The sequence below is a fragment of the Ictalurus furcatus genome, chromosome 15, assembly GCF_023375685.1.
Source record: "Ictalurus furcatus strain D&B chromosome 15, Billie_1.0, whole genome shotgun sequence".
NCBI classification, from domain to species: domain Eukaryota; kingdom Metazoa; phylum Chordata; class Actinopteri; order Siluriformes; family Ictaluridae; genus Ictalurus; species Ictalurus furcatus.
Window position 1 is genome coordinate 16,061,752 of NC_071269.1, and position 144,179 is coordinate 16,205,930.

At 38.4% G+C, this 144,179-nt stretch overlaps 3 protein-coding genes and 1 non-coding gene across 13 annotated transcripts; 2 read left to right on the forward strand and 2 right to left on the reverse strand.

The window, feature by feature from the left end:
* Nucleotides 1-21,861: 21,861 nt before the first annotated feature.
* rpl10 (ribosomal protein L10) lies at nucleotides 21,862-24,635 on the forward strand. The gene is made up of 7 exons (XM_053643516.1): nucleotides 21,862-21,880; nucleotides 21,987-22,018; nucleotides 22,434-22,492; nucleotides 23,375-23,482; nucleotides 23,619-23,757; nucleotides 24,030-24,192; nucleotides 24,388-24,635. Exons 2-7 carry the CDS (start codon nucleotides 21,996-21,998, stop codon nucleotides 24,541-24,543), a joined length of 648 nt encoding a protein of 215 aa, XP_053499491.1. The 5' UTR covers nucleotides 21,862-21,880; nucleotides 21,987-21,995; the 3' UTR covers nucleotides 24,544-24,635.
* On the forward strand, nucleotides 23,787-23,921 carry LOC128619942 (small nucleolar RNA SNORA70). Its single transcript, XR_008388040.1, has one exon. It is a non-coding gene; the product is annotated as a small nucleolar RNA SNORA70 (small nucleolar RNA).
* A 493-nt stretch (nucleotides 24,636-25,128) lies between the features above and the next one.
* On the reverse strand, nucleotides 25,129-34,050 carry dnase1l1 (deoxyribonuclease I-like 1). Of its 7 annotated transcripts, XM_053643513.1 has the most exons (11): nucleotides 33,960-34,032; nucleotides 33,739-33,840; nucleotides 32,259-32,432; nucleotides 30,660-30,812; nucleotides 30,294-30,382; nucleotides 29,961-30,050; nucleotides 29,759-29,871; nucleotides 27,091-27,203; nucleotides 26,826-26,980; nucleotides 26,642-26,738; nucleotides 25,129-26,407 (listed from the first exon to the last, which is right to left on the reverse strand). In XM_053643513.1, the coding sequence occupies exons 4-11, from the start codon at nucleotides 30,801-30,803 to the stop codon at nucleotides 26,282-26,284; spliced, it is 927 nt and encodes a 308-aa protein (XP_053499488.1). In that variant the 5' UTR covers nucleotides 30,804-30,812; nucleotides 32,259-32,432; nucleotides 33,739-33,840; nucleotides 33,960-34,032; the 3' UTR covers nucleotides 25,129-26,281. The 7 variants fall into 7 exon arrangements, with proteins under 7 accessions (XP_053499488.1, XP_053499489.1, XP_053499485.1 ...); XM_053643514.1 differs by lacking the exon at nucleotides 33,739-33,840 and having other exon boundaries at nucleotides 33,960-34,050; XM_053643510.1 differs by having other exon boundaries at nucleotides 32,259-32,373; nucleotides 33,739-34,003.
* A 4,814-nt stretch (nucleotides 34,051-38,864) lies between these two features.
* On the reverse strand, nucleotides 38,865-92,383 carry kcnab2b (potassium voltage-gated channel subfamily A regulatory beta subunit 2b). Of its 4 annotated transcripts, none has more exons than XM_053643195.1 (15): nucleotides 91,811-92,383; nucleotides 64,550-64,593; nucleotides 64,314-64,351; nucleotides 63,644-63,723; nucleotides 59,810-59,854; nucleotides 58,689-58,733; nucleotides 56,914-56,957; nucleotides 56,741-56,827; nucleotides 51,456-51,500; nucleotides 47,040-47,125; nucleotides 44,552-44,672; nucleotides 44,373-44,467; nucleotides 44,093-44,213; nucleotides 41,369-41,457; nucleotides 38,865-40,734 (listed from the first exon to the last, which is right to left on the reverse strand). In XM_053643195.1, the coding sequence occupies exons 1-15, from the start codon at nucleotides 92,359-92,361 to the stop codon at nucleotides 40,645-40,647; spliced, it is 1,581 nt and encodes a 526-aa protein (XP_053499170.1). In that variant the 5' UTR covers nucleotides 92,362-92,383; the 3' UTR covers nucleotides 38,865-40,644. The 4 variants fall into 4 exon arrangements, with proteins under 4 accessions (XP_053499170.1, XP_053499171.1, XP_053499168.1 ...); XM_053643196.1 differs by lacking the exon at nucleotides 91,811-92,383 and adding an exon at nucleotides 77,401-78,586; XM_053643193.1 differs by lacking the exon at nucleotides 51,456-51,500.
* Nucleotides 92,384-144,179: the final 51,796 nt, after the last annotated feature.

The window sequence follows — 144,179 nt, forward strand, 5'->3', positions numbered from 1 at the left end:
GACTCCTTTGTGGCCTCATACTATACGTTTCCCTGCTGTCATGAATTATTTCCAATACCATCTTCTATAGGCTACGATAAACTCTGGAACCAGTAAAGTAGGCTCCCCATGTATTTATACGTAAACACCATGGCTGAAGATTTGAGGGGGAAAAACATGCTTAATCCTACACTATTTAATATGATAAACATGTTTAAGATTGAAGAATTGCTAGGCACAACTATTTTCTTGGAATAATACACAATTTCAATTGTATCAATTTACTGCAGGAGTTGTGGAGAGTAATGGAACATAACAGTTATGCCCTTTGAAGAAAAAACTCAAATATAACATTGCTAAGCATTTCTGTAAATATTTGCAACGTTGTACTTTCATATCTGCTTCACAGACACACCCAATGGAACCATAATCTTTTTTCCCTTAGAAAATGCACACAATATCACCATGGCAAAGGGTTGACTTCATTAATATATGATCCATTTGTGTCCTGGCCTCATATATCAACAGAATTTAAATAGAAGCGTGGAGATAAGATGTAGATGTAGATAAACTGAGACATACTCAGCACAAATACAGATGGATAATAAAGACTGATTTAAAATGACTGCACTCTAACTGGTTAATGCATACTCACGTTAACCCAGTTACACTACATTTAATAAAGTTTATATCGACATAATATAATGAAACATTTTAAAAATAGGGTCTATAAATATAACTCAAGCAATACAAATTGATTTCTATGCAACAGTGTCTCTATACAACCAAAACCATTGCACATGAATATACGATCCATACTGTATATGTTACAAGCCAAATTTTTAATTGGCTTACAGTTATTTTTCACTATGTAATTAGAGCCATTATTATAAATATACAATGGATATAAAAGGTCTACACACCCCTATTAAAATGGCAGGTTTGTCATGTAAAAAAAATGAAACCAAGATAAATCATGTCAGAACTTCCCACACTCAATGTGATATTACAGTCTAAAAAATTAAGTGAAAAACAATCAGAAACATTTCAGGGAAAAATTGGGGGGGGGGGGGGGGGGACCTTACAATAACCTGGTTGCATAAGTCTGCACACCTTTTTATAATTGGGGATCTGGCTGTGTTAAGAATGAACCAATCACATTCAATCTCATGTTGAAAGTAATTATCATACAGCTGTCATCAAAGAAATTATTCTGATTAACCCCAAATAAAGACCAGCTGTTTCTGTAGGATTTTCTTCACATCTTCTTGGTTTCATCCAACTGCTGAAGCCATGGTCTGCAAAGAGCTTACAAAGCATGCATACTATCTCACTTGTTGAAAGATATCGATTAGGTGAGGAGTATAAAAGAATTTTCAAAACATTAGATGTACCATTGAACACAATTAAGGCCATCATCAACAAAGAAAACAGAGAAATCATCGACAAACAGAGAAAATGGAGCAACACAGTGACATCACCAAGAACAGGATGTCCCACCAAAATTTATAAAAGGACAGGACAAAAACTTACCAGGAAGGCTGCCAAGAGACCAACAGCAACATTAAAGGACTTGCAGGAACATTTGACAATACTGATTACTGTCTGTATATGACAACAATCTCTCACATTCATATGTGTTACGCCATGGCGAACTCGCGGCCGCAATACTCAGTTGGCGGCGCCGCTTACAGACATGGCGGACAGGGACTACACTTCCCAGCCATGCCCGCACTCAAGTTCACCTGGGTATTGATCACCAGCACCTATGCAGCTGATAAGTTATAAAAGGCCTCGTTAACCTTCGCGCCCTCGCGAAGTAAACGCTCAGTTCTCGTGACTTAGTGATATTACCAAGCCTTAGCTTTAATCTAGATTTCCCTGGTACTTGGACTTTCCTGCCTGTTATTCACGTTTACGATTCCTTGCCTTATCCCAGTTGTACTGTTCGGCTGTCTTAGTCTGTTTTCTGCTATTCCTCTCACGTCGCGTCTGCTCACGCCGCCCTGCCCGTCCGCGCTTGTCTCCAGCAGATATTGTTACAATATGTCTAGGCATTGGAGCAGGGTGGTTTGACAGAAGCCCTTTCTCACAAAAAGACCAGTTAAATCACCCCAAACCATGTGGCAAAATATTTTATGGTGTGATGAGACCAATTCCTAAAGGTATAATAAATCCATAATTCAAAATGTGTTTGAGATGCAAAAAAAAAGCACTTCAACAAAAGAAGACCATACCCATGGTGAAGCATGGTGAAGGTAGCATCATGCTTTAGGGCTGCTTTTCCTTAGCCAGAACTGTGGGTTTTATCAAGGTGGAGGGAATCATGAATAGCGATAAATACAAGCCGATTTTAGTGCAACTCCTTCCGGTGTCTGCTAGTAAGCTGAAGATGAAAAGGAATTACACCTTTCAGCGTGACAATGACCCAAAGCGTACATCCAAATCAACAAAGGAATGGCTTAACTAACAGAACATCAATGTTTTTGAATGATCTATCCAGAGCCGAGACCTGAATCCAAGCAATAATCTGTGGGATGACCTGAAGTGGACAGTGCACAGTAGATGTCCTCATAATTTGATGGATCGAGAATGTTTTTGCAAGAAAGTGTGGGGAAATATTGCCAAGACAAGATATACCACACTGATAGACTCTTACCTAAAAAGACTGCGTGGTGTAATAAAATCAAAAGGTCATTTTAACAGGGGTGTGTAGACTTTTTATATACATTGTAGAATAAAGAGATGGCTCCAAGAAAAATTCTCCTGTAAGTCTATCCATCCATCCTCTATACCGCTTTATCCTTTTCAGGGTCACGGGGAAACCTGGAGCCTATCCCAGGGAGCATCAGGCACAAGGCGGGGTACACCCTGGACAGGGTGCCAATCCATCGCAGGGCACACAATCACTTACACATTCACACACCCATTCATACACTACGGACACTTTGGACACGCCAATCTGCCGACCATGCATGTCTTTGGACTGGGGGAGGAAACCGGAGTACCCGGAGGAAACCCCCGCAGCACGGGGAGAACATGCAAACTCCGCACACATAGGGACACCGTGGAAATCAAACACCCGACCCTGGAGAGGTGAGGTGAACGTGCTAACCACTAAGCCACCATGCGCCCCTGTAAGTCTATCAAATAGCTATTAATAGTCACATAGTATATTTGCAGAAGTAGACACAATCTCTTTTTGCAGACTGTTAAACCTTCCTGACAGTGAAAATTTGTACATTCATACAGTATAACAACAAAATGAAAAGATTTTATTGTCATACTGTAATAGCTAGGAAGATATATAAGTTTACAACTGTAAGAGAGATACCTGTTTACAGGGTTGCTTGAGGATTTTATTGATCAGTTGCACAAATATGTACTAGTTGTTAATGGTGTGCTGGACAGAGCTGTCATACATAGAGGGACTCCTTATATAATCTCTGCAAACACATCACTCGCTAATGAGGAACAGTGCTGAACTCTTCAAGAGCGCTTAGATCTCAGGTTTAAAGCATTTCTTTGTTTTAGTTTTTTTCATGTGCATGTTTAAATGTCAGAAGCTAACATTCAGTCACAGGGTCATTTGTGATTTCCATCTACTTGTCCTGCATTTCTCTGGTTTGTTTTGCACATCACCATAACATTTCTGTATGCCTCAGAGCCTGTGCCAGTTTGCACAGATCAAGATGAGACAGGCATGACCAAATTTCCCATTTGTTAGAAAAGACCCAAGGAGGAGGGAAACTTAAAGCAATAAAAAAAGAGAGAGCAAATGAGGACAGATCCAACTACTGCCAACCTGATGCCTGACAAGGTGGCAACAAGCCGTCAGTCCAAATATACAGCTACACACAGATGCAGTTTCAGAGAACTCATAAATGTAGAGCAGAGCCAGCTGTTCTAACAGAGAAGATGGCACACAGCTTAAGATGAGCCTTACAATCAAAAAGAGACTTTAGAGGAAGTTTTCAGAATGTGCACAATATGCATAAAAGCTTGCCTTTGTTTTGGGAGGGAAGGAAAATCTATTGGCCTGCTTTCTAAGATTAAATTAACTATATCAGTATAAATAAATGTTAATTTATAATGGCCCAAAAAAATAATCTAAACTATATGAGATATTATTATGCACTGTGTTGTATACACATAACGAAGCAGCTTTAGAGTTAGTGAATTTCAGTTCAATGAAGCGAATCAACTTTGAAAATGAGGAGGAAAAATAAACAAGAAAGATCTTGCTTTTACGGTGGCAGACAAATAAGCCTTTCCTCACATATCAGATCTTTAGCTAAGCTTGTCAAAGTAAGAAAAATCACATCCTCTGTCTGGAGCACATTTATATACTGGAGTAGATATTTCTGCAAATGTTCACATTCTGCCTAAGTAAACACACAAGTATTTATTTACAGTAAAACTGGAAAATTTGAAATAAAAAATGAAAATGTAAAAATAAGAAGGAATAGTGTTTAGCGTCCTTGGTTGGGAGCTGATGTGGGAGGAAAAGTGATAGAGGAGTGCTTGTTGGTGAGAGTGAAATTGGTAAATGACCAAATTGTGGAGAAAAAGAATTCCTAAATCATGTCTCAAAATGCATTTGGCCCAATGTATGGAAATAATCTGTAAACTATTTAATTAACATAATTAACATAAAACTACACAATCCACACAATTCACATAAATTCCACCTTTAGGCACTCTCTACAACTCCTACCTGAGGACAAAAATTGATTCTGCTTCAAGAAGTCTTTCAGTGTCAGAAACCACACAAAACAAATCTGTTTTAGATTATTTAACAACACAATTTGGGGCAAGTGTGTGATGAATGCAGTTTGCAGTTTTTTCAGTTTTCTAAAATGGCAGCTTTAAGTTATAATTTTACTTATTAGCTACATAGGCCTTTTCGTTTTAGTGCAAAACTAAACAAATGAAGGTTGGACACTGAGAACAGGGAGCCAGAAATTGTCTACACATTTCTGTCTATAGCTTTAATGGTGTGATATTACAGTATTATAACAAATGACTAAATAATAAACTGAATAAATTCTGTATAGACATGATACTCTTTTTTTCTCATTGGGGATTTAACTAGATATTTTTAAGGGCATACAGAAAAACACATGAGGCGATTTCTCAGTGGGAGAGGTGATGAATGTGACTCATCTGCTTTGGGATGTTCTCCGTTTCGACAGGAAGCCCTGGTGACAGATATAGCACATTTTTTCCAATACCAATGTTGTATGGCAGAACAGAGAGCATTAATGCCCATTGTCAGCCCACAATGTTGAAACTCAAATATGAACTAAGGGTCCAACTTTTGAGAAACCTCAGTTTTAAAAGAAAACAAATTTACTCACACCACAAAGATTCAGCAATTCCAAAACCATGTTCAATTCAACAGGAGTAAGAATATGTTTGAATTTAAGCGTCCCCCATATAGTACTAGCTGCCATTGATGATCATAGACACTTGGTGGTGTCTGCTTGGTTATTGATGATGACAATGAGTTTTGGGGAAGAACTCTGAGCTCTCAACGTATCCTGAATTCCTGTTGTTCTGTTCATCCAGCTTTTGTTTGCTTTGGGTTCAGCCTTAATACCGGACAAAAGTAGAGCCAGATAATAAACTAAGCACAGTGTGGACGTTTAGAGGCATACAGTAAGTGTTCATATTATTATGATTTTATTTCCAATATTAGTTTACATAAATAGACATACATACACAACACTGAAATATGTTTATTTAAGTTTTAATTAAAATACTTGCAACCCAGAAATACTCCCTAAGAGTCCTTAGTGCCTAGGCAGAGAATCCTGGTAAGTGAACTGTCAAAAGTGAAAGTAAATAAGGAAATAAAAACTGTCTAAACATGTACTATGAAGTGCAGTAAGTAGTAAAAATAAACCAATTGAATTTATATTTGTTGAACCTTTACCATTTAAACGCAATCAATATTTTAGGTAAACTGTTGTGCAGTTTTGTAATAAAATAGGCTGGCAGACTGTTTCAAGACTTTGACTACCTTGCTTGCTTCAGTCTCTAAAACTGTCTATTACTATTACTATGTTACCTTCACATCACAGTACGAGGATTGAATCTTAAAACTGGAATATAACAGTGATTACACATCCGTTTTATCTGGAGAATAGAGGCCTTACTAGAGAGTTTGTGTTAGCAGTGTCTGTTAATAAAATCTACTTGGCTAGGTGTTGATGAAGGTTTAGTTAGCTGTTTAAGATACAGATTTGGACAACAAGAACTTCATGAAAATGAAACATCAAGATAGACTTACTTATTAAAAATAGTTTATTTTTCCACCTTATTTTCTCCACAAATTGTTCACTTGCCAATTCCCACCCACAAGCCAGCTCTCCCCGATCATACAACAGCTACCAACTGTAGAGGGCGAAGGTTAACACGTGCCTCCTCCAAGACTTGTGAAGCCAGCCAACATGTTTTTAAACTGCTGCTCATGCTGCATCACAAAGCACCGTAACACACTAGGAGGGAAGCACTATCTGCCCCCTTCCACATACATGAGCTCACAGACGTGCACGATTGCCCAGTGTCATTGTGATTGACAGGGAAGAGAGTGTATGCCATGCCTCCCACCCAGACAACATGGCCAATTATTCATCCTTTGGCTCTCAGCCAGGGATAGCTATGGCATCACTGGGATTCAAACTTGCAATCTTCTGATGCTAGGGCAACTAGCCAAATGTTCCCACAGTGTCAAAACTGTCAGATATTCCCATCCTTGTAAGGACATCTGGTTCCCACCAAAATATAAACCCCCCCCTCCCCCCCACACACAGTCTTTAACATCTTCTTATACATGCACTCATAAATGCCTTGAGGAATTAAGCAATATGTACCATCTGTTAAATTGTAAATGGATATTATAGCATTATGAGTCAGAGTCTGTGATTCTGATGTGTAAGACCAGAGTTATCTTGCCCAACTACAGGACACTGCAGGAAACCAGTTGAGCTTTAAGGAAGCTAAGTAAACACTGGGAGTCAGTGCTATACATGTATACCTTTTTGAGCAGGTAGCACAGGTGCTAGAAAAGTTTTAAATGTTGTAGCATAGTTTAAATTATGGCACTGTTACTGTTAGTGTTACTATGCTACATTTTGTGAAAACTTAGAGTGTCTATTTTAATTCTGTTAAAAAAAACCCTAGGCTACTCAGATGTGAATGTTAAATCTAGATTTCTTCATTTTATGACTCAATTTATGACTCTAAACATGACTCACTGTCACCGACGTTGCCATGTTAATTCCTCTTTGCCTGGACTGATACAGACAAATAATGTTTCATCTTTTTAGCTTTATAAACACTGACAGGGACATTGAATTTGATTTCCAGCTTAACTTTATTTGCATTTAATTTGCCAATTGATAACTGATTACAACTACAGTAGGCACTAATTTTTTTTAATTGCATTTGGATAAACACATGTACATCACACACATACTGTACAGTGGTGCTAGTTGATAGTTTGTGAACCGTTTAGAATTGTCTATCTATCTGCATAAATATGGAATAAAACATCCTCAGAGTTTCACACAAGTCCTAAAAGTAGACAAAGAGAACCAAATTAAACAAATAGGACAAAAGTATTATACTTGGTCATTTATTTATTGAGGAAAATACATATCTGTGAGTACCAAAAGTATGCGAACCTCTAGGGTTAGCAGTTAATTTGAAGGTGAAATAAGAGTCCATCTTATTTCCATAATTTCCATCGATCAGGTGTGAGTGAGCGCCCTGTTATATTGAAATAACAGGGATCCTATCAAAGTCTGATCTTCAAAACACGTTATGTGAGCCTTCCCCAATCCGTTGCCATATAGGTGGAAGCACACAATTGTATAGGTTTATCTTTGTATGCTGTAGCATTACAATTTCCCTTCACTAGAACTAAGAGGTCCATACATATTCCAGCATGACAGTGCCCCTGTGCACAAAGCAAGGTCCATGAAGACATGGTTTGGAGGTTATTATAACAGTAAATCTGGAATGGGATGTTCAGAAAGCACATATAAGTGTTATGGTCAGGTGTCCACAAACTTTTGGCCATATAGTGTAGGTATCAGAAGTCTGTACAACAGCTACAGAGATAGAATAATTATAATGTAAAAAAGACAATTATAATTACTTGAATTCCATCCAAAAGAACTAATAAAATAAATTTTAGAGCATTCACCCTGTATGGTATGCCAATCCATTGCAGGGCACCATTCACACACATTCACACAGTCATTCACACATAAGGGAAATTTAGTGTAGCCAATCTGCCTATCTGCATGTTTTTGGACAGTTGGAGGAACCAGAAAACCCAGATGAAACCCACACAAACACAGGGAGAAATCCACTACTTTCTAATAGCTATAATGTAGAAGTACAACACAATTTCACAATGTTACTCTCATTAGTAAAGCTTATAGGGGCAGCCGTGGCTCAGGTGGTAGAGCGGGTTGTCCACTAATCGTAATGGTTGGAGGTTTGAATCCTGGCCCACGTGTCTCCACATACCAAAGTGTCCTTGGGAAAGACACTGAACCCCAAGTTGCTCCCTGTGGCAAGCTAGCGCCTTGCATGTTTGTGAGTGAATGGGTGAATGAGAAACAGTGTAAAATACGTTGTAGAACTGCTAAGGTTCAGAAGCACTATATAAGTGCAGCCAATTTACCACTGTCATTTCATTAACATAGAGAATGTTAGACAAGAAACCTGGACTAAACTTGATGCTAGCTATGACTAAACTCCTGCTAGCTGGACTGCAGCATTAAAGTTTATATTTTTGATTGTAGGCTGATAATGTCCTAACATTGTCACAGATACTCTTAAGTCAGTTTAGGAATGTGCTAGGAATTTGAGCTACCATTCTGTTACAGTAACTTTACATAATGGAGGTTGCAATCCATGTGCTATATTAAGAGCTTTGTGGTTACATTTACCAGACGTGATTCTCTCCATACACTGGGGAGAATATGTGCACCCTCTTACTCCACAAATCTAAACCCATTTTAACAGTGTCATAGAGGCTTAGCTCTGTATCACACACTCACAAACACTGATGATGTCTGACTGAGTGGAAGTTTTCAGATGGGCCCACTCAGACAAAGCAGAGTTTTATGAGACGTTGACATGTTCCACACCTGATAAGTCACTGATTATTTTATTTGCTTTGGTTTGTTAGGTCTATATTTCAGTATTTGTCCTCGAGTGCTCAGTTGCTGTCTCGCAGCATTTGTAGGGGTACTGTTTGTTAAAAGGATTTTTGCCTTTGTGCTGCTTAGTCAGTGGGAATCTTTAAGACATTTGGGCATAATGTATAAGAAATCTGTCCATTTAAATATCGGTAAAGTTTGGTGAATTACAATTCTTTCTTTCATGTGGACAAATATGTTTATAAGGTGTGTGGTTGGCAGAGCTAGTTTTTAGTCTTACTTTGTAATACATTTGCGTTAGTTGTGGTACATTTTTTGTTAGTAAACAACTAAATATATTAGCTAACATTTATAGTTAACATACATATAGTTAACATTTATTTGACCAGACTATTCAGTCAAGGGCAGTGTGTATGAGTGTTTGTGTTCTGGCTGAATCACTGGAAGAAGGCGGTGCGACGGGTGTGGTAAGGACAGGGTCATTCCTGTTATTATCAATTTACTGAAGCTGTCTTAGACTGAGTGTCTGCTTACAATGTGTGTGTCCATCCTATCTGGCTTAGCTGATTCATTATACCTTTAAAAGGTAAGCCTACTGCACTTCCGAGAAATGAATGAGTGCCAAAGAATGGCTCTGCTGCTACCGGGCAATATTGCTCAGCAAACTGCCAGGAAATCTCTTTCTCTCTCTTCTTGTTTCTGTTTCTCTTTCTCTATGTTCTCTAGCAGCACACAATCAAAGAGAGACCAACACCCACATACACAAACTCTATAATCAAGAGAGATGTCTTTGATGATCTTTTTTCAACATTGTTGTGGAGGCTTAGCGGTGAAGGACAAACAAACTTATGACAGCACACAGGCATACTTTCATGGATTCGGAATTGGACACACAGACAAATAGACACATACACATGCACTCACTCACACACTTGCCCTTTCCCTCTCTACAAACACAACCATTTATGGTAGGCTCTCTCTCTCTATCTCATTCTTTCTCCTGAAGAGAGAGAGAGAGAGAGAGAGAGAGAGAGGGGTTGGGGTGGGGGTTGGGTGGGGGGGATGGGAATCACTGATCTCCATGCACCAAACAACTCTTTATCCAGAAAAATTCAGTGCGCATAGATTGCTTCACGTTTTCAAGTTTTACTGAATGGTAACTGAATGGAGAAAAAAATACATCTTCCTGTAAAACCATCTCTGGCCTTTTTTTTGTTTATGTTGCCTATATGCCCCGAATGATCCATGGGTTCTGTTGACATCATGTATGATATGGTCAATCAGACAGCAGTGGAGTGAGGAGAGAGCTGCAACACAGTCAACACAGTAGAGCAACAGAGCCTCATCGCCCTGTGTTGCTGAAGGATCAGGCTAGCTTTAATCTAATCAGAAGATTCGCACACGCACGCGCACGCACACACACACACACACACACACACGCACACAGACACAGCTGCATTGTGCACAGGACACTGTAAAAGCATGAGAATTTTATTTAGTTGCCAACACACACACAAACACTCTCTCTCTCTCTCTCTCTCTCTCTCTCTCTCTCTCTCTCTTGCTCTCTAACACACAAACAGACCCACACACACTCTTGTTTGTCTTACTATCATTATAAGGATAATTATTAATGTACCCAATTTTCATATACCTACACCTAAATTTAACTCAAACCTTAACTTCAGTATCCAAAAGTAAATCTTTTGGCTCTTTTAGTTTTTCCGATAAAAGCTGCCATTTTTGCAAAACAAAACTCATTGAGACAAGCCAAATGTCCCCACAAGGGCAAAACGGTCAGATATTCTTATTCTTGTGGGGACATTTGGTCCCCATCAAGATATCAAAATAAACACACACACACACACACACACACACACACACACACACAAACACACACGCACACACACACACTAATGACTCTCAGGCCTGATGGGGGATTCCAAAATACAGATGAAACAGTAAAAGAGACAAAGAAGATTTGAAGATGTATGCCTAGTTATGAGCCTACTGTTCTACATGAGCCCTTGTTCTTCTGTGATTTGCCCCACATAATTGTTGGTTTCAATTGCATTCCTTTAATTGTGTCCCTGAAGTACTTTGTTTACTGAATACTCTGTTCTAAAACAAACTCAGAGGGTCCAAAACACCACTCTGTATGCATTTTTGTTTAAAAAAGCCACTAAAATATGCGTTTTTCCTTATCACTGAGGTGGAATCTTTTGTACCTTTGTTAAAGTAAATCTTTTGTACCTTTAGTTAAAATACAGTACATATTTTGTACGTTTAGTTAAGTAAATATTTTATATCTTTAAAACTAATTTGACCTTCCCAAGAACATTTATTTGTAGTTTCACTTTCCTAATGCTAGTTGGCATAATGTATTCCACTTAATGTATTTCCGTCGGGATCTAATTGTTTTAATGGTCTAATTATTTCAAAGAGTCCATTTATCGATTCAGTTAAAATCCCATACATCCAGTGTTATACAATTTAGTCTTAACAGAATTTTCTATTAAATGCTACATATGCTATTTCAGCATTTCTTGTTTGGTCTTTCATGCAAGACCATTACAGATGTCAATATCACAGTCCATTAGGTGCATTAAACCAGAACTCACAGATTTACAATCAGACAGGCCTGTGGCCATAGAGGACAATTAGGAACATTGGGCCAAGACATTCACTTATGTAGAGGTCTATTTTATTAAAATATTCATTAATTCATCTGCAGAATCCAGCATTATTTTATCTCCAGAACCAGTGGATCTGGAGATTTTCAAAGGAATATGCATGAGGTGGGAATAAAACCTGGATGGAATGCCAGGCCATCATAGGGCATCATGTCGACATATTGTACTTTCATACACTCATGCACTGCTAAGAGCAATTTAGCATAGCCAGTCTGCCTGCTGCCATGTTTTAAGAGTTGAGAAAAAATCAGAGAACCCAGAAGAAACCCATGTAAAAATGGGAAAAGCATGCAGGTCTCCACACCGATAGTAACCTGAGCTCAAGATCAAACTGCGTACCCTGGAGCTTTAAGGTGGCAATGCTACCTGCTACACTATCATGCTGCCCTTTAATCAAAATATGTTAAGCATATAATGTGGAATTTGCCTGCAATGTGTGACAGGTCAGTTTTAAGACCATTTACCGTATACCAGTTCTAACTAACATACTTTAAAGCAGGGCCACTATTGTACCTGACATACTTGTACCTTGGGGAATGAAAAAGTTCATGATACATGAAGTGATGGGCAAAGAGCAGGAGTAATTAGAGCCACTCCATGACTGAGTGTCATGACAGGATCAGCAGACTAGAGCCTTGGCCTCCCCTCTGAGCTCCTCACATCAATGCTCATGTCTTCCTAGACTCAGACAGAATGCGGCTCCACTCTTCTTTGCGCATCTAACATCAGCGCCCAGCCATAACACCATCTGTATATAAGCCTCCGGCCAGAGAAAGCCAACACAATAACAAGGGCTTCAGCTAAACAAGCAAACAGCAACCTGCAAAATGAAATGGAGGCGTAGAGCTAAAATTTAATGAGAAATATCTTTTCAGTTGAATACAACAGTACTTATAAAAAAATGAGCCAATAATTAGTAAGTTAATAAAACTATAACCTTATTCTCTCTCACAGAGGGGGGATTGAGTGGGTGAGAGAGAGAGAGAGAAAGAGAGAGAGAGAGAGAGAGAGAGAGAGAGAGAGAGAGAGAGAGAGAGATCCAGTATTTTTCTCCTTATTTGGGAGGAGGAATGTGGAGGGGTTGATAGCAGTGCAGCTATGAATGACTGATCCCCTTCTGTAAAAGAACTGTCTCTCACCCCATTAAACGACCCAAGCACAGGCACACACACTGATACATTGAGGAATGTGGATAAATATGTACCCGTTAACCATGTATAACTGCTCCACATCTCTTTGGACCACAAAGCAGAAATAAAAAGATGAACTATTTTAATACACACTGAAGAAAATAATGAAAAGGTCTGATAATGCTGTGTTTGAATGTTGACTGTAACTGCAAATAACTATGACTGTAAATTATTAATTATAATAAACAGTGTAGAGGTGGATCTCATTATTGTGCTTTGAAATGGTCCATTCACAGCTATAAGTGGAATGGAACAGGTAGTGGCACCTGCATCCGCAGTGCATCAGTGAAAACAGATGTTTAATTAAAACAATGATGTCAATTTGTATGACAGCATATCCCAACACAGCTTGTTTATTTGGTATACCGCATGCACACCTCAGCACAGATGATCCAAGTACTCCAGCCTGCAGGCAAAATCACCTGGATGGGTGTATGTATGTATGCAATTCACTCATGTCCTTCATGAGAGATATAACTATTCCCAAGTGACTACTAGCCTGGAGTATTTGCCACCCAAGACTGTAATTTGCTATTACAATGACCTCATGAAGAATGCCAGCCAGATAATTACGATCACACTATATCAGAACTTCAAGACAGCTCCTCTGTTATAGCAGTACACACGAAGGCTGGAAGAATTGAAATTGTGTAAGAAGGGATTGGATGAGAATCAAATAAGGTGTGGAGCATGAATGCAGACATATATGTTTGGATATCTTCATTGTGCTACAATACAGTGAAAGATTAGAAATAAATATTTACCAAAGATTAGCAAAACTCTAGCACAAACATTTTTCTAATACATTTAAGTATATTGGTTTAATGTGGATTTTCACTTTTCTATATTAAGCTCTGATCAGGGAATTGTTTTGAAATCAAGGCCTTTTTCTCTTCCCCCAGAACTTTACATACACACATAGACACAGATACACACCGACACACACACACACACACACACACACACATATCAATGTATGTGTTTGTAAGTGAACCTGAATGACATCATATGATCTCATGTCTGAGGCAGTCGGCTGTGAAACACAAACTTGTGCTGACAAGCTGCCCCTCCTCACCTCTCACATTGTTACACAGAGAGAGCAAGGGGTGAAATAAAAAGGAAGTCATGGCAGAACACTTCTTAGTAATGGTTTGTAGGAATTTTGCTAAGCGCTGTGTGTCATCTGCCCATGTCCTACATATATTTCTGTTTACAAAACTGGCACCGATTGGCAGGGTAACGAGTACACATTCATTTCCTGTTATTTGACCACATTACAGTTTACAAGAGGATTTGTGCATACTCTGTGTGTTTATTTTAGGGAAGAAGTAACCACTAGGTGGTCTAAAGAAAGAATATTATTACAACCATTTTTAGTTGTGTGTTCCATGTTTTATGTTTTACATAGCACTTATAGCTTCAGTGGATATAAAAAAAATCTAAAGTAAAGTAAGCAAAAGAATGATACTAGGATAACTCATGTCAGATTTGTTCACACCCTTAATCTGCAATGTACAAATAAAGTTCAAAACAATCAGAAACTTTTTAGGGAAAAATTTAAAACTTACAATAAAATAGTTGTATAACTGTGCATGAGTATTACTAAACTAATATGTTGTTGAAGCACCTTTTAATTTTATTACACCATGTCTTTTTGGGTAAGAATCTGTCAGCATGGCACATCTTGACTTGGCAATATTTTCCCACTCTTTCTGGCAAGAACATTCTAGATACATCAGATTGTGAGGGCATCTCCTGTGCACAACCCGCTTCAGGTCACCCCACAGATTTTTAGTTCGATTCAGGTCTGGGCTCTGGCTATGTCATTCAAAAACACTGATCTTCTTTTGGTTAAGCCATTCTTTTGTTGATTTAGATGTATGCTTTGGGTCATTTGGTCAAAGGGCAACTGTGGCTCAGTTGGTAGAGCAGGTTGTCCACTAATTGTAGGGTTGGCGGTTTGATTCCCGGGCCACGTGACTCCACATACCGAAGTGTCCATAGGCAAGGCACTGAACCCAAGTTGCTCCTGATGGCAAGTTAGCGCCTTGCATGGCAGCTCTGCTACCATTGGTGTGTGAGTGTGTGTGTGGGTGAATGATACACAGTGTAAAGCATTTTGGATAAAAGCACTATATAAGTGAAGACTATTCATTGTCATGCTGGAAACTGAAATTCCTTTTCATCTTCAGCTTATTAGCAGACACATGAAAGTTTTGCATTAAAATCGGCTGGTATTTGTAGCTATTCATGATTCACTCCACCTTGATAAAACCCGCAGTTTTGGCTGAAGAAAAGCAGCTCTAAAGCATGATGCTGGCACCACCATGCTTTACCATGGGTATGGTGTTCTTTTGTTGATGTGCTTTTTGTGCACCAAACATACTTTTTGGAATTGGTTTCATCAGACCATAATACATTTTGCCACATGGTTTGGGATGATTAGTTTGGCTTGGATTGAGAAAGGGCCTCCATCTTGCCACTCCATAGCCCGGACATGTGAAGAATATGAGAGATTGTGACATGCAGAAAGTAATTAGTACAGCTTACTTCCTGGTAAATTTTGGAGGAACATCCTTTTCTTGATGATGTCACTGTGGTGCTCCATTTTCTCCACTTGTTGATGATGGTCTTCACGGTGTTCCATTGTACGTCTAATGTTTCGGATTTTAAATTTTTTAAATTTTTTAATTTTTTAATTTTTTTTTTTTTTTTTTTTTTACCCCTAATCAATTCCTTCGAAAGTGAGACTCTGTACAAGCTTTGTCAGCTTTTTGTAGACCATGGCTTCAGCAGTCAGATGAAATCAAGATGTCAAGAAAATCCTACAGAAACAGCTGGTCTTTATTTTTGGTTAATCAGACTAATTTCTTTGATGACAGCTGTATGATAATTACTTTTGTACATGAGATTGAATGTGATTGGTTCATCCTGAAAACAGCGACATCCCCAATTATAAAAGGGTGTGCACACTTATGTAACCAGGTTATTGTATCTTATTTTTCCTATTTTTTACGTAAAATGGTTCTGATTTTTAATATGTTGTAATTTCATATTGAGGGTTTAAAAAGTTCCTACATGATTTATGTTTGGGGTTTTTTTCATCACAAAAACATCATTTTAACAGGGGTGTGTAAACTTTTTTTTATATCCAGTGTATATTTAATCACACATTCCAATTATTCATGATAATATGAAAAAGTAATTTCACTGTCCAGAGTCCCTGTGTAATCATTGATTATAAGCATTAAAAGTTGTGTTTGTTCAAAACCTTAATTCAACTTATGTCTCCAAGTTATAAATATGGAGAAAATGTAATGGTGACTCAATGACCAAACACATCTTTATTCATTTTGTCACTCTATGCTTTGTTGTGATCTAAACAAGACACAAAGATGGCTCACAAATACAAATTTACATTTTGCTGCTTTTCTTACTTGTTACTTTTGAAAAATATTTTTCTTGGTTTGCATTTCATTCATTCATTCATTCATTCACTCATTCATTCATCATTAGCAACCACTTTATCCACATCAGAGTTTCAGTGACTTCAGAGCCTATCCCAGTAATACTGATTGCAAGCCTGGGAGTCCACCCCATTTCTTTTAATTTTGCTGTACACAGTTAAGTTGTGTACATCTCTCACCAGATGTGAATGAAACTTACAGAGTTCCTCATTGAGTGATGTAGCGTGTATGGATGAGAATACTTCATAGTTTAACCTATTTTTATGCTTTAACCTCTTCCTCTCATCATTCTTCTCTCTTTTCTTGCCTCTTATCATGGGTCTGTGCTTATAAGCTAACCTCAGTGTGACCTCTACCTCCCAATATACATATTTGGAGTCGATTTAAAACTACTCTCTGAGAGCACATGCACCCCCTCCCCAGTACACACACAAATTTACCAGAGACAGTGCAGCACATATTATAATATGCATGATAAGTGCATTTTTGTGCCCTGAACTATGGACTCCAGCTGAGCTAATGCAAAGGGTGGAAGTGTGCACTGCGCTCTCAGACCAATGTGTGAATGGGTGTGGTGCAAATTGTGGCTCAGAAACGGAGCTAAAACTGTGACCAAGTTGAAAGATTATCATTGTAATGTTGCATATATCATTTGCACAATCACAGGTCAAACATGACTGCAGAAGAAACTTTCAAACTATACTTAATAGGGTGGTGCCTATCTTCTGCACACAAGACAAAATGTGTTATATGGGAGAAATGTGTTATATGAGAGACATTTCACAAAAATGTCATGAGACATAATAAGGAAAGTACAGAATCTTGATAATGAATATAACCAAAGATTTTAAATAACTTTTTTTTTTAATTAGAGAAAACTGGAATAAAGGAATTCATCTCATTATAGCCCCATATAATGTGCTAGACTATTTAAGCCTTTCACTTGTATGACAAATGCAGCATCACAAACTTCTAGACAATATCACTGAATCAATTTAGTTTTCACAATACATTAACACAATTCATTTTTGAGTGAACTGAGGTATTAAGAAAATTTATGGGTGAGTAAGCTGTTACTAACTTGATCACAGTCCCATCTAAGGCATGGAATATTTGTTTGCTCAACTTAGGCCAGGAATGCAGCAGCAGGAGGCAAGATGAATAGTTTGTATTGCTTAAAGAGCTTTGGTTATATAGCTCTAGTAAAGTTTGATTAATTACATTGCCTTGCATAAGAATTTGTGCCCTTGAACTTTTGTTAGATATATTGTGTAAATGAAATCGTAATTAATAATAATATATATTAGGTTCAGTGGCCTGTAAGAACCTAGTTTTATTTGCCCCTATCTCTCCCTATTGTGAGCCTGTTTGTCTTGCTGACTTTTTTTCATCATTCTTCTTCTTTATTATTATTTTTTTATTTTGTCATAGCTTACACACACTACACAACTGACATCAAAGGTGGGTCAGAGGAGATGTTTGGACAGTCACGTAATTTCTGCATTGACCAAGAACAAATGTTAGTGATACCAGAGATTCCAATGGCCACCCCAACATTTGTTCTTCATTATCCGGAGTTTAGACATGTGAGGTCATTCCTCTTCTAGAAAATTAAGAGGGGAAAGTGGATTTTTTTATTTTTATTTTTTTTTTCTATCAATGTACCGTTGCTGAAACAAAAGAGACATCTTTTGGTAGGAAAAGGAAACGACTGGCTTGAGGATAACAGAACTTCTCGGCCTTTGTCGCCCTCTTGTGTGTTGTCTTATAGCTTTCAATAGCCTATGGCTCGAAGGAGGAAAATATATCAGTTCAGATTTTTACATAAATTCAGCACACTGATTTTAGGCACTGATTGTCTTCCTCTAAAATTCTAATTCTAAAATTACATAAACCTATACAACTGGGAAGTAAACAACTGATTATACAAGTATTCATAAATGGTAATGGATTCTACCTGGGAATTAGAAGAGAGTATAAGTGAGAGTCGACTCTTTAGTGAAACTGACTGAGAAATATTCGTACATAGACGACGTAGAGTAGGAAACATAGGCTACATGTGAGAGCAGACCAAAGAGCAAATTATACCAATAAAGAGAAAAGCTTTTTGACTCGGCTCTCAGTATACAGTTAAACCGACATCTTGTGTCTTTCAGGAACATTTGACGTGGTAGTACACGGTAAACGAAGTTAACAATGTGGGAAGATCCCTTGTTATTCATTCATTAGTATAATTCACTTAATAATGCACCCCCTGTTAAAAACAAACAAACAATCAAGCTTAAAAAACAAAAACAAAAACAATAGAAACAATCACAGAAATTCTAACGGTTTCCACTACAAGTTACAAACCATCAGCTAACCATTAAAACCATTACCATTACCATTATTGATCCTTAATGGTATCCGCTAGACATAGCATGCCACCAACAGAAGATAACAAATTACCAGATTTTTGAAGGATGTTGTCCATACTGCAGATTTACAAGACATTAAGAAAGATAAAAGGAGCAAATGAAGCCATGACATAGCAGTGATGTTGGAGACATTTTCAGTAGAACATTACATACCAATTGAAGGCAACAAATTACCACAGGGATCATTACAGTTTCGATTAAAACCAATACAATTCCCATTCAAACCATTACAAATTCTATGAGGGTTTCTATTTGTTTTTTTTTTGTTTGTTTTTTTTAAATAGGGCCATCATTTCGCATTTTTCTGCTGTTATTGTATCTGTATCATGTTTTGAAATTGAGAATCGAGTGAATTATTGTTGTAAATATTTTTGAAACTGACTCCATCATTTGTCTACAGCTAGAAACAAAAACTAAAATCGACGATGGTGGTCTGTTACAAATATAAAAATGCCACATTTGCAGTGAGTGCCATCTGGTGGTGATATACTGAACTAGAATTTGTTCTCTGACTTGAACCTTAATGTGTAATATTGGGTTAGTGTATTTAGTAGTTTTTGCTGAGGAAAGTGGAAGCATGGCATTTGTGTTAGCTAATCTTCAATTGCCTGTGTCCATAGGAACATTCTGGGGTATAACGTGACTCAGCCATCTGACTAGGTAAAATAGACAATGCTAATATGGTATACGATCCATTTGGTACAAATTATCTATTTGAACTGTTTGTAACAAGAAATTACATTTGACCATATTATTTTGCATATTTACATCCCCAATACTAGCTTGAAGCGAGAAAGTGTCATACATCTAGTAGCATAGAGTGAAACCAGGCAGGAGCTGACTGTTGTTGATCTCATCCAGAAAATAGCACAGAAATCCAGCACCAAGTATTAACCATGGATGTTGGTGGTCCTCTGCAGAAGCCAGAACAACTGATTAAATTAAACAGATATTTTTATTAAGAGCAAATTGCTTCTGCATGAAGTATGAAAAGTTGTACTGTTTATAGTCAGCCAGCTGAGGCATAGTTAAGATGGTGGTATCTATTTTATGGAGAGAAAACATGCCATAGATGGTAATATTTCCTTTAAGATGGAGTCCAGTGTCATAACAGCAGCTCCAGGAACAGAGCAACAGAAGAGTGTTAAACAGCATCTCTCACGCTGCTTTTTAGAGATCACACTCATTCTCTTTTTTGAAACACCAACCTTCCTTTTAGAATCAAAGCAAAAATTAATGTTAAATCTAGGTTCTTTCATGACATTAACAAATGACCAACACAGCAGTTAGAAAATGATGAACATTTCATGATTAACTCTTAGTCTGATCAACTAAAATAGGCTATAATGAAAAATAAGGATTTTTGAAGGATGTTGTACATATTGTAGATTTACATGACAGTAAGAAAGATAGCAGTGGTGATGATGGAGACACAGTTTCAGTAGATCTGCCATTTAAATTGGCTTTAATCTCAATTTGAGACAGAATATGGACCACTAACTCCAGAGTCATAACATACAATGCCAGAGAGTGGTCCGAGATGCACCACTGTTAGGAAGTAAATGGAACCTTTCAACTAATCATGTGACCTTTGGCAACAGGTTGCACCTGAACTTATTCAGGGGTTTTACAGCAACAGAAGTTAATACTTGTGTACAACTTTTACTTCTGGTAAATGTAATTGACCAAATATTGACTCCTTCCTTTGTCATTTCTGAATAAACAGAGGTTGTAGATGTAAAACATAGCAACCACCATAGGTGAAAATATCGCATGAACCTTCAGAGGCTTTGAGAAGAACCAGTTGGTTTTAAGCACGGTGACGTGTGAAGCAGGCCTCAACTTGTTCTAGTCATGGTGGCATATAAATAAGTCATTGTTATGTGTAATGAATGTTTAATGAATTTAGATCAGTGATTCTAGTACAATGCCCTAAGATCTGCTATCTTGCAGGATTTCATGCCACTCACTCTTCTACAACTGATCAGATAGAAGTTATCAAAACTGTGTGGTTTTCAATGGTTTTCAATTAAATCAGAAATAAAATGTGTATTACATTTTTTAAAAATTCTTAATTACATGTAACAACAACAACAACAACAACAACAACAACAACATAATAATAATAATAATAATAATAATAATAATAATAATAATAATAATGATGATGATGATGACACTTGAAGGGTGACTTTGGTATGTTGCTGAACATGGGTTTGATCATCTATAGTTTTGTTTGTGTAACCATATTTAATAAAACATTTTGAGAATTGTATTGACTTATATGATGTTATTATAATGTTTCTTGTTTGTTTTACATTAAGCAAAACTTATAGCCAAGGGTAAAAAATGAAGAAAGGAATTTCTTTGCGTTCTTTTCAATGCTCTTTATTAGGAAAATAATTATTGAAGTAATATAATTATTAAGAGACTATTTGTAGGACACATTAGCTAAATATATGAGTATAGCAAAGGTTTATTATTATTATTATTATTATTATTATTATTATTGTTGTTGTTGTTGTAAAGGTTACCGAAGAAGTGATACTTTAAGTGCTACAATCACCTTTCCCCACTACATTTATATTAATTATATATACAAAAATATTGAAAATTAAAAAGATTACCTTGCCTTGCATTTGGCAACACAGTTAAGCAACAAAATGAGTTGCATGGAGATTGCGTACATATTAGATATTTTTGCTTTATTATAGTACCTAAAACATTGTTGTGAAAAAGTAGTCATTTCAAACTTTCTTTATTTGTTTATTTATGGTGTATTAAAGCATTCCATGTAATATATATATATATATATATATATATATATATATATTTTTTAATCAGCTGTTCTGGACGACGAATCCGCCAATGCGGATGTGACGTTTCTTTTACAATATGACGCGGCGGAAAGGCAAGTTACTTCCTTTCCGCCATTAGGTGAGTGCGTGGAAGGTTGGTTTAGTCCCGCTCTTGACAAGTTTATCGAAAATCTCATTCGATACTAAGTCTTCGTCGCGCTAGTTTTTTATAGAAGTAACCGTTTTTGTGTTTGTTTCAGGTTGCAGCCATGGGGCGCCGTCCAGCCCGTTGGTAAGTCTGTTTTTCTTTTATGTTCTCTGTAAAGAGCCGCGAGCTGAAAATGGCAGGACGCGCTAACCATGTGCGGTTCCTGGCCTGGCTTTAGCGGCTAGCTAGCTAGTAACGGGCGCTCCTGTAACTGATCATACTGAGGACTAGCGAAGAAATACTAGTGAAATGGAGTAGTCGTTTGAATATTCATTGAATTACAACAATATATGGTCTAAATAATTAGTAACTACTGCGACTGTCAAGTAACTATATACATTGTTAGATGTTAGCAATGGTGTGTTTAATAGTTTCCTCCGTGAGTCTGCTTTAGATCCAGTGTTTGTCAGCAGTGAAGAAATATGTACGTCCATCTGTTTATATCCATAGTCCTTTAAACAGTTGAACTGTTTGACTGATCACTGTCTCCTTACCCCAGCTACAGATATTGCAAGAACAAGCCTTACCCCAAGTCCCGTTTCTGTCGAGGTGTACCTGGTAAGGACATCCACTTTTATTGGAATAAGATACCCCCCCCCCCCCAACATGATTTAATGTGGTGCATTATCTGGGGATGCAGCCTACAGTTGTTTCTTCTAACTGTAGAAACAGATCCATCACAATATTTAATACAACAGAAGAAATTTTAGTTCCATTACATTTAAGACCTTCAGAAAAATGCAACAACAAAAAAGGCATGCAATGCAGAGGTGGCTTACCCACGTTAAAACTTATTTTTGTGTTAAATGTAAATAACCCAAAGTAAGATTTTTTTTTTAAAAACACAAGTTCTGGGTCACCTCTCCATGGTTTTAACTTACAATCAACCTTTAAATGCTTGATCAATAAATCCTCTACCTGCAACTAGTGGTCTAACCCCAGACGGGTCATAACTGAATCAACAGACAACATAACAGATCATCACTGAATTTTAAAGATGAATGAAGACACACTGTTTGCATTTATTTCACAGAAACCACAAAGGAGGATAAATTCCTAATAAGCTGGACATGCATGACTTGAAATAAATATTTATTTATTGATCTGTTTATAATGAAATCCTGCATATTTTGTACATACTGTGTTTGTAAATAATCTTTCTGCCTCTTTCTACTCTCCTCCCCTTTTTATCTTTTGGTGTTGATGTATTTTATTTATTTATTTATAGTATGGCACAGCTGTAGAGTACCTGAACCTCACAGAAAGCATTTCAGTGTACAATTGTCACTGACATTTTGTGAACATGGCAAAGAACCATGAAGCTTTCATGAATAAAATATTTACATTCTGTAGATAATGTAATTAAAAGAACCTGTACTAGCAGTGGTGTAAACTAAGTTTATGTAAATGTATGATTGCTATTCTCTCTGCTTAACCTAGATCCCAAGATCAGGATCTTTGACTTGGGCAGGAAGAAGGCTAAGGTGGATGAATTCCCCTTGTGTGGTCACATGGTGTCTGATGAGTATGAGCAGCTGTCCTCTGAGGGTAAGTGAGGGATGGTGAAGTTCTAAGAATTTACCTGTATGTACTCAAATTACTCGAAGTTCACCTGACGGTTTTTGCCTTGACAAGTGTTTTGCTGTTACTTTACTAACGCTAAACTGTATCTGGCTTTGTGTAGCTCTTGAGGCGGCCCGTATCTGCGCCAACAAATACATGGTGAAGACATGCGGTAAAGATGGCTTCCACATCCGTGTGCGTCTGCACCCTTTCCATGTCATCCGCATCAACAAAATGTTGTCCTGTGCCGGAGCTGATAGGTGAGTTTGGTCAAGCATAAAACTACCAACTGCAGCTTATTAAGCCGACCAGCTTGGTTGAATATACTGCTCTGGTGTGCAAAAGCTGCAGACAGTGAATCTTTGGTTGTGTATGAGCCCAGCTTGTGAAGTGCTGGGTCCTTTAAGGGACCATTGAGACAAAACCTCACTACAAGTGGAAATGTGTACATATGTGGGGTTTTTTTTTTCTCCCTATTTCTTTTTCTTTTTTTTCCACTTGTGATTTTTACTGTCTTGTTTCTTCTCTCCAGGCTCCAGACTGGAATGCGTGGTGCTTTTGGAAAGCCACAGGGCACAGTGGCCCGCGTGCACATCGGACAGGTCATCATGTCTGTGCGCACGAAGGCCCAGAACAAAGAGCATGTTATTGAGGCTTTGAGGAGAGCCAAGTTCAAGTTCCCTGGCCGTCAGAAGGTACATCTCACTCTCATAATGGGGTCGATGTTGCATGTTTTATGAAAAAACAGGAATATTGTTTTTATTATGGTCTGAAGCAATTGTTTGGTTTGTATGTGCTAGCAAGTGCTGGGATCTTAAAGGGACTGTTGTGAGACTGCTCAATTATGATCTTTGAGCTAAGCTTTAAATTTCCTCATTTTTCTTCTTTAGATCCACATCTCCAAGAAGTATGGCTTCACCAAGTTTAATGCCACTGATTTTGATGACCTGCTGCAGGAGAAGCGTGTGATCCCTGATGGCTGTGGTGTGAAATACGTCCCAAGCCACGGGCCCCTGAGCCGCTGGAAGGCACTGCATGCCAACTAAGCACTTCACACTCCCCATACTTTTGGCTGTGTGAGACTGAGCGCTCAGTTATCTGAAGTAGTAAATAAAATCAAACTGTTTTGACTATGAAATGTGGTTTCAGCTTAATTTGTATTGAATACAATTTTATTTTCCATTTTATTCTAGTTCTGAAGACCAGTTGTGGTTGCACCACTAAGTATTAAAATTGTAGTTTGAGGCTAATCAAAGATGTTAGTCAAATTTAAATTGGGTTATGTTGCCCTACCTAACTTGGCAAATGAACTATGAAAACTTGTAATTCACTGAATGATTTGTCAGTCTAAAACCGAGACTTATTTTTTGTTATTGATTCTTCTGTTCCCTTTTGAGTGAAACTAGCATCATAGTGTACTAGGAATCTCTAAATTGTTCTAAAATGTTGGTGCAATCTAGAGATTTCTTCTGCTAGTTTAGGAATAAACAAATGGAAATCGAGGTCAACAGCATCAAGAGGGATATTTCCACCACCATCAAGTCTATTGTTAATAGTTATACCATTACAACCAGTGTGGATACATAACCCAATGTGACTACATCCTTTAAAAGCCTAAATTTGGATATGTATTTGGCATACACAAAGTCTGAAAACGTTTGTCCTGCTGTCAGAACAGCTTGAATGTGTTTACATGCATGCAAAATTCCAATTATTATCTAACTTCAACAGATTATTTAATTGGGTGGGTAATAGGGGCACTATAACAACTTAAATAGCCTTAAATTCAATAAATGAGTGGAACCTGAACATCAATAGATGTACCTTTTATTGACCCCTTGTAGGGGAAATTCAAAAATCACATCTTTTGTTTTTCTAGGTCAGTGCACAAACTGGAGAGAGAAATAAAGCTTATTTTAATCAGAATACAGATGCATTAAAGGTAGACAGTGTTAAGGTCCTTAGACAAAATATCTGCATCCACCAACAGTAGTGAATTATCATACAATGTCAGTAGCTGAGCACCTGGACAAACTTTGCATTCAACTGGATTGCCATTGGTACTTGGCAAGTGGTGTGCATGTCACTGATGCTTCATGTTCCAGGGTGACAACTGTAGGGGCCAAATCTGCATGACTGAACACCAGGATAGTCCCCAATGAATGCCAGGTGAATTGTTCCCGTGAGATGAACAAAATATCATGTAATTTATTTCCTAAGACTTGGCTATGCTTTCCCTCACCTGCACAGATTTGACTTCATGCAATATGTAAGCATTTTGTTTTGCCTTGACATGAACAATAAAAGGTGTCCTCTGAATCTGACAAAGGGGTTAGTCTTCCAGTCGTGCAACCTACTGACATTGTAAAGTTGGATATTGCTGTTGGAGGAATCAGCAAATTTTATTTTGTCCAGGTAGCTTTGCTTGTGCCATTTACAAACCTAAATCCCAAAACCCCAGTAAAGTGGCAAAACAGCTGATCCATTAGCAGCCAGTTACCTTAAATATACTTTCAACCAAAAAGAAGTAAGACTGTGTCCTATGATATTCCAGCATAACATTAAAAACATTGGCTAAATAAAGTGGTGTGTTTTTGAGTCTTTGATAAACTCGGTTACTACGTACAATCTCCTTGATTTAAAGGGCATGAAAACGTGTATCACGTTATTGACAAGAAACCCAGTACGTTCTTGTGCAGCTTTGGCTTGGATGATATTCATCATGCATAGTTATCTTCTCTCAAACTTGCTGACTTAAAAAAAGTGTCCACTTTCAAAATGGTGTCATTTCAGTTGGAGTAGCAAGGGAAGGCCAAGAGTTATTTGGAACAAGATTATGCTTCTCTGCTCACTTCCTGACTTGATCTTCAGGGCCACCTCTACAGGATAGTGGTCACTCACACGTAAAGCCTGTAAGGAAAATGCACTGCTCTGTGATTTGTCTTCAGCACAGAAACACTAGATATACAGGTTAATGCATTACCCTAGCTGTAATTCAAAAGTGTGTCTCAATGTGATTTTCAAAAACTAAATGTAATCTGAGAAGACACCGTTATGTGGGAAGGAACCACATAATTAAGATAGGTGGTATGAATGTTTATGTGGGTGTGTAAGATAATGATAATAAAACAAAAATGCACTTACCTCTTCCTCTGTGATCCGGTATGCGGTGGCAAAATTAAATGGTTGTGCTGAGAATGGCACTATAGCTCTGAGGAAGGAATCTCCGTGAACGACTATCCTGTACCATTAGAAATCAACACTCCATAAGACACCCTGTTAACAAGCTGGAATATACCATAAAACACTTAAACAGAACAAGGCTTACCTGTCATATGCACAGTCAGTGGTTCCTCTTACTGTAGTATCCTGTTTGTCATCTATCAGCCAGCTGAAAGCATTGGAGTAGAGTCTTATGTTCTTCCTGTTTTTCTTGGCCACGTATCCACAAGCTGCATTGAAGTCACCAAGGAACATTATGTCCTATAAGAATGGTGGTAATGATGGAAAATATTTGTTGAATATCAAAAACCTTTAATGGTTAAAAAACAAATCAATTTTGTTTAAGCATTTTCTGTACCACTGTATCTCACCTCTGTGTTCCACAAATGTCTAACATCCTCAAAGACATCATAGAGTTTATCGATCTCTTTGGTGGCGTTACTAGGTGAGGTGTGCATTGGGATCAGAACAAACTCGCCAATCACTGTAAAACATAACCACTCAATCACAACCCAATCTTTTACAATGAAAATAGAAGAGTACATATTGAGAAATACAATATAGGGTAACTTTTGCTTTATTTATTTATTTATTTTAGTGTTCCTTAATCATAAAGCGACCTCAATAATCACCCAATACAGACAGATTATAATAGATTTATCGAGTCTAATCTCACTGAGACCTGATTGCAATAAGTTAAGGGTGTAACACAGTGACACTGCTGGTATCGGTATCTATTTAGTGCTCCAAATATCTGTTTGTACCTGTAGTTCAACCTTAACTATATCACTTGAGTTTATAATTGGTCTCGACTAGAGATGTGTAGGACTGTTTTTTTTTAAAATTATTATTATTTTTTTTATACCTTCCTGTGATATTTTCTAACAAATTTAGTTTGTACTATTTCCCAAATTATAAACAAACTAGTAGCCTAATTTGATCAATCTGATCAAGCAGTTACTAAGGACGAATGAAGAACATGGTCTTTGTTTGTCTCTCAAGCTTCACATTGACTTTTGACTTTTTCGTTTGGATCCCAGTCCTGATATACACCTCTGGTCTCAACCATGTCCTGTGAAACCTTTCAGACAAGCAAAAAAATTAAATAAAAAGAATATTACTATTCATATCTGTCCTGTCATGTAATAAAAATAAGTACACCCCATGGAAACTGTTGGCTTTTTTTGACCTATTTGGACAAGCAAACATTTGATCCTCTTTGAAACAGTGCCTATTAATAAAGTTGATACACTCTATCAAATAACACATAAAATTGACATTTTGTAGTAATGTTCACAATTTAAATTAACATAAAACAGATCAGTCACATGGAAAAAGTAAGTAAACCCCTACATTTATCACATTCATCTACATTCAAATCCATAAAATTCAAATCAGGTGTTCAAGATTGGGTGCCAGTGATGAGAACCTGCTTAAGGAGTGCAGGTGGAACCTGTCTTATTTATACCCCTCTCATACCTAGTGTCCGGTGTTCCCTTTGCTATTGACGTGTGTTGTGTCATCATGCCTAGAGCTAAAAAGTTCTGTGCGTCCTTCAAAAAAAATGTTGTAGATGCCTATGAGTCTGGCAAGGGACTTAAAAAGATCTCCAAATTATTTGAACTACATCATTCCACTGTAAGGAAAATCATTTACAAATGGCGCAGAGTTCAAACGACTGCAAATTTGTCCAGGACTGGTCGGCCCAGCAATTTCAGCCCTAGAGCAGGCAAAAAGAAGTCTCCAAGAACCCTAAAATTTAATCATAGGATCTGCTAGTAAGTCTTGCAACTGTTGGTGTCAAAGTGCATGCTTCTACAATCAGAAAGAGATTACACAAATTTGACCTGCATGGGAGGTGTGCCAGGAAAAAGCCTTTGCAAGACTACAGTTTACCAATGAGCATATAGACAAAGACCAGGTCTTTTGGAATAATGTGCTCTGGACAGACGAATCAAAGATCGAGTTGTTTGGCCACAGTAACAGCAGACATGTTTGGCGCAGACCAAAGACAGCTTTTCAGGAGAAGCACCTCATACCAACTGTGAAGCACGGTAGTGGAATGGACAGCTTTCATTCATTGAATCAATTATGAATTCTGCATCATATCAAAGAGTACTTGAAGATAATGTGAGGCCATCTGTTAGAAAGTTGAAGTTGAACTGAAAGTGGACTTTTCAACAGGATAATGATCCTAAGCACACTAGCAAATCCACCAAGGAATGGCTCAAAAAGAAGAAATGGAGTGTTATGGAATGGCCTAGTCCAGTGGTTTTCAAAGTGGGAGCTGTCAGGGGGCGCCCGGGGGGCCTCACCAATTTGGTGTGCAAAATAAATAAAAACGTGATTTTTTCTTTCACACTCTGACAACCACACACACACACACAAACACACACACAATCAATTCCTAATGTAATGTAAATATGTAAGATGTAATTATTAATAAAAAAAGGGGGATATATTCAGAAGTCTGTATTTTAATGTGTTTTACAGACATATTGCAAAAGGGGGGCCTCGGTCAAATGTTAATGCCATTTGGGGGGCCTTGCCCTGGAAAAGTTTGGGAACCCCTGGCCTAGTCAAAGCCCGGATTTGAATCCCATTGAAATGTTGTGGGGGGAACTTAAAACAGGTAGTACATGCAAGAAAATCCTCAAACATCTTGCAACTGAAAGATTATTGCATGCAACAGTGCTGAAAAAGTCTAGCAAGCCTGGTGGACAATTATACAAAATGACTACAAGAAGTTATTTCTGCTAAAGGGGGCAATACTAGCTTCTATGGGTATACTTACTTTTTCCACAGATGAATAACACATCTATTGATATTTCTGTTGAATAAATGATTGAAATAGGCACTGTTTCAAAGATGATCAAATGTTTGCTTGTCCAAAAATGTCAAAAAAGCCAACAAATTCTATGGGGTGTATTTATTTTTTCACATGACTGTATTTGTATCAATTTAGAACACATTATCTGTTGATTCTGAAAAATGTATTCATAATCAGTTACGTTCCTAGTAGTCATAATTTCATGTTACCTGTTTTAGGTGCTCGGAAGTGCACTACAAAAGGCTCCCTGGCAAAAGCATCCTCATCTCCTTTCTGTGTGTCTGGGTACTGATACTGGTTTATTAACCTGACTGAGTCAGTCCTGTAGGAGAGAACAGGAAATGATAGAGCACCAGTTCTAATATTCACTGTCAGTAGGATTTTTTTTTTAAAATATAAACTCATTCATACCTGAATACAAAAACATATTGCTCTTGATATGTTTGTGTCCTGCCAAGACGTTCACTGGACACATAGTCATACTGGTGACCCCTTTCATAGCTGAAAAAGAAGAGGTGATGTTATTGATTACATTTGTTACGTGGTTATTCACAGTAAGTAGAGTGTTTGACAGTAGGGAACAGATCACACTCTGTGTTTGAGAAAAACTGCAAAAACTGCTCATCTTCAATTTATTATTATTCCAAGAAATATTTTGTGTGTAGGATATGCAGATTGCAGGATGTCTGTCACATGTGGGTTGGGTTATCTAAATGACTGGAGGTGTAATGATGGTAATGTTACTCATTGAGTCTATTAAGCAGACGTGGAACGGCTGTTTTCTTCTGATCTCTGACTTCTTGAAGCAAACACACATCACAGCGTGACACAATCTGATCAAAAATAAAATCAAAATGCAAATTTTAATCTAAAGAAGTTAACTGGCTTTTTAACATAATTGGTACTGTATTCAGCCATTAGAAAATCACTGACTGTACTTGCAATCTGTATTCATATCTAAAGTACATTACAAGAATAAATAACATAGTTTCATTTAATTTGATTATATTACTACTATTTGGGTTCCATCTTATGAAATGCCCACTAATGTGATATTTTAAGGCATTAAACATCCACACTTGACATCACTTTCTGTAAAATCCTCCTTACCTGTGTTAAGATGTGCAAAACTGTGCTGTCTGTTGCTTTTGAGTCTCCAAAACTCTGAACATTGAAGGCACAAATCTTGAATGCATGGCAGGCCAGTGGTCCAGAGAGGCAGACTAAAAGGAGCAGGGAATGAGGAAGAATCATAGTGGACCCCTGGAGAGAGCGAGAGAGAGAGAGAGAGAGAGAGAAATTTCTGCTTTGCTGTTGTTTCCCTTATTCTTTAGGTAACTAGCCTTATGCTTGTGGTTACAGTGGAAGGAGAAGTAATACTGAAACAAGTACCAAAAGAACTAAAGTCATGTGATTATGATATGACTGCATGGTGTAAAACCATAGACCAGAATACGTTCTGCATGGATTTCCTCCAGGGTTCTTCGGTTTCTCAAAAACATGTCAGTAGGTTAACTGGCTACAGTAAAACAAAATTATTGTACACTTTTGTGTATATTTACTCACATGCAGCCCTGCTGTTATGAGAGCCTAATCCAGATGGCGACTCAGGGATCCATTAATGTGTGGAAGTCATATTTGATGAAGATTAATATATTTAAGCAATATCACACAAGCGAGAGTACACAAGAAATTGATTACCTACGGCGACTGACAGCCATGATGATATTTAGTATAACCACACAACTGCGAGGGCGATACTGCTTTTATACAACAAGAAACTAATATCAAGTAAGTGACATTTTGGACACAATATGGCCAAATGTTCTGTGTATTTTTGCTCCGCTAGTGGAAATAGATCCTAAAGAAGCCACACTCAATAGCTAGCTCACACTGATTTGTACATTCCCGTTAAGGGTGCTTCTGGTGAAATTTGTGTCCCTTCTTCCCTTTTATCTTCAACTAACAAGCTTTCATATTTTAAGCCAAAAGAATGATGTATACCAATAATAATACCACTTTACTAAACCTATTTTTAAGCAAAGATTAAGCGTGACACACTATAAAAACCATCATGCCATCACCCAACCCATTTGTTGCGAAATTTCCGTTATTGTTGAATTATCAAGCTAAAAGTTAAATGTTTTAGATAAAGTCAGCTTTGCAAAGTTTGCTCTCACGACCACACTCAACCGTTATTTACGACACGGTCTTAATAGCAGCGTGTATGTGTAGCCTATGTAATTGGCTGATTATGACTGTACGTCATGGCGTTAAGTATTTTGTTAGTCAACTTCTACTCTTCATTTATAGTCAGTATCCATGGTAAAACTAAATTCATTTACAAAATTATTTGAAACACACAGTGAAACTCTTGGAACGCCGTCATGTATAATGGTACTTACAGGCTACACATTACAAGATATGCAGTCTTATCTGGCATTGGTGATTAAAAACACAGTTTAGTTCCAAACTTTGTCTCTCTTTCTCTCACAACCCACTCTGCTTTGAAGCATCTCTGAATAGACAGGACAGGAGATTGCAGAAGTAAGAACATGATGGCAACATTGACCATCTGTTGTTTTTTCTGCCTTCATAAACCTCACGAACAACAACAACCGTTTGCCCCTGTTGTACATGAGAAGACATAGGAGAGAAGTACTGAGTCAAAACAAAGAAAGATAGCTAAACAATATAGAGTATAAATACCTGACAGCTGAAGGGGTTTCAACACTTTTGGGAAGTTCTGAAGAAACCTTGACTTCCGGAGAAGCGGGTTTTTTTTAAAGTCGTGTTGAGTGAAAGAGGATCCACCCTTTGCAGGCTTTAGACACAGAGGGAGGAGCATTGCTTCTAAAACCGGCCACTGCTGTGGTACTGCTTCTGTTCATTAGAGACATATGCACACAAACCCCATAGCCTCCCAGTGGAAACAGTAAATCAGTGTTATCTAACGTCCACTGTCAAGCTAACTTTATACCAGGCTGCTATATGACCAGCTTCTTCATCGTTTTGTTGCATTGCTTATGAAGAAAACACACTGTTTGATACCAGAATAATACTGTATATCCTATGTGACATGTATTCTGAATTTTCTTCCCGTCTGTCATCTTATTTACACTTGAAGAACATATGATCCTTTTCGCTACAGCAGTCTGAAGAGATGGTGTTACAGTAAACTGGGTCGCTACATTTGAGTGCTGAACCACTTTTACCTCAGACTTGAACAAACGTCGTAAAATACTTAGAAAACCATTTGTGATTATTGTTTATTTATGCGGGTTAGTAGTTTTACCCGGTTTATAGTTAATCAGTTAAGTCAGTAGTTCTTTCACTAAAAAAAAAAAACACAGAGAGGACTGGGGACTCGGTGTGTTTAATTGCTTTACAAATAGAATATGAATAATAAATGGAAAAACTCCGCGTTCCCTCTCCCTCTGTATTTTCTTTTTGATGGGAGGGGCGGAGCTTAGCCTGCCTTTTATCTAGCTGCCAATACAGACCAGTGTTGCCAACTTAGCGACTTTTCCGACCCCTTTAGCGACTTTTTTGCAAAACAAAAAAGCGCCTAGAGACAAATCTAGTGACTTTTTGGACACACCTTAGCAACTTTCCAAATGTCGTCAGTACTGTCCTGCAAGCGCGAGGTCCTGCTTTCCCGCTGCACTCACACTTCTCTCTGCGTTTGCTCTGTTCAGTGAGGGGCTGAGAGCCAGAGATTTAACAATGTCATGGATAACGAGACGCGCCCTTCGTCCCAATTTACATCATTCTTATGCGAATGTTTTTAGAACGCAAGACGAATATAATACAACATGTTTTACATGTAAAATAGTCCACGTTATTACAGCCTAGTTCTCCTGTTCAAAGTAGTTATAGTGTTCGGAAACATTTTTGATCATTCATGTTCCATACCTGTCCGTTATATAGTTTTATAAAAGTTATTTTAAAAAATCATAAAAGTTATGAAAAGTAATTAAAAGAAGTACAAAAACACAAAAGCAAAAAACAACACAAAAATAAAACAAAACCTATCTATCTATCTCTCTATCACATGATGGGGAGGCTTGGGAGGGCTTTAGTTACAAAAGGTTGAGAAGCTCTGAGTTAAGTGTTAGAGTTTGATATTACTGGAAGCATTGGCTACCCTGAGAGCTAGTGAGGAGCTAGTGACAGGTGAATTATTTACCTGGTTAGCAGGCTTTGCACTGGGACAACTGGAGAAATAGTTTTGTTATGACGAGCTGGGACTTTGTCCAGACTTGTTACTGTCTCAGAGCTGATAATCAGACTGTAATTACAGGTAGCTGATTCAAGTCGCTTCAAATTCCAGTCCTTCTTTGTTCCGATAATAAGAGAATTCTGCCGGTAAGTCTTTATTTTTTGAAGCGTTACAGGCGTATTTCCTACCTGTGGGTTTAATCCATTGCCTCTGCTTTCTTTGTAGAAGTGCTGCTCCTGCCAGGTGTTGTGTCGAACTCAGTCTCTCTGTCGGGATAGGCTTCACCCAGCCCCGATCCCGCCCCCGCCGAGACCGCGAAAAAATTGCGCGTGAACAAAAAAACTCGCACCCGAGATGCTGTGCTCGTACCACTGAGGTATTATGCAAAGCCCTAAGGCTCAAGACTAACGTTTTTAACGCCTTTTATATCTGTAGAATGTTGTATTCCTGAAGGGAAAGGCATATTTCATGACTGTCTATTTATATTTTAGTAGCAAAACTTTTTGTCGCGTTTTTATGTCTTTATTAACACAGTCACCTACTGCAGTGGTTTTCAAAGTGGGGGCCGCCAGGGGGCGCCCGGGGGCCTCAACAATTTGGTGTGAAAAATAAATAAATACATGATTTTCTCTTTCTCACTCTCAGACAACCACACACACAATCAATTCCCAATCTAATGTACTGTAAAGATGCAAGATGTAATTATTAATAAAAAAAGGAGGGATATATTCAGAAGTCTGTATTTTTAATGTGTTTTAAAGACATCTTGCAAAAGGGGGGCCTTGGTCAAATGTTAATGCCATTTGGGGGGCCTTGCCCTGGAAAAGTTTGGGAACCACTGACCTACTGTACACAATCACCTACTGTATAGGCCGGATTATCCAATGGGCATTATGGGCACGGGCCCAGGGGCCCAAGCGTGGGGAAGAAAAAACATTTTTCTTTTTTTTCTTTCTTTTTTTGACATTGCTGAAAATGCAGGGCAATGTCTGGTTGGGCCACACAAGATTAAAAAAGATGCATTCCACCCAATGTCTACCCAAAGTACAGCGCCTGAGAGTAGCTTTTAACACGTGTGACTCAATTTCAAATCTGCCTTTTGCTGAACTCTCTCTTCTCCCTTTTCCATCACATATCAGATCGGATAGGCATTTATTTTCAATAAAAATGAAGAAAATATTTTTAAATGTTTAATAATAAAGTATTTATCGGTTAGGCGTAGTTGTAGGGAGGGCTTTATTGTCCCAATAAGTTGGCATCTATTTAATCATTTTAATAAATATATTCATTTACACTCTATGTTATTACTGCATCATGTTAATGTATAACAATACTAAGGTGTGAATAGTATCTGCCACTGTTTATAAGTATAAATAGCATTTAACAAACAACTATTTGCATTTATTGCAAAGAACTGCTACTTTTATATAGTGTAAATAGCATATCACTAAGAAAATGCTGGTATTGTTACTTAGTATAAATAGCATGTTTGTGTGTGTGAGTTACACTACGCAGGGAAATGTCTCGATATTGTTGCTGTTGGTCCAGGAAATCATTGTTGCAATCATGTTGTGTAAATCCTGTATGATGGATAATTAATCCGTACCTGCCTGGGCCTCCTGCTTAGGTGCCTATGCAGGAGGCTGAACTGAAATCTCTGAATACTTTTTTTTTAAGTGATCACTTGGGAAATTTCATACACTGGTGCTGCACTAATCTTGCAGGGGTTTGGTGGCCAGTTGACACTAAAGAGACCTTGTAGTTGAAATTGGGATTCTTGGCTAAGGTCATATAACCTAACTTTGTAAATAGGATAATTGACCTTGGTACTTTAAATTAAGGTGAGGCTGCAGAGGTATTCTTACGGTAATGTTTAGACTGGATGATGCTCAGACCAACTGTTCATCTGCAGGAAGGATATGTCTTGGCAAAGGCAGGCTCACTGGAGGCTGGATGCCATCACCATGGTCTACAGCTGGGCTGGACGCCCTGCTGTTAGACGCTACTGTACAAATAGCATCTAAAACAGACCAAGCTATACAAGAAATACACTAATAGGCTTGCCGAAACACTAAGGACACAGTTTAGCTGTCTCTTTTGAGTTTCAAACATGCTTTAGTTCAAATAGCTTGCCAGTGTTAATATGGAAATGAGAGCAATTTTCTCATTTCCCCTGCTTTACATAATGGCACTGAATATCATTTGAGAATGAAAAAGAAAAACTTTAAACAAACTTCTGTAGAGTAAATTTGTCATGCAGAGTAAACATGCAGATGAGCATATAATGCACAGCTTAAACGTGCAAGAAATGCATTATGTAATCACCTGTTAAAATTATATCATCCATATTTACTATATAGTATCCTCAAAAGACCTTGCTAAACTCTGTCATTCCTTATATATCAGTTTGAGCATCAGAATCATGCTGAAACAATTAATTCAATCATCAACATATTTGTCCAGGTCAGAGTCACGGTAGTCTCACAAGTCAGACTTTTAGCTAAATCATTAAAAGGCATGTTTTCAACTTACCATTGCAGTCATTTGTCAAGCCTTAGGTTTTTACTATTCCTTATATGTCAGTTTGAGCATCTGAATCGTGCTGAAACACTTAATTCATCCAATTTATTTATCCTGGTCAGAGTTGCACAAGCCAGATAAAATGCTAATACAAATACTAAATAATAAATATGCTAAATAAGTATGCTTTTAAAAAAGCTAAGTATACACACAAAGTTTATATGCATACGTACAAAATAAGTATGCAGACTAAAATTTTAGAGGTGAGAGAAAACTAGAGAACCAGTAGGAAATCCACACAAGCCCAGTGTCTCGTAATGGAATTGAGGACAGAATTTGCTCATACATTGCACATCTTAATACAAGAAAATTCTTAAATGTGCCAAATGTACATTAAAGCCAACAATTGTAACTCTCATTAAAATGTTAATAATAATAATAATAATAATAATAATAATATAGTGCTGTTTTAACAAGAGACAGTGTGCTGTAGTGTGATTCAGCACTATTCAAAGAGTTTAATAGAAAAAAGACCAGACCTCCTTCATTGGGACTGACAGGCTCAAAGTTAACTAAATTAGGCATAAAGTCTCTAACATTCGTGTTCTGATAAAGGCTCTAACAGCAGTGTCTCGATTGTGTTATAGGTTTATCACACACGTCAAGTCCCGCCAGGAGCACAAGGCTGAAAACAAGACAACTGCAAAGGAGGTCAACAGCAAGCAGGTGCATGAGAGCCAAGAGCAGGTACACACACACACACACACACACACGCACACACACACGCGCACACACACACACATACACATACACATAGAGTAGATGTTCTGGATGTCTCTGTGGATGTCGAGTGTTTGCATAAATCGTTCTTACCTTTTGAAACCATCATCAATGCAAAGGTCACTGACAATTAAATAATCCCTAAAATGCTTTCATTTCCTTATAACATGTGTCCACAGATTTTCCTCATGATTAGCCACATTAGTAGTTTATCCTAATGAGTCTCCCCACTGTCTTCTACAGGTGATGAGGGTCAATGGCTGCTCTAAAGAAGCTTCCCTCTTCAGTCAGGGGACACAAGATGCCGAAAAGCCCGTGCTGATCCATCATCAACCTGCATCGCCTTCTGGCAAAGTCATGGATTCTATTACGATGCAGGTACAAACTAAAATAATTATAAAGCCTTTAGTTTCAGTATCATCAGCTTCTAACTACAGACCCAATCTTCTTCTCTTAAGCTACTCCAGCTAGCTAAAGTTACCACAAAAGATTCTTGCTAGCTCATTAGTGTAGCTAACTGAAAGAAGGTGAAACAAATGTGTAAATGACTGTGCGTTACAGGCTCAGAATCCCACTGGAAATAACACAAGCATCCAGGAAGTCAAGCCTCGCCCAAGAACACACAGGGCTATGCAGAACGTCCAGCTGCAGAGTGAGTCACATCTGTCTGTTTGTATATCAGTGTGGCACAGTGTGTGCTCCAAACTCTCCACAGCTGCTTCACAAACCACATCCCACTCTACTAATGGGGTGTGTTATCTTGCTAGATTAGGGTTTAGCAGAGTATTACTGAACTCATCCTGTGGCTACAACCCAAACTGCTAGTATACAACAACAACAAAAAAGTGTCAAAACAGATTCCTTTTAGGAGTTAGCATTAGCCTGCTACTTAGCTACCTGACCATTTCCTGTGCCTGTGTTAAAAACGGCATCCTGCTTCTATGCTATGCTGCAATATTATTTATATGTGATTGTATATGTAATGTATATGTAAAATGTGTCATAATTTCCTGAAAAATAAACATATGGCATGTTTGAAATCCTGATTGCAATGTTAGAAATCTAGTCCCTGCCGTGCCTGCTGTGCCTTTAGCTCACATGCAAAATGAGATTTAAGAAAGTACAACAGTGCATTTTTAATATGGTTTATTTTCATTAGTTTTAAGCTGTACATATTTTCTGCCGAGCACAATGTAAGAAATGGTACCTGAGGCTAAATAAATCACATGTTAAAACCAGTACAGTACATAGAGGTCAGACTGCGGAATCAAATCATCCCATCATCCAAAATGAAACAAAAAATAAGTGACAACTTTGTGCATGCAATGTCAATGGCACTTAAGTTGAGCTGAAAAAAAAAAAAATCATCCTTTAAGAAAAACCATGAGCAAATAAGCAGCTGTTTTATATTTTAATGACATGCATCATAACTATCATCAGAATTTTGCTGCACACACATGGCTCCAACTGCCAATAATCAGATGTTAATTGCCTACTGTGAAAGTGCAAATACACAGTAAATTCTCTTTCACAGACCATTATGGTGTTGCTATGAGCTTTAATGCCAGTTACAGTAATACTGATGTGCAGATTGGATGAATAGCAATGTGATGCAAATTACAATAAGGACTTTAGCTCATATGATTGCCTTTGACATTAACGTTTTATAGTAAATGTTATCAGCATATGTAGCAGGCAGAGGCAACGGTGAAATCAATGTTGTTCTGCTATTTGCTTTGCCTAAAGTGATCTTAAAAAGCTTAAACAAGCACATTCTTTTTTTTTTTTTTTTGAGGTGGGGGGGTTATAACCTTCAGCCACTTAATTTGGGCTTCACTGTAATCTATTAGCAGTCAAATATAAAATAGAAACTGATCCTTCACAGTGAGGCTCTAATGAGCTCTAATTCACTTTTCAGTTGTATACAAGATGCGCATAATGGTATATGATGCAAAAAGTATAATATTTAAGTGATAATAAATCAGCAGATGTTATTGTGCGGGACTTAATTTGGACTGTACACATACAAGTACATGGGCCTGTTTTCATGCATGTTTGGTGAGTGGTTTTGGTGGTGCTGTAGGTTTATGGCTTCATTAAAGAGCGTCACTGCTCAGCAGAGGGAGCCACTGGCCATACAAACAAAACTTGAAATATTCAACCAGAAAAAAAACAAGCAACTCCAATATGTAAACATTATTGTTGGAGTAAAAATCAATCAGAAAATCAATGAGAACCTCATGAAAACATTTTTCTAAGTGTGCTTCAGCCTTATCTTTCAAAATGAAAAGACAAGCATAAACACTACCAGTCCCAAAAAGCCCAATCCATAAACACAGTAGAAAGGTTTGTTATAAATCTATGTTTGATATATTCATATGTGAAATATTTGATATTTGAAATTCATATGCGAAATATGTGATATATTTAATGAGAAATTTAAAACATAAAATTACTTTAAATTTTGAGCATTAAGGCAAATCAGACAAGGAATTAATTAATAATACAAAAGATTCATTATACTTAATATTTTTCTGTATATTAGACCTAATATTAATAAAAGAGTATTTTTATATTGTATGTCCCTGCTAAATAAGCATCCCTATTTGGGTGTATTTGTGCTTCCAATATGTAAGAATAAGAGTGAAATAGAGGAGAATAGATACATAATAAGAATTCTTTGGCGTTCCCTCAGTGAACTCCGAGAAATGTGCATGTAGTAATATTTAAGATGTTCACTTGCATCCTAACTACACAGAATGCAGTTACTGTCCAGTCTTTTTGCTGTTTCCACTAGAGCTACTTGTCAAGCTAGTTAAGAAATAAATTGTGATAGTTATATGCTAATCTTAAATCTTTATTTCAATCTGACTAATTTAAAAACTGTTCTACTCACATGATCCAAAGTTTAGGAATCTCTAATGGATGTAAAAAGGATGTGGCATCACTACAGCTGTTAAGGTTAAGCTTTAGTCTATGTATGAGAAAAGTATCCAACCTCCACCTCCATTTAGAGACACTGAAGAACAAAAGGTGAAAGGCATGAAATTTCTACTTAACTGTCCTTCACAAATGCACTGTTTAATTCCCCTACAAATTTACCAGTGGCTGAAATACACAACCAATGCTCTTAGAAATGATACAGTATTCTAACTATTTTCTAAAAGCATTTTTAAAATGGTTATATTTCCAAGAGAAAGGACAAAAAGCATGTGTCTAGGCCTGTGAATCACATGCAATTTATAGAATACCTACAGACTTTCTCTGGAATCCTATCTATCCTACTAGAACATTCCTAAAAGGGAAAAAGCATATTTCAGAGGAGCCTCTGTGAGTTAAAGGAGCGTTCTGCTTGTCGAGCTGGTCCAGCTGATTTTGTCGATGATTGTTCCTCCCTTTGCAATTCTGAAGACATTTAATTCTTCTTAGTTGAGTCAGTAGACTTAGTGTGACTTGGTATCTCCAGCACAAACTGCAACTGTGCCAGGTCCGGTCCCATGAGCCAAAGTCTCATTCAGTTAAAGCTCAAGCAGATGTAGGAGCAAAAGGACAGTCAGCAGAGAAAGCGTCCCTTTAGGACCTGTAGTCCTTTTTACTGTATGGCTTGTTTCCTAGAATACTATCCACCTCATGAATGATTGAGGATGACAACTTTGATAGAACCTGTATGACAAATGATAGATAATAGATTCTCCAGATTTATAAACAGTTCCACATTGTAATTGCTGTGACCACACCAGGAAATAATAATTTGAAAAAAAAAGAAATTGTGAGATCACTGAAACTCTGCTCCTGGGGCTCAATGCTACAGGGGAAGCAGTACGTTTTGGATCATCAAATCATCAACCATGACAAAATAATAATTTACATACCCTATGGACATAATATAGAACACAAAATTAAAATTTACAGCAACACGACGTGTGTTACATTGTCAATAATATATATTGTCAAAAATATAGTGTTCTAATAGTGTGTCTAGTACACGCTAGTATCAAAGAATAAAGTTATTTAAACCAGCTATAAAATAAACTTTACTTAAAACATATAATTTGAAACATTTCCACTGATTACTCTGTTCACTTTAGTTGAATCACATTATTGTGCAAGGCAGTCTCTGAAAACTCCCAAAGTAAACTGAACATATACTCATTTGCAATCACTTCATTTGCATTAATCAGACATGCTTGCAATGTGATTTGTGGCTCATCAATAGCTTGGCACATGGTAATTAGAGCACCAGCTAATTACATACAACACATGCGGTTTTAAAAAAAACAGACGACTGAATATTCACCTGGATGGCTCCTATGTTCTCCATGAGTTGATCGCTGCTGGATGCACCTAGCAGCACAGAGCTCACTCCCTCGTTCCTTAGACACCACGCTGTGGAGAGACACACATGACACAGCACAACACAAGACAGCAGCAAAGGGAGACCTATTAGATGTTTTTAATTAGTTTCCTAATCCAAAAGTTGCTAATTTAGTTCCTAGAATCCTAGAATACAGTTTTAATCTTATCCAGCTGAAAACTGGAATGCTGATTATGTGACTCAGGAGTGTCATGAACTAGAACTTTAGAAAATGGTGAACTGCTTGAATCATTCTGTCATCTATTTCGACTTTTAAGCAGCAAAAACATTTTGTCCCTATATGCAGACAATAAGCATAAACCAATAAATTTATGCTTGTGGTATTAAATGTGTGGTACACACAAAGTACTGGATATAGCTCTTATGAGTAAAATAGTTTAAATAGTTTAAATACAGTGCACTGAAATGCTGGATAATTTCTAGCAATAGCAAGCTCAATTTCACTAAATTGCCTGACAGGTATTAAGAAGAAAAGGAAAAAAGTCCAAATCTGAAAAATATTTGGTGTATCAAAGTAGTAGAGAGAAAGCAGATACTAAATTTCTTTGTAATTGTAAAATGTAGTACACTTTTGCAAAGAAAGAAATTTTTTACATCAGTTTTTTACCAAACTTTCTAATACAATTTAAGGTTTTCTCTAATTACTGTGTAATCAACTCTAAACCAACTCAGAAAAAAATTATTTACACAAAATGACTGCTTGCTGATGGACACGTTAAAGACACAATAAAACCATAATAAAATATTTTAAAAAATCACTTACAGCCCAGGTTCAGCAATGTGGTAATAGATGGCTGATTACTATATAAGCTTTTGCAGCTATATATAACAGCAATTACAGTGAAAGCTAATCTAATTTCAACTGTATTTCCATTAACAGAACTATTGAAAAAATATACTAGTTATGCACTTACAAACTAAAAATGGATAAGTAAATGATAATAGGTTTATGGTTTTTAAGGTTTTAAGTAATACTAAAATAAAGACTCTGTAATTCCAATTTATTTTAAGCTAGATAACTTCAAGTTTACAATACAACTTTACATTCCCAGTTTAATTGCTTAAACATGTAATTATAGTAAAATATAGTGTGAATATACATAATACTTCTTACCACTTTATTAATTACCATATTTTTAAGCTAAAAAATTAATCAGTAAAAAAAGAATCCTCAGACTATTTTCAGAATAATAAAAATCAACCTAAATGATATATTTTGTATGTATTCACATTGTAAAGTCTCAGCTATGCATTTGAGCTTTTTATAGACTTGCAGAAGGAATGAACAATGATGGAGTGCTAAGTAATAACAGACCAGATGCTACATCCAAAAACACCTACTACCATACAATTTTTTTTTTTTAAATACTCTGGCATCTATAGTTACCATGGTAACATCATTCATATAATCTCAGAGACAGCAGTAAGCTATATTTATGTATGTGTGAGCATAAAAAAAGATATCACATGTCTTTTTTCTCCTCCTGTGGAGGAGACAGCTGATATTACAGAAAAAGAGAGAAGTGGGTGAGTTTGGTCTATGTGAGCTAAATGCTAGGGTGCACACGTCATCTCTGACTGAGCAGATCCATTAAAACCATACAAATAAACAGATTTTAAACCATTTTTGGAAGTACACTAAAAAATCTCAGTTTTTTTGCACAACCTTTAACAAACTTGCTAAAGTGAGAAAGGAATATTATAAATAGTATTTTAATAGGCCACATGGTGTGGAGAGAGTCATGATTCATTTAACATAACCACAGGGACTGATATTATTAAGAGATTTATACCACGGCCTTGTTCAATTCTCAAATCTTCAGGTCAGAAGTTGTTGATAAATGTCCTTTAATTGAAGGCCTAAGGAGCTGATAAAGATCCACATCTGTGCATTCTGATTCACTTTTACAAATGACCAAAGCCAATTACTTATATTTTAGAATAAGATTTCCTTGCACACAATTGTGATTATCAACATTATTTGCTATTTTTATCACTTATACTACTCACTATAGCCTACTTGCTACACTTATTGATACTGATACCGATTTTGATTATTTAACTGCAAATCAGTCCTTTTTTTAGTTGTTTAAATATTAGGATAAACAGTACTGTACATGTACAATGTACTGCAACCAGATGTGAGTATGATCATACAGATATGCCAAAGATGAAATTGCTGAATAAGAAAAGTGTAGGTGGAATTTGCATACACTTGTTTTATCATAAATGACTGTGATGAATAAGGGCCATAGTCTCATTACAGTCAATGAACAATTTATGTGACATTTATGACATGATGCCAAATGGTAAAGCTAAAGAGAGGACCATTTTTGGGAAGAAACACTGATTGAAGATTGAAAGTACTGCCATTAAAACTATATTGCCTAGCACCAAAGACTCAAACACACTGCATATTGTGGCATCTATACCCTAAGCAACAAAGGCTTTACCACATACCAACAGTTCCCTAATGCAAAACCAGGTAAGAACAAATCCAACACCAAGATAAGTCCAGTAGACGCAAAACAAGAATCACTATAAGACACTGGGAATTGACATGAAGACAGTGTGCCCTGAGCTCCAGGCAGGCAGACAGACAGACAGACAGACAGAGAGAGAGCAGCAGAGCCCAGGCGGAATTACCAATGGCCAGCTGGGGTAGCGTGCAGCTGAGCCGCTCTGCGATGGCCTGCAGCTCTTTCAGCTTCGCCTGCTGACGCCGGCCTTCCTCACTCAGGATCTTGTCCTTCAACCACTGGTAGCCCTGTTCCAAACACACAGCACACCTGCTCAGAGAGGCTGCGTCTGACCAGAAACATAATGGGATTGCCCCAGGAAGGCTGAATGAAACCATAGAGTGAAACACACTCAGAAAATGCGGGACTGGGACAGTAGCTAATTTCCCACAAGGCTGAGAGATTACCTTCAGAGAGGCACGTGAGGACGGGGGCACGCCGCTATCATACTTCCCTGAGATTATCCCACAAGCCAGAGGGGACCATGTCATGGCACCCACACCTGTGGGGAAACATGGACATCATTGTTCAACTGATCGCACACACACGTGTGCACACACTCGCACACGCGCACACGCGCACACACCTATCTTGTGGAAAAGCTCAGGCAGCTGAACCTCTACTTTCTCCCTCTGGAACATGTGGTACTCAGCCTGCTCACAGATTGGGGGGATAAGGTTAAACTGCCGTGCCACCGAGTATGCTTCCTGAGAGAAACACACACACAACTTTCAATTTTACTGTCCTTGTGAGGAACTTCTGTTGACATAATATTTAATGCAGATAATGAATGAGACTAATTTAACCAAAAGTTACTTAAATGAAACCAAAAGTGACTTATATGAAACAAATGTTACTTATATGAAAAAAAATGCAGTTTTACTCATGGTAACCAGCCAAATGACCCTACAAGGTTAAAACTGTCACAGGGTTTCTGCTGGTATTATCAAATCTAATTTAATGCCTTTTTAATGCCATTTTTAACATTTTTAATGCCATACAAGACCCATACTTACATACATTATATATATATATATATATATATATATATATATATATATATATATATATATATATATATATATACATACACACACACACACACACACACACACACACACACACAATATCTCACAAAAGTGAGTACACCCCTCACATTTTTGTAAATATTTGATTATATCTTTTAATGTGACAACACTGAAGAAATAACACTTTGCTACAATGTAAAGTAGTGAGTGTACAGCTTGTCTAACAGTGTAAATTTGCTGTCCCCTCAAAATAACTAGACACACAGCCATTAATGTCTAAACCGCTTGCAACAAAAGTGAGTACACCCCTAAGTGAAAATGTCCAAATTGGGCCCAATTAGCCATTTTCCCTCCCAGGTGTCATGTGACTTGTTAGTGTTACAAAGTCTCTAGTGTGAATGGGGAGCAGGTGTGTTAAATTTGGTGTCATCGCTCTCACACGCCCTCATACTGGTCACTGGAAGTTCAACATGGCACCTCATGGAAAAGAATTCTTTCAAAAAGAATTGTTGCTCTACATAAAGATGGCCTAGGCTATAAGATTGCCAAGACCCTGACACTGAGCTGCAGCATGGTGGCCAAGACCATACAGCAGTTTAACAGGACAGGTTCCACTCAGAACAGGCCTCGCCATGGTCGACCAAAGAAGTTGAGTGCACGTGCTCAGCGTCATATCCAGAGGTTGTCAGTCTGTCAGTGCTCAGACCATATGCCACACACCGCATCAAATTGGTCTGCATGATCAGTATGCAGTATTCCAGCATGATAACGACCCCAAACACACCTCCAAGACGACCGCTGCCTTACTAAAGAAGCTGAGGGTGAACATGATGGACTGGCCAAGCATGTCTCCAAACCTAAACCCTATTGAGCATCTGTGGGGCATCCTCAGATGGAAGGTGGAGGAGCACAAGGTCTCTAACATCCACCAGCTCCGTGATGTCGTCACGGAGGAGTATAAGAGGACTCCAGTGGCAACCTGTGAAGCTCTGGTGAACTCCATGCCCAAGAGGGTTAAGGCAGTGTTGGAAAATAATAATGGTGGCCAGACAAAATATTGACACTTTGGGTCCAATTTGGACATTTTCACTTAGGGGTGTACTCTCTTTTGTTGCCAGCGGTTTAGACATTAATGGCTATGTGTTGAGTTATTTTGAGGGGACAGCAAATTTACACTGTTATGCAAGCTGTACACTCACTACATTACATTGTAGAAAAGTGTCATTTCTTCAGTGTTGTCACATTAAAAGATATAATCAAATATTTACAAAAATGTGAGGGGTGTACTCACTTTTGTGAGATACTGTATATAAAATGCATATATTTTTAAAATACCCAAGTTCTGAATTGTAACCATTCAATTTGACAATGATGCATTTATGATAAAATGTCGTAAGACACAAAGCATACAATTTCAAAATTTATTTGCAGGTATTTAAACAATGATTTAACAAAGCACCAATCAACCATATGTTGAATTCTAGACATACTGAAAAATCATTCCATGACTGGAAAAAAGCCGTTAAGTTTCTGTTTGTGTAAATTGTACTGCCATCGAATAAACATGTGACCTTCTTCACCTATAACCCCAAATTCTATCAGTCTGGACAGTGAAGGAAAAGTTTATCACACCAATGTACCTATTTTGTGACAGCAAATCAAAGTTATTAATTATGAAGGCTAAATTCAAAATAAATTGATAATATTCTTTTTTCTTCAAAACTAGCTACAATTTTTTAATGCATGCAGGAATAAAAGGTAATGCTTTTTAATGCCATTTAAGGCCTTAATTTTCACTGAATGCATTGAATGACTTTTAATGCTTTTCAATGCTTTTCCAGCAGAAACCTTGTGTCAGATATTCCTGTCCTTGTGGGGACATTTGGTAGAAAGCTTCTTATATGTTTGTATTCATCTTCTATCCTGCATGGCTACTAATATGAAAGAATTTTTAGATACATTCAGGAAACTAGTAATAATATTAATTGGAATATTTAATTAATGTTGATATCAGTAGTAAATTCATTTGCATCACTGCACACTCACCATGATCTCCATTGAGCTCCAGCGAGATGTGCCCCAGTACATGGCCATTCCTTGGTTAATCACATGGGTCATGGCTCGGACCGTCTCTGCCAATCACAATATGAACAATTACAATTGATGAATGAACTAAGGCCAATACTGCTGGAAAGGAGAAGGGCAAAGCATGGACAAGCAAAGGTTGAGGGGAAAAATCATTTTTTACCAAACAAAAGAGAATATAAAGTTTGTATTTTGATCACTTTTTATTCTCAGGGGAAAATTGTGTTACATTGGTTACAAATACAAAATGTCAATATGAAATGGTGTAATTTTCAGATAACAAGAGCTGTGATTTTAATTACAGCCTAAATAACAAATAAATAATAAATAAATCACCCAATAACAATACCAACATGAACTACCTATAGATATGTTTAATAGGCAAAACACCACGTGTAGTGAATGTGACAGTACAACCTATTATCCAACCATCTTCAACAAGCAATGTGTGCTAATTGAGATTATGAATCACAAATTTTGCTGTATTTCTGGCTCAGTACAGATCTGCCTCAGGTTTGACTGAGTGTCAGTACTGTCAACTCCGCCACTTCATGGAGTGCTGTTAAAAAGTATTTGCCCCATCTTGATTTCTTCTGTTTTTGTGTATATCGCATACTAAATAGTTTTAAATCTTCAAACGAAATACAACATAAAACAAAGGCAACCTACAGTTTTTATTTATTTTATTTTTTATTGAAGAAAAAAAAAGTTATCCAATGTGAAAAACTAATTACCCCTTTAAACTTAAAATTTGGTTCTGCCACCTTTAGCAGCAATAATCACAACCAAACATTCCAGATAACTGGAGATCAGTCTTTCATTTACTTCTAGGACTAGGATTTACTCCTATGCTTTGGATCATTGTGTTGCTGCATAATCCAGTTGCGCTTGAGTTTCAATTTATGGACTGAAGACCGGACATTCTCCTTTAGGATTTTCTGGTAGAGAGCAAAATTCATGTTTCCCTCAATTATTGCAAGTTGCCCAAGCACTGAAGCAGCAAAGCATCCCCACACCATCACACTCCACCACCATGCTTGACCATAGGTATGATGTTCCTTTTGTGGAATTCTGTGTTTGGTTTACACTAGATGTAACGGGACCCCTGTCTTCCAAGTAGTTCCAATTTCGACTAATCAATCCACAGAACATTCCCCAAAAGGTTTGAGGATCATCAAGGTGTGTTTTGGCAAAATTCAGATGAGCCTTAATGTTCTTCAGGGTTAGCAGTGGTTTTCGCCTTGCCACTTCTGGGAAGGCTACTGTGCCGAGTTTTTCCATTTGGAGATAATGGCTCTCACTGTAGTAATTTGGAGTCCCAGAGCCTTTGAAATTGCTTTTTAACCCTTCCCAGATGTATTTTAATCACCTTCTTTCTCAACATTTCTGGAATGTCTTTCAAATTTGGCATAGTGTGTTTCTGGCAAGACGTTTTACCCAACATCATGCTGCTGAAAAAGTTCTATTTAAGTGTTGATTTGATTGAACAGGGTTTGCAGTAATCAGGCCTGGTTGCATCTAGTCCAGTTGAACCCCATTATGAATGCAGTTTGATAGATTTGTAGAATTAGTAACTATGGGTGCAAATACATTTTCACACAGGCCCAGTTGGTATTGGATAACTTTTTTGCTTCAATAAATAACATTATTTAAAAAAAAAAAAATAATAATAATAAAAAACATATTTGGTGTTGTGTTTTGTTGCCTTTGCTTTATCTTAGATTTTGTTTTCATTTCTGAAACAATTTAGTATGAGATATACACAAAAACGATTCAGGATGGGACAAATACTATTTCAAAGTACTGCATAATGCATCATCTGGTCATCTATTTCAGTAACTTGTAGTTATTTTAATGCTACTGTGCCTTTCTGAACCAATTTGGCTTAATAAAAAAATGAGCCATTCCAGTGCTTTATGTTATAGAATTTTCATTCCAGCTGAATTGGCAAAGGAACTGTTCCTGCTCTGTCCAGCCTTTCATAACTAATAGCATATGTTAATGTATTTTGCACACATAGTAAGTGAGCCCTTTCAGAGAAGGCCAAGGTCTTTATCATGCTCTCAGCATTCACTAGGATAGCTTGTGAATGGATTGAGACTCTTGAAAAATGCTGAGAGTCTGACTATGGAACAACCAAATGCTGAAACAGCAGCAAAAACAGTAGTCACAATGGAGCCTTCAGTTCACAGATCACCGGGATTTGACGCTTGCTTATCTGCTGCATTGGACTCAAGTACTGACTGAAAACAGAAAGTGTAGGTTTGTAGCCTGGCAAGTCAGTCAATTGCCCAATCGCTCATTGGTCTCAGTTTATGGCCTTGGCTCTTTCTACTGCCTCAGAGGTTACTTAAAAGCCTGTTTTTCCAATGTGTTTCCAATTACTGTGTGTGAATCCTGATCTGCCAATTACCTCCAAGAACCCTATTCCACAGACTGTGCTACCTAAGCTACATACCCTAAATCTCCAAGACCCCATCTCTGAGGTAAGTAAGATTTGTAAGTGGTGTTAGTGCACATGCCATGGGTGTGGTCATACATTACCTTCCCTAGTGCTTCTCCTATGCACTGCTCCTTTTTCTATGTTTCTCCCATGACTTATTCCTTTTCCTGTGTTCTCAGATCCCACAACAGTGTTCCCAGTTTTTGTATCAGATCCTGTCCTATCTTCTGTATCAAGCCCTAATTTTCTCCCTACCTCAGGCCTGCCCCAGGTTCTAGGCTTGTGTTAGTCTCTGTGTCAAATCTCACTCTAGATTCATGACCAGGCCTTGCTTTTAGTTGCAAGATTCTCTATTCTCTATGCAAGATTCCTCTAGTAATCCAGTATGTTTTCCAGTAATCCAGGTTCACCATCTCTTTGTCTTCTGGTTGTGTGCCTAAGGAGCCCAGCATTTGGATGGCTGTTTGGGGGATTCTATATTGTCCATTCAAGTTCTGTCCAAAATGTCTTCCAAAAATTCACACAAACATTTTGACCTTTAGGGATTTCCAATTTCCTATTTTCTCATTATTCCTTGTCTAGAATACTGTTTCCAGCTGTTTCTAGCATTCCCATATCTTTCTTATTCATATTTGGCTCCTTGCATGACGTTTTGGTTGTCTTTTCGGCCATCAAAAGCTGCACTGTGCTACACTCAAGTTCCTTGTTTTTCACCTTACTTTTAATAGTTCCTGATTTATAATATGGAGTGTTCTGGTTTTGAATGTAACCTGACGTGGCGATTTATGACTTATCTGCATGTGCCTGTATTTTGACCAGTGAAATAGATATGAACATTGATTCTGGTAAACAAAAAACAAACCCTTAATAAAACCCTTTGTTTATTTTATTACTTTGTTTTATTAAACTTTGCACATCGATACATGTCACTCTCCTCTGTCTTTCAATTTACAGTTCAGGGAAATGCTCTCGGTACAAATGAGCATCTTTTATGAAAATTACATTTTCAGTGGAAAATGTGTTGTTAGATTTCATATTTACTGTTGTATGCTTAATTGTTTAGCTATGAAAAAGAAAATCAAACAAACAAAAAAAGCAATGCTAATTCTACAGGCAGACAAAAGCAAAATTCACAAACCTCAAACACTGATATAATCACCAGAATTAATACAGTTAATGTTAATATAGCCTATTTGTATTTTTAAAAAATCATTTTGTAAGATTTGTGAACAAGTGCAAAAAAATACTCATTCAGACATGCAAAGGGTAAAATGCATAGTTAGAAAAGTATTCTAAATAAGAAATAAAAACAAAATAAGCATGCATGAAAATCACCCTCAGCATCACACTATACGAAATCATCTTGCAAAAATATCGCGGTGCGTTAACCAAAACTGACCTAAGAAATGAAAGGAGATGCACCAGGTAACAGGGCACATATGCTGGGCACATATGCACAGGTACTGGGATGTGTAGATTCTTAGTATTTTAACACAAAGACACAGGCAGACAGAAAGCTTTCTATTATCCTGGATAAATATTATCAATTTAGCATCTATACTGAAAGATGCCAATTAAGTATATTTTCATATATGTGAACTTTAATGACAGACATTAGTATAAATGGTTGCTGGTTAAAATATTCCAACTCAAATCAAATTAAAATGCATGGGTGGGGGAAATTAACCAAGGCTCAGATGCAATGAAATTTTCCAAATTCACTTTGCAAGATGTATAGAATAATCAAATAAATCAATCATGCTAAAGCATATTGGTTTCTAGAGGTAATTCTAAAATATATATATATATTTAAAGCATTTTATAGACATGGCCAGATCCTCACACCAGGAAAAACAGGGTGAAAAGTCACATTCATTACAATAAAATGCTTTTGGATACAAGAGATCAGGACTCTGACTGAGGCTACAGTATACCTTCTATGATGAATGTTCTTGTTTTTGAGGTGCTAAATGGATTTCCTGGTGACAAAAAACAAGCAAAATATTGTGAAATAATTTGATAAAATGATTAATGTAATGAACCTATGCAGATTCCTGGAAGGAACCGGCTCCTGCTCAACATGGTCGTGCAGTCATTTCTAAAGAACCTACCTCAGCAGCACCGACCTCAGCTATAAACCATTCTATGATTTTTGCATAGCCATAGACACACCAAGCCGGGCATCATTAGAGATTTAAGTAAAAGTGTAGCTCCCATACTACAGTGTCACTAATCAGTTCAGACTGAGAATGAAGTAGTTAGCTATTAATATGGATCTATATTAGAAAGTAAATTAGTATATTGTGCAGTTTGCTATGGGAGCCATTCAAGAACAAAGTGAACATGCCATTGTTGATCAGGAACAAAAACCACATGACATGCCAAAAGCATGACATTATGAAATTCTAAGGTTATAAACACTATTATGAGCTGTATTCAGAGTTGGTGACTTAAGTCTGCAACTTATGTTGAAAAGTCAATATTTATGCTGAAAAGTTTTACTTATTCACAGTTGATTTAAGCAGGTATTCAAGTAAATTTTCTGAGTAGTCCATTAAGCTTATTAATATTACCCATGTGCAGTTCATGAGGCTGCCATATTTTTCTTGTGTATAACTTCTGAGACAGACTTTTTCAGTTGTGTCTATACCACTGCTTTAATAAATAAGTACTTTTCATTTCAGCACAAAAAAAATCTGGTGGAAGAAATGTAGACCGATGAAGCAGGTTACTTTTTCCCCGTTGTTGTCAAATGAAATACTATGTAAAATCAAGAGACAATTTTAAAAAATATGATTTAGACTAATATATTATAATATATAAAAAAGAAACAGGCAAATATTCCAATAAACATTCAATAGTTGTCTAATATATTTGTAAATATATTAAAGAGACTATATGATGGTCCTTGCTGTGAACCTAGTCATAATATCACATGCAATGACTGCAAATTTCTCAATGTATCGATGTCTGTTCCACCCACATTTATTGGCTGTCAATACTTTGTCCAGTCAGTGGCAGAATTTATGAAGCTTAGGCAGGAATGAAAAAAAAAAAGTGACTGAATCCATCACAAAAATATTAATTGAGCTATGACATGACAAGCACAGTGGCTTTGATCAAGGACAGCAGTATTAGCATGAAAGTTGAGACTTTGAAACGGTATCTCTTTGATTCCGAGTGTACAGATGATTAGGTGAGCAAGCCGAACAGACTAAAGTATTAAAGAACTGCTGCACCAGTATGTTTATGTAGAGATGAAGCTAAGAACAAAATCTCACTGGCACCACTATCAGCAGGTAGTTGAATGGCATAGGGGGTAATATAGGAAAATGTTAACGAAAACAAAAACCAAAAATTCACAATTTCATTCAAATAAATCTTGAACATCACTGAATATCACAGAATAATTATAAATATTGATATGCAAGTTGTTCAGGCTGGAGGTCTGAAATGCTATATTAACTCATCACTACATGTGCTTAACTCAACTCTGAATAGGGCCCTAACAACCATAGGTGCTATGGTAGCATGAGTGAGGTATCTCACTGTGGGATACACCTCTCAACAGTGTTTCCCTCAGAAGCCCATATTTCAATTATAATGTCTCTCCCTGAAGAACCTTCGTTGCAGACTAGCATCCCAAAATAGTTTGTTGGACCAAGACCTATTGCAGGGGACCACACCAGGTAATTTGATGATGGGTGCAGAGGTTGCACAGACAACAACCAGTGCAAAGGGGATCTGTTGTGGGATGGTTCAGAGTGGACCCAATTGCAGAGTGAAAACCCCTGCTTGTTTATAAACAAATAAAAGCAGGGTTTATATATTGGTGACAAAGGCTAAGGGCAAGGTTTGGGTGGGATTGGTGGACAGTGAAATAACAGCCCTACCAAGACTCAAACTGGGATCACCATACTTTAATTACTCTACCACCATGCCACTTGACAGATTGGCTACAGGTGGGGCAGGCAGGGCTACAATGCAAAGTTGGGGAAAAGGCAGGAAAAAACAAACAAGAGATGCCAAAATGGTATACTTCAACAAAGGAATCTTTTTACTAAACTGTGACAAATAAAATATCAAAATGGGAATTGGCTCCCACAAAGGTAGTTTTCACTTCTTACATATCCTCTTCTTCTCAATTGGGTCTTATATCTTCAACTTACGTTCTCTTTCCGGAACAAGCCTTTATTCTATTTAGACCCTTATTTCCTCTGCTTTCTTTCTGATTTTCATTTCAGTTCCTTTTCTAATTCTTTTAAATTAATTTTCTCCTATTTCTTTTGCCCTTTTCTCCTTGCCTCAGGCAAAGCACTGACATACCATACAGGTCATCCCCCTACAAATGTACAACAAAGGGCTGTGTCAAAGGCTGGCCTTATGTATCCTGCCTTGCAGGTGCAGGCAGTCCAGGTTAATCAACCTGGAGAATTCTGGGCAACTGAGTTCTCCTGAATGGCCACTTGCACTATGTGATGCTGCCACCCTCTGCTGGCTGCCAGCAGTGTAGCAAAGCCTCTTACAAGATCAGCTCGATGAAGCCAACCTGATAGTGTAAATGTTCAGCAATGGCTTCCCAGCCAGGGCACAAATTCCCACAGACGCAGAAGACTTGTCTCACTTACTTGGAGTGTGGACACACTTAAATTGGAACGATGGCTGTGATACCATTATCACTATGCCTCTCAGCATGGATGTGCAGGATGTGTGCAAATGCAACACAGAGAAGGTGGGCATTTCCTGGCCAAATGCACTCACAGAGCTCCACCAGCTCTCACTATGAAGGGAATCAGCTACCTAAAACCAAACACACATCAAGGCAAAGAGGAAATCACCAGCTTGTGGAATAAACCTTTTCCTGCCAAAAACCCCATCGTGGGGTTCTCTGCTAGACTGTGTGGACATCATAGAAAATTTAGTTTCTTACCTGCCTACAATTGAGGCAATTGGCAAATTAGGTCTAGGATAGAAGCTGGGTCCTCCTTTCCCTCTAAGTCAGATAACTTCCAGTCTTCTATGACAGAAAAATGTTACTGGTCAGTCAGCATGGCAGCAAGATCCTTTAAGATCTCCTTCATGCTTATGGCATATCAGGCTGAGCTAGAGGAGGACACTAAGTGGGATGAGATCTACAGTATATCATGACTGATGTGGGTATCATGGTGGCACAGAAGAGAGCATACTGGTTTAACATATCAAGCCTTTCTTACAAGGAGAAAATCCCGTTATTGGATGTTCTGGTAGACCCTAAGGACTTGTTTGGCCCTTCTGCAGCCTCCATGCAACAGCATTGCAAGGAAAAAAAAGGAGAGGGTGAAGCTGCCCTGCCCACTGGCCCTCACCAGACCTATGCACAGGTAGCAAGCCTCCAGTCTTCAACTTTTAGGATCCCAGAATGCCCCATGGTAACACAAGTAGGACCTCTGGAGCCTAATCTCTTGGAGGCCAGAGTAGCATGGTCAAAGAAGATGGTCCCCATCCACCCCAACCCAGAAGAGTCAGCCTGCCAAGGCTTTCTCTCAAGGTGAAAAGAAGAATAAATTACATGCTACCTAGTACTCTGCAGTGGGGAGTAAACTGTCAGTCTGGCCAAACACTGACACCCTCTCCCCAAAATGGTCTTTGTTCTGGAGCTTGTTCCAACATGTGCAGTTCCAGTTGGAGTCCAGTTTACACTTCCCTGCAAAGTGTTTCCCCTCGCACCTCCAGGACAGGATATGATGGTGCTATTACTACAGAGCCTCCTTGAGATGGCAAGGTATTTTCCTCTATTAACATGTACTTTGTTACAGTTTTTTTTTTGTTACAGGGTTTTATGATAGGTTTTGGATAATCTGTCATGTCCTCCTTTTGAACCACACTGGGAGGTAGATCTCAAAATATTGTCACGGATACATTGCCATTATTGATGATCCACCCATCCATCTTCAACCGCTTACTCCTTTTCAGGGTTGCGGGGGAGCCTGGAGCCTATCCCAGGGAGCACCCGGGGTACACCCTGGATAGGGTACCAGTCCATCACAGGGCACACAATCACACACATAGACACGCCTAAAGCCTACCATGCATGTCTTTGGACTGGGGAGGAAACCGGAGTACCCGGAGGAAACCCCCACAGACACTGAGCCGCGGGAATCGAACCCCGACCGTGGTGGTATGAGGTGAATGTGCTAACCACTAAGCCACTGTGCGCACCCATTATTGATGATAGTCTCACCAAAACAAGTGAATAACATTTATGTGCACTCGGTGTATGCAACTTGCACTCAATTCGCACTACTGTAGGGGATCCTGGAGTTACACTAAAACATAACATGGCTCTTATCTTCAATAATTTTGAATCATTCCTCCTGGAACTGTTGGCTGTCCATCCCCTACAATTTGTTTCAGAAAAACAACAGCAGCCACACATGCTGTATCTATTGCATGTGCCACACATCATGGACTGGCACAAAGGTATTCAGGAAGTTTGATCAGTTGTTTGTTTCATGGACTTGTCCCATTGGAGCTTGTTCCATTGGTTCATGGATACTCTCGAATTAGTATACACTAACAAACCAGCCCACAGCTGGTTTACATGCGCACTCTACTTTGGAATGGGAAAGGTCTTGGGCCATGATTCAGGGTATTTCTGTTCCGGACATTTGTGCTTCAGATAATTGGAAAAATAATAAAATTGGAAGTACAGGGTGTGTGTCCCCTTCTCGATACATACTGTATGTGATGCACATCAGCCAATGAAAGTTGGTGTATTAAAACAAGGGCTTCTGAGTACTATGCATAGAGGCATATCCCACGGTGAGGTGCCACATTCATCCTGTCAGAGAACCCGGGTTATGGTCAGAAACAAAAGTTACAACAAATGCAGTTTATGCTATTATTATATTTTTACAAACCATTTAAATCAGACATGCTTCATTCCTCTTGTGCAATTACTTTAATGATTAAATGAGAATGCTACCTAAATTTCAATTCAGTCCACATATACAGACGCTAAGGATAATCAGAAAGCATGCTACAAACTACACACAAAAAGGGCTTAGAATAATACAATTAATGACACCGAAGTGTAAAAATGTGAGGAGCATTAAGGGGTCGGGAGGGGTGGCTGTTGTAGCCATGCTGCATGTGAGAAGTGGCAGAAACCCTAAGCAAACCATTCTACCTAAGCAGACAGAGAGGCAGGATGGTACAGCATCTCAGCATGCATGCTTACCTTCCATCGGTGTGTTGGGATCCGGTCTATTAGCAAATACTACATCAACATATTCTAGCTGCAGTCTCTCCAAAGATGCTTTCAGACCTACAAAGTAAAGAAAACACAAGATCAGTTCATCCATGTACAACAGAAGCTCCTCAGGACTGTAAAGATTATTTGTAGTGACTTACCCTCTATTATATGCTTTCTTGACAATCCTCTTTCTGTTTCTGCTCTGAAAAACACAAGACAGACATTGATGGTAGTACAATAACTGTGCAAAGTTTCAAAACTTATCAAGGCCAACTCAGGTATACTAATTCTGACAGCTAAATCCCAATCCCAAAATCTGAAATTGTTAAAATGTTAAATCAACAAACACATTGATTGAATAAATTATTTGATTATTATAAATTATTTTGAATAATGCTGTTATCAGTATTAACCTGCATGCCTATAATGTAAAGAAACAAGTTAAAAGCACATGAACTGTATACAGAAAATATACTATTATGGTGATTTTAAAGAAAAGCACTTAAAGAAGCACCCTGATTTACCTTATATATATATATATATATATATATATATATATATATATATATATATATATATATACACACACACACACACACACACACACACACACATAAAAAATTACTAAACATTTTTAAATTGAATAAGTTTGCTGGAGCAGAGAAGAATCACTAAACACAGATCTGATCATTCAGTACATTCAGGTTCTCAGCTCACTTCATTTTATTGCTACATAATGTTGCTGAGCCTAGACCTGACCAATTGAAGCAACCCCAGATCATAACACTTCCTCCAGAGGCTTGTACAGTAGGCACTATGCATGATGAGTGCATCGCTTCATGTGGTTCCCTTCTTACCCTGATGCACCCATTGCTTTGAAATAGGCAAAAATCTGGACTCATCAGCCCACATGACCCTTTTCCATTGCTCCACAGTCCAAGCTTTATGCTCCCCAGCAAACTGAAGTCGCTTTTATTTGATTAGACCACACAGCTGTTTAGTCCCAATCCTGTAAGTTCACGTCACACTGTGTATGTGGAAATGCTCTTACTTTCACTAGTACACATAGCCATGAGGTCTACTGTCGATTTTTTATGATGTGACTTCACCAAGCGTTTTAAAGATCTCCAATCACGATTTTGAAAAGTAATTTTTTTTTCGACCACAGTTCTTCCTCAAAACTGACAGTTCACCACTCTCCTTCCAGGTTTTAATAATACGTTGGACAGTTCTTAACCCAATTACAGGGATTTCAGCAATCTCCTTAGTTGTTTTCTTTGCTTGATGCAGGTCAATATTTTGCCCCTTCTGAAACACAATAACATCTTTTCCACGATCATGGGATACATCTTCCAACATGGTTGTTTAAGAAATGAGAAGCTACACAATGCATCAGTGTGTAGCTACACTGTTGCCAGCTGAAACATATTAATCACTGCAATAATGATCCAATCACAGGCTCTTAAGTATTTGCTTATTTAAATCTAAACAGTGACCTTTTTTTTTTGGCTGGGCAGTGTACATCATCATTATTCACAGTGATTTTTTTTTTTTTTAATTTTCTAAATTGCTTAACAAATGGGAAATCTCAGCCCATTAAAATTACACCTCACAGCCTCTCATTAGTGTTGGCCTAGGACCTTTAATTTAGGTTGCGGAAAAGAGCAATGCTCTATGGGTGGCATCGATCCAAAGTACATTCAGGAAACAATTACAGCTGTGGTTCTGGTCACCTGGAGAGGGACTACACGGGGGGCAAGGTGTTCTTAAACCTCACTTGAACACACACATACAGTATACATTGTCAGGCATTATATGTGAGAGCTCTCTATAATTTGCCAAATTCTAGCTTGAACTTCTAAGTCTTGTCTCAGGCACAAAGATACAGGTAACCTTCACCGTGACACATATACACAAACATACAATGACTCACTTTCCACCCCAGTAGATCTTGGTGGTAATAACCAAACTGGAGCGTCTGTGAAAGAAAAATAGAACAAGTGCAGTGAGACCTTTGTAGTGACATTGTGGAAGATGAAGTTTTAACACATTTGCCAGGACAGGTTCCAGGTAATGCCCCAAGACCCTTATTAATGAAAAGGCCAGGAAACATAATGGGTAATTGGATTCAAGAATCCAATGGGTAATTGGATTGGGTAATTGGATTGTATTATTCAACATTATTTCATTAAACCAAGCTGTAATTGTACATAGAGATAAGATTCAATCCCATGTTTCACACTCAACAGATAATCAAATTAAGACAGCAAATGACACCTTTAGCCACATTTAGGTTTCATTAAAGTGTAACTGACTGAACAATCATCAATCTATTTTTTTCATTCCTTTTCCACATTGTGATAATGTACATGACTGGAAGATTTATTTGACAGCACCATTATGAAAACACCAATGACTGAATGCCTTATTTTTAATATAGAGTTTCTCATAGACGCTTGGCATTACTGTTTAATATGGTCAGGAAGAGACAACTGCAAGTTCAGGTTTTCTGGTTTCATTAAAACCAGTGTAACAGAAGGGTAGACCAAATGGGTAGACATTACTCAAATGTGCAACAGGATTAGACAAGACTAAATCAGTAAATGTAAACATTTGGTCAAAACATTAATCAAACCAGACAGATAACAAAGGTTTGAAATCATCACAGATACAATGATGGCATGTGACATCACTAAGAAACATCTGGACTGTTTAAAAGGAGTAGTGTGGATGCAAACAGGTGAGTTCCACTATTAATCAGTTGACTTTGACTGGGGGCAGGTGCTTGATGCTTGATCATGTGATAAGGTTGTGGGCTGAAGGTTGTGAGAATTGCAACTTTGGTAGTTGGAGATATATGAGGAATGTAGGTCAAAATGAAAGGAACCACAAGGTACTGTATATACAGTCTCTATTCTCTTCCATAAAGACCATGTCTGCAGTCCTCTTCTAGCAGAAAAAAATAGCATGATCCACACTGACATGTCATATTTAAAGACAGTACTGTTACTGAAAACCCCACAAGGGAAAAAAGATAGAAATGAAAGTCTCTACCTCCATCCTTTCTTCTTTATGATACTGCCAAGAACTACTTCGGCCCTTTAAGTAAAAAGACAATTATCACATTATAACTGTGAGAACAAAAGGTGCACTATTTCATTCTTTAAAAGATTTTACTTCAGATATTAGAGCATTAGGGACCCCCTGCTTCTTATTCCAAAAAAATCAGGCTAATGAAGCAGTGGGTAGAATGCAGTGATATTAAATAATCTCACAGCATCAAACACAGGCATAAACTGATTGCCTCCTGATCTGAGAGGATATTTTGAGTAAAAGGCAGGCTGGGCTGATGGGGAGAAGCTCTGTGTGTTTAATGACAGATGAAGTATCCCTGTCCTGTAAGGTGCAGAGCGTGTTCTTTATGAATGTGTTCCATTATTTCTGCATTCAGGCAAAGTAAGTCTTTGCAACTGAAGATTTATTGAAACATGAACGGATACAGACAAAAAATGCTAGAGTATCCTGAGGAAAAAAAGCCCTGCAGTCTCCTCAGACAAACACAAAGTATTTATCTGGACAGTAGTCTGAAATAACAGAATTGTTCTGTAAGATACAGTTCATGGAACCGAATATTTTTTTCATATCAGTGGCAGTAGCAGTTCTGTAGAAGCAAAGAAGGGTAATGTAATAAGGAGTGGGTGTCTTATGACTGATAAGGGAGAGGTGTGTTAATCTGTGTTGCTATGCTTACAATGGTATCCGACATATTTTGCTCATGCAACCAGGGAGAGAAGCAGGTGCCTAGCCCAGTATAACACAGATGCATAATGCACACAAAAACACGTGTATACAGTCCCCTCCAAAAATATTGGAATGGCAAGGTTATACACTGAAGATATTTGAGTTTGAGATCAAAAGATGAGGCGATAAATCAGAATTTCAGCTTTTCATTTCATTTCCATCAAATGTGTTAAACAAGTTAGAATATGGCACCATTGTTGGCAGACCACTCAATCTTTATGTGAGCAAAAGTATTGGAACAGTCTTAAAGTAAATCGCACATATCCCTTGCTTGCAATAACTGCATCAAACCACCAACCCACTGACATCTCCAAACTGTTGCATTCTTCTTTTGTGATGCTTTTTCAGGCTTGTACGGCAGCTTTGTTCAGCTGCTGTTTGTTCTGGGGGGGTCCACTCTTCAGTCTTCTCTTCAGGAGGTGAAATGCATGCTCATTGGGTTATGGTCTGGTGATTGATTTGGCCAGTCTAAAACCTTCCACTTTTTCCCCCTGATGAAGTCCTTTGTTAAGTTGGCAGTGTGTTTTGGGTCATTGTCTTGCTGCATCATGAAGTTCCTCCAAAATAAGATTGGAAGCATTTCTCAGTAAATTGGCAGACAGAATGTTTCTATAGTCTTCTAAATTCATTCGGCTGCTACCATCATGAGTTACACCATAAGTAACCACCCCCCTCCCCCTTTATATATTAAAAAACACACACATTCTGCACTTACACCTCTACTATGCTTCTCCAGAACTCAATTAAAAATCTTGTATGGTAGCACTACTTGTACTGTTCTCCACTTGATATATCGCTTTGCTTGTATTTCTTCATTTGTAAGTCACTGTAGATAAAAGCACCTGCTAAATGAATAAATGTATATGTAAAAGTAAAGATGTGTGAGCCCATTCCAGCAGCAGTCATGCAAGCCTAAGCCATGACACTACCTCCACCGTACTTGACGGATGAGTTGTATGTTGCGTATCATGAGCAGATCCTTTCTTTCTCCATACCTTTCCATCACTTTGGTAGAGGTTAATCTTGGTTCCAGAACTTTTGTGGCTCATCTTTGTATTTCTTTGCGAATTCCAATCCGGCTTTCCGATTCTTACTGCTGATGAGTGGTTTGCATCTTGTAGTGCAGCCTTGATATTTCTGCTCTCAAAGCCTTCTTTGAATGGTGGATTGTGATATCTTCACCCCTGCCCTGTGGAGGTTGTTGGTGATGTCACAGGTTATTCTTCACAGCTTTCATATTGTTTCTGTCCTCAACTGTTGTCATTATCCTTGGCCGATCTGTACGATGTCTGGTTGTTAGTACACCAGTGGTTTCTTTCTTTTTCAGAGCATTCCAAATTGTTGTATTGGCTATGCCCAACGCTTGTGTAATGACTCTGATCGATTTTCCCTCTTTTCTCAGCTTCAAAATGGATTGCTTTTCTCCCATAGACAGCTCTCTGGTCTTGATGTGGGTTTATCCTTTTTTAACAAAAAATACAGCTGAAGGTGAAACCCATGGATCAAACCAAGAGTAGATATTCAGAGTTACTAACAGGACTCACCTGGTTAACAAGAAACACTCGTCAGTCCCAAGTTGCAGTATTTTTAATCACTTGAAAAATGGGTGGATTCAAACGAAAGGTGACATTTTCTAAGTTGTTTAACACAACACATCACTAGATGTGAATATCAGGAAACGAAAGTTGAAATTCTGATTTATCATCTCATATTTAACTTTTGATATCAAACACAAATGGATCACTCCATCTCAAGTGGTGCAATAATTACAAAGTTGGTTGCTTGACCGTTTTTATTTTTTCTATTTTTTAAAGTGATTACCTCTATGTATGGGCAATGCAATACCAGTTTTTTTGTTTGTTTGTTTGTTTGTTTGTTTTACTTGGTTTAACTATGACGACCAGCTTTGTGTTAGGGCAAACAATAAATTTTGGTTATACAGCTGTTTACCGAAACCTCAGTATCTTGGCTCAGAATGGCCGTAGCTCATTGGAACAAAAACTGATCTGATATGAATATCTTGCACATTCATGTTCCTTAGACTTAGAACTTAGAGTAATTCCAAATGTAATGCTCAAGATTGCTCACAGTTCCACCTTTAGGGTCATTTTATAATGGGAAGGGTTTGAGTCTCAGTTTTTTATTTTTATTTTTTGTGCATCCAGAACATTTCAGGTTTGAGACTTATCTTAATTTTTTAATGGGGCGAGGAAGTGCAATAAAAAAAAAAAAATTCCCTCACTTTTGGGTTGAATATCTCTGGTGGGGGACCAGATACAAACCTGAAATGTTCACAGAAATAAGTCTATAGTAGCATTCTGCTGTAAAATTGTGAGTTTGAGATTGGAGATAAACTCTGAAGGACAGTGGACCTCAGGGGCCAGATTTGAAGAACCAGCCTGATCCATCATGTTGGTATGCATGAATAGACTTTATCCAAATATGGAATTACAGTGTTCAGTTGGGTGTTTTACAAATGAATAGTGTCATAAACAGAGCTATGGTGTTGTTTCTCGTTTGACAAAATCAGTAAGTGGGTATAGCTCAGAAGCTGTCTAGGCATCACATTGTGATGTGATTTATACATATGTACATTTACCAGCCTGCCTCTTATATTCTACAATGCATTTTTGTCATTCTACCATTCTTAGGTGTAACTTTTCCCTGAGGTTTTGGATTAAAAAAAACATACTCTTAAATTATATATTTAAATTAAATTATATATTATATAAGTGTCTTGTAAATCCTTTTATATAAAATTCATCACTCAGTGAATTACAGAAACTACATGTCCAGAGACAAAAGAATATGACAATGAATTACATTGCTCTAAAGGCTTGAAAATAATTAGATTGTCTGCAGATCCTTTCTTCAAAAAACTGCAAGAAGATTACATTCATGGAAAAAAAATATTGTGGTGCAAACTATACATAATGACACACTTAACTAATGTGCTAATAAAAACACACCAACATTGTTCATCACTGACGAAGGAATAGTCCATCATGCCTCCTGTTAGAATTACAGCATGTGAGCATTCTGCGCCTTAGAGGAGTGAATGATGAAGAAGATAAAGAAAGCACTCACTTGCCCGCAGCATACACCTCAGCTGTGTCAAACAGGTTGATCCCATTTTCATATGCCAGCGTCATTAACTGCTCTGCTATCTGGGAAGAGTGAGGATAAAAGAAAATGGAACAAATAAAATCCTGAGCAGAATGAATGGAGATAACCATACAGAAGATCTGCATAATTAAAGTAATTGGGAAAAAACTAAAAGTTCAGTCCTTCAAGGCCATATCCTCACAAAGTTGAGTTATTGTGTACATAACTTTCAAGTCTCATGATCACATTAAATGAAATTTGGTACACAAATTGCTCAATATATCAGTAATTCTTCTCAATTGCATGTCATCTTATTGATCTAAACTACACTTTTGTTGTCCCTTGATTTTATGCTGTTTTACAGATGACAGCAAAATTATGTAAAGTATTTGCTTTAAATAGGGTAGTCTAGACATTATTGAAAAGCCCCAGCCAGGAAAGAGCTACACAAGATAAAATGGGCAACTTCAAATATGTGAAATGTGCTTACTATGTAATTCTGATAATGTAAATTAGAATGAAAATCAAATTAAGTGTCTGTGTACTGCCACTGTGAATCTCTATGTACATATTTACATAAAACTTTAAGTTGCTAACTTAACAGTGTGTAGTGTACATTACAGATTGATGATCATAAAGAATTACACAATACCTCATCTGTGATTTGACCTCCAAAGGTTACCCATGTGCCTGCAAAGATCCCACAAACTGTCAGAACATGGAACCAAACTGTTTTCAGAGTACCAGTTCTACACATCTCCTACTCAATTACCCAAGAACTGAATTTAACTCAGTTCAATATTACTTGCGTAACATCTTCAAGCACAGATATTGGAAAGCTATGATGTAAGACATAAAACAGTATCAGAAAACATACACTATACTCACCCAGCCCTAGACATGACACCCGTAAGCCAGACTTTCCAAGGTTTCTGAAAGCAGAAGGGACACCAGTCAAATTATTCAAATCAAATCCTACATCAATACTATCATGACACTATATGGCAATGTTAGTCATGGGGCAAAGGGGCAAATTGGGAGTGTTGCCACCCCACAGCTTAAGGGCCCTCAGTTAGATCTTGAGCTGAGGTTACTGTCTGTGTGGTTTGTATGGGTTTCAGTTTCTGTTGTTTTCCCCACCTCCCAATAACTGGTAGGTGAACTGGTTACTCTAAAATGACCATAGGTGTGAATGGGTGTGCGCATGGTGCCCTGCAATGGGACTAGCCCCCCATCCAGGGTGCATTCCCGCATCATGCCCAGTGTTCCCAGGAGAGGATTCAAATCCACCACAACCCTGACCAGAATAAAGTGGTTACTGAAAACGAATAAAAAATGAATGAAGTATGCTTAACAGTATAGTTAAAGTAATGTTTACATATTGCATAATATAAACAATCATGATGTTTTGTGCATTGTCACCTTCAATGGATTAACACATTGTGGAGTCCGTTTATATTACATTCACTTATAATAACGGTGCAGTTTGCACACTGTAATCTGTGACCTGTGTTCAATGGCAGTTTAAGGATTGATTTGAGCTCTGTCATCTGAATAATGTCTATAAGCTCAAAGTTACATTTTTTTTAAACATGGTCAATGTCCAGATTATACCAGATTCTGGTATGGCTACAATCAGTGGCTTCTACTGAATCTAGCTTAGAAACAGAGCTTTTTTTTTTTTAACCAAGAACAGCCAATCAGAGCTTCGGCTGACTCTTTTGTTCAGCATCCTCCAAGATTCTATGGAGCCAAGGTTATATACTGTATCTTACAAATTACCATGTGACTACACTGCCAAGGGCACAGAAACAGCCGCACAGTGCTTTTATGACTAGTACTTTTATTCAGTGTGCTGTACCTTCACACATGGAAGATAAGATGTGAAGATAACCTTCACATGCTGAGCAGTTGCCTCGTTAAAAGATTTAAAGTATTAAATGCGTTAGAGCATTTTATATTAGGCACAATGATGTGGGAATAACATAAGCAATTAGTCCCATGAGGATATCTTTAAGTGATATAATTTATGTATAAGTTTCAGTGTTATGTGATCAATAATAAATTACAACACTATGAGGTAATACAGATTAAATAACAGTAGTGAATGTGAGCAGACTGAGGCACACCAACACAAACCGGCTCTGAAATGAACAGACACCACTTCACTGCTACAAATATGAATGCCAGAAATGCAATATTCACAGTGCCACTGATTGCATGCACTGGATGATACTGACCGGCAGTAAATCTCTTTGGCATCAAACTTTAGCAATTGCAATTTTGATAAGCACCATTAGATCAGATACCAGTAGATTTACAGTCAAAAGCAAGTTTGCATCAACCATGTTTTTTTGTTTTTAAATCTATAAATCTTTTAAACATGGGTGTACCCTTCATGAAATCAACAATTCAAAACCGCATGCAAGTTTTTGTGATCATCTTGGTCTTCAGATCTAATCTGAATAAGGCAGTCTGGCAAATGAAGAATCATAAGGAAGAAATGTCTGTGAATTCATGTGGATTACAGAAGTGGAAATTAAAATGTTGATCAGCACACAAACACTTTTTTCCCCAAATGCATTGAAGAGAAATGTAGCTAGAATTACAAGGATGATTGACATACTCTATAAGTAATGACAGCTTATCAACATACTCCAAATATTCAATATCTTATATAACTATCTGATATTCACAAGATATTCATGTCTAGTAAACATGCTGTCAGCAATGTCATCTCTTACTGGCTATTAGGAGGATATCCTCTTAAATCATATTATCATTGAGTATGGAGGCCTAGAATACCAGTGATAAATTTTTAACTGGTTAGATGAGATACAGTTACTGGGAGGGAGATCTGTTCAAAAAGGCCAGCTGCTGTATGGACTAAAACTGATGAGCATAGCCTGTTAACAATGCTGTACAGAGCCTTGTGTTCATGTTATACATTTGATCTGATAAAGCACAGAAACATTGGCTCCAATAAACAACAGAAACAATGGACAGACTCATAAGACCTGAACATTTTTGTATGCATAGTGAATTATCTTGATAACTAAATAATGTTTTCACACAGGAAGTAAAAAGTGATGTCCTGTTGTTCTCATACAAGGAACTCATGAGGACATACACATAAAAAATTATTCAGGAAAAAAAGTGATGTCATCATATTAAGACAGTTGGGGTGTCACAGGAAATCATTTTAGACTGTGAAAACATTTGAGAATTATGTGATCTTGTTTGAGAAATGAAAATTGCACCAGTTATGAGAAGTGGAGCCAAACTTTTTGACAGATTGCTTATTCATAGGCTAGAGCTTGGGTGCACAGATTATAAGAACTTGGTAGCACAGTGGTATAATGAATGACCCTGAAGAACATTTTGCATATAGTAATATAAAATTTCACCTTTTCCTTTTCTTTGAGCCAAATTCACTATAATTGATGGCACTATTATAATTACAGTGCCATCCACATACTGCACACACTGAAGGAGAGTGGTGTGTTTTTCAAGTGGGGCATGTTGATGCCAGAAGATCCTAACTGAAATTCTAGAATGACGCGACGCACATGGACATCTTCGGTCCCCTTTAATTATGGAAGATAGCAAATAGAGTATCACTCCAAGCAGACTATGTAGGATCAGTTGGTTCTTTAGCAGTAATACTGGGTAACATTAACCCAGAAAGAAATAACACCTCTGATTTAAAATAAAGTCCAGTGAGTTATGACATGCAATGAAAATTAGGGTTCCTAGACAAATGTTCAGGGTTGAGGGATGAATGACAACTTCCTTGATGATATTTTCCAAGATGCTGAAGGAGAATTTTCTTCTGCAATGGGAGAAAAACTAGCCCTTCCTGGATTCTTGAGTTAGTCCAGGACTTCTAATCGTAACTTCTTCTCACTATAGAAATGAATTCCTACAATTCTCTGCCTCATGTGAAATAACTGTAATATAATTCACTAAGGAAAACAAAAAAATGATGCGAGGAAAATAACAGCCCTAAAAACCCATTTGCTGGCTAAAAATGTAAGACACCTTTTCCCTTGATGGATAGGACAAAATGTTCTTTACAGATGCAGTTTGGTAAGCATCATTTTTTTATTCTGCAAATGATTATAAGCAGTCCATTTTGACCCTGAAATAATATCATTACTTCCCTCATCAATCAAGGATATAACAACATATCATGGACTGTTAGTCATGCAATTTAAGCTCATACACACACACACACACACACACACACACACACACACACACACACACACACACACAAATACTAGTGTATAAGGTGTCTAAGCTAAATTGTGATAATACCACACTCGCACTACCCAATAACATGTGGGAATTCTTCTATCTGAATCAAAGTCCAGAGGGCCCCTAATATCAGTAGTGGATTGACATGGGAAGGTCATAATTTATCCAAATATCGATGTTCCATCATCTTTATAGAATGTCCTGTTACTGCTCCCCATTGCCAGACAGGACAGTCTTGACCAATGTGCCTACCTGCCTCATTTACGGTCATGACTAATTACAGTTTGTCAACATAAAACTGTAGGTGATGATGAATGGCCAGCGGATCATAGAGAATCACACCATCCACAACAAAACAAAAAATATGATTCCGTGCACACGAGGCACCTCATACACATCAATCCTGTCAGTAGTCCACTGTAACCTGAGGATAAGCTCGAGCCTCAGGTTACTGTGAATTACTAACATAAATCAACATATATCATAAATCATCATGGAGCCTCCAAATAGCCTTAAAGACTCTGAGCCAAATGTCACAATTGGCTGATGGTAAATAACAACGCAAATAGTGTTCACTGTATGAGCAAAAGAGCAGCAGTGGGAGAATGGCTGTGCAATCTGAAAATATAGACACTTTGTCTTGACAGACTTTCAGTATGACTGACCTAGTATCATGTCTGACCTGTATTCTTTTTCACTACTACTACTGTAATGTGTTCCATTATAAATATTGATCCACAACATATATGATCATTAAATTCACTGTTACTCTAATGTCCTCCTGTATTCTTGCTTGCCTTGACTGTATAACTCACTAGAATAATGGTAGTAAACTTGTTAAAACACAATTTAAAGATCCATATGCACATAGATGTTTAAACATTATTCCTACCACATAAATGTTTCACTGTTCTGAGCACCATGGCCCTAACAGAACTACTCTTTTGCATTAAGAGAACTATGTCTAATCATTTGCATTTACTGTACAAAGGCAACTGACTTGACTAATAGTGATGCTGATGCTATTTGTCTGAGTACATTAATTCATGTGAAGCTGATACACATGGAGTTGAAGTTTCTTTAATCCTTAAGGTTGTTGTGTTATTTGTTTTTTTGTTTTTCAACTTTGTAGTTTTCTATAGGTTTATTTTGTTTTCCTAAATGCTGTGCACAGAACCCAGAAGTATACTTTGGCATTGAGTACAAAACTCCTTCAGACAAATTGAACATCAGCTGAAGTTCACTGCCAAATAATGAAAATGTATTTAAATATAGTAATTATATTTGATTATAGTGCAGATCAAGCTTTTCAGTTTACTCTTTCCACAACTCATTCATTTACACTGGCTGAGACCTCATTCATTGGAGCCTGAAGCTTCATTTAAGGCCTTACTCTCTATGAGTATGTATAGTGTAAATTGTCTATTGTGTATTATGTGTATTGGACAATGAATTTATTATAAACACGAATAACAACTGTAAATGATCAATTGATAGCTAAGTGTGCACAAATTCACTTTCTGTGCATGATGAACTTAATGAGGCTTCAGTGATTAGATTTTATTCTTAATTTTTGAATCTTTAGTGTCATATCTGCTTGGCTCTGTTGATTATAGGATTGTTAACTTTAGTATTGCTTTAGTGCGTCTGTTGGTAAATTGCTTATTAGTTGTCTTAAGGTGGTAGTCAAGAATTTAGGCTCCCTTAAGGTGAGAACTGTGGCAGGGCTTACGTGGAAATATTGAGGATGCATCTGCACCCTCAAAAGAGAAACACTGATTAGGTAGTGTATCCCAATTTACACTTTCTAGCTTAACCCTTCCTAAGCTATCCTTCACATTAGACTGGACTTCTGCCTGACTAAGTATCACCTCAGCCTTGAAGGAAACTGCCACAATACAGAGGCTGTACTACCAGCAATGTCATCTACCCTATATTGTTGTCTCAGTCTCAAACACTCTTGGTAGGTGGGCTCTGGAACTGCCACTCTGTCATCCAAAGCTGACATCATCTCAGCTTTAGTTTCCCTTTACACTCTCCACTTTCTGGCACTGACTGAGACCTGGAAATAAACCTGGATCACTTCAGAGAATTCAGCAACACCAGCTGCTTTCTCTCATACTCCACAAGAAACTGGCAGGGGCAAATGAAATTTAATAGAATAGCTGGACATCTTCCATAGTCTCTGCAATTCTACTGGTACCTTACGTACTCTACCTGGAGATTTCTACTGCCTTGACCTTCAACTGCCCTTCTGAATCACAAGAGAGGAAAAGTTCAGGACAACAATTACCATGATCGTAACCAGTATGGCTCTATAATGGCACCCTCCACAGAAATGATTCATACTGCTAGAGCAGCCAAACTATCATCAGTCCTCATCCTACTTGACCTATCAGCAAGCTTTGACATGGTCAGTCACAAGACTCTTCACAAGCTATCGAATTAATGCCACAGTGTTGTGGCAGTCTGCTATTTACCTGGAGGGATGGTCAGGAGGATCCAAATCTACTCCATACAGACTCTCCACTGGTTTTCCACAAGACTCAGTGCTTGGTCCTTTTCTGTTCTTCCTCTATATCTGCTCTCTCAGTGAGGTAATATCCTCACATGATTTTTCATATCACTGCTATGCTGATGATACTCTGCTTATACGCTCCCTTTCTCCTTCAGACACTCGTGTTTTTGTAGAGATATCAGCCCGAATAGCCAGAGAATCTCAGTACTGGCAACTAATCCCAGAAAGATTGAACTGCTGTATATCCTTGGAGATTAATCATTGTGTCAAGAACTTATCTCCCTGCAGAACTCTCAGATCTGTCAATGAACCTTGGGAGTAGTTCCAGACAACGATCCTTCATGTTAATCTGACTCATGAAGGGTTCTTCTTTACAACATTAAGAGGATCTGTACATTTCCTACCACAGCGGGAACTCAGATCCTTTTCAATCCTTAGATTGATACACTGCAACTCTCTTCTTGCAGGTCTTTCCTTGCATGCAATCCCACCCTTACAACTGATCTAGAATGCAGCCGCATGACTCCTTAAGATTTCACACAACATCCCCTTGCTTTATTCCATCTTCTGGCATCCTGGAGCTGGCCACATAAGATTTCAAACACTTGCCTACAAAGCCAAAAATGGACCAGCTCCAATTTATCTGAAGGCACTTATCAAACCTCAAGATACACGGAAGGTATGCATCAATCTTTTTCTCTGTACTGGCACCCAGGTGGTGGAATGAAGTTCTCCTGGCTGTCTGAACAGCTGGGTCACCGGCTGTCTTAACATGAATATTGAAGGCCTACCTCTTCACTAAGCACTAAATTCTTTCTAACAAGGTTTTACCTTGATAGTATTCTTAGACTCTTAGATATGCTTTTGATGGAGACTACAAAGCACTTCTGTAAGTTGCTCTGGATAAGAGTAACTGCCAAATCTGTAAATGTACATCTGCTCTATAAATGCACTCATATTCATCAAACCTTGTGTCTTATTATAACCATACAACTTATTATTCATAATCGGGCTGAGTATATTGTATGAATAATCCTCTAGTGGAAGATTATTCCACATACAAACAATGCAATAAGGCTCTTCTGCCTGATAGAACAAAAAAGTGGGCAATTGATTATTTCCTCAAGGTTGGCACTATCAAAAGCTGGTAGATGTCTTAATTAAGCCCCAGCATGCAAACACACAAAACCTGTCAACATTGCAGCTGGCTAAACACTGTCAGCTAAGTTCAGTTGGAAGACATACTGGCACACTTATATTCTAAGAAGAGGAAGACTCAATACAAAATCAATCAGCACTGCATAGCCAGGAAGCTAACCTTCATATGGTTGATTCTATTATCTGGATGTACAGATGAAGAAGTACAGTTAAATAAAACATGCTTATGATCAACTGTGTGAAGTCTTAATCCAAGTGATGGAGGGAGGTGTTAAGAGAGCTTCTATCAATGTTTTTTTATTTAATTTTCTTGCGTCACACTTATATTTCTGATTCGCAGTGTCACACACTGCTCACCCACATATTGCTCATTGTGGGAAGAGAAAGTAAAAAACATAAGTGTACAAATATGCCATCAGCTTTTCAGACCATCCTCCAAATCACACCATATCCTATAAACTCTAGCTAAACTATGCACCATGTCCTACATACCACCACCGCCGATGCAAGCCAAGGATCCATCCAGCCACTGGCCATCCCCTCTCCACTCTGACCCTGCTAACAGAAAAGAACTCCACCACAATCAGTGCCCCTAGCCTGTGGACACTATAAATTTAAAAGGTTGTAATGCTAGATCCCAATGAGTGATCCTCACATTGCCATCCTTAGCATCAGCAAGTGATTTTCAGGTGAAGAAAGCTCCAAACAGATGTAAGCCATCAGGATGTATCAGATTAGGTGCCACCCCAGGAACTGTCTAACCTCCTTTTTGGTGTAGTGACCAAATGCTCCTGTGAAATATCAGACAAGCTAGCCTATTTCAAGAACTTCAGGATCACTAACACATACTCCATATATCACAGTCAATCATTAATATAAATGATTTTATAATGTAAATAGGTGTAGAGGGGTGATGGTCCGTGAGCTGGTGCTTGAAAAAGTCTAAATAAAAAAGTGAACTGAGTGTTGAAAAAATTTTTTCTTTGAACTTTGGAGACAAAAGTTTAGTTTTCTCCCCTGCTCAGTTCCACCAACCCTGTGCATATGGCTGTGCATAACCAGTAGCCATATAGGTTGCCTAAAGCCAAGAGAAAAGTGGTTCAGGAGGAATTGGGCAAAATTGTTAGCAAGCTAGGGTCAGAGTGCAGGGTCAGTCATGATAAGCACCCCTGGAGCAGAAAGAGTTAAGGGCCTTGCTCAAGGGCCCAACAGTGGCAATTTGGCAGTGCTGGGGCTTGAATGCCCAACCTTCTGACCTCAGTTCTATATCTCATAATTCCTATGTTTCATGTTACTTGATGTCTTCAGTCTGTACATGATTAGTTCTCTGGCTTGTTGCGTTTCTTTTTTCCCTTTTTTGGGCCTTGGCCTGCATTCTTGATCTTCTTATGACTTTACCCACACTAAACCTTGCTGCTTGGTTTTTAATGCTATGTTGAAGTAACACAAAAAAAACTCTGCGCATACAGCCTCAATGATTACTGAAAAAAAACTATTCTAAACAAATAATGTTCTAGACAAGGCAAATCTCCACAGATAGCACTGGTAATAGAGAATTAAAGGGACATATGTGGCCCAGCAGAATCTGCAGTAATGTATATCTTCTGTCCTCACTAGCTCCAGTCCAAAAAAACTGTAGCCATTCATGCTTGACACAACTGCCTGCTGACTTGTTCCTATTTGTAAGGAAGTGTGACAGAATTCCCCAGTGAATGAAGAGTTTTCTGTTTCAGTGATTTATCTAAATACAATTTATTCCTGGTACTGTGTAATAGGTTTGATTCCACTCACTCCAAATGTGATGTTCAGCTAAATCTTGCAGGATAAAGCATAGACTAGGGAATTGGTAGGTGTAGGTAACCCTAGATATATGTTAACAGCTGCTCCAGGGCCTCAGAACAATGCTACTCCTTAGCTGACAGTCTAAGAGTAGCAGTTCTTCACCAGTATTCTCCAATATAGCCCTTCCTTACTGGGTCACAAATCGCACTCCATCTGCTTGACATAGCAGCACCTCCACAGTGTCATCTTGCACAATGGTCCAATATCAGAACTGATCCAGTTTACAGATATGGACCAACACAGATTTACAACCACTCCAGTTTAATAAAGAATATTTTTATATGTGATCCTAAGTTGGTGCAAGTGCAAATGTTATTTCTGATATCTTTTCTAAATGTAGCAGTGCAGCATTTAGGAGCAAAATGCTCCTACTGTTCATCATTGCTTTCGCTGTGTCTTTAGCTGAACAGTCATGAGGTAAATGGTAATGCTTATGAGTTCAGTGATGATCAACACTTTGAGCAACTCTAATGTCAAGCTGAACTAACTAATGGCATTCTTTTGTTAATATCTTCATTTGTAGCTTGAAAGTCAACTGAGTTCCTGCAAACAGCCTCTCTAGACTGACTCAGAATGTTTGTACACATACAGGTAGCATATACCTGCATCCAGTCAATGGCAACAATGGTGAATAAAAGCATTAATTTACTAATATATACTGTATGTATTGTAATCAGAACATTTTTGTCTTCGTTTTGTATATTACAATTTAGTGCACAAATGTGGCCCAGTAGTGTTCAGTACCATTAACAGCTGTTTGGTGCAAACTTGGTTTAACTCCGCATCATGGATGTGACTGCCAATACTGTATATTTTGCGAGTACTATATATTTTGCGACTCTCATGGATGCATGCAGTAGCCCAATATACACTAGAATGATGTAGGCTATAGACATTAATTGGGTAAACATCTAAGGCAAATTAAATTAACAAGTTAATTTAATAACAAAAGACACCTTAGGACTCTAACTTCATCTTAACTTGAAGATCTTTTTCTCTTGTTTTGTCTAACTTGCTATTCTCTGCTCAATTATTGAATGGTCCTAGCACTGCAAGTGGAAGGGGTTTTGTGTAAGAGACCCCTGAAGAGTTTTCTTTATTGTGGTCCTCACCAAAGTGCTTATATAGCGAGCTCATGGGCACTCTTTTAAAGAACTAAATGGGACATCCTACAGCCTTGCAAGGAATGCGCAAACAAGGCCCATTAGGACCTTAACTGGTCCATTTGGGACAGGCCATCTGACGCACATATGCCTGTATGTATGTATACCATATGTATCCTTCTCAGACTTCAGAACATAACTCATTAACATCTATCAAAATAAAACCAGTTAGCAATGAATAATTTCTATGAAAACATTACCTCCCTAGTAACTTAAACCAAACAGATCTATGATATAATCTTGAATACATCACTGGTGAACAACTGATGAAGACGAGTGGTAAAATGTCCCCAGGATTATAATGCAAAAGCAGTCACTTTAACTTACTACACAGAAGAAAAAAAAATTTGCGTGAAATTTACTCAAGAAAAGTGTGGTAACAATCTCTACACAAAAGTTTTAACTAAATTTAACTAAGGATATTTTGAGTAAGATTTACATGGCATGAATGATTATTCTCCTAAAAAAAAAATAAGTAAATGTAATTAGTATTTTAATTGTTTCATAAGTACATTTTGCTCAGATTTGAGCTAAATTAATTACATAAATCTCAACAACAATTAAAAAGAACACATCACCTAAACAGTATCATTACTACTAAATGGTCATTAACACGTTTAATGGTTCCAAACAGATGTAGCAGGCCAATGAGTAAATGCAGTCATATTTAGTCATATTTAGTATTATCCACATATTTACATGAAATAATTTGGTACAGAACACAGCATTTAAATAATTCTAATAATTAGTTAGGTTTTTTTTGTGTAAAAATCACATTTGTTTTTGTCATATTTACTGAACCACTGAATAATTTTTTTAGTAGACATTCAACATGACTTGGTTGACTAAAAACCCTGAGAAAACATGGAATTTACTAAATACTAAACCTAATTTGAATAAATCTTGAATAAATAACACTACTTCTTAATACTTTATTTAATCTCCATTAACCTCCTGGTCTGATATTCTGAATTCAACTCTTTCTGCCCTAGCACTTGAAATTGATGGATTTGTGTCAAACAGACTGTGAAGGGCTTGTGTAATGGCAGCATGAATCCATCTTCATTACTGGCCAGTCAGATTGAAGTGACTCTACTATTTACAGCTAAAGAAGTAGAAGACAGGAACCACTGGTGTTTATATACTAAATTATTTGGTTTATAGTATGTACTTATACAAATTGCTTCTTAGTTCTACTTTCTCATCTCTTCTCTTTCTTCTCCACTCTTACTGATGTGAGAGGTAAAGAAGAAAAGGGGCTTCTTATCATTAATTCATTCATTCCACAGTGGGGAAGAGGGAGCACTGCAGAGCGCACTTATTTGCCTGGGAGTTCACAGACACACACCAATCAGAAAGAGAGTGTGCAGGGGGTACTTTCAAATCACACTGCCAATTTAGGATGGAACACCATGACTGCATACCCAAGAGGGATCTCATTTGAAACTAAAACAGACACTGATCAAATATGCTGCCTGCTCTACCCATACAAGTTTTTGTGCATATGAAAGAAAGCCATTTATGAGAATGTACACACAGTGACACTGAGAGCTATATCTTCATGTTAGCAAAGCAAAGACATGTCCTCTATACTACTGAGGCTCCTGTGTCATTTAGGGTAGCTGTTCTGATCTGATCAGATTTCATCAGACTCTTATACATGTAATATTTAACACAAAGGCTGACGAGATAATAAAAAAGAAAATAAGATACTAACCTTAGCTGACTAAAAAGTAGATTTTATGTCCATAGTACCAATATCATAGCTTTAAAAATACATTTAAAGGTGGTGACAATAGATATTAGCACTAAAGGGTGCAAAATAAACGGATGGGGTGATTTAAAAGCTGCTCGAATAGTGAAAAGCCACAAGAATGATTCATGTATAATATGATACAATTTGAATGGTGAATATCTGACATTCTGACATGGAAATCTAAAACATAACACTCCATAGAAGTTGAAAAACTGCAATTTGTAGTGATTCTTATGAACTAAAAACATACCATTTTGGAAAATACCGTCTTATTCAATGCAGAATGCATCACTTTTGAAATATGCAATTATGGAGGAATCAATTAGATGTGAAAGTGTGGAAGACAAAAGCCATTTGGAATAGCAATACGTGGTGAGATTGCCTTTCAGAGAAAGGACTGGTGTTCAGTTACACATTAGGTTAATATGAAGGTAAGATATAGTGTACATTATCCTACGTTCTTACAAAGTGCTTTTGATGTGCTCTTAGTCAAATTACAGAACTGAAGAATGAGTGAGGAATAGATTTAATTTGAGAATGGCACACTGTACATCTATTGGGAAAAATACTTTTTTTGTTAAGTACAGTGTTTAAAAAAAAATTACATGTCAGTGGTTGATCTATTAGACCTTGCATTTTTAATTCTGTCCTATGCAAATTGGGTTTCATACCATTAAAAAGTCCCTTTTTTTGTTGCTGGGTCTTGTGCTTATTCCTCTTTAGAGATTTTGTGTGTTAATTTCATGTATTATATGGGAGGGTGCAGTTTGTGAATTATTTTGTAAAACAAACAAACAAATAAATAAATGAAAAGAAGAAGGAGAAGAAAAGAAAGAAAGAATTCTGACTGGTTTAGCTTCATCTGTCTGGCAAGGAATGAATTTCCCAGAATTTTTTTTTAAATATATTTTTTAAAAACACTAATAAAATGACACTCTACAAAAAACCACAAAGGTACACAATCACATCTGCCAGAAACAGCACCCTGTCCTTCCTTATAGTTTACCCTTAATATATATTGACTGCATGTGATTCCTCTTACCTATATTTCATGCCGTTCCGGACGTAGTGTTCACTGGATGAAGGAAGGTTTTGCACAGAGAGCTGGCCCAGGCTGCGTGCCACCATGGCCACAGTGCGAAACTTATTCTTGGTGCCCAGGCTGGGGCTACTGGCATTCTGCCGATTCAACCGATCCTCTGTACTACGGCTTACAGCCCGGTGGTCTGTGCACACAAAAGAGACCTGCATGGTGCCGGTAAAATACAATGGGCAGGCTTAACGCAATGAGGGGGAGCTCAAGATGTCCTAAAATCTCCTCACAGCAGGTACTAAGGGGGTTTCCCCTCTTTAAAGTTTCTCCAGGTAATTCCCGTCCTTTTCAGCCCAGAAGCTGACAGAAGCAGTTGTAGAGATAGTAGACAGATATAATTGCTTTCCAGTAGGCAGGCATGACCCAGTGCTCTCTACAGAAGATCAGTATTGGTTAGAAGAGATGTCACAATGTGTGCATGAGGGAGCGCTTCTGAGCGTGTACTGGAGACTGATCACATCGGAAGAAACTCCTCATTCTACCACGTCACGATTCAACTCTCCACGCGCTGCTGAGCTCTCGCTACAAAGTCAGGGTACTCTGATCCTCTCCGCTCAGCTCTTTTCTACACTCTACTCCCACTCTCCCAAATGGATCTTGCGCTCTTTTCTCCCACTCTCTCTTTCACTCACTGTTCATTTCTCACAGTTTCCTGATCAGTAATATATGTTGAGAGAGAAGAAAAAAGCCCACGAGAGCAGATGGATAGAGAGAGCAAGAATTTGGGAAGGAGTGACCTCGAGCTATTCTTTGAGATCTGTTTGCATCTTGATATTCAACATTGCCTATGCATGACAAAAAGACTACAGCAGCCAGAAGGACACACACACACACAAGCCAGGCATGACATCACAACAGAGAAATAGAATTAAGTACAGTGCAAAGAGGCAGCAGCAGCAGTCATACTATGCTAAGGCTTTGTTATCGTAGAGATTTTTTAGCAAATTATTGTATTATGGTTTTTTTTTTATTCCAGTAGAGAGTTTCAGCTGGGTAATTATGTGTTGCAGATGAATAGAATTTTGAATTAAACAGCTGGCAAGAGATTATGCAGCCTGACCTGCATTAAAATTCACCTCAAGTGAACAAAAATGCATAATATCAGCCTTTATTACTTCTTCTTCCCTCCACTTACACTCATTATTATAATCGCAAACTATTACACATCAAATCTATTCATGCACTGTAGCTTTATGAATATTGAATAAAATAGTCACAGATTCAATAGACTGTTAGATTTTATATATAATTGGGTTTTGACCAGTAGTATGTTAGCAAACTAACTAATTAAAGGTTGAATTAAAGTTGGATGAATCTATGTCTCTGATGTGGTTTTGTATTCCCATATCCATATTCAATATTGCACAATGAGCTTTAGAAAGGGTACAAATGCCAGCATGAACGTTGAGGGCACAGTGTGTTGTGTTCTTTTGATGAAACATGGACTTTTATGGCATCCAGACACAACAGACCATAATTCAGTGAGAAAAAACAGGACAGGGCCGTGCCTCCTAAATTTAGCAGCACTCCATTCACCCAAGGAACACAAAATGAAGGAAAGTGTATCTGAGGAACTACAACCTATAAAAACTTCATGAATTATAAATGCACTTGTAATAGAATTTATAGTAGCCAGTTTATGTATTCATAAGTACTTATTATTATTATATATTATACGTATATATAACTGTATACAGTGCATCCGGAAAGTATTCACAGTGCTTCACTTTTCCACATTTTGTTATGTTACAGCCTTATTCCAATATGGATTAAATTCATTATTTTCCTCAGAATGGGCGCACAGTGACTTAGTGGTTAGCACGTTCGCCTCACACCTCCAGGGTCGGGGATTCAATTCCCACCGTGGCCCTGTGTGTGCAGAGTTTGCATGTTCTCCCCGTGGTGCGGGGGTTTCCTCCGGGTACTCCGGTTTCCTCCCCCAGTCCAAAGACATGCATGGTAGACTGATTGGCACGTCCAAAGTGTCCGTAGTGTATGAATGGGTGTGTGAATGTGTAAATGATTGTGTACCCTGCGATGGATTGGCACCCTGTCCAGGGTGTACCCCGCCTTGTGCCCGATGCTCCCTGGGATACGCTCCAGGTTTCCCTGTGACCCTGAAGGAAGGATAAGCGGTATAGAAGATGGATGGATGGATGGATTTTCCTCAAAATTCTACAAACAATACCCCATAATAACAACGTGAAAGAAGTTTGTTTGAAATCTTTGCAAATTTATTAAAAATAAAAAACAAAAAAAGCACATGTACATAAGTATTCACAGCCTTTGCCATGACACTCAAAATTGAGCCCAGGTGCATTCTGTTTTCACTGATCATCCTTGAGATGTTTCTACAACTCGATTGGAGTCCACCTGTGGTAAATTCAGTTGATTGGACCTGATTTGGAAAGGCACACACCTGTCTATATAAGGTCCACAGTTAACAATGCATGTCAGAGCACAAACCAAGCCATGAAGTCCAAGGAACTGTCTGTAGACCTCCGAGACAGGATTGTATCGAGGTACAGATCTGGGAAAGGGCACAAAAACATTTCTGCAGCATTGAAGGTCCCAATGAGCACAGTGGCCTCCATCATCCTTAAATGGAAGAAGTTTGGAACCACCAGGACACTTCCTAGAGCTGGCCGCCCGGCCAAACTGAGTGATCGGGGGAGAAGGGCCTTAGTCAGGGAGGTGACCAAAAACCCGATGGTCACTCTGACAGAGCTCCAGCATGTCTCTGTGGAGAGAGAACCTTCCAGAAGAACAACCATCTCTGCAGCACTCCACCAATCAGGCCTGTATGGTTGAGTGGCCAGACGGAAGCCACTCTTCAGTAAAAGGCACATGACAGCCCGCCTGGAGTTTGCCAAAAGGTACCTGAAGGACTCTCAGACCAAAGTTTGAACAAAGATTGAACTCTTTGGCCTGAATGGCAAGCATCATGTCTGGAGGAAACCAGGCACCAGTCATCACCTGGCAAATACCATCCCTACAGTGAAGCATGGTGGTGTCAGCATCATGCTGTGGGGATGTTTTTCAGCGGCAGGAACTGGGAGACTAGACAGGATCGAAGGAAAGAAGAATGCAGCAATGTACAGCGACATCCTTGATGAAAACCTGCTCCAGAGCCCTCTGGACCTCAGACTGGGGTGAAGGTTTATCTTCCAACAGGGCAACGAACCTAAGCAGACAGCCAAGATAACGAAGGAGTGGCTACAGGACAACTCTGTGAATGTCCTTGAGTGGCCCAGCCAGAGCCCAAACTTGAACCCGATTGAACATCTCTGGAGAGATCTGAAAATGGCTGTGCACCGATGCTCCCCATCCAACCTGATGGAGCTTGAGAGGTCCTGCAAAGAAGAATGGGAGAAACTGCCCAAAATAGGTGTGCCAAGCTTGTAGTATCATACTCAAAAAGACTTGAGGCTGTAATTAGTGCCAAAGGTGCTTCAACAAAGTATTGAGCAAAGGCTGTGAATACTTATGTACATGTGCTTTTTTTTGTTTTTTATTTTTAATAAATTTGCAAAGATTTCAAACAAACTTCTTTCACATTGTCATTATGGGGTATTGTTTGTAGAATTTTGAGGAAAATAATGAATTTAATCCATTTTTGAATAAGACTGTAACATAACAAAATGTGGAAAAAGTGAAGCGCTGTGAATACTTTCTGAATGCACTGTATATGGGCATCCCTAAAATTGAAGGTTTAGTAAACATGTAAGCTCTAGAATAAAATAAAAAAAGCACAAGGAGCACTGGTGTTATTAGTCTACTCTAGAATGACAAAATCAACACATTTTGCAAGCAGGTATGTATAGGTCAGTTTAAAATTGACTAGACAGATGAGATACATTTTACAATTTGATGCAAAAATATTTCTGCATTATTTAGTGTGAAATTATATTATGTCATCATTATCACTTAATTTGTGCCAAAAAAAAAAAAGCTCAGAAGTAAACAAAGTGGAAATTTGGAAGTTACATTTTAAAAGGAATACTACCAGTACTTTTTTATTGGGTATTTTAAAATCACAACTTAAGCCCTGTTCACACCGGGATGATTTTCACAGCGCGAAAAACGGTCCATTTAACACCCTAGTGGCGGTCAGTGGGAGTGTTCACACCCAGACGTAAAATGCGTATCGTCAAAGCATACATTTTTTTTATGTCGAGGGTTTTTTTTTTGGCCGACCAATTAGATTTGTGCTTTTGTTCACGTGCCCAGAGCTGCTGAAGTTACATAAAAGTATGACTTGATGGTGCTTAAGTACAAAACTGTCTTCCCAGCGAAGAAGAAGCCGAAAAGCAAGACAAAGAAGAAGCAAGCACCCACCATTTTAGTGAGAGTGTATAAGTGACATACCCTAAATAAAATGCTCACTGCTAATAAATCCTTCTGCCTACACACATAAACAAGGTGTCCAATAAATACTGTTTAAGTGTATTTATTATGCTGTAGCTATTTTTTGACGACACTGAATTGCAAGTATATATTCTAAATGATCCATTTAATTCTTTCAATGTTGTTTTCCACTGATTGATAGTCCATTGTATTTATTTTGCACCTGGCATATATATGCATATACGTATTCTTGACCTATAATTCAAATAGCTAAGTGCCCCATTATTGAGTCGTTGTATTATTGTATATTGACCACAAAAAAGACTATTCATATTCAACACTTCATCATTTTGCAGGAACATTAACATTTTGGGGCACAACAATAATTGCCTTATACCCACCCCTCTTAAAAAAAAAATAGATAAAAAAAATAACACAATCTGGGTCTTCCCATAAGTATGTGAATGCTATTGATCATTACTTATTTAAAAAGAGTATACTGTTTAAAATTAGATCTTTAAGGATTTCGTTTTAACGAAGTATTTGCTGCAGTGGCCAAATTACCAAATACCTTACATTTCGCAAAAGTGCATACGTGCTTTAGCGAGTTTGCAAAAAGTGTGTGAGCGGCTTAAAGGTGTAAATACTGGCTCTCTTCTTTTGCTCAGTGATAAGCAGTGATAAGCAGGTGTCAGAAACAGAAACTTGTGCAGTGCCACCTAGTGTACCAGGGTATTTCTGCTTTTCAATAAATGCCATCTATTGAATATTTGCACTTTCATTCAGCTCGTTGCTCATGTTTAACGCCTGGGTGTGTACACAATAAATGTTAAAAATACGGAACGTTTAATGCGCTGCGAAAAATGTCCTGGTGTGAACAGGGCTTTAATATTGCAATTAACAATGGCAGCAACTTTTAACTAATTAAAAGTCATGTTAACTAACATGACAGTTAGATTCATTCAATCAATCATAATTTTACTATTCTTTGCAAAACCAATTTAGAAAGGAAATATTGATATATGCATTTAGAATGCACTCTATTTTTAACTTCTTGATTAAAGCTGGGTGCGCACGGTGGCTTAGTGGCAACGTTCGCCTCACACCTCCAGGGTCCGGGGTTCAAATCCCGCCGGGGCCATGTGTGTGAGGAGCTTGCATGTTCTCCCCGTGCCGTGGGGGTTTCCTCCGGGTACTCCGGTTTCCTCCCCAGTCCAAAGACATGCATAGTAGGCTGACTGGCATGTCTAAAGTGTCCGTAGTGTATGAATGGGTGTGTGAGTGTATATGTGATTGTGTGCCCTGCGATGGATTGGCACCCTGTCCAGGGTGTACCCGCCCTGTGCACGATGCTCCCTTGGATAGGCTCCAGGTTCCCCATGACCCTGAAAAGGAGTAAGCGGTAGAAGATGGATGGATGAATGGATGATTAAAGCTTTAAAGTAGAGAACATGACTTCGTCTCTCAGATATTGTATTAAAGCCAAATATACTCATCAAAAAAAGAAATGTTTTGTAAAATCCAAATAAACTTTACAGATCTTTATTGGAAAAGCTTTAAACGATGTTTTTCATGCAGGAGGTAGGCAATTAAGGTCACAGTTACAATAACTTAGGACACAAAAGAGACCTTTCTACTGACTCTGAAAAACACCAGAAGAAAGATGCCTAGGGTTCCTGCTCACCTGTGTGAACATGCCATAGACCTGCTGCAGGGAGGCATGAGTACTGCAGATGTGGCCAGAGCAATAAACTGCATCAAGGTACCATGAAAGTACCATCTAGGTAAAACCCTGTTAGAGGGCAGTTATTAGGAGTTAGTACAGCAACAAAAAAAGCAAAAGGCAAAAATAATTATGGTCATTTAAGTGCTTAGTTAGGAGGCATGTCTTATTTTCATTTGAAGACCGCCAATGACCAAGTTCCATAGTTGGAGTGGCAGTACAATTAAGGAAGGCCTTCCTTGTACCTTGAGGGATGGTGGCGCTAAGTGAGGCGTGCTAGAGGCTCAAAGAGAATGTGATGCAGAGCGGGTTTGATACATGGCTTTGGGTAGTTGGGGGCTGTACTGTTTTTGGCTTTGTAAATAAGCATCAGTGCTTCAAATCTGAACTTGGCAGCTACAGGAAGTCATTGGAAGAAAATCTGCATTGGAGTGATGTGGAAGAACTTGCAGAAATTGAAAACAAGTCATGTAGCTGCATTCTGGATCAATTGCAGAGGTCAAACTGTACGCATAGGAAAACCTTCCATGAGCGAACTGCAGTAGTCCAATCTCAAGATGACAAGGTGGTGGTAGCTCAGTGGTTAAGACATATGAAATCATGAGTTCAAATCCCAGCATCACCAAGTTGCCCAACTGGAACCAGTTGTATAAATGAGTTAAACATAAGTTGGCCTGGATAAGGGTGTCTGCTAAATGCTGTAAATGTAAATGATGAGGGACTGAACAAGCACCTGTGTGATGTGGCCTGGAGAGAAATGGAGAGAAATGACCAGATGCTCCTGGTGTTATAAACCCATTTGAAACACATTTTCTCTCTTTTCTCTTTTGGGGGTAACCAGGCCTTAAAAATGCTATGACTTTACTTCATTGAGATATAGTGGAAAATGTGAAGGGTTTTCCCAGGCCACCAAACATATGAAATGTAGAAAATATGTTCAGGAAGGGAATACTGAATACTGTCATCAGTTCTGTCATCCTCAGAGATTACATCTATCACATAATCCATTGCCACAAAGCCGGTAAAGTCCGCATGAATAAGGGAAATTTAGGGATTCAGAGTATGGATTTAAATGTCAATTAGGTCAGTGGATGAGAAACCTAGGTAACTTCAACTACTGAACAGAGAACAGACATAGAGCAATTACATGTAAATCATTTTATTGTAAAAATCATACTCTATGGATGGAATGGACACACCATGAAAGACTTGAACTTTCTAATGGAGAATTGAGAGATGTGTAAAGCGTGAGAGGACAGAAGCTGTTGAACTAAATCAACAGAACCCTATACAAAGACCATGAGAATGACACACACTTCAGCATAGGAGTGTATTTTACTTCCCCTACCTGAACTCAGAACACTCAGAGCACTCACAGCACCCAGCCATAAGTGCCACTGCGGCCATGTTCAAGCAAGAGAGCTGCTCTCATGGATGTAGATTACAGCCTACAAATGCTTAGAAACTTAGTCCATTGTACCACTGTCAAGCTTAGTGTCATCACTGCTGAGTGTCATCTCTAGCATTCCAGTGTGCATACAGTACCAGTGGTTTCATGTTTATTGCCTTTAAGCTAGTGGGTAAAAAGTAGTGGTGTAATCATATACAAATTTCACACTGTGATATGTATTAACATTTCTGCACCTGGATACAATAAATTTTTGATGGTGCTGCAAATCCCAAGAAGATGTTCAAGACTATTAACAAAATTCTTAAACCTATTAACTCACCTATTTGTTCTTCTGCACAGCAGTGTAATATCTTTCTCAATTTCTTTGTGGAAAAGATTGAGAAGATTTATATGTCTATCAGCTTTGTCCCTTTGTCTGTAATTCCTGAGATTCATTCATCCAATTTTCTTTTAACTGTTTTTTTTCTAGCTTTTCAATAGTTACTATTGATTATATTTCAAAATTAGTGATGAACTCAACTGTATTCTTGACCCTATTCCAACATTTGTTCTTAAGGGGGGTGTGTCATCAATCACCACTCATTTTGAATATTGTGAACACCTCCCTTATTACTGGTATTGTCCCCCATGCTCTAAAGATTGCAGCTATAACACTAGACCTTAAAAAGCCTGGGTGTGACATGTCTGACCTATCAAATTACAGGCCTATTTCAAATCTTCCTTTCTTGGCTAAGGTTCTGGAATGTGTTGTCGTGGCACAACTATATTCTCACTTGTCCCTCAATAAGCTTTTAGATCCTTTTCAATCTGGGTTTAGACCAGGACACAGTACAGAGACTGCTTTGGTTCGAGTTATGAATGACCTCCTTGTAACAGCTGACTCTGGAGCTCTTAATATCTTGGTGTATATATCTGAATGCAGCTTTTGACACGGTGTGTCACTCTATCTTGATTGATAATGTATCGTGTTGCCTTCTTGAGCATCAGTGAATGTTTGCATCTTATGTTATAATTGTGTACGAGTCCATCAGTTTTCCTCAGTGTGAAAAGATGGATCTCAACATCATATAGCCAGTTTTGGAAAGGGATCAAATATGCAGAATATGCTGGAAAAGCAAAGAATTTGCAGGACGTGGAGGACTTTTCTGAAGAACAGTGGGCAGTTTAACTGTTCAGGACAAACAAGGGACTCATGAACAACTATCACAGAACATAAAAACAGTTCTAGATCATCCAGGTAACAACACACAGTATTAAGAATCAAGGGTATGTAAACTTTTGAACGGGGTAATTTTTATAAATTCAGCTATTATCTTGTCTTGTGGACTATATGTAAACATCTGTTGTGTAAAATAGCTTATTCAGGACAGTGCTAAATAAAAAAAAACAAGATGGGATTTTTATGAGCCCTCTAATTTTGTTAATAGTATTAAGGTTTAGCAGATTCTGCAAGGGGTATGCGAACTTTTGGGCACAACTGTATGCTGCACTGCATACTTTAAATCAGGGGTGTCAAATTCAAATTCTGCCCAGGTCACAGCAGCATTTTTGTGAGACCCTGAATTGTTTTTAGATGTCACTTTTAAACGCAGCAAACAGGTGTTGATTTTAACCCATATTTCAGACCACAGTCAAGCCACCTGTAGTAGAACCCAGAGTGTATGTATATATAGCAACATATGGTAACTGGTCTTAGGATCAGGAGCCCGTGCTGTACAATGGTGGTCACTATGCTACAGATCTGCTGTGAACTCTGGATAATGTGAAAATGTTGAGCAGTAGTATACTATGGGCCATTTCAGTATTATTTTTTCCAACCCCACATGAGCCAAATGATGCATGTACTCTGTTGCCAGTAAAGTACGGTAAAATGTAAATGTATAATATTTTTACAATGTATATTTTATTCACTTTCAGCCCTGGTAGACCATCATAGAACTATATGGCTGTCTATGTGGCTAGAAATATCTCACACCTGTCCTGTAAAGTTCATGTGCAATTTCTGTAAAGGATTTTTGGGTTAATGTACTCTCTGATTTTTGCATGTCCTGCTAAAACAGAAGGGCTGTTTCATTGTCCAGTAAGTTCTTTTCTGAAAGTCTGTAGATCACATCACAGAGTGCAACAATCTCCCATTGTTCTTTGCTTTTTCCTTCCCAGCACTTCAAACACTTCTCCTCCATTTAGTGTGCCAGACCCTCTTTCTTATTTCCTTTCAACGGAAGCTCAAGTTCAGAAGCTGCAGAAAATCCTCCATAGCCTCTCAGTCATTCTTCTTAATTACACATGCCCATTTTTCACTACAGTGAACATGATGACTCTGTCAGTGTCAGTGAATTAATATTGACAAATCCATCAAAAGGTCAATGTGCAAATGTTTTGAAAAATAGTTCAGTAGTGTGAAGTCGTGCACACATCTCTATTCTACATGAGTTTTTCAAGTACACATTTTTACTGCTTTGATGAGCTTGTGGCCAACAAATCAGAATGCAAAGTCAAGATTGATTGTGGAATCTGGGAATGATATTGAATGAGGTGTAAACACAAAAATTTGCCATAGTCAAGAAATACTAACCTTATCATGATATCTTATCCTATATATCCTCTTAGTGGTTGTACGACCACAGACAGGAGCGTCTAAGGGAGAGAAAATAAGTGGTGTACTAAAAGCACTTTGAGATTCCATTACAAGGAACCTAGACGTCGAGTATCCAGACAGGACATGATTATCAACTTGAAACTCAAGGGCTTGGACCAAGATAAAATGGTTACTGGAAATGAATGAATGAACATTGTAAAGTGCATTTTTTAGTTACTTCAGCCTAATAGGCAAGGATATTAAAACTAATTAAGGTTGGCACACAAAGAAGATACCTTAGTTATATCTGAAAATATATTGTTAGATACATCAGGTTGCTTCAGAAGACTGGATTTGTTCAATCGTCAGAATTTCAACAGAGTGGAAGAGTAATGCAGTACCAGAGACACAGATGGGCTATCACATACAGATGCCTATGTGGCAAGGATGCACTGAAGAAGCCATGTCAATAAACTATAAAGAGCTAACCTATTAATAAACTTGTTTGGGGTAAGCTGTCCTTTTTTTATATTTCATTAGACTGTACCAACTGCAGCCCCCACTGCTTAACTAAAGACAGCTCAATATTTCTGACAAGGCAAGGACAATAGAGTGATGATAGAAAAAGGACAGCTGGCTTCCCTGTTAGAGAACCATGTGTGAAAAAAAAAATTACTGAGCTGATATGAAAGTGATGGCAGTAGTTTCACACACATTTTAAGCAAATATGTATGCACTACAGAACGAAGCCCAACTTGATTAGTACATGATTTGTTTTCAGTACAATATTTAATCTTCTTTAAAGAAATGTGAAACTCTGAGAATGTAGTTTAACGCCAGGTGTGCAGTGTAGCAGTAAGCAAAGCAAAATGCAAGTCCAACAAAAGGACAGCTGCTGCACCACAAGTGCGTGAATATATTAAACACAGCAAAACAAAAAGGAAGCAATAATCAACAAATTAAACAGAACACTAGGAGAGAAAACACAATCCCATATATTTGCTGACTCCCAAAGATACAAGGGTAAGCAAAAAATAATTCAGCAACTACCATACTTCTGCTTACATATAAAGTGTTCTACTGCTATCAGGAATGCTCAGATTGAGACCATGCCTTTTAAATTGCATACATCACTGCCTTTTCCAGGCCAGTTCCCAATTCAGTGCGCACTCGGGAATAAGGCTGGAAAAGTCCACATAAATTCAGCCACCAAAAATAGCACATGGCACCCACTCATGCCCTCACTGGGGCCAGGGAGATGGAGGAAACATTTGTGGCCAGATTGCATGATGACCCTGCTGATTCAAGCTCATAAAATGTAAGCATATTGAGTCAAGTTGTAGAGCCTGAGGTAAAACACTTTCCTTCTCACTCTTCACTCACACAAACACACACACACACACACGCACATGCGCACACACAAGTACATTATACAGCTCCATGACAACAGCCACTAACCCCTGCAGCACAAGAATGTCTTTCCAAGTAAAGCTAACACAACCTTCTTTCAAATGAATCCACACATGTCTTTAACTGGGTATGGCTGGAAGGGAGTACAGGAAACTGCTGGTATTATTCATAAGGGCATAAAAGAATCCTCTTGATATTACAGACCTCACAGTATATTTAATAAATGTGCAGCATGTCAAAGAAATAGAGCACCTTAAACATCAATCATAGCAGACTGTCCCCAGTTAGCTTTAATCAGACATATGAGCCAAGATGAATTAAATAAAGTGGCATGGTGACAGACAGCCTATTAACCAACTTTACAAATTCACATTACCCAGACCCTCTGAAGAATATCTGAGTCACTGTGTTTGGTCTCCTCTAACCCTTTTTTGGCAGTGCTTACTGATCCCCAGCCTATTTCAGAATGTTTATGCAGTTAGCCTGATGGCTTAAATCAGACACTAACAGTTCTTAGTTACAATGAGAAGTCATGCAAAGGGCACTGATTTCCTTTAGATTTTCTTTATTATTATTATTATTATTATTATTATTATTATTATTATTATTATTGTTGTTGTTGTTGTTGTTGTTGTTGCTGTTGTTGTTTATTATTATTTTTATTTACATACTGGTCAGATTCCAGTCTCAAACCAAATTAAATACAGACTTGATGAAAATATATCATTCATAAATTTAAAGGGAAAAACATATGAGGGTAAAAAGAGAAAACAGTAGTTCTTAATTGAGAAGTAAGTAGAGCAGAAAAGCTTTATATTTCATTAGCCTTGTCAAAGGGATGTAGCGCTGAGGGAACAGAGAGAGAGGAAATCCACGGAGAAACTCAATGCAGCATATTACATATTAATTATTACACTTGAGAGCAGCTAGAAAAGGTTCTGTTCTTGGGTGATCGTAGCACTCTAGGGCAAATGGCGCACATACATTATTATAAAAGAAAGTATGATTTTAATAAATTGGAAAAACTGCAAAACTAAATAATTTGTTTTGGGGTTTTTTTTGCATTTACAGTAGATACAAATAGTAGAAAAATGTAAATGAATTTGAATAATTTGTTGAAAATGCTAATGAATACATTGTGATTGGCTCTTCTGTGGAGCTGCCTTTAAAATAATATTCAAAAACTGCAGTTAATAGAAGTCCTGCATCATCTGTTTAAAGAATCTCCAGATGCTCTAATTTAACAGTATTGATGTCAGTAATGTGCATCCACCTGCAAAAATATATATGTGATTCTGATACTAGGCTAGACAGTAATTTTCAATGTACATACAACTACACAAATTAATCAGCTAATAAATTCATGTACCATCTGCCAACATTGTTGGGATTGTGGAGCTCCAAATAAGCTTAAAACTTGATGTAACACTGAAATACAACAATATCGCTGTCACTGGGTGTATTTAAGAAAGGGGACTTCATTGCAAGAAAGAGACAGAATGTCATCTGTGACAGCATACATATCATGTGTTGTTGATATGTCGATTATCATCCATATTTTTAGCAACATGATTACTGGTGACTTGTGCAGGGAGGAGAATAGTTACAAAAGTAGTGGCACACAGTGGGGAGTTTTGGAATAGCAGGAGTAATAGCACTTCTCCTTGTGTGTGACAGAGCAACAGTATATGTGTTAAGTTACAAACATTAATTGCCTTACCATTGACCATCAATTAACTTCAATGGAAATATCCATTATTGCAATATGCCTACATGTATAGGGTCTTAGCTAAATATAGTGGAATCATAAACAACAACAACAACAGCAGCAACAACCTAGCTTACAAAGAGCTAGCTTATAAACAAGAGCACTGCGTTAGCTACACTTTGTAATAACTATCTTTACTAGTACATCCTTATACTCTTTGCACATTTTAATTATTTATGAGCTTGTACTTAAAAAAATCCTGTTATTATTACTATTATTTTTATGATGATGATGATGATGATGATTAATAATAATAATAATAATAATAATATTCATAATTGATACTCTCCCTATTATAATAACATATTACAATAACTGAAAAGAAAAAAATATGATAAAGCAGAAGCAACCTAGGGAAGCTAAAACTCTTCTTAGCTAGTACAAACAAACAGTAAACCTAGCAAAGCTTACCTACCACCTGAGCTTATCAAGAACAATTAGATACAAATAACTTCAGGTGTGAGACTAGTAAAGCTTCACTCATAGGAGAGTCAACCTATAATGTAAGCAGAGAGAAGTTAATAAAAGAAGATCCTTTAATCCAGGCCACAGAGAAAGGGCTGGCTCAGGACCCTGTGATTAGTACCTGCTATTCTCTACAGTGCTCCATAGTTCACATTTAAAGTGTCAACAGCTGATAAGCAGAAGTATACCCACTGTGATGAATTAAGAACGATATGGAGAAAATATGTCCCAATAACAAAATTGAATGCTAGTCATGAGGATTAAATACTTATACTAGTTCAGCTTTGGATGGTTGACTTGTTTAAATCACTCTAAATATACAGTCAGGTCTCATATAATTTTGTTGAGTCATATTTCTCAGTTAAGTAGGCACATACAAGTTATATGTTGTATTTCCATAAAATGTTATGTCGCGATAATTTTAACAAATGAAACATATTTTATGCAAACAAAAGGCTCCATACAAAGCGGACACAAGTCTGAGTTCAATGCTAAAATTTTGAGGCTGTAAAACAACCAAGTGAGCAGTAAAGTCCAGAAACACACTAACCTAAAGATACTGTATCAATTATTAACACCACCCTTTCAGCAAAAGGTTCCATCCTCTTCCAGTAGTTTGGTTTTACAAGCCAGCTTCTTTTCATACTGCTTCCTTACCTGTACTTCATGCCCGTATAATAGGCCACGCAGTCCTGCAGAGACACCTCATTGCTCCTTAGGAAGTCCTCCAGATTCTTGAGCTGAGCAGCTGCCCGCACTTCTCTTAGCCCCTTCAGGTCGGCGTAATTACTTCTGTGCTGGCGCAGCGGGCACAGACTCTGCTCAGATAGGTAGCGGTCAAATTCACTTCGCATGCTTCCACTGAAGGAGAGTGAAAGGAGCTGGCCACTGCTGCTGCTGCTCCTGCGCCCACTGCTGCCCACCTTGGGCACCTGTAGGGGTTCCGAAGGGAAACTCTGTTGTCGGCTGAGGCGGCGGCCACCATGGCTCACACGCAACTCAGTCAGACTGCTTCTGTGAGTGGCAAACATCTGCCCACCCACCTGGGTGACCTTGAACTTGACGCTGCCCCACAAGTAGTCACAATCAAGCACAAGCAAAGGGAAGAGTGAGGAAAGTACAGTAGCAGGACAGAGACTAATAGAGCCAAGTGGGCAGATACCCTGCTTTAAATAGCACCTGCCCCTTCTCCCACACACACCACACATACACTCATGCACTGTAATCAGAGCCAACCATAGCTCCCAGCCCATCTGGATGAGCTGGACACCGCTAAGCAAGAAACACAGTTAAGCATATATAGTGGCTTGTGGCATAGGGTGTGTAAAATTGTGGACTTTGACAGTTATCTGGGAAAAGACACTCTTTTGCATGCAGACTGTCAGGTCTCTTGTGGCATGGGCAAAGGTGAATGGCTGCCATGCAAAAGGTATGCACTAAGGCTGGTGGAGAAATAAATAATTTTTAACACTGTGAAAAAAAAGTTCATGTTCAGTTTTCGCCACAATGTGTGACTAAATGTTAACCTAAAAACATGCATTCCAGACTTAAACATGTGCTTTTCACTCACTTAAGTTTAGCAAATTCATTATTCCATAGGTTACTTCTAACGTTTAATATCAGCAATAAACTCAGTAAACTCAGGCTCAAGTAATGCACTTTAATTAAGATATCCAAATTATTTCTAGGAGCTGCAAGTGTTGAAAAGAGCAAATGGGTAAACATTTTTAGTTTTCTATTTAATGTATTGGTAACTAATATTGGTGACATTTTTGTGTACTATTCAAAACTATAACATAAATATTTAGCAACCTGACCTTTATCTCCTCAAATTCCTGACTTAATTTGCTCACTCTTATAGCTATATACATTTCTTTAGTTTTGCAGTATTGAATAATTCACCGTAGTTATAACATGATTTAAGATGAATAGCTCAATAATTTACTAACAGTTATGCATCTTCAGATTTTAATTCTGATCTAATTCGCAGAGTGCTTTGATATCAAGTGTTCTCCCCAATCCTACCCTGCCTACATAAATTATTCTACCTCTAAATGCTACCTTGGTCCAAGGTTCACAAGCCACTTTCTTAGATCTGCTTAGATCTTGTGTCAGTCTGAGTCTCAGCTTCTGTTCTTGGTGCTGTCTTAGCTACTGTCTAAGCTCATGTTTTTCCTCTTGTGTCAGCCTGAGACTGTCTCAGATCCCTTTTTCAAACTCTGCATCAGTCACTGGTTAGACTCCACCCTACAGGCTGATGTTATGGTGACACCTGGTGTTCTACACAGCACGTTTTTACGCACTACATCATTTGCAATAAGTTTATCTTTTACTACTTCTGGCTCTTAAGTATGACAAATATATAACAGTACATTGCATCTAAAATATTCATTTTAACATGTAAATCAATATCACTGAAAGTGCATGCTCCCATATTATTATTGTTCTCACTGATATGCTGATAAAACACTGTACACAAAATTACATGAGACTGTAAATCTTGCATGAGATTAAAATAACACCCACTGCCAACTTCATTAAAAACCTCTTAAAATAGACATTTATATCCTGTACTTATGTATAAAAAAATAAATAAATCAGATATCAGTATCATCATATGACAAAGAGAACATTCAGAGATGAACTGTTCCCATCTCTCTGGGTGCATATGTGATACTGCTATGTGTTAAGTTGTGCAGCAGAGACACAAAAGTATGCACTCCATACAGAACAGTTTCCAATTACAGTGCAAAAGCATCATGTCTACTAAAAGCCCAGCAAGTCTGCAGGAGTCTCTGCTTTTTCATAAACTACTGCTTTAAACCTACTGACAGCAGAAACAAACTCAAATATCAGTCTCCATGGCCTGACCTATGCCACTCTAATCTGAACTTGCCTGGCACAGTACTCTGGGTGTGGGCAGCATGCCCATGCAGCATCCCTGAGCAGAAACAATGCTCTTGTACTCACCCGGGTACTTGGCACTCGACCCATGTAGGAGTTTTGCATGACGCTGCTCGTTCAGAACAACAGTAGTGTTCAGCAAAATAGTGAGGACTGGTTTATCTAAGCAGCAGTGAACGTCTAAGAGTGCTTTACAACAATTAGCGTATGACCAGAAAAGCACCACCTCCTCTGCTGATGTGGGTTCCACCTCTCATGGTTGATGTCACAGAAATAAACATCTTTTTGAGCTTACTGCAGCGCAAGTATGTTCTGCTGAGCACAGCAAATAAATCATAGCCTAAATAATTCAAGAGGCTTTTCCCCCCTAAAAGCCTTTCACAATTGTGTTTGTAGGACAAGACTGAGTACTAGCAGACATTCTTTGTTTGCTCTGCTATTTGTTTATGTATAAAACTCAAACATACAGTACAAGCGAGCAATAAAGGCAGAAGAAAACAAGTCTGAATGGCATACTGGAACCTCCAGAGCTACACCGTGGTACGTATTAAGCCACACACAAACCTTGTGCATCACTGGCTACCTCAAGTAATGTTTTACTGTAAGAGGAGATACATTTAAGTAGAGGTTGTTCAGGGTATCATTGTGAGGGCAGTGCTCACACAGGATATATTTGGCTGTAGATGATCTTACAAAGCCACCATTACACAGTAAACCAGGTTAACCAGATAACATTCAGCATATATGTGTGTCTTATTGTTAAGAATAAAAGCTGTGATCGATGCTTAATTAATAAGAATGCTTAGTTACACACTTAGTTCCCTTAATTGTACATCACATGTTTTGTTGCCTGCCGATCAGTAATGCTGTCTACTGAAAGTACACAAAGGGTCAAACCATAAGTGCATGTTAAAGCCACTGACCCACACACTGCATTAAAATTAAGCATGTGCCTGTGCTTCACTGAAATGTCAACATTAATAAAGAAATTCTTTTCCCTGTATTAAAGCTTCATCTCCTATGTTGTATTTTGTAATAACTAAGAACATGACTTGAAAACAGGCATATCTATTATTTAGCACAAACCATTCACCATGGCACAGCCTTTCTAAATATAAAACTCACATAACCAGCCTTGTGTTGTTCTCTCCCCTTTCTTTAATATAGTACTTGCTCATTGGAAAGCAAGCTTAACTGGGCCATCAGGTGGCTCAGGTGAAATTATTATAACGTTTGACTTTATGTCTGATGTACATAAAGAATATGGAATGGGACTTGCTACTTCATTCTACTGGACTTAACTACTTACATGATAAGAGCCATATTGTGGGAAGGAATTCTGTGTAAACTCTAGAGACTGAAATAATTTCTGAAATACTCAAATCAACCCATCCAACACCAACAGCTATGACATGGTTAAAGTCACAGAAATCCCACTTTTTCTGCATGATTTTATTAAACGCATCTGCGTGATTTTATGCACTGTGCTGCTGCCACATGATTGGCTGATTTGATAACTGCATAAATGAGCAGGTGCATAGGTGTTCCTGTTATAGTGGATGGTGAGTATATGTCTGGTATAATGTCTGAGAATGTACAATATATGGTGTGTTAAAAGCACATGAAGGATTAAAAAATAACATTACCTGTAAAACTGAAGCTGTCTTTTTGGGCTCCCATATCGAGCACTGCAACAAAGAAGGTAATCATTTTAGTTTTTCCTAATTATATTTTTCAGTGATGATGAGAAGCATTAAATCCTCATTTCAGTACATGTGTCTAGCTATTGCAAACAGCCCTTGGCATCACTGGGTGCGAACTGCAGAATAATCAAATTTATAATGTGAATTATAGATGAAGTACAGTAATAAATGATGAAAATTGGGTATCCAGAGTGATTTTTTTTTTTTAAAGAAAGACAAAAAAAGGTAGCTGAAGCACACACCACAGTGCCTGGCTGATACAAGGGACATTGAGTCACAGTCTGGAGCTTATCCCAAGAACAGTGGGCGCAAAACCAGAGAATTCATGCCAGAGGGGACACCAGTCCATTGCAGAGCACAATGCACACACACTCATTCACAGCTAGGGGCAATTTAGAGTAGCCAATCCACCTACCAAAATGTTTTTGGATGGTGGGAGGAATCCAGAGAACATTTGCACAGACAGTAACCCAAGCTCAGGATTGAACCGAGGACACTGAAGCTGTGAGGCAGTAATGCTACCTGCTGCACCACAGTAAGATTAAAACTGTATTTAAAAACAAAAAAAGACAAACAAAAAACCCCTGCTGTGTAATTTACACTGCTAAACAACTTTTAGCGTTACAACGTGGTGCTGGGATTATGATTGCTATGTGATCTACTTACGTGTAGATCATAGCCGGGGAGCCAGTGTGTCTGGTGGAGAGACGAGCAGGAGAGTCTGAGTTGGCTTCAGGATACATGGAGCTGTGAAGAAGGACGGACTAGCCACTTGGTCCTTCTCACACTCTCAGTCTCTACATATAGTAGGAAAAATTAAATCACATATTTAAAAAAAAAAAAAAAAGCTACATATTAATTCAGTAGAATTGCACCTGCCTGTATTTTATTCTATTACATATAATCTGCTGTTTCCCAAAAATGTGTAATTGGTGCAGTGTCCAGGTATATTGACTACTGTCCAAGTATATTTTCTCCCATTAAAAAAAACAAAAAAACAAAAAAACAAAAAAAAAACAAAAGCAAAACAAAAAAAAACACAAATTGTATTTATTAATCTATTCTGAGAAATTAAGAAACCTTCATTCTTCATTCTTCATTCTTCATTTGACTGTGGCATGAACACAGTTTGGGGTCAGGGGGACAGAGTTTATAAAATGCTTAAATGTTAATTACCCTGTGGGTTTGATTGCTAGCTAGTAACTTCCAACTGTAAAAAACGTTTGTATTAGTAGTTCTGTGTAAATTCACAGTACAGGTAAAGTTTTTCAATATTAGCATGTGCTCAATTTCTACACACTTTGAAGCAACAGGAGGGCTCATGATGATATCCAGCTATCATCAACAGAGAGGACATTCCACTGGAGTAGTAGGTTCCTGATAAAATATGGTTGCTTATAAAACAGTAGTGTTGGGCTCAAGACCACCTTAAAATCAAGTCAAGACGAAGACCACAGACAATGGAGTCTGAGTCAAGACAGAGCATGACAGGGGGAAAGACCAAGATGAAAGCAACACCACACATGGCAAAGTCCATGTCAAGACCAAGACATGTGTTAATTTGCTGGTTGTGATATTTTCCTAACCTGACGTGAGATTTCCTTTGAATTAATTAAAATTACCCATCTACTTTGGTATTATCATTTTGTAGAAATAAACACACAGGACATACATAGGACTTATTAAACACAGCCCATTCTTCTAGCAAGCATTGCCGTGTATTTTAAATGATTGCTACATAAAACACATTTCTATAATTACTAGTTATACAAAAGATTTTTTTTAAAGAAATGCAACAGGAAGCAGTACAGCACATGTAATGGTTTACAAATCAACGCACATTGTCTTTGATTTAATGACAGCAGATATACAAAATAATTTTTTTTATTTTAATTAAAAAGTAAAAGAGTGGTAGGTAGCAGACCCCTTTACAGTTGTAATACTGGTGATGAAAGACAGAATATAATTGCTAATTAAATCGTTTTTCGGTATATTTCAGATCTATGGAAAACACTGTAATCAAGTTTTAAGCTAAGCTATTAGCACCTGAGGATCAACTTTGAGTGTAGCAAACTAAAGTCGTTAAATATACATTTATGATACGCTCTGACCAGGAGATGGCATCAAAGTTACATTTCCCTCTGACAAAAATTCAGTCCAATTGTTAATTTAACCCAACATCAGCAGCTGTGGGTCATTAAATAGGTAAACAGCAAAACATAACAGGGCAAGCTGTAATATTAAAGATGGGGTGGTGTGATGCAAGAATTCAACAGCCCTGTTGTAGAAATGTATAATTTGCTTTTTGAAAGCCAATAAGAAGCAGGTCCACTGTGGGAAGAAGCAAAGTGACATTTAATCCTACGTAAGAATACACTTAACAGAACCTGCAATATTTCCATAATGAGTAATGTAATCAATGTACACTCTTCATTTAATCAGTATTTTCCAAAAGTAGTCCTCAGAGGTCCATGTACTGTACTGATATTATTATTCTTGATCACTTATTTTGTGCATCCTGACAAGTTAATGCTCAACCTGGCCACTGTACTCAGAGGTATTTGGAAATATACTACAGTGAGGAAAAATGCTCTGATCTCTTGGACATCCTCAAACACCTGTTTAAATGACATCATAAATTTAGGGCCAACAATAATTACACATCTATAAAAAGGATATTGTTTTAACAATTCTTGTCTTTACATAATGAATATAATAAGTTCTAATTATAATTTCCACTGGATTTAAAATATTGGATCAAGAAAGTGAATTTTATGCACTTTTGTGAGAATTATTCAGTTTGAAATTATAATCTGAAAATGGAGCACATATGCCCAGAAATGATAAGAAATACTAAATCTCATTCTGAACTTAATGGTCATATTAAATCACATTAATGTTTAAGAATGCATTTCAATGTGCACAGCAGATATTTTCAGATTCAGTATATCAAAACAAACAAAGGGGAAATCCACACTGCTAACATGAACAAATTCAGGTCAGTTCTGATTTACTTGATTGTTTGTTTTACTTTTTCGTCCAAGAGTCACTTCACATAATTGTCCCCTAATCTGTGCTGTATTCAGTTGGGGCAAGCTGATTTAATGCAGGCCAGTGCTTTTGGATAAAACTGGGTTATGGCTGTCCCCTGTTAACCGATTAGTGGATACAAGTTTTTAAAAGTTGGAGCAACCAGCAGATGGAGCCCGAATACCATCCTCACTTGAGTCATGAGGGAAATCCACTACATGATTGCATTATCAAATCCCAACAGCAGAAGGTGTATACTGCAATTGAGAGCTTAAATAAAAGCTTTATACATATGGTTGACAATGATATTAAAAATAATGACGTAACAGTGATATGATATGAAGACGGGGCCAGTCAGGGGATAGAGAATAAGGATTCCACAAAACGATACATTCAGTTATGACTCATCTCAAGCCTCAGCACACTAAGCATGAAACACAACTATATGTCTTATTCATCCAAAATACTACCAAAAAAAGAGTTTCCTTCCAAAATTTCATCCCCAATTCTTTTCACTAGTGAGATTTTAAAACTAGCAAAATCTGTAATAAAACATTAGAGAAGGAAAGGGGACAAAAAGTGAAGCGTCAACACAAGCAAACACACTCCTTGGCATGGAAGGAAAACTCCAGTCACTGCAGAGCACCACACAGCATCTGCAGCAAGGCTGAAATAGGAGGACTGTTTATAGCAAAGGGCAAAGAAGGACAATGGTTCACAAAAATCTGAGATAACAACCGCATAATCCTGCACGTAAAATGACTCAAATGACAAAATGAAAATTAAATTCTATTTAGATTACGTGTATATAATGATCATTTAAAAGACAACACAATCTAAAAACAAAAGTTAATTGATTTATGACTGTTAAAATAATTAACTTGCAGTAACCACTGATTTTAATGTTATAGGACTGATTATATATATATATATATATATATATATATATATATATATATATATATATATACAGTGAGGGAAAAAAGTATTTGATCCCCTGCTGATTTTGTACGTTTGCCCACTGACAAAGAAATGATCAGTCTGTAATTTTAATGGTAGTTGTATTTGAACAGTGAGAGACAGAATAACAACAAAAAAATCCAGAAAAACGCATGTCAAAAATTTTATAAATTAATTTGCATTTTAATGAGGGAAAAAAGTATTTGACCCCCTCTCAATCAGAAAGATTTCTGGCTCCCAGGTGTCTTTTATACAGGTAACGAGCTGAGATTAGGAGCACACTCTTAAAGGGAGTGCTCCTAATATCAGTTTGTTACCTGTATAAAAGACACCTGTCCACAGAAGCAATCAATCAGTCATATTCCAAACTCTCCACCATGGCCAAGACCAAAGAGCTCTCCAAGGATGTCAGGGACAAGACTGTAGACCTACACAAGTCTGGAATGGGCTACAAGACCATTGCCAAGCAGCTTGGTGAGAAGGGGACAACAGTTGGTGCGATTATTCACAAATGGAAGAAGCACAAAAGAACTGTCAGTCTCCCTCGGCCTGGGGCTCCATGCAAGATCTCACCTCGTGGAGTTGCATTGATCATGAGAACAGTGAGGAATCAGCCCAGAACTACACGGGAGGATCTTGTCAATGATCTCAAGGCAGCTGGGACCATAGTCACCAAGAAAACAATTGGTAACACACTACGCCGTGAAGGACTGAAATCCTGCAGCGCGCAAGGTCCGCTGCTCAAGAAAACACATATACATCCCCGTCTGAAGTTTGCCAATGAACATCTGAATGATTCTGAGGACAACTGGGTGAAAGCATTGAGGTCAGATGAGACCAAAATGGAGCTCTTTGGCATCAACTCAACTCGCCGTGTTTGGAGGAGGAGGAATGCTGCCTATGACCCCTGGAACACCATCCCCACCGTCAAACATGGAGGTGGAAACATTATGCTTTGGGGGTGTTTTTCTGCTAAGGGGACAGGACAACTTCACCGCATCAAAGGGAAGATGGACGGGGCCATGTACCGTCAAATCTTGGGTGAAAACCTCCTTCCCTCAGACAGGGCATTGAAAATGGGTCGTGGATGGATATTCCAGCATGACAATGACCCAAAACACATGGCCAAGGCAACAAAGGAGTGGCTCAAGAAGAAGCACATTAAGGTCCTGGAGTGGCCTAGCCAGTCTCCAGACCTTAATCCCATAGAAAATCTGTGGAGAGAGCTGAAGGTTCGAGTTGCCAAACGTCAGCCTCGAAACCTTAATGATTTGGAGAAGATCTGCAAAGAGGAGTGGGACAAAATCCCTCCTGAGATGTGTGCAAACCTGGTGGCCAACTACAAGAAACGTCTGACCTCTGTGATTGCCAACAAGGGTTTTTAAACCAAGTACTAAGTCATGTTTTGCAGAGGGGTCAAATACTTATTTCCCTCATTAAAATGCAAATCAATTTATAACATTTTTGATGTGCGTTTTTCTGGATTTTTTTGTTGTTATTCTGTCTCTCACTGTTCAAATAAATCTACCATTAAAGTTATAGACTGATCATTTCTTTGTCAGTGGGTAAACATACAAAATCAGCAGGGGATCAAATACTTTTTTCCCTCACTGTATATATATATATATAAAGAGAGGATGTTCATATTATGACTGTGATGTCTAAGAGGCTACAGGGCTACAGTTCTACAGCATATTAATATAATATTCTACAGCAATTAGCTCTCATCCACTAATTTGACTGGATGAGTGTTGTACCAAGAGTGCTTATATTTAGTATAATCTCACTGAAATGTTTCACTATTTCTATCACTCCACTCATCTGTGTTCAAAACTAATACTACTGTAGAGTTAGTGACATCATCAGGTGACATGGCAAATGTTATGATTTTCATGAATATAACTTTTGACTAAAAATATGAAAGAAGGGAAGCCAATTTCACCAGAAGTACATTTAACATGAATGCACAAATAAATGTGAGCTAGCTAACCAGCTAGCCAGTGGGCTATAAAGTGAGTGTAGCTTATTCTGGATCTATTTCTGCTTGCAAAAAAAAGGTACATTTGGCCATATTGTGTCCAAAATGTCACTTACTTGACATTAATTTCTTGTTTATAGAACTGCTGTATAAAAGCAATATCTCGCAATCGTTCAGTTATAATGAATATTGGGTTTATGGCTGAATCACAGCTATGTCTGTCAGGATTTGCCCTCGGCCTGAGAGAGAAGCGTGCAGCACGCTCAGGAGCCAATGGCGTGCTTCCGGGTTTGCATTTGACACTGCTTGCATCCGAAATCGTATACTATGACAGTACGTACTAATCGGTATGTGTGTGTATTATGACTACAATCTGACATACTGCATACGCCATATTAGCATTGTCATGTGAGCTTCGATGTCATCATGTCACGTAATCCTTGTAATGAAGGTTAGGATGCAAGTGCAGTTAAAGACTTTTATTAAAGAGAGGCAGGCAGACAAATCCAAATCATGAGACAATAGCATGGTCGAGAAAACAGGCAATGGGTCAGGCAATCTACAAACAGGCATAAACTAGGCAAGGCAAGAATCAAGACGAGAAACAAGAACAAAATCAAGGATACTGAAACAAACCAAGAAACAGGGTATAAACGCTTTGTACTGTGATAACACTAATACTTTGCAAAGAGTGAATGCCTAGAAAGTCCTTTTAAACTGTGGTGTAATTGCGTGTGAGCTTGGATGCAGGTGTGCGTGATTAGAATGAATGAGTGTTCTGGGAACTGCAGTCCATGTGGCCATGTTTGTAGGCCACAGTGCAGGATGGGAAAGGTAGTCACTGGTTTGCTGTGATATGACACATCATAAAGACAAAAATCAGAAACAAGTTAACAATTTATTCGGGTATTGTCCTGTTTAATCAAGGTTTAAATACTTAAAAAGGAGCCAAAGCTGTCTTCTGCATTTTTTTTTCTGAGCTCGTCCACACCAGTCCCGTTGCGCTGTGGGATTGTTTGACTCACGTAGTGTGCATCGGTTGCATACTGCAAAATCTCGTTGTAAGCAGTATTTCATCCAGATATTTCTCGCCTACTGTTTCTCGCATACTTAGAATTCGGACATACTACCCCACTGGCATACTGCTTTTCGACTACTATATAGTAGGTAAGTATGCAGTTTCGGACACAGCCGTTGACTTTGTTTACTTAAACACGTAGTCTGTTATCTTTCTGTCCTGTCTCTGCCCCTTTATTGTCATTGGTTGTTTCCCTTACGTGCCATCATTATTCTCAGCTGTTGTGAGTTTTTCCATTGATTTTGTTTAGTATTTAAACCCCTCTTGTCATTGTTTAGAAGCAAAGTATTAAGTGTTTACTGAATACCAAGCCCTGTTTTCCTGTTTGTGTTGCTATTGATCCGGTTCTCGTCCTTGTTTCGATTCCTGCTCTAGCCTAGTTTATCCTGTTTGCCATTTGCCTGACCCTTTGCCTGTTTTGACCACGCCAGTATTTCACGTTTTGAATATTTTTTTGCCTATTTTCCTTTTAATAAACCCTTAACATCAGTCTCTGATACTCCATTGTGACAGAGCCAATATAGAGTATATCCACACTCTTGCTTGTGCTATCTTGCTAAATTATCTATCTGCACATGGAACTACTCTTATTGGACACCTGTTGTTTTCACTTAACAATTAGTGCATAGCTTTGAGTTTGATTAATGGTAAACAGTTGTATGAAATCTAGTGGGAGGAAGGAGAGAAAGGGATACAATGAAGTCATAATTTTTCACTGATAACATTTAAGCAATGTATATTCACAAAGTGAGCACACTGTGGCTTAGTGGTTAGCACATTCATCTTACACCACACCAGGGTTGGGGGTTTGATTCCCATCACTGCCCTGTGTGTGCGCGGAGTTCGTGTTTTCTCCGTGTGCTGCATGGGTTTCCTCCGGGTACTCCGGTTTCCTCCCCCAGTCCAAAGACATGCATGGTTGATGTGTCCGTAGTGTATGAATGGGTGTGTGGATGTGTATGTGCTTGTGCTCTGAGATGGATTGGCACCCCGTCCAGGGTGTACTCCACCTGATGCTCCCTGGGATAGGCTCCAGGTTCCCCGTGACCCTGAAGGATAAGCGGTATAGAAAATGGATGGATGGATAGATATTCACCAAGTACAACGTAGGTAACTTTGAATGTTGGATATATCAATTACATTAAGAAACAGAACAGTTTAGAAGGATAAGCAGATACCACAGAAATGTATAAATAAATAAAAAACTTTTTTCACTGAAACTTTGTAATAAACCTGTCCAACACACAAGACAGTGTCATATTCTTCATTGTGCTTTTCACAAGATTCTTAGGTAAATTCTTAGGTAAACTGATGCATTGTGTTAGTCTTTCTGGGGTCCTGTATTTTGTCTGTAGGCAGCCATGTCAAATAGGGTGTATCAATCTGAAAGTGATCTGGAAGTTCTTAGAAAAGGAGTGAAGGGAACAAGTAGCGGACATTCTTGAAGAAGTTTATTGTGGCTGGATGGGTTCAGAACAGAAGGGTGAAAGTTGGTGTGGAAGCAAAGAAAGGGCATGAAGGTCACAAAAGTGGGACCTCTATGTTGCAAAAGGGTGTGATGAAGTGATGCTGAGGAGATGGCAGGAAGAGTTGCTTTTATAGTACTTCGGCAACTTGCAACTTCTTCCAGGCAGGTCTTACAGATGACAGCATCTTAACACCGGTGAGCAAGCTTCAGGTGCCAGTATGGAGTTTTCCATCCAGCTCTTTTATGCAACTTTTGAAAATGCAAATAAAAAAACCTGAACAGGATAAATGTAAAATATTTTAAAATTGTTAAGGGAGGAACCTTAGGAAGTCTCATCAGGAGTAGCCTGTCCATCTCTGGCTAGCACTGAAAACTGCCTAAGAATTAGTTTATAAGGATGAAAATCCTGGTTGTGGCTGTAGCTTTAACTGCAGGTATGACTCCTTTCAGGGTGGTTGAAGAGGAAAATTGGTCATGTTAGGAGGTCAAAATGCAGCAGGAGCTTGCTATTCCTCATAGGCTTCAGGATAGTAGGAATAGGGTCAGCATAAGACCGTAAGCCTGTTGACTTAGCTTGTAGCAGGGTCTAAAATTTAGGACAGGATTGGAAGTGTATATCCTCCAAATCAGGGAATGAGGGAATGATTGACTTCTATTGTGGCATATTGTGCCAAAGGTTTTGTAATAGACGCTGGAGGCAAAAGAGTATGGATTTGGGATGAATAGGGGAAAGAGTTGGGTTAAAGGAGGAAAGGTGTAAGGATGTGTGAAAGAAGGGTTGTGGTAGATACTTGAATGAATGAGGAAGGGAGATGTGGTGACCAGTAGAGGAGGGGGTTGAGATGAGTGACTAGGGAAAGGATGAATTGGGGGATGACTATTGGTGACAGGGATGAAGAGTAAAGAGGCTGCAAGAAAGGTGATGGGGCTGTAGTCATTCAGAAAGAGGAGCTGAGATCCTTGAGAGAGACTTAGAGAAATCTGCCTGTAATGGCTGGAAGTAGCTGAAAGAAAGAGGGTTGGGATCCTTGAGAGGCTGGGTGAGAGGGTTGTGATCTTTAAGAGAGGCTGACAAAGAGAGAAGGCTATAACCCTTGAGAGAAACTGAGAGAGAGATGTGATCTATTAAAGATGTTTGAAAGAAGCAAGATAAAGAGGCTGTGTTCACTGAGAGTGAGAGAGAGAGTTGGGCTGTGATCATTGAAAGCAAGAGGAAGAGAAGAGTTGTGATCTTTGAGAGCAAAAGAAAGGAGACTCCAATCACTGAGAGTGATTGAATGAATCTGCAATTGTTAAGTTCAATAGAAAGGACTGAGATTACCAAGATTAAGAGAAAGGGGCTGTGATCACTGAGAATGAGAAGGACAATGATCATTGAGAGCAAGAGAAAGAAAAGAGCTGTGATCAGTGAGAGTGAGAGAGAGAATGACTGTGATCATGAGAACAAGAGAGAGAAATGTTACAATTATGGACAAAGAGAGCTGAGAACGAAGGAGGAGACGGCTGGGATAGGGGAAGGATATCACTGAAATGAGTGGGAGATTGACTGTAGAGACACAATCTAGTTTAAGACATTGTGGAAGAATGTCTCTACATGGGCACTGGAGGAATGTATGGAGAAGAGAGAAAGAGCAGGAGGTTGGGCGGTATCACTGGGAGAGTTCAGCAAAGCTTAACTAAACACCGTGGCATTGACAGGATGCAGAAATCCCTGTTAGTCACTCAGTCACAAGGTTTGAATGACAGAGATGGGAATTTATAGAAATTTAACATCTTTTCAACAGTGACACAGGAGTAAGTTTCTCACATAAGTGATGTATTGAAACAGACTAATGTCAGGTGCAGCCATGCCAGCTCAGAACAGCAACACACCTCTTTCCTTCTCACCCCAAATAACCCTAGCTTTTTTTTTATATACTCCTCCCAGGGTTACTAACCACCACCCACTAAACCATTATGCAACTGATGAGTAGTTCCTCCAATCATTGCCCATTAATATCACCCTATGATATCATCCCAAAATCCTTGTCCTCTAAGTCCCTGTAGGTCACTGCACTACCCTCCCACATCAAAGTTCCTTCTCCATGGGGAATGGACTGAAGTAAGCTGGAGATCTGCACTGAGAGAGAGCTGTTCACACACTGCTGGTGTGGGTGTATGATCATTCCCAGGTCTTAGTAAAGAAGGGGGCAGGAGGAGTGGCCCCACTGGGAACGTGGGCAGGGGATGCTATGTTGAGGCTGTGGTGTGGCAACTCCATGGTAGCGGACCAGTCTATCCTTGTGCAAATGTCCCAGAAATGCCATGAGCACCAGGAGCAGATGTGAATTCCAGTCATGCTGGTGTTTTGAGGTGATAATGGCAAACTCTTCTGTAAGTGTCCTGTTAAACTTCTCCACTAGACCATCACTCTGGGGATGCAGGGGTGTTGTGCAAGTTTTGTGGTTCCCCAGACTGTCGCACATAATGGCAATAACTGGTTACTCAAAGTTATGCCTTTGGTCACTGTGAGTAGTCTGTGGTACAACAAATCAGCTAACATTCCACTAATTTGGACTCAACCACTGTCACTGCCTCTTGGTTGGGGAGCGCATAGGCCTCTGAGCAAAATTACACTTGGACCGGCTCTGCTATGCCATCCTGGAGTGGATGCTGCACAAACATTTGACTCTAATCCAGTGTTGTACACTAAAGCTTAGGCAGTTCTTGATGGTTTAAGCTTTGGTTGGAGATAACACTTATGCTATGTGATAACAGTGCAGGTCAGACTCTGTATCTGTTTGTTAGTGTGGGAAATTTGGAATGAATAAAAATATATAAAGAGCTAGGACACTGAAATGTTAAACCTAAAGAAAAGCTAAAAATAAGACCAGTATAGATGAAAGGAAAAGAGGCCCCATGACAGGTGCACTGGCAAAACAATAGAAGGGAGCAGGAGGAAAAAGGGCACAGGGCACATAGTCCTCTTGTTAACACGCCAGGGCACTTGGGTAGCTTGTGTGCATTTAAATGCAAATGAATACAAGGGCGTTTGTGTCCCACGGGACAACTGACTGTGCCTCTGCGTGGATGCGTCAACCATCTTGCGTCCCATCGTCTTGGGAGGACCAGAGTTAGTGTTTGACCATATGTCTAACCACAGAAAAACATACAAGACAATATAACTATTAAGAGCACGAGTCTGGCCCTAACAGAATACAAAGAACAAAAACAGAGGTACCAAATAGATAAACATTAGGATATTTACTCACCCATGACAAAAGATAAGGCTGTCGTTCAACCGTGGTAGAAATAGCTCAACAATAGATGAAGGAAGTAAATGCAAAGAAAGATATCGACACCCCTCTAGTGTAATGATGTAAATAATGATGTGAGAAAACAGACCAAGACTTTAGTAATGGGAAAATTTAGGGCAACATTAAAATAGAAAACCCAAGACTTCTTGGAAATAATGGGAATTTACATAATAAGGATACTTGTGGAGACTTATGATTGGATGTGCAAAAAGGGGAAATGTGTGTAATTGATTAAAGTTGGATAAAGGAACATGCATGAAATGTATATAAGGAAACTGTAGCCAGTATGACCTCGGTGCAAGTTACATTCTCATGTGGCATGCACACCTGGTATCAGCTGGTTTGTTTGCTCTCTTGCTTGACTGCTAATAAACCTACCTCATCTGAATCCAGTCTCCATGAGTTCGGCTGTTTTATTTATCTTAAGTGGAAGATAGATATTTTAATTGATTTTATAGTTTGAATCTGTGACCTAGCAGAGTCAATGTATGTTGAAGAAGCAAAACATCCTGCATACTCAGTGACTAGCTGTCAAGTGGTGAATTCACTATGCTCTATTGTATAAAACCAATTTTTAAAATGCATACATACTCACAGCCCTGGATTTCTGACCCAGTCACATTGAAATAACCAATAGAGCTTCCTCTAGATCAGTTATAAATCAGTGTAGTTGTCTGGATCCCCTGATTCCTGCTGACAGAATAGAGGATAGATCAACTAATAGTACTGTCTGTCTGTATAGTCTTTACTTATTGCTCCTGGCTTTTTCCTGGCTCCAGGTGCAGTAACTTCCATCTTTTCTACCTACTTCTTCTGAGATGTTTGACCTCACTGAAAGGACTTTTCATTCACTGTAGTTCATTGTTGTTGTTTTTTTTGCTTTTTTTGTGCCAAAGACACTTGGGAGGGATCAGCTTTCCATATTGAAGCAGTGGATATACTCTGGACTAGCTGATGCTATATAAGCCTCCCTCCTAAATAAACATGTATGCATAATGACTGGTAAGTTCATTAGTGATAATATATGGGTGGGACAAATCAGTCTTGAGGTTATTTAGTGGTGGTGTTATGAAGGTCTGTCTGCAGATCACAGACCACAGAAGGCGTGTTTGAGTGCATATAAGGAAGCCTTGAAGGAGGAAGGAGGATGTTTTTGGTGTTCATATAGATTCTTTGAAGGGGAAAATTAGAGTCTCCACTAAACCAAACACCTCCCTGCCCCCACTGTTCTCACCAGCTGTCTTCAGGACATCAAAACTTGGATAGATAATTTCTTAAAACTCAGTGGCAATAAAAATGAGGTTCTTCTGATTGGCTCTAAGTCCACACTTTCCAAAGCTCCCCCTCTCACTCTTATCACTGACAACAGCACGGTTAACATTTCCTCTCAAACAAAGAGCCTTTGTGTCATATTTGACAGTTTACTCTCTTTTGGTCCTCATCAATAATATCTCACGTACTGCCTTCTTCCACCTTTGCAATATTGCTAGACTCCACCCTCTCATATCACAGCACTCAAGAACTTATTCATGCTCTGGTAGCCTTCCGTATTGACTGCTGTAATGCCATCCTTTTTGGCGTGTCTGATAAACTTCTCCACCAATTCAAAATGATTCAAAACAGCTGCAAGAATTATTACTCACACAAAGTCCACTGACCATATCACACCCTCCTTTATTCAGCTCCACTTGCTTCCTGTCCAACAACGAATTCACTATAAAATTCTACTGCTCACATTCAAAGCAATTTATAATCTGGCTCCCTCCTACATCTCAGATCTTCTTCATCCTTATACCCTTGCCCATTCTCTACAATCCTCCACAGCTTCTCTATTCACTGTTCCAGCTTTTAAACTCAGCACTATGGGTGCCAGAGCTTTCAGTTGCTCTGCACCCAAACTCTGGAACTCTCTCCCACTGCATATTCGTCAGCTGGACTCAGCTGGACAGTTCAAATCACAGATCAAAACACATCTGTTCAAATTTGTTTATTAATTATAATGAACTCCTCTATATTATTACTTCATCTATTTTTGTGTATCTAGTTTAGCTATGCTGTTCTTATTGTATGTTGTCTTTTTGTAAGGTGTCCTTGAGTGATCTGAATGGTGCCAACAAATAAAATTTATTATTATTATTATTATTATCTTTAATAGAGCTAACCTTCTTTTAGATCTCGACCACCTTCCTCGCAACCTCACACTCTCAACAACCTCACTCTCTTTCTCACCCCACAGTTGCAGCTCTTCCTCCTTCTTTCACACCCAGACCCATTAGCTCTTTCTAACTCACCTGTCAGTTGCACTCTTTCAACTGACAATAGCACTTAAATTTCCACTTTATTTGCATTCATGACAACAACGGTAATAAAACAAAATTAATACTGACAGTTTAATTATAGGAGTTGACTTCTGTTTAAGTGTGATGTAGCAAAGGAAAATAGTCAGCAACTACTGCGTATTGTTTGACAAATCAATTAAATAGATTGGTACATGTTACTGTTTTATAAGCAACTTTACTTTATTCCACTGGACTGTCCTCTTTTTTGGTGATGATTGGGTATCATCATTTAACACGTTTCAGCCACTCCAGCTGGCTGAGAAGCTTTCTGTGATGCAGGTGGACCAGGACCTGGATTACAGACTACCTTACTGACAGGCCCCAGTATGTCAGGCTGCAAGTCTGCTTGTCAGACGTGGTGACTAGCAACAGTGGAGCACCCCAGGGAACTGCACTGTCTCCATTCTTGTTCACCCTCTACACCTCTAACTTCGGATTCAATTCGGGAACATGCCACCTACAAAAGTTTTCGTGTGACTCCTCCATTGTTGGCTGTATCACAGATAATATGGAGGTGGAGTACAGAGACCTTATTGAAAGCTTTATAAGATGGCGCGACAACAACACCTCCAGCTCAACATCGGGGAAACCTAGGAGCTGGTGGTGGACTTCAGGCACAGCAAGTGGCCCCCACCCCTGACTCATAAAGAGGGAATGAGTGGAGATATTGGAAACCTACAAGTTCCTAGGGGTGCCGCTCAGTAACAAACTGGACCCGGTCAGACAACACTGAGGCCCTATATAAGAAAGGACAGAGCAGGATGTTCTTTCTGAGGAGGCTCAGGTCCTTTAATGTGTGCACTAGGCTGCTACAGATGTTGTGGTGGCCAGTGTTATCTTCTTTGCTGTGGGGTGCTGGGGAGGTGGCATTGGGTTGTACCAACAAACTGAACAAACTGGTAAAAAAAAGGCCAGCTCTGTGGTAGGCGATGGAACTGGACAGGATGGTGGAAGTGACTGAGAAGAGGATGAGAGGGAAGCTGAAAGGTATCATGAACAATCCTTCTCATCCTCTCTATGTTGAGCTGAGGAGGCTCAGGAGCACATTTGGCCACAGATTCATCCAACCATCTGCCTCAAAACATCTGGGGGGCTTCTTCGTGCCATCAGGCATCAGACTCCACAATGCAACAATACCCAGTACCTCCTATTCCACTGAGGAATTGAGTCCATTGAGTTCCATTGAGTCTCACAGAAACACGCACTCAACAGCTAATTGTCATTTCACAGATCTTGCACATGTATATAAACAAATAGAACTCTAGCATATGTACGTAAACACAGATATGTTTTATTGTTTCTATTATTTCTATTGTATAGGTATTCTTTCTTTGATATTACTCATCCTACTTGTGCTGCTGTGTCAATTTGAATTTCCCCTTCCAGGGATCAATAAAGTACATCTTATCTTATCTTATGTGCTCCCATATTTTCTGCAAAGTGCATAGATAGTGAGAACACAATAATATTAGGAGCTCTTTTGACAGGCTGTACCTGTCACACAGCAGTTTAGCAGTTTCTTTACAAGTGCAAGTTTTTTGACTAGTTGAGTGGAAGACAGGAATACATCCTAGATGGGATGCCAGACTATAGCAGGGCACCACACACACACATATATTCACACACTCATACACATTTAGGGAAAATTTTGACTAGCCAGAAGTCACTCTACAGTACCTACTGTGTACAGTGGGAGGAAACTGGAGAACCTGGAGGAAACACACATGAACATGAGGAGAACATGTAAAACTCTACACAGACAGTAACCCAAGCACAAGATTGAACCGGGAACCCAGCAACTATCAGGGAAAAGAGACATACCCATTGCACATAAGTATTATTGGTAAAGGAGATCCAACAGGGACCAGGTGAGTACATATGCACAAGTGTCTAAGATCACATACATTTCTTTGTATCATTTCACAGACAATATAATGGCAATAACCAAATACATGACTTCTTATATTTTACACAAATCCTAGTGGTTTCCTGGTAGGCATAATGCGTATAACTGCTTGAAATATTGATTCAATTTCTGTATAATATATTTTTTTAAATTACAGAATGATACTATTGCATTGTCTTGAAGTGACAGGCAAGACGTTTATGTTCATATGTAGGGAGAGACTGATGCAAAAACTGGGGTTACATAAGGTATCAATGAGCATTTACTTAACAGAATGGAAAAATAATCGGAAGAGCACAGCCATTTTGATGGTGGACAAATCAAGAACCGTTTCATGTGTTCAAGAGTTTTGCTCTGATATCTTGATTTAGTACAAGTTCCCTTTGAACCTAATTGAGGCTCAAATAGAGAAATATGGTGCAGGGTGACTTTGTACTCCTGAGAAAATGCTGCAAAATATCTGATCCTCATGTGATCCTTTGAGCCCTATAGAAAACTACTGAGTTTCAGCATCACTGACTGTGTGGGTACGTATTGGTTCTCAAAAGCAAATTCCCAGCTAATAACAACTGAGCTGTAAGAAATACACCAAGTAAATGTGTGATTTGTGTGACATCGACAAAGTTTGATTTATAACACTCAGCTCACATTTCTGCTGTCTCATGCTGTTATGGATTGTAGAAAGAAGAGAGAGCTGCAGAGCTGGGCTTTAACATACCATCCCACACCACACACAGTCTCAGTTTGCTTTCACATAAGAAAAATTTGTCCTGGTGTGTGTTTATACATTAAACACATTTAAATCTGTACATTTAAATATGTACAGATTGACTAAATAGTTCAGTGAATATTTAATAACAGCAACAAACCCACACCAAATTCACTATTTATTTAACTGAACATGCATTAAGCTCAGCTTCTCATTTTCATTCACAATTAATCAGTAATGTTTCAAATGAATGTTGCGTAGAGGCAAGCACAGATTTCAGTGAATGGAATGACAAATGAAGATATCTGCATCTGATTCATGAAATTGTCATGCTAATGAATGGTGATTTGAGTTCAAATTGTGAATCAGCTTTATCTGCATGCTCCTTCCTGCTCACTAGTCTATATACAATTCATATGCAAATGTCATGCCCCAGTTTATATTCATATCCATCTAATTTACATTAAACACTCCCTAATTTAGGCACGAATGAATATAACTCTACTTTTGTACTTTTGCTAAGTACACTTTATGTAAAAACAGAGATGCTAACCAGACAACATATCAATTAGACAAAGTCTTGCTGCCATTAATTTTAATCAAGAACACAAATACAGTAGTTTAGATATAGCAGTAAGTCATTGCAAGTTCAGCACGCCAACCCCACCACCTGGAAACTGGAGTAATTGCTATTTAAGTGCTCTGTCAAATACTTGAGCTATGGGAATGACCCAAATGCGCATCCCTAGTGAATCTAAGACACAACTTACATTAAAACATGTCGCTGTCAAGCCTTTTATGTTTTTATGTTTCCTTTTAACTTCTTCATCCCATTTTTTACTGACCCTAACTGAATCTGCAAACTAGATCTAATCCATCTTCCAGTACAACTGCTCTGAGGTGTGTTAGCTAGATTAGAACAAGACTGTTGAATGATGGAGTCTTTACCGATAAGGCTAAACACTACTTAAGCAGTACATCGCAGTTTGTGTTGTACTGTGGAATAAAGTGAGTGGGAGGCTGGACTGGATTATGTTCACTCTGAGAGAGAGAGAGAGAGAGAGAGAGAGAGAGAGAGAGAGATTAGCAAGACTTTCTCTGCAGCAGAGTTTACGTGATGCCCCTTTAGGAGTCTGAGCAGATTTCTGCGGTGTCAGCTCAGACTCTGTCTCTGTGTATCTTATTTCTCTCTCTCTCTCTCTCTCTCTCTCTCTCTCTCTCTCTCTCTCTATCTATCTATCTATCTATCTATCTCTCTCTCTTTCTCTCTCTCTCTCTCTATCTATCTATCTCTCTCTCTTTCTCTCTCTCTCTCATGTCTCTAGCTGTGCCACAATAATCTGTTTATGCTTGTGTGTGTGTGTGTGTGTGTGTGTGTGTGTGTGTGTGTGTGTGTGTGTGTGTGTGTGTTTAAAGGGAATAGAGTGAGTGTAGTCCTCTATAGTGGATGAATAACACCAGAACAATTCACAGCAGGCAGGAATGCCAGTATTCATTAGGGATTCACTGTGTTTTTGTTTTCTGTTTTCCACCATCAGATCATGATTACTGTCTTCTAATATGATGTCTCTAATATGATGCTAATATGAAGTAATATCAAATTTAAAGTTAAATTGAGTCACATTAGTTTGTGATCCTTAATGGTCCTATTAGGACAAGATAATCCTGCAACCTATTTGTTTGTGTCTATTTTTGTTTTCAACTAGGTGAAATGTGAAGAGTACAGATTCTAAAACATACAGGAAAACATATTCATATAAGTGAGGTTTAATCCAGACATGACTGGGAGCAATGTCAATCAATCAGAACACTATCACAATCATTAACTGGTTAGGAAAGAATAATAATATTAGAAAATCCCAGACTGAAATTAGAGTGCACTGAAAAATGTCTTTAATTCCTCTCGAAAATGGCAGAAAGCAGCACAGATATCATAGTGGACCTCAACCTGTAATATGCGTAGCCGATAGCCTTCCACATAAACTTTCCCTGCTTCACATTACAAAACACTGTCAAGATGAAAAATCCTGAGAAGAATATTGGCACAGCTACCCAATGTTGCAGATGGCTGTTGTTTTGAAAGGAGAAAGCCATCATCTCACATTTGTCATTATTCAGTAGGCAGCTAAAGCCTCAGGTACAGAGAGGTCCTAATGCACATACAATTGACTGAGCAACAATCTCAAGACTGACAGGCTATGACCTCATTCACTGACATCATTGCTGCAGAGTATAGATGAATAATAACCATAAGCAGTCCACTCACCACTCTTTTGATATTTACTGTCATAGAGAGAATAACAAAAAAGAACTAAGCCCATTAACACAGAGAAAGAGATTACACCCAACCCAATGCAAAACAACAGCTCAGAGGTGTCTCCTCAGTTCTGTCACAAGCATCACAGCACTTCCCATCTCTCCCTAACTTCATGTTCCTGAGACTTCAGACCTGCACCTGAGACAAATGTGTTGGCAAGCCTGTACTTCCCGTCAAAATAACCTGGCTTGATGTTCTGAATCCACTCAAGTTAGAACTCACTAAACAGTATTAATAAGCATTTTTAATATCAAAAACAGGGGAAAAAATAATGATATACTATTCCATACCACCACATAAATATACAAGTTTGCATCTAACACATACAATGACATGGTTCTGGTATTAACTATTATTGTGCACTGATGTTAAGAAAGCTCCAAAATATTCTAAATATAAAAGCTACAACCTAATTTATAAGATGGTTTTAACATGTGCTTCTTGAGCAAGAAATAAAATTGAAATTGAAATGAGAATAGTAGTGCTGTAGTGGTGCATTGCTGCACTGCATAAATTCTGATACACTCACAAACACACATGCACACACATACAGCTACTCAATATGGCAGAGGAGATTGAAAGCAATATTGCAGTTGAATGCTTACCTCTGTCCCGTGCTTTATCCCAGTCTGTCGACCCCAGCTTGGTGCACAGTGTGGAAACACAGATCGGCAGAGCAGAAATCACTCTGAGAGGTGCAGAGAGAGGGAGAGGAAGTGAGAGAAAGGAAGGAGGAATGTGTGAGCAAATGAAAGAGAGAGAGAGAGAGAGAGAGAGAGAGAGAGAGAGATAAGGATGTATCCAGTGGCTTGGCTTGCAGTGGTGTATTCCTAGTAAATCTTTCTGGTGCCCTGACTATGCAGATCACAAACACGTGTGTGTGTTTGTTGCAAGAGTGAAAGAGAGGATAACATAGAGTAGATTATACACATAGTGTAGATTATTAAGATGTGACAGGTGCTTGTAATGATAATGTACATATGTGAGTAGTGAGCAAGTTTAATGAGAGTAAGAACAGCCATATAGATCTGTATCTTCTTTTATTAACCTGAGATAAAAACACAAATACCTATTTAAGGGTCAACAACAAATACACTTCTAAAATTATTAACATAACCAAGAAATATTTAAAACACTCCAAAAGGCATGCTGAAACCTTCAACTGACTTGTCAAGCAGTTGGAAATGGTTGCAATCTTATTAAGTTTAGTCCATTCCTTCAGTTACACACCCTCCCTGCAACATTCTCTAACATCCAAACCCCTCACCAGAATCCCTCCCTTCAAAGACATACAGCATATGCATGTTCCCAATACAGTTTTACCATGATGTAACATCATGATCCAGAAAGTCCACACAAGTCCGGATAAGTCCACACAAGACGTTACACACCTGATGGTTTGTCTTACTACAGTTCCCTTTATCCTTAAAAATAATAAATAAATAAAAAGCCAAATGTGTGATTTAACAATTATCCTGCAAAATCAGCAGAAATATATTTTTGCTATTATTAAAGATGTCTTGTTGCTATAAATTTAATTGCATCTTAACCATATGGAGACTTTTGCACTAGATTTTCCTTTCACTTTTACTAACTGCTTATCCTGGTGAGGGTCGTGGTGGATCCAGAACCTATCCCGGGAACACTGGGCATGACATGGGAATACATCCTTGATGGGATTTATCACAGCACACCATGCACACACCAATGTAAGCCTGGAGCTGTGAGGTGACAAAGCTACTCCCTGCATCGCCATGCCAAGCACACCAGAATCTACCATGAAAAATGCTTTCAGAAGCAAAGCAAGCTGAGCATTATTTTCCAAGCCATCTGAAACTCTCAGATCTCTCCAGCATTCTACATGATCTTAGGCTGTTTTGATGGAACTGGAACTTTTCTTCAAGTGTCAGCTTTCTCTGCCATTGCTTCCAGAAGATATATCACTAACTCCCACATTTTCCCAAGATTATATTGTACTATATCAAGTGAGTGCTTTGCTTCTTGTTCATTTATATTCTGCCTACGTAAGCGTAAATTAAATGACAGCCAAGGTCAACTAGCTCCTTGTAAAGAAGCATTATACTTAGTTAATATAACCAGATTGTGTTGATTTTTATGCTGCTGACTGCAGAGTTCACAATACGAATACAAATATCTTTACTGGCATTTTAAAAGTATAACAAGTTTTCTTAATAGACACATGGACATTTTTTCAGCACATTCATTTTAGTGATAGCTATCTGGATGGAAATACAGTTTAGCAAATGTGTTCTTACAGCAGCTTTAAGGTCTCCAAGTTTTCCATTGTGCTCTGTTATGGAAAGAATGCCCTTTCTAAGGATACCAAAGCCAGAAGAGACTAACGTAATAAGCAGGGACAGTGCTTCTCCTCTGCTCTCCTTTCCTCATGTGTCCCATATAGGCCTGGTGCCAAGGTTCCAAGGTGCTCCCCCGATAAACTAGGGGTGCAGAGGTGAAGGCTCACTCTCTCATGATAAGCTCCGGTTTCTGCCTGTGCTGTATAAGGTGACATTGCATCGGTAGCGATCCTTCCATCCAGCTAAACATTCAGCACTTTACTGGAGATCACAGCAAGAGCCAGAGAGATGTATCACTGTCCATGGAGGTGATACATACTGGAGGGGACACAGACTCAGTCACATCATTTGAAGTTAAGCATCAGAAAGAGAACATTATTCGCAGTGATTTTTTTTTTTTATTAACAGTACAGATTCACACATAACCAGACTAAAGACTAAAGCATGTTACAGCAGACTTCAGTTAGTCACACTGCACTATGTAATTCATGTTGTTCGGGATAAAACAGTGAATGTATGATCAAAGAATTAGCAGCAAGGTGAAAAGGAAAATGGATATTACAGTGCCTTAGCATTAACTTTTAATATTTGGTTTATATGTTGCCAGTATACAGTAATTATACAACAATTTCATACCTTTATATCCAAATAATTAAAATAAAATGAATCTGGTGGAATTATACTTCACAATTGAAAAAGAGGGATGTTTATTCATAAATTTTTTTGTTACTGTGGTAATTGTTTCTCAAACTGAGTTTTTCATTATATCACCCTTCTTCAGTCTGACATGCAAACTGAAGTGTGAATAACACTGCTTTACAAAAATAAGCATAACAAGCACTAAGTTGCAGATATGGGTTTTATTATGCATTAAAATCTGAAAATAGCTTAAAAAAAATTATAAGCTGCAATAGTCACCCAAAAAGTAAAGTAAGCTGGAATGTACTGGAGGGAAAAACAAAGAGATCATTCATCCAAACTGACATCTGTAAACAGTTATGCTGTGCACTGATTATGCCTGCATATCAAGTTTAATGTACTTTATACATTCATTCACTTGGGAAAAAAGACAAAAGCTCTTTGGAACATTATAAGGGATTTGTTTACATTTCTTCAGGAGTATGTAGTATAAACATAAAAATGAAATAATCTGTTATGGTAAATGGTCGAACCTTAGTGGTTCTACAAAGTGCTTTACACTGTTTCTCATTCACCCATTCACATACACACTCACACACCAATGGCAGCAGAGCTGCCATGCAAGGGGTTCAGTGTCTTTCTCAAGGACTCTTCGGTTTGTGGAGGCATGTGGGCCAGGAATTGAACCATACAATTAGTGGGCATCCTGATCTACCACCTGAGCCACAGCCATGTTATTCACTGATACAAAAATACACATAAAATTGTCATCACTTCATTAAAGCAAATTACAATTCAACATCATACAGTACATAGACAACACATTTATCACTGGAAAATATCTAAGTTACCCAAACCAAGCTCCCAATTTTAGAGAAAAATAATGATTTATATTGGAACAGGAGCATGGCAGATAACAGAGGTTGTTCAAGGGTAAAAGATGTGAAAGTAATGTGATGTGCTAAATGGACAACACGTTTTTCACAAGTGTCTTTCACTCAAGGTCAAAGGCACTGAGAACAACAGCCTTGTATGACAATATATTTCCTTTTGGTCCCTGACATTGAAGATTGAATTTCACTGATAGGACCACTGCTTTAGGGACATTTGCTCCCTCCTTTGAAAAGGGAAATCTGACCCTCACTATTAATTGCATAAAACTCTAAGAATAGTCCTTTAGGAGGAGAAAGCTAAATATGGCAGTCATAGCAAATCAATTAATCAAGATCAAAAGAGGTGAGTCATTGTAATAAAGGGAATGAAAGATTTATACAGGTCTCATCAGAACCTGCAGGCTTGAAACATAGGTTATTTTATTACAGTGCTTGAGCATTATGGACTCTTCATCAGAGATCACATACTGTACATCTGATATACTGTAACTCTCACCAACATTTAATCATCTCAGATTTAATCTGAAATAGTTCACCATAAATTCAGCAAACCTGTTTACATTAAAAGAATACTTCAGGCAAAAATCTTACTGAAAAAAATGTATTTAAAAAAAAAAAAACACTTACGTAAAATATACAGTCAACCAGTCTTGGCTTATCCATTGGGGCAAGTGGGGCAGATTGCCATCATATATATTAGACTCAGACACAGTCTCAGTGTTTAAGTCTAGGCTTAAAACGTATTTGTTTACTCAAGCCTACCCTGACTAGATTCTGTTCTACTACTTCGCAGTCATAATTATCTTTTTTCTTCCTCTCTCCTTTCGCCGAGCCCCACACGAATTTATGGAGATACTAGAGATCCAGATCCTTTCTGCCTCTGGATGGAGCTCAAATCTTCTTTAATTCCAGACTGCTGGGACTACGGCTGCTCCTAAGGTCATACAGACTTCATATAAATCCATAATGAACTTTTTCACACTATCTGTTGTTACCCAGATGAGGATGGGTTCCCTTCTGAGTCGGGTTCCTCTCAAGGTTTCTTCCTCTTAAAACATCTTAGTCAGTTTTTCCTTGCCACCGTCGCCACTCAGTGGCTTGCTCAGTTGGGATAAATTCACACCTTTAATATCTGTATACCATGTTGATATTTCTGTAAAGCTGCTTTGAGACAATGTCTATTGTAAAAAGCGCTATACAAATAAAATTGAATTGAATTGAATTGAATATTAGCCATTTAACAAAAGTCAATCTTTATAAAGTCCTCATTCACATTTTAAATTCCACTGAAGTACTAATGACCTCTTTTGAGTGACCAATGCTTTAAGGCATGCAGTTGTTATGATCATTACATCCAGTGAAAAAGAAAAGTTGAAAAATCTGGATACCATACATTTCAATTGCATTTGAACTAAATGGTATATTTGTTCAAATATAATTTGCTGAACAATTTCCTTCATCTAAATTTATTTGACTGCCACTTTCGTGGAGGTAGTTTAATTCTAAACTATATTTAATATGGAGTTTGACTGGTGAGTAAATATCACCAAAAGTTACTGTACTTCACATGTACGATCACAGACCTAAAGAGAGGTCATTTAAGGAATCAGTTACTGCAGTACAGTACAGAACCTTCAGCACAGCACACAGTTACTCCTTTGGCCATGAAATGTGATGACAGCCTGGTAACTAATACAGCAAGGGCAGCAAGTCAGTGGGGCTCAGTGGATAATGTTCAGATAGAACCTTGCACGTAAACTAGTCTGACGAGTGAATTACTGCCTGTTTACAATCTGCCAAATCTCTTCAGGCTTTTCCAATCAAGCTACAGTGTGTTACGTAAGTATTTACTCCTTGAACTTTTACACATATTACAACTTGGAACTGAAATGGACTTAACTGGAATTAGACATCATGAATCTGCACAACATAACCCATAATATTGCTGTATGAAGAACATTCAATATAGTCTGCAAAATTATTTACAAATAAAGAAAGTAAAAGTTGCGATTGCAATAATATTCACCCCATTGTTGTAAACCCCTAAATTAAGTCACAATCAGTTGACGAGTGTGCAATTAAAGTGCCACCCCACAGAACACTATAAAATCCCTTATTAAAATAATTGAAAGAATATAGTATAACCAAGGAAGGTATTAGTAAGAGAAGCAACCAAGAATCCAAGAGCACCTCTGAAGGAGCATGAGAGATCCACAGGTCAAATGGGAGAAACTGTTCATAGGGCAACCAGACACTCCAGAAAGCTGGGATTTATGAATGAACAGTAAGATGAAAGCCAACTTTTGAAACAAAAGCCATATGAAATCTCATTTGAACACTCAGCAAACATGTGGAAAAGTTCTCTTGTCTGATGATACCAAATGTTTAATTTAACCTTGGTGTTTGGTGTGAACCCAACACTACTCATCACAGTGAGAACATCATTCTGAAGTCATAGCAGAGCAACACATTGACAACTGACAATATTATTGTCGAGCATCCCAAGCCTAAGGGATCATTGAAAATGTCCTGGAAAAGTCCTGGAAAATTATGTCTTAATACCCTAGATGCACAGAAGCTTAATGTGTTACAGTATAACAGAATGAGCACATCAAATTGCACTCATTTCATATATCTAAATACCCTATACAACATTATGGAAAAGACCAAGCAGGGGTGGATCTAGGATTTTTTTTATGGGAAGGCCAAGGGGAGGGGCCTGCATGGTCCAGAATGGCCCAGCTGAGGATGTACAGGTGTGTGGTGGGCTCATACAAAAAAAGGCAAACACATAAGTAATAAACAACAAATATTGGCCTACATGGCTGAAATTGCAAATCCATATCAAAAGAATGTCAGATTAAATAAGCACATAAGTAAGCAAGTAAGTAATGATCAAGAGATGTTTAGTGTAAGGCCTTTGCCTGTCAATTCTGTCTTTTATAAGATTGCTTATACTTTCATCAGTAAATTTGACTGAATACTTCTATGTCACGTGAAGAGAGTTGAGACAGATGCAAATGCAGTTAGGGAAGCTTTAATAAAAGTTCATGCAACAAATTCAAAATGCAAGCCAGAGGCAAAAACTTGAAACAGGCACAGGTCATGAGCTCAACAAACAGAATATCAGAGATAAGGCAAAAACACGAAAACAGTAAGCAAACTCAAGGTAAAAACCAGTATAAATCAGGCAGACAATACAAAGGCTTGGTAAACTCAAAGACACAAAGGAATTGAGTGTTTACTTCATAAACAACTGGTGGTAGAAAGTCACTATATAAATTGGTGAATCCGAGGGGTTGGCATTCCATTGGAACAGGGGTGGCTGGTATTCGATCATACATTGGAAAGGGGTAAGTTGGGTGGTTAAGTGGCATAGGGAGTTTTGGGCATACTCAGCCCAAGGCAGGAACAGAGTCCAGTCCTCTGGATGAGAAGAGCAGGATGATGCAGGAACTGGACAATCTCCTAGTTGGCTCTACCTGGCCATTGGCTTGGGGGTGAAATCCTGACACTAAGTTCACTGTTACCCCCAACTTCTCCATAAAGCTGGACCATACCCAGCATATAAACTCTGGGCTCCAGTCACTCACTATGTCTTCGGGAACCCCAAATTAATGGAACACATGACTAAAAAGGAGTTCCACTGTGGCAAAGGCTATGGAACAGAATAAGGTTGAGGGACTTAGAGAAATGGTCTATGACCACTAGGATGGTTGTTTTGCCTTGGGATTCTGTGATAAAATTTATGGCTAATTGGTACCAGGGCCATTGTGATCTGGGCAGCAGCATGAGTTTACCAACAGGCAGGGTTCTAGGTACCTTAGCTTGGGCACAGGCCGTACAGGAAGACACGTCTTGGTAAACATCAGCAAACATGTTTGGCTACTAGTCTTTGTCTCACAGCAGGTGATACATGCACTGGGTTCCAGGGTGACTAGTTACAATAATAGTGTGAGGCTAAGTAATGAGTCTGGTTCTCAGAGGAGTATGGACACAGGACCTGTTAGGCAGGCATGACAGAGGAATTTGTTTTCGGGGATATTGGCGATGGCCTGATCCAGTTCAGTTGAGCCCATGACACAGGAGGGGGAGAGAACTCATTCCTCCAGATCAATCCAGGGTTCAGTGACATGAATGTGGGAAAGTGCATCCGCCTTGGTGTTCTTGGTGCCTGGATGATAGGACAAGGTAAACTGGAAGCGGGGAAAAAAGAGGGACCAGCAGGCTTGTCGGGGGTTCAGGCATTTGGCAGAACAAGAATATTCGAGGTTCTTGTGGTTGGTGTAGATGACAAATGGGTGTTCGGCCCCCTTGAGCTGGTGTCACCACTCCTCCAAGGCTAGTTTAACAGCCAGCAGCTCTCGTTTCCCAATGTCATGGTTCCACTCAGGTGGGGAGAGTTTTCTGGAGAAGAAGGTGACAGGTTGGAGTTTAGGTTTGTCCCCGAACTGCTGTGAGAGGATGGCACCAACCCCAGTTTTGGATCTACCTCCACAATGAAGGGTTTACATGGCTCAGGGTGCTTAAGGGTGGGAATAGTAGTGAAAGCGGTCTTAATGGGGGTCAGGGCTTTTTCTGCTGCAGATTTCCAGAGTAGTTGGCAACGTATTCTGTCACGTTAAAAGAGCTGAGACAGATGCAAATGCAGGTACGGAAGCTTTAATAAAAGTTTGCGCAACAAATCCAAAATGCAAGGCAGAGGAAAAAACTGGAAACAGGCATGGGTCAGGCGATTGACAAACAGGAAATCAATGATAACACAAAAACAGTAAGCAAATTTAACGTCAAAAACAGTATAAACCAGGCACAAAATCGAAAGAGGTGGTCCAACTGGTAGAAGACCACTTGGCGGTGTATCCAGGGACAGGCAAGCCCCCTCCCCCTTCTCTCTCTCTCTCTCTCTCTCTCTCTCATTCTTCCTCCTTTTCTCCTCGCCCTCCCCCATCCCTGCACCATGGAAACAGGGGCTAATTCCCCAGAAACCAGTTCCACAGACCTGGGCTTTCCCTCCTCCTCCATCTCCCCATGGGTCTACCTCATCTCTGGTTGTTGACTCCGGGGCCACAGGTGTGGGAGTAAGGCCTGGGATAGTGTGCTGGCACTGCCTGGAACCCAGGCATTTCCTGGACTAATGCCACATGATGGAGGTGGGGGCATTGGTCCGGCTCCCCAATGCTCCACTGGCCACCCCTGATCGAGCTGGGATGTACCGAATACTAGAAAGTATTCAAGGGAGTACATACCGTGTGTGGCATTCCCAAGTGGAGGGAAACGTTTATCCCAAATTTAGTAAATCCAACTACGCCACCCTGGGGGAGAACCAGGGAAATACTCCCAAATAAAAGCATACAGATAAATTCTAACAATCAGGGCAAAGAACATGAGAATGAGAACACGAGTGTGAATATAAAAATTAGATTTTATTATGACACTTAAGCATTGTTAAAACTTAACATATAAATATAAAATCGCTCTCCCATGAAGCACAATAAGGATTTTAGAACTAAGCACTTCTCTAGGCCCAGGCTTGTCATGAACAAGGCAGGCCAGCTACAGCTCAGGAGGTCATCCAAACCCACCTCAAGTCACAACAAAAACATCAAACACTACCTACACCGTAAGGAAGTCGTTCTGTACGCTGAGCATGCTGTGAAGCACACACCACCGAATAAATGCAGCTAGTCTCCACTGCCCACCAAGACTCACTGGCTCCTGGAGAGAAAGAAAACACCAGTTAAAGCAAAATTACACAAACAATAAACAAAGAGAAACAAATTACAGACACCATGGGGTGGTGGCTAGATCACCCAGGCCCACTGACACCATCACATGAAATAGAGGCAGTTAACAGCACCTATGCAGAACCAGAATTATGGTAGACAGTACAAAGGAAAAATATAGCCACTATAGCATGGAGACAATAAGGCACAACATACACCCTCTCAACAGTAAGGTGGTTATGTGGAAAAACCTGAAACAGGTTTGAGGCTGGAAAACACTAATTTACCACTTAGCCACTCATACTATATGTGGTTGCAGAACATAAACCAAACCTACATCCAAAACTAAAGTCAACGAAAATAGCAACAAAACATACACTAGCACAATGAACAATACTAAACAAAGCAAGACATAAATAAAACAAATCAGATGAAGCAAAACACTAGATAAAGCAAAACAATAAATAAAACCATAAAGCAAAACAGTAAGTAAAGCAAAACAAATCAGATGAAACAAAACAGATCGGAAAACAGCAGCGGCGTCACATGTAGCATCTTCGGCTAGGGATTTGCCTTAGAGAAGATTTAGATGCTCAACTCCCCACTCTTACCTTAATACAAAGATCGGAGTGTCAAACTAAATCTAAGAAGTCCCGATGTGAAAAAGGGAGAGGTGTACTTACTATTGGATTGCACAAACACCAGACGCGAACTTGTGTGATTACTCACAGGTACCGCGGCTCGACATACATATACATATTCAGCCACCGGCTAAATGTTGCGATCAGTGAACGCGATCTCCGGTGAGATCTCTGCCGCCAACTCGCCACAATGCCCACGCCACCAGCGCCGCTCTAAGACTATAAATAAACAAATTAGCCTTGAGATGTTCACCTCATTACACCGTGAACAAAGCTTGAACATACCTGAACGGAAATGGGAACCGGAAATGCCAGGAGAGCGAGGAACTCTGAATCACCAAGACACCTCTGTGCCTACCAAAATAAGGGTCCTTAAATAGTCGGGTAGCTCCCACCCTATTGGTCTGCCGAAGCCATACTCTGAGCACAGCCAATAGGATAGTTAAATCGCTTACCCTGCCACACATGCATTGCTGGATTCAGGCTGTAATCAGACCTCAATTCACCAATGCCTGGTTCACTGTGAGGCATTGGGTACAGCACACTATTTGAAGGTGGTGTGTGCATGGGGATGTGCACGAATATTCCTTTAATGGTGGTCACGATCTAATTCAGGGGACAAAAGCAGCAGTTAGTCCCTCACCCATACACTGATTTTGGGTACAAATTGGCCAGCATTACAGATATTGTTGAGGGGAATGTGTGTGGATGGGCACTGCAACAGTGTAGCACAGTGTGGCATGTGCGCAGCATTGGCTGGGGAGGCATTGCCTAGGTTGTCTTCATCAACTCCACGTCAGGGAGATGCAAAGGGTGGGGAGGGCCCAGCTCCCTGCCCTCTAGGGAATTTCCCTCAGGGATTTAACTTTGTAGAAGACACAGACTCAGCTGGTATATGCCCCTTCCATTAATTGAATTCCCCTTTGAAAGAATTGGCATGGACCTCATTCGGCCATTGGAACAGACTGTACGAGGGCATCACTTTGTGTTGGTTCTGGTGGATTATGCAACGTAATACCCTGAAGCAATGCCTCTTCACAACATCTCATCATGCAGTGTTGCGGAGACACTCTTCAATTTCATCTCTTGGGTTGGGATCCCAAATAAGACCCTGACTGTTAAAGGGTTTATGTCACACACGATTCATGAACTTTACAAACTCTTAGGGATTAAATGTCAATTTGTACTAGCATTTACCATCCTCAGACACATGGCCTGGTCAAATGGTTTAAGCAAACCCTTAATTTGAAATATGTTCATACATGAGGATGCATGAGGATGCTTGAAATTGGGATAAGTGGCTCAAACTCAAATTATTATTCGCAGTGCGAGAGGTCCCGCAAGCTTCCATGGAGTTCTCCCCATTTGAATTGCTATATGGGCACAAATTCAGTACATTCTTGACCTGAGAGCAAAATTCCACATATTAGGGCAATCAGCACAGGCACAGAATTTGCTACAGGCACAAGAATGTCAGTCTTAGCTGTATAATGGGGTGATTGGCTATGTGAGTTTTCATTGGGAGATAAAGTGCTTGTGTTATTACCCAAATCAAGCTCCAAATTACTCAGCAAGTGGCAAGGACCATTCGAGGTCACATGGCGAGTGGGGGACATTGACTATGAGTTAAGGCAAACAGATAGAGGGAGGGTGCAACAGACATACCACCTCAATCTTCTTAAACCATGGAGAGAGGAGGTACCCATGGCTAGGACCTGAGGTAATTCTAAAAACGGCAAGTAAGTACAGCACAATCAAGAAGGAGTCTGTCCATCAAGTGGCCAGTCCTCACCCTCTGATACTATCTGTTGGGATGGGCCTTAAACCTTTGTTTGTTGAACCACACCCTGCTCCAGTGACTCCACCACATCAAGGATGCCAACATGCCAATCACTTGTTGTTATCTGGCACTTTGGCCATTTAAGTTTGAGGTAGTCCACAGGCCAAAGGTGGATGGCAGTGGCAGATATCCTCTCTTGGCATTCTGGGGTGGGGAATGTCTGTTGCAGGCCAGACCTCCCCAGCTTGAGTCGGGCAGTGGGGGTATGTAGTGGCAAGGGCATGGTCGAGCACTGGTTTGTGAATGGAGGGCGGAGCCAGGAAAGGTGAGTGGTAAGGATCTACATCTGTGCGGGATTGCTCTAACACGTGTTCTGTGTTTCAGTGAGGTGCACCAAGGATAAAGTGGGGAGAGATGAGCTCTGTGGGAGAGTGCTGGGCAGCACAGAGCCATGTGTGGCATGCATATGTGCAGATATATGTGGATTGTAAAATAAAGCTGCCGTAAATGAAAAGAAATAGGTACAAGAAATAAAGAGCTCTTTTTTGAGTTTTCCCAAGACTGCTTCCCGCCTCCTCATTTCTGACCCACCCCGTGAAGTGTCCTAGTGTGCTTCAAACTTTGTGCCAACAGTTTGGGGGAAGGCCCACATTTGGGTGTGATGATCAGGTGTGGTCATCTTTTGGCAATAGTGTATATCAACACTGTTTTGAGTTTGTTTGTCACTTATCTCCTTTCTTGGAGCCTGCAGCTGGTTCATTCATATAAGATGCATTGCCATCAACTCCTTCTTTCTGACTCAATTGAAACATTTATTCTGTTACTCTTTTCCATTGGCTTTAGGCTTTTATTTCCTGTTATAGTGTTGCTGTGGGTTGGCTTTCCATTGTACCCACAAATAAATAAAATAAATTTTTTAAATGGGTTATTCAGGAAAATACTCTTACTGAAGAACAGTTTTGGTTCTCAAGTACTTACTCAAAAATAGTAATCCACTACAGATTACTAATTACTAATGTAAAATTGTAATTTGATTACATTACTGATTACTGCATGTAAAAATTAATCAGATTAGTAATTACTTTACTTTCAAGTTACTTTCAAAACCCATCAAACCTACAACTATACTCAAAGTGAAACTCATAGTTCTTTCAGTAATTTTAGCATGCAATGTATGACATGATCAGAAAAAATTGAATTTGTCATAAAACTTGCCTCGGGTGTTGTCACTGTTTGCAGGATTCCCGGACCAATAAAATATAAAACTTTTTGGCTATCTAACACGAGACTAGGCTAGTTTGGTGTCGCTAACCAAGGGAGGCACAACCACTGTAAGCTATCATTGTATGGGTTTAGCTGTTACAGTGCCATGCAAAATACATTATCTTTCCTTGTGCACTGCTCATATCATGTTCATGTAAACTGGAACTCATATGGACATTTACACACCTTGTTTTATTGCTCAGCATGAGAGGATGCTACTGTTTCAGTTTCAACCCCTTTACTGGTTTTAAAAAAAAAGCATTGTATATCTGTGTGAGCTAGTATTTGGCAGAATTGAGAGCTGTCAGCCAATAAGACACAAGTGTTTCACATATTTTCCTGTAAACCCTGTCTGATTGGTCTCGCCTCTGTTCACTAAAGATATAAAATTACAATACCGCCATCTTCTTTTACTGATATTCAGTTACGTAGTGACAAACCATTCTAAGTGGAGAATTATTCAGGGCTAAAGAAAAAATCTTTGGGGCTACAGCCCCTAATGCCCAGGCTAGGTTACACTCCATGCAATACGTGATTTATTTTAAAAATGCATTTTACATAATATTGTTTTCTTAGCAATTAATTTGTAACGCAAGTAACGTAATTTTACTGCCATCAGTAATTAATCAAATTACATAAATTTAAAATGCAATGCGTTACATTACTGCATTATCAGAAAAAGTAATTAGATTACAGTAACGTGTTACTTTGTATACCCAACTCTGCTGAGGAACCACTCAGCAGTGAGTCCTCTGTCACTTTATCCTCCCTCAAAGGCTGTCACATGTCTTTTTGTTAAAAGTACGGCATGTGAGTTTTCTGAAACTTTCCAGAATCTCTGGGGTTTTTTTCCATAAACTCTTTTTTCTGGGTTGGGAATTTGTGCTCTAGATCACATTGTGGTCTTGTTCCTGTAAGCAGTAGGACCACTGACCAGATGGTGTGGTCAGAAATGAACTAGTATTAAAAATCTACAAGATTATTAACACAAATTGTGCATGGAAAAGGATAAGGCTCTGTGTACTTACAATGTATAAAATTAAGAGAGGTGTATAATGAAGTATTCAGTAAGTGCACATGGGGTTTCAGTATTCCAGCATCAGTGCTGTGCCTGATACTCTCATAATGGCGCCATACAATTTAACATGTAACTACAATCTCATGTCAAAGGAGATGCGGAGGGTGAGGAGGGCCCCATGCTGTACTGAGAATGGCCCATCACCCAAGTAATATGAGTATAATGTACTCTCTTTCCTTGGTTGACAGGGAAGAAGGAGGCTGACAAATTTTGCAGAGCAATATATGGGCTACATTTTCTAATTCTATACCTACATGTAAACCCCATTACATATTATTTGTGAAAGGTAATTGTGCCCTCTACAGGACACCACATTTCCACTCTAAACACTTTACACAATAGGCAATTGCATCCTAATCAGTACTGTGTGGTTATAATGACATACAATATACACTCGTTGGTCAGTTAAATAGGAAAACCTGTACCTGTGCTCGTTAATGCAGTTAACCAATCAGCCCATCAGCAGCAGTGCGTGGTCTTTTCCAATCTTCAATTGTCCAGTTTTGGTGAGCGTGTGCCCACTGTAGCCTTAGATTCCTTTTCTTGGCTGACAGAAGAAAGAAGAACCTGATGTGGTCTGCTGTTGTAGCCCATCTGCCTCAAAGTTCAATGTGTTGTGCATTCTGAACTCACTCATCAACAAGACATTTCCAGCTGCAGAAATACTGCTCAGTGTGCTTTTTGTTTGTCACATCATTCTGTGTAAACTTTAGAAGTTGTTGTACATGAAAATCCCAGGAGATCAGCAGTTTCTTAAATATTCAAACCATCCCATCATGCACTAATGACTATGCCATTGTCAAAATCACTGAGATCACATTTTCCCCCATTCTGATGTTTTATGTGAACATTAACTGAAGCTCTTGACCTGTATCTGCATGACTTATGTATAGGTACAAGTGTTCCGTGCTGTGTTAATATTATATACTAAGTGTTGCTCAAGGTTTAAAGACATCACTGGCTATGTGTCCTGTACCATTTAAAAGTTAGTCTAGTTAGTAAAATTCCAAAATTTAATCATATAGAACCAAATTACTTGCACTTTTATGAAAAGTATGTATTCAATGCAATATAACTAATAAAACAATCAATAATATAATAATAGTAATTTTATAAATACCATATGTAATAATTTTAATACCCACCTTGAATTCCTTAACCAATGACATAGATTTTCATAAATAAAATCAATGAATGAACAGCTGAGGAATTTCTTCCTCCTAAATAGGCTAGGGTGAAGTATGGACAGCCACAATGCCCACAGTCAACTACAGCAGAAATTTGGCCTGCCAGAAGTTAACCGAAACCTGCCCACATATAGATACATGCCATGCTATATCCATGCCACAAGTGCTTTAAACCTCAATTGTTGAGGTTGAAAAGGTGATCCAAAAGAGAAATCCCAATTTTGTAGATATGATTAAACAAATATGATTAAGATTTTCGTCAAGTCTGTGCACCCGTGCCATAACTTGGCCAAATGTACCAAATAAGAGCACCATGTGTTGCAAATATGCATGCTAATGGGCTTTGGTATTTAGGAGTTGATAGGCCTATTACTAGGTAAAAATGATCTTGTACTTGCACTGAATATTAAGTTTTTACATGCTTAATTTTTTGGACAATAAGAGAAGGAACAGTTTAATTGTGTTGATGTTTTTATCTTGTACTAGAACATTTTGAACCTGAAATTGCATGAAATTCTATGTACTGTGGGGTTGCGATGGATCCACATGCCTAGTGTTGCTTCTCCTTTTTAAAGTGGTTTCTATGTTACTACTTTACAATATCTCATACCACTGTAAAGTTTAAAGCATGCAACTGTCATTTTTAAAGCCACCAGTCGATGGCAGCAGATGTTCACTTGTATAAGAGCTGTGGTCGAATTTCATTTTTGTATCCATTTTGCTGGCATTAACACATAATGTGCTGAAAGTATTGCTACATAGTATAGAGTATGTACAGAGTTTGTTAGATTAAATGTTTGTAAGATATCTATCTTGAGGACACAGAATAATAGTTCATAAATGCTGTATTCATAAATAAACTGAAGGAGGCGTTATCCATGTCAGGCTCATCTCTGGGTGAAAGCAGCTCGGCATCACTCAACACAGAACCCTAGGAAACTGAGGACTATAACTCAGGATGTAAATCCCACAGAAATGGCTGAAGATTTAATAAGCAGTCGCTTGTTCCATTTTAAAGCAGCACTATTGCATTGTGTTGTGTCGATTCATTTCATGAGTATGCTTCTTAATAGAACTCAATGAAACAACGGATTAAGCTTAGATTTGGGAGGCTGCAGCCAGCCTATTTTCTGTGTGATGGCGTGCAAATCCATGTGCAAAAGCATGTCTTTTTTTTTTTTTTTTTTTTTTTTTTACAAAAAAGATGTGGCCTGGGCTGTCTCATCTGGGTGCTCAGAGATTCTCTAGTGCTTTTCACTAACAGGCATCTGTTTATTGTATTTATTTTTCACACAAGCAGCTTATATTATGCATATGATCATAGTGAGGGAAGGCTTACTAAACTTGCTTGTAAACCAGGTAACCTCATAAGAATAGGGATTAGATTATGAATGCACTGACAATGCAAATTCCCCCACTATGCCATATATGCTGTGCTGCAAATTTAAATCGGGCATAGCAAGCGCATCCTCATAAATATAAAACTTTCTATTCCAGTGTTCTTTGTTACTGTAAAGCAGGGGAAGCCACACCAAAGCCAGATGAGACAACAAGCATTGTAAACTAATTACCCTGTGCTTTTCTTTTCCCTCTTCCAGGGATCAATTCAGATTTGTTTCAAAGAATTTTAATTTGTCTACATAAGAAAAAGTGAACAGGCATTTTTATACTCTCCAGCAATTCACAAAATTTACCCTTTCTGGTGCTCAACATAATAAAAGTTGTATTTTAGTTTGCTATTTTTTATAAGGACAAATAGATAAATACAACTATACTATATGTACTAATCAGCAGCCATAAAGGTCAGTATGTTTCACTGGAAAATACAATATTGAGTTATATTTCAGTGAAGGATTAGCAATAATGTATCTGACATAAGAAATGCCTAACCTTAGCATGCTCAGATAAAATGTTCAAGCCTGAATAATGGCCTCATGGATGATCTGGACTTTGCTCCATTTATGATTCTCAGAGCTCAGAGGTGATAATGTGCTCCAGATTATACTATTACTCTCACACCCCATAAAACCATGAACTGATGACAAATCGTCAGCCATTCCATTCTGTAATTCTGGGCATGTTATCAGATTGTCTTTGAATCCTGTGCTGTAACTGTAACTGTTTAATACGGGGTGACATTTTCTGTAGTATTTTTTTTTATTTTTAATGCAGCTTTCATTTTAAATTTCATGTTGCTACTAACCAATATGGTAACACAATCACTGGATATTTAATAATAACAACAATGATAATAATAATAATAATAATAATAATAACAACAATGATAATAATAATAATAATAATAATAATAATAATAATAATAATAATAATAATAATAATAATAATGTATGTAATAATTATGTAATAAGGACACAAGGATTGAAACAATGAATCATACCTTCATTGACCACAGTGAGCTTCTTCTTTACTTCCTTCACTTACCGGTGAGACTAATGTCTCTATGAGTTAATGGTGATTAAAATGCTGCAGATTATGGTTTTCTTGTACGCAGAAACAAGAGAAGGTCTTGAGGGAGGAAGCCAAGGGATGCCGAGTAAGCTCACAGTTATTTAGTACAGTAGAAGCAGGGATTTTAACAGAGAAACATGAAACATTTTGCTTTTTTGTCTCATTTATATTACAATGTTCATACTGTTCTCCTCAGTACATGTAGCACCTGAGTATTTAGGTTAGTGCTAAATTAAACCACATTACAAACCAAAGAAAAGAAAAGAACGATTGATATACTGAGAACCAGAAGTGACTAGATCCCTAGCAGGTGTAGTCTGCTCAAGTCTGACCTGCCAGAGACGGAAAATGCCCCAGATGCTGGTGAGCCCTGGATGTGCAGCTGTGGCGTGACGGATGGCCATCCCATCCACTCATTTCACACAGTAGCCATCTAAAGATGTAGTACCCTTTATCTATCTATTGGCTCAGGTTGTGCATTAGGTGATGTCATTTACTAAAGACATCGACATGCACTGACACATGGATGCCATCAATTCTCATTTCTTCCTCTGAACCGCTTCAGAAATTCTTCTGCACATAAGAAGATTTATGAAGAAAAACAACATGGGAAATTTTTCTTTGTTGTTGTTTCACTCTTTTTTCCTTCCTTACTTTTATGCTGGGCCAAGATGCTTGCTTTTCAGACATCGGTCACGGTAATAGGCTACAGATCTGGTATGTGATGTACATGGTAAGAAAGTATTTCAGTTAAATCTTGGCTTAGTTTACATGTTCCTTCACACCTCATTAGTCAACGTTATAAGGCCTTGCTTTGTAGAGGTAGTCAATGCAGGAAACCAAAGAATCCTCAGCTGTTGATTCAGTAAATGAGTGATAAGTTATGTTCTAAAATATTGTATCCAGTGTAGAAATCAAATGAACATTTTGAGACTTGCATTGGGGACTTTATACATTCATATTATTTCCTTACTGTATGTTTACTCAGTGTTTACAGAATAAGCTAATATTCCTATTACAAGTAAATCCCATTTCCATACACTTTTTAATTACTCTTTTTCTCTTAAACCACTCCACATTATTTAAAACTAAAAACTTTTAATGTCAAGACAGAGGGGATAATTTGTAATGTTACCCACTAATAATTAAAAAAAAAAAAAAAAAGCTAAATGTTAATGCCCTGTTGTGAAAATACCCTCCAGCACCAGTAACTCAAACAATTAACTGTTCTTCAATCTATTATAAAGGTTTGATGAAACTAAGCTTATTATTCTGTGGAAAAATAAAGAAAATGCACTGGATATAATTCCTTTGGCACTATAGCATCAAAAAGGTACAATTTCTTCACCACCGTCAAGAAACAACAGTAGCCAGACCGCTGCTACAATCAATTATTTATACACAATATCACACTAAGAAATTAAGTGGAGATCAGTTTCAGCCTTTCTTCCTATGAAGAGGAGTTCTTGTGCTCTGTCACTGGACATCCATGTATGAAAAACAAATGTGCATAGCAAGTAAGGATTGGTTTTTCATTTAGGTGAACAGTTGAAGAGCAGGACAGATGTTTTTCCATCTATACCCCTCACATTCCCCTGCTCTGTCCTACATATAGCATTAATCAAATGGGCACTCTCTGTGTCTCCACAGACTACAGCAGTACAGTCTTCATTATTCACCAGGGCTAAATATTAAACAGTATATGTAATTTAATTACTGTATTCATATTACTGAGGTTTTGGAATCAATTTGGAAATCCACAGTATTTATCAGATCCATTTGGTGCAAAATTGTGTGTCAAAATTAGGTGCCAAAATAAGCCATATACAGTGGCTAAGTGGTGTGAAATAGAACAATAGGAATATGATGTTAATATCATGCTAAAATTAAACATTTTCAAGTACAATAAGTCAGCGTATGTGATTTGGGATTAGTTTTTCCAAAACATAGACATTAGTGTTACAGAAAAGTCCATTTCTGATGTTACAGTATGCCAAATTGTAATATGTTTTCTCCACATACACCCACATGAAAATGCAAACAAGCACTTTCACTGCCTCATAAAGCCATGGAATTTGGAAGTCATTGGTGGTTTCTCTATGATTTATGGTGCAACGTTACATCATATAGAGTTGCATAATGTGAAGTAGCTGGGGAATAATAAGAGTACTACAGCACACACCCTTGAATACTGGTCATTTTAAGAATACAACTTGCATATACTTAGCAGAGCTGGAATGTTTTCTTAAGGAGCATGAAACAAGATTGACATTGATTTTGTTTGTTTAAAATTTTAACAGGGTTGTGTCCTTTTTAAAAGAGCGAAAAATTGATGTTTAAGCCAATTGACCAAAGCAGACCTACATTCCTGGTCTATCCATTCCAGCTTGTGCGAGCTCAGTAATGCTAATCCTGCATGGCATTACTGCGCTCTCACAGGGTGCAGAGAGACAAGATATGTCCTCAACATGGACAGTGTGAGGCAATTTGGCAGCTGATTAATGTTTTGTCTCCCTCACAGTTTTAAATCAATCATTCTATATACATTCTGTGGAGTACTGTCAGTCAAGGTTTCTATTCACTTACTGTGCTTGAGGAAAAGAGAGGAAATATCTAGAGGTCGAAGAGTAGAGTAGAAGATAGCAGAAATTAAATGAACAGCATATTTAACCATTTACATTTTTTAAAATAACATTCTTTTTTTTTTGTCAGAGCTAGGCTTTTACTGCAACAACTGCTATTCAATATTATATCAGCAGGGGGCAGCATGATTAATTATTAGAACAGTAAAAAGTCACGTTAGGCGCTAGGTCTTTCTTTGTTCAAATGTTTTGAAGGCAAGAAATAAGAGATGGATTTTTAACTATATATATGTACACAAAAATAGTGTGTAAAACCAAGTGATCACAGACTTGCAATGTGTTTTGTGTGTTTTTAACTGATACAGAGCCATGAGAATTTCAAAACATTGGATAGTATACATACATGGAGTAACAAAAAAATCATTCATGGTCTCAGAGTGCCTGGGCGAGAAAACTGGTATTCCCAGAGAACAGACTTTACAGAGAAACTATGTGGAGCAGAGAGTCACTGACAAGCTTCCTTGTCCATCTTTATTAGACAAATCCAACAGAGAAAATAGATCCTTCTGCTTATCAGCAAGGCACTGTGTGTGTGTGTGTGTGTGTGTGTGTGTGTGTGTGTGTTTTAGTGCTTGAGCCAGAGGTCGATCAGAGACATGCCACCAAATTCTAGACAGTGTAGCATTATTATAGTGATGGAGGAGGTGGAGGCAGAAGGGGGAGGTTAAGAGGATACCGCAGATTAGAAAGAGAACTGCTGCAATACACTGCTTGCTTTTGTATGCTCAGTTACCGAGGGAAAAATATGTCCTGGGGCGAAAGCTTTCAGTCAAAAACAGCTTGTCCCATTATAGATACAACAACTTGTTTTCAGATGCAGTGAATGCTGAAGCGTGAGGCCATGTGAGCAAGGTCAAGTAAAATCACAAAAACGTCATGGAGCACAAATAGAAGATGAGGGGAACATTGTGTACAAAAACAGAAATGCTGAAGGGAATTTTTAGTCACTGTGTATAAAAACTTTATTAGCAGGAGGACTTTTATATTACAGCACTGCCAGTGATTCAAGTAATACTAATTATTCACTAGTTTCTATGGTCCATTCCAGTATGTTCACCAGTCTTTAATATATTGTCTTCATTTCAGCCAAAGATTCACATCTTAGAAATATGGCAAAACAAAATCCCATAAGGGTTCAGTTGCGTTGAGACATTGTGACTGTGATGCCTAGAGCATATGATTGACATATGTTTTATAATCATTTAGTGAGCCTTTGTGCCCTGTTGATGGGGATATTATAATCCTGGGGAAAAAGCACTCCCTTCGGGATAGAAATGTTTCATCATAGGATAAAGTAACCTTACTTAGGTTAGTCAGAAGAATGTTGTCAAGTGACCCTTCTAAAGAGACAGGTAGACCCAGGCTATGGTAACAAAATGCCCTCTAGAGTATAACAAAGCCATCAGCTTTTCCTTAAATTGCAGGCTCCTTAAGGTGGCACAGCAATGAAGATGTTTGGTTTATGTGGTTGTCATTACAATGAATGATATAAGCCACATATTAATATCCTTGATTCTCTCTCAAATATAAGGGCTCATCACTCACTGAAACGTCATATCACATCTCTCCTGAAACACATTATACAGAATCATGTGCTCTTCTTCTGCCAAGCACAAGAGGTCAAGGGATCTGCAATTACAGTAATTTTCAATATAATCAGAAGACCCAGGCCTTTGATTGGACACCACCATGATACACGAAAAATACACACTCCATATTAACCAGCTGAAACACAATACATTAATCACAGACTGTTGTAGACAGGTTTAACTATGCAAATATACATTTGTGTGCCATGTCTGTTTCAAAGAATGGCCTTCAAACTATATTCCAAGCTTGAATACTTGGGAGCAAGACACTCATGTCACCTTACATAATTGCCAATTCTCTTTGTGTGTCTCTCTCTCTCTCTCTCTCTCTCTCTCTCTTTCTCACTTTCTCCTTGTATCCTTTGCTGGAGAACCAGCTGCCCACTGATGACATCACACTGCTTTCCAGCTGCATTAGCATAGTGACAAGAACAGATGTTGACTTTTTGGAAGCTTTCTGACAAGCAGAATTTTCCTCCCCACCTCCAGTTGCAGGGGTCTGAAAAGCTGTTGACATCTGTTCTCAACATTTCCCGCATAATAAAGCCAACACTTCACTACAGCCACTGGGAACTACCCACCAGCAGTGACACATCGGCTGAAGCCAGATTTCTGGCAATGTAAAACTGGCAGTTAAATTTTGGATGTGTTCTCATGATGCACCCCAAAATGTATTTGGAACGATAAGATTCAGCCTGCCAGATCAGTAGAGTAGAGTAAGTCAGTTACAAGAGCCAAACTGGTATTGTCTGTACTGCCTATGTGAATATGTAAACCCTGTTTTCATTATCAAAGAGCAGCAGAAGAAGATTTACTCAGGCTCTTTGCTTATCAGGGCTCATGTTTTATGACCTGTCATTGGCAGGAAGAAATTACAGTATATGTATGTACAGTATATTGTCAAAACTATATTAGCTTTATCAGAACAACATCTGTGTTGCTGTTTTGATAAATATAAAATAGTTCTACAAGGATTGTTTGGATACTTTGGGAGTCTTACTACATAGCACCTTTAATATGACCTCTAAGAATTACTTGCATATCAGCCTTTAAAACAAGTGAAACAGTAAAAAAAAAAAAAAACACCAAAAAAAAAAAAAAACCCCTAATGCTATCCAAGATTAATTTTGTAAAGGAATTTCTTTCATCAACATGTTGGTGTGTTTTCACTTGGATTACCAGTTACCCACAATGCCATTCAACTACCTGCTGATAGTGGCACCAGTGGGATTCATGCTGCATTTGACTAATGCTTGTTACTCAGAATTTCCTACCTCCGACTAGGGAAAAACAAAGAACACGCCTCCCTCAATTCCAAATGGAATGCAAATGACATCATTTCAACATGGCCACTCACACTGTCTAAATATCACTTCACTTCTATAACTGAGTTTATAGTAGTATTTACTTCAATATCCACATAGACACATTCATCGAGTAACTTTATAACACTGACCAAACAGTTGCTGTTTTGAGAAAGTAAAACTGCCATCAACTCATGATCACTAATGTTGGCTAGATTTTGCTAATAAAACTTTTTGTGTGAAAAACTAATACCGTGGCATAAAACAAATTACCACAAGACTCATTGTGTGCTCAAGACTCATAAGTGCTTCACATATATAGCGCTTTCCTTTAAAGGTGCTCATCAGATTATTTGAGTGCTAGTCTATTTTATGTTGTAAATAGGTTCACAAGCAGGTTTTCTGTTTACTTCTTTTTGTACTGATTGGAACATTAAAAGGGTTTTCAGATTATTGTTTGCCTTGCTGGCCTACTAATGATATCCAATAAAGATTTATACACTATTAATAAAAATAAAATATATAAATAATGATATTATCTGAGGATTATTCCACTTAATACTGTGAGTAACCACTTTAGACATACTTGGAAAGGTTGTAAATCCCCAGACTGAACTGAGCTCAAGGCTGGAGCTCCTGGATGCAGCTGTTAGTGTAACCACTCTTTAAGCACGTGGGACAAAAACATTATCCATGAACGGGCACTGATTCTACTTTTCTCATTGCACAACATTCCCTATTCTGGCACAACATCACAACCTCCCATGCCTCACACACATCTGTTTAGGCAGAATGAGCTGAGGGGTGGAGGGAGAAAGGAATCTCAGCTGTTGTAGTTGTCAGAACCCTGGGAAAGTGATCTCTCTCAATGGCCTTGTAATGCCATGTTCCCCTCCCTGTCTGATGCCCCTTGAACCCCAAGGTCTACACTCTGATCATATTTTTTGGGTGAGTCTTGATGAAGGAAAAAATGAAGTGTGCCACACAGCTTAAAGCACCATTTGTACAGAGGAACAAGATTCCTTAGAGTTTGATTGATGGCAAGACCTGAAGTGAGTTGTGACAGAGCTCCAACCAGATACCTGCATGTTTAGAAAGCTGTTTGTTGCTTCTTACGCAAAAGGCCATTTGCAGCACAACTAGTGAACTCTGAAACAGTGAAGTCAGCAAAATGCAATGGATTTTACTAAAACTAATCAAAGATAGAGGAGGTAAAAACCAAGCATATGGACTCCTACACTGTAACTGACTTCCAAACACTCTGTAAGGTATCACAGAATCACGTTATGAATTTAATATGCTAGACACTGAACAGACAGAGGTCCCTCAGTTCTCTCTGAAAATGAGCACCCAAGCATCAGTAATCCCTCTGCATTCTGAATCATTTCAAATGATCTAGTAAGACATAGCTATGTCAATGTGTGATTTCAACTTTCTTTTAAAATTATAACTGGTAACAAACTGTATGACATGATCCCAATAAAAACGTTGCCAATTTCTATAACAGAATGTGCAATAAATTGTGTGCTCCAGTGTGTGCTCCATGTCAGATCATATGATGGAGATCCGATTAAAGAAAACATTACAGGCTGTTTACATCATCAATGAGCATGATCCATCTCATGCAGAAAATAGCCCTATATAAACAGAAACAGTAGCATGTTTTGATTATGTTTTTACATTTCCACTTTTTGTATACATAGCTGTGTCATGGGTTTCACATAATATGTCATAAGTCATCTTCCTATTTGTGGCTTTTAGATGTGAATGTCATAGCAACGATGACATTTTAATGAAATCTTACCCGAACATTTTCGTCAGCCATCTTTGATCACGATGGCACTAAATGGCACAGCTGTCGGTTAATTTATGTGTTCTACAACCACTGATCTCAACTTATGATCAAATAATCATTTTATAAACTGCTATTTTTGTCTCTGACAAAATCATACAAAATAAACCCAGCTTAGTTAGTATCAGATCTTGAATTGCCCATTGTAATGAAAGTGGAACCGTTCTACTGCTAATATAAGGCCTTGTAATCCTGCGCTAGCCCACACAATTCTATTGTAATTGCCAAACACAGGTCTGCTCAAATACAGACATTCACTGTTCCATAGGCAAGGACATCAAAAAGAGGATTTTCTCCTAATGGGACTCTCAAGAAAGCTGAATGTGTTTAATACAGGTGTTCAGGAGAGGACACAGACTGCTGCTATACTGAGGATTAACTAGCATATTCCTCAATTATATGGTAGTCATTTTTCCAGGAGAGTGGGATTTTTTGTAAGGGAAATTATGTGGGTTTTTTTTTTTTTTTTTTTATAACATAATGGAAATCATATTTTAAAGGTCTAACATGCCAAAACAACTGGTAGAGCTTTTTGATGATTTAAATAAAGGAAGTCTGTCTGAGTATCTTGTAATCTGTTTTTCTGAATAGTCCTAAAATCAGAGCTCATGAGATATCCAAAACAACACTTTCTAATTCCTTTATAGCATTTATGCAAAGCTAGAAAAGTCAATGAAAAAATTACAAGACACTGAGTAACAAGACATTCTGAGAGGATGGTCAGTATTACAAGACGCATGGGATCTCTTTATGATATTTACTGTTGTAATACAAACCAATATCTAAACAGAGCTCTGAGGATGGTGTACTATCAGTTCTATACTCCAGAGTCAACATACAGCAAGTTCAATGAAAGACAGTGATACTATAGGCTGCAATGTCTGAGAACTCATTGGTTCAACACACAATGTGTCCCTGCAGTCTGAAAGCAGCCACATTCATCAACAGCTTTCATGTTAACAAAGATTCCTCAGACTGGCAAAGGCTTGCTGGCAGAACACAGCCACCTTTTATTACCATCATAATTAATGACCCGCAGTGGAGTACCTCTGAAAAGCAGCTTTTGAAGCCTGTCTCCTTATAAAGGAATTAGAGAGTCAAAATGACAGCCAAAAAGAACTCAATTAATAATAAAATGTGCCCAGCGCTGGGAAAACATGACAAGCAGGGCAGAACATTGCATTTGGCATCATATGAATTCATCAGTCAAACACTGCGACATGTTAGATAAACAAGTGCCTGATTCATGTCTGCAGCCTGATGGCTCTGATGGGACATGTGATGAAATTAGAAGGCTCTGGAAGCTGCTATCAGCATGCTCGAGGATAAACAATAACAGCTCGCATGCACAAGGGGCCAAGGGAGAAAAAACACAGAATACCATTGAGTAGCTTTGTCTAATAATTTGTACTTCATAATCTCTTAGTCATCCTGTACAATTAGTGCAACAAATGACTCAAACCTTTCATTCGGAGAGGACCGTTTCCACAATAAATGGAGCCAAGGTTTTTCATATACATATACTTTAGAGTAAAATTAATCTGTTTGTTAGTTTGTTAGATTTGTACGTTGTCAATAGAACCACTGACCACCGGGATGCCAGCTGAAATGGCTAAACAAAAAGAGCACATTTTGTTTTCACATGTTTCACCTAGAAGGCACCTAAGCACTTTAGGGCATTCAATCTATGGGTCATGCCCTAAACCAGGAAAGGAAGCATGTCCACGATGTAGGACACGTTACAGCCAAAAACAATACTCATACAAATGAATTATTGAAAACATAGACCTCACACCTCAGAAACGTTCTACCCAACATACTTCCTAGTTCAGAAGAAGAACAGTGGTTTCAGTCCACTTCTGAATTTAAGAGGCCTGATCTGGTTGATATAATCCCTCCTGTTTTACAGCCATACCAGTATGCACCATACTGCAACATTTGTACTGGCAGATATATCATCAGATCAACTGTTCATCTGTCATAGAGGTAAAAAAGAGTAACTCCTCTGTCTAAGCAGAGTCAGGCCCACAGGGTGATATATGGCTCTTACCTACAAGGAGCATCTCCTCCTTGCTGTACATTATTGTGCACCTTCACCAGGTTCTGCAAGAGTAACATCACCCCTCCCAATGGCATGAGGGCGGTGGTCATCTCTGAACACCTTTCCAGTCAGTACTTAGGTGGTTCGGTTCCTCATGACATTGTAGAATATGCTATCCATGTGATTTTTACTACCCTTGGTGGTTATCTATTGTTAATAAAACTACGGTTAGAAATGTAGCTAGGGGTATACAGAACAGAGACAACTGATGCCTAATTAAAAATGGTGCGATGTATGGAAAAATGTTCAAAATAGGACATATTTAAAATATGTGTACAGTATGTGTTGATTCATTCATTCATATAACTGCTCTATCTAGGTAAGGGTGCCTATCCTGGGAACAGTGAGCTTGCACACACAATGGGGCACCATGAACAGAGCACCAAGAACACACGCATTCACACCTAGGGGCAATTTAGCACAGTCAATCCATGTTATTGCATGTTTTTGAATAATGGGAGAAAACCTGCAAAACCCAAAGGGTTTTTACAATCAACCTACACTACTCAGAAATAATTTACTGGGCTGTCTGTGATCTTTAAACAAATGCTCAGCAAACAAATCTTATTTCACAACCTGTTAAATTATTCTGGATTGTGCATGACGGATAAATATGACAAAGGTGAAAGTAAATGGAAGACAAAAGCAATGCAAGAATAATGTAAGCTGTTAATAATGGACCTTAAAGTGATAATATTTTACTTGAAGGTACTCAAAACAGACATACTTGTCCTATGGTGTATCCCAGGTTTTTTAATGCATATTCTGTACAAGAATAAACTAGATAAATAAATAAATAAATAATATCAAAATGGTAACAAATCTAAACCCACACATAATGGTTGGCATTAGTGTGCAGTAATATGTGTCAATCTTCCTTGCAGGAGGCTGATTTCTCTCAGGACTCATGCTGGGCTTCTGAGCTCCTCTGTTCTCTCATGCAAGAGCGATTCTGCTCACTCTCCGCCTTTCATGTTTAGTTTGCAAAGTCCAATTTTCAGCTAATATGAAGGTCATGACAGAGGCCACACAGGTCTTGGTAGGACATAATATCAACAGAATTGTAAATATAGGCTTTATGGAGCGCCATGCATGGAGGCGGGGTTAAGGTGAGGGAAATTTCCATTGAGCACACAGGGCACAGATGCAGCGGATGAAATAGATTTTTCATTCCAGTGTGTCACAGATTTTCAGTGGTGCTGTATGGCAGGTACATGTCATTAGTAACACGTTAGCCCCATAATGAACCTTTTATTTATCTGCTGCTTCCCTCATGAATGCAAAGGAGCTGCTTCCAGCTGTGCTTATGAGCAGTGATATGAGAGCAAAGGAGAGAAGTCAAGAAAGTTATGGGACTGGAGAGCCATCTCTAGAATTTTGGTATTTTGGTAGATGTTGTATTCATTGTTCAGTGATATAAAAATCATGACAATTTGCCATTGTGGCAACAAGCGAAAAAGCATAACTTTAAAATTTTATCTAAACCAAAAAATATATATATATTATTTTCAATTTACAACAGCTTGCCTACCATAGCCCCTAAAAGTCTATTAGTATTATTACTAGCATTATTTGGTTATTCATCTTAAAGCATATTATTTAGCAAATTTCATCAATTATATTTAGTAATCACTGGGAGACTTAGAGCAATATAAGTATTTATGAATGGGAGAGATGGACAGTATGTCTACATGGTCGAGTACAAAATCAAAAATATATGATGCAATATTGTTTTTTAGTATCACAAACTTGATTACATTAAATTGGCCCTTAGGGATCTATGTAGCATGGTCTGGGGGTGCATGATTATTTATTTTATTTATTTATTTGTTTGTTTGTTTATTTATCCATCCATGCAT

What these genes read in the sequence shown, in the direction of transcription:
- rpl10 (XM_053643516.1), top strand. Translation starts at nt 21,996, where the DNA reads ATGGGGCGCCGTCCAGCCCGTTG. An exon ending in TGAGCAGCTGTCCTCTGAGG is followed by an intron (nt 23,483 to 23,618) that starts GTAAGTGAGGGA and finishes GGCTTTGTGTAG; the next exon opens with CTCTTGAGGCGGCCCGTATC. An exon ending in TCCTGTGCCGGAGCTGATAG is followed by an intron (nt 23,758 to 24,029) that starts GTGAGTTTGGTC and finishes TCTTCTCTCCAG; the next exon opens with GCTCCAGACTGGAATGCGTG.
- dnase1l1 (XM_053643514.1), bottom strand. Translation starts at nt 30,803, where the DNA reads ATGATTCTTCCTCATTCCCTGCTCCTTTTAGTCTGCCTCTCTGGACCA. An exon ending in TTTTGCACATCTTAACACAG is followed by an intron (nt 30,383 to 30,659) that starts GTAAGGAGGATT and finishes ATTTTTGATCAG; the next exon opens with ATTGTGTCACGCTGTGATGT. An exon ending in CAATATGTTTTTGTATTCAG is followed by an intron (nt 29,872 to 29,960) that starts GTATGAATGAGT and finishes TCTCTCCTACAG; the next exon opens with GACTGACTCAGTCAGGTTAA.
- kcnab2b (XM_053643195.1), bottom strand. Translation starts at nt 92,361, where the DNA reads ATGTGTGGTGTGTGTGGGAGAAGGGGCAGGTGCTATTTAAAGCAGGGT. An exon ending in TATACGGGCATGAAGTACAG is followed by an intron (nt 64,594 to 91,810) that starts GTAAGGAAGCAG and finishes TTCTGCTTTCAG; the next exon opens with AAACCTTGGAAAGTCTGGCT. An exon ending in AAGATCTACTGGGGTGGAAA is followed by an intron (nt 56,958 to 58,688) that starts GTGAGTCATTGT and finishes TGTGTTTTTCAG; the next exon opens with AGCAGAAACAGAAAGAGGAT.